Here is a 144,179-nt window from a genome sequence, read left to right as displayed (position 1 = left end):
TGGCGTTGGTGTTGGTGCTGTGTGCGGTGCTCGTGCTGTATTGCTGTCCTCGCTTCGGTCAGTCCAACATCCTCGTCTACATCGGCATCTGCTCGCTGCTCGGCACGTTCACTGTCTCCTCGGTGAAAGGCCTCGCCATCGCCATCAACACAGGTAAGTGAGAGAGAAGCGGGCGTGCCCGTGCTGCAGAGAAAAGCGTTTTTCCTGCTCTGTGAAAGACAATGCTGGTGTTCTGATATTCTGCTTCTTTTCTTTGCATTTTATTTGTTTCCTTTGAGTCACATGGCTCATTCTCAGGAAAATCAATTCAACTTTTTAAAAACCCTCCCTCATCACTGTCTTAAAGATGAATACACAGTATCACGCCTCATACACACATGAACAAGGATGTCTCCAAATTCAGACTTTTTGTTTTTTTCTGGATCTGTATTTGATAGAAAAATATCACTGTTTAAATAAAATGTCTCCTTTGTAAGGCTGCTGCTGTTATTAAATCACGTGTGCGTTCTCTCTTTATCTTCAGTGTTTTATGATCTTTCCGTCCTTGCTAATCCTCTCACCTGGATCCTGTTGGCAACGCTTATCGTCTCCATAGTAACACAGGTAAGTTTCACAGGTCTGTTTGTCCGGCCCTTATCTCTGTTTCTCAGCTGTATTATTGTTTAATGGTAAAGCACGCAGTGATGAATGGCTGGGCCGGAGATGTTTGGGCTTCAGCTGCGTCCTCCCTTTAGATGGATCCCTGTTGATCTGTGTTTCCACAAAACAAACTGTTCATCTGAAAGGACTCTTCAGCATTTGGGCAGAAATCTGTAACTTTTTGGATGAATACACATGAAGTAACTTTCCATCAGATATCAGCTCACATCCAAGGCACAATGCAGGATTTCTAGTGTTTGCATAATGAAAGTGAGTAACAGCTAACAGCGTCATCTCCATAGAAATGTATACATAAAGAAACACCAGCAGAGAAAATGACCCTGAAGTGATCAAACACCCACTGAAGGACACCAAATAACTACACACACAACATAAACACAAGTGAAAAGAACCTAAACATCCACACACACACCCTGTCCATGATATATTGAAAAACAGAAATTTCCCACCCTTCAGTGTGTTCTCAGAGGCATCGCTGACATGTATGGATCCCAGGACAAACATGCTTTATGTTTCTGCCACAGGACTTGTGTGACTTCCCTGTCCTTGTGCCTGTCTCCAGGTAAACTACCTGAACAAGTCTCTGGATATCTTCAACACCCTGCTGGTTTATCCCATCTACTACGTCCTCTTCACCTCCGTGGTTCTATCCACCTCCATCATCCTCTTCCAGGAGTGGAGAAGCATGTCGACCATCGACATCATTACAACTCTGGGATCCTTTGTGGTCATCGTGGTGGGCGTGGCCATGCTGCACCTTTTCAGAGAGCTGCAGGTCGGTGGTCCGTCTGCATTATTGTTAAAATTCCAATCATCTCAGTGAGATTTTGAACAGCTCCTTCTTCAGAGGACCTGTCACACATTGAATACATCCTGCATCTCTGCTCTGCTTTGACGGCGATGTTCTCACTTTGGAACTGTAATAAAATGTGCATAAAAAGGACTGCAGTGTTGAGTTTGTCAGTGTCAGAAACCTGGCAAACATGGATGGCATACATATATGTGTGCCATATGTTGCATCAACTGAAAAAACATGAAATGGGACCAACTGATTGTTCAGTACATGAGAAACTAACACAGACCCCTCAGTCTGAGTCTTACATCATTAGCGTTCTGTAGCAAATGTTTCGATGCTAAGACTACAAGACATATGACAAGTGTACAAGACGTACAGCTGCAGATCAAGTCCACCCCTGACCTTTGACCTAAGCTGATACCTGCTTCCCTTACAGCCACCTTATTGTCGAGCAGCTAATCTGTGATGACACAAAGCCAATAAACACAACCAGTTCTGGTTTAGTTTGAGCAGGGCACTCCTCCAGTTCTATCCATCGTCACCCACATCAGTGTTAAAGTCTCCTCAGAGATGGAGACCCCAGCATCACACCCAGTGGCTCCAAGAAGACTATCAACATCCCAGAAACAGTTCTAGCCAGTTTGCCACTAATTAGTGAGGTTCTCCAGATCTTTTTCAGACCCTTCTTTTAGCCAGCAGCTCAGCAAGGCTCATTCTGGGCAGCTACATGAGCACGCCTATGAAACAGGAAGTTGGGGTTCCTGAGTATTCAGATATTTTCTGTTGGTAAACACGTTAGCGAGGCTGATGTTAGCATTTAGATGCAGTAACACTTTTACATGTTTCAGCCTCAAAGGGTTGTTGAGGTCACTCAAATACTTTGTCTTTTGATGCAGATGACGATGAAGGAGCTGACCATTCAGCTCTCACAGCCAGTGGAGAGGGAGGAGCTTAACCAGCAGGTTGTAACCAATGGAGGAGGAGGAAGGAGTAAAAAAGAAGACAAGTACGGGCTGATGGACAACATGGTGATCGAGAGCCTTCCCCCAATGAGAGAGGAGGGACCGAGAGTCTTCATCATCAGCTAAGGAAGAGGAGGAGGAGACTCAGGTTCAGACTTCGCTCTGACTGTTACTGTAATGATCTGCACTTTAAAGAACGTTCTAAAACGGCCTCCAGTCTGACGGCGATCCAGCTCACACTAAACTCACTGTTACTCTTCAGATTATCACAAACTTAACGTTTAGATAAATATGAAAGATCATTACTGAAAACAGAAGCTGACTTTTAGTCCATTCCATTCTCTTTGCATTAGCAGAGTCACTTTAAATACAAAGAGCCACAAAATGCAAAAAGATGCAAAACAGCGGCTGAGATACAAAAAGCAGTATAAATACTGCAGACTGCCCACAGACATGTGAAAAGTACTCTGAGCAGCTGTTCTCTGCTGCTTAGTGTTGAGTAAATGAAGGTCAATCAATGAAGTTACTGCATATCAGAAACAATATTTTTCTGAATTTACGGTCAAATTCAGCGTCTGAAAACTTGAATGGTGCCTTTGTGCAGGCGTTACGGTGGGTGGTGTTGTGGTTTTTTGCAGACAAATCCATGAAAAGAGGAAAACCGGCCATCTGTGAGACGCTCCTCGTTTTAAAGCTCAGCGCCCGAGCTGGTCATCGCTTCTCAGGTGTTTATGTTGTGGACGTGTGATCTGACACCGAGCTCTGAATAAGTGATGACACACACAGAGCAGGCTGAAGTGTGGCGTGTGAGAGAATCTGTTTTTATTAAATATGAAACGTTGGGCGTGTCTTCATCAGAAATTATTTACTTGGAGATCAACACACTCAAGGAGATTCTCAGAATCAGAGCTGCTGTTCTGGGAGTTCTGGCCTCTGAGTCTAATCATTTACATTCTGTATTCACAGGAAATTTCTAAATTTGATCCTGATGTCAGATGTTTGTGTGTTTCTGAGTTTCTGTTGCTCCCAAACAAAAAACCTCTTATTGCATCAAGTAAATCATGAGAAACATTTCATCAGAAGCACATAATCCATGTTGTTCACCCGTCTGTGGCTGTGATGCTGCACAAACCACCGTCTCCCCCTCCTGGCTCTGACAGTAATTGCACAAACACTGTTTCTACTTTTTTTTTTTTTTCCCCTTCTGAGTACCTGGAACTCCGCCCACACACTGTTCAGAGAAATATTTTAAAGGGTGAGTAACCGTGGCAATAATACGTCCACATCATTTTATTCACTCTTTTAAAAACTCCATTTTAGACAGTTAAAAATTACACATTTAAAATGTAATGATGATTAAACATCTGCTCACATGTTAAAGCTGTCTGAATGTTTCCACCACTTTTATTTTTTTCTTTTTATCTCCCGTTGTCATCCGGTTGTTCAGTCTGACGTCACTAGCCGTGTCTGGGTCTAAACTCCGCTGCAGGTCCATATATCAAACGATCACTGTGGCATTACTGAGAGTTGAAAAACTGTCTAAAGTCTTTCATCTTTAATAAAATGATCAGCGTTCTGCTCTACCAGGTGTAACAATTGAGTTTAACATCCAGGCATCCATGAAAACGGAATTTATGACATTTAACGGAGTTAGAAGTTAGCAGGAAGTTAGCTCGCTAGCTTCTATCTAAATACAATATAGCATGTCCTGACTGCGGGGTTTTGGAAACAAATTAAAATGTACAGCTCTGCTATCACTTCCAGCATAAATGAAGACAGAAAACTAAACAGCAGTGACGTTTGTAGGGTTACTGAAGTTGGGCTAGCTGGTATATAATGATGTGCTACGTGACCGCTAGCGACACAGCTATGTTAGCATAATATAAACAAGCTAACTTTTTTTCCACTCGATAAAAGTTACCGTGAGTGTTCTCGGTGGTCAGGAACAAATGTAATCGCATGGCAGGATGCTGTGAACGGACCAAACTTCAGCCAGGAGAACAACTGAGATAATCCATCCACAATACGAGGTTAGTCATTCATATACTGCTGCATGGGCTGGGCTGTAGTTACATCCTAAGGTTTTAAAAACTGAGCTTAAATAAATGATTAGCGATAATAAAAGCCGAGGGAGGTCAGCAGTGATCACTGACTGTTTTAGGAGCTTTTTGAGATCAAATAGAAGAAAATACAAAACATTAAACATGTTAACAACACAAAAGCCATATTAAACGCAGACTACTTTAGACCCGGAAGTAGGATTCGTCACGTCATCACTTAACGACCGGATTGTTAGTGAGCGGAAGGGTTTCGCTCTTTTGTTTGATGGAAAATTTTCTGAGTGCTGGATCCTGTCAGACTAAAGGCCTCTGAAACCAGAGAGACTTTTGTTGTTTTGTATAAATGTCTTTTTTTAAATATTGAAGTAGAAACAACTAATGTTGGCCGGGTCGCTCCTCTGCAGGGCGACATGTGCTCTCTGGTTTTGAACTCCTCTCTGCTGACGGCTGATGTCAATGAAGCAAACAAACAAGGTGTTTGCGACTGTCACTCAGTGTGTGCTTTAACTTTAACGTAGCGCGCTGTCATTCAGTACCCCAGCGTTTAGTTCTCCTCCTGTAGGTTAAACTTCTGAGGTGTCCTTGAATGCCTCGTCACAGGCGTTATGCACACACTGCCTGATGATCCGTGAAGCCCTTGCTGCTGAAGACGTTTCAGCTCGTGATGCTCAGAAGAACAAATATCCAAACGCTCTGAGTGTTCAGGTATATGAACTCTGATAAAGGGACACACCACTGCTTTTATAATCAGGTTTTATTGTTTGTATTTATTGATTGTTTTACTATGAATACACTGTTTTTGTGTTCTCTGAACATTTCAATAAAGAACTGTGACCAAAGGATCGCTTTTTTTTTTTTTTTTTTTTTTTTTTTCCTTCACCATGATGTTAATTTATCATCCAGACTCAGGGTGGGTGAGTTGGTCCTCATGTTGGATCAGAGCTTCAGATTGTGTAAATATAAAAGGAAACGATGCCATTCATGCTCGATGGGCGTGTTTGAGTCCAGCGACCTGCCGTGACATTGTCTCACCAACCACTGGTCATGTTTTGGAGAGTAGATGTGAAGACTGAGACTACTCTCATGTCTGCAATCTCCCGTTAATAAATGAGCGTCATGTTGGATTAAAGTGAAACTATAGATCGAGGCCGTGAACTCATCATCAAAGGGTTTAACGAGTAAAACATGGCTCAGCTGTACAAAAGTAGATTTAGCATTTGATTAAGTTAGTTTCTGTAACTGTGTCACTTTGGAGAAGCACATGTGGATCCTCTGAAGCTGCAGTCCAATGTTTTTGGACCTGTTATTCAGGAATACAGAGTTTGGAGTGCTGCGTCACTCCTGAGACCACCGTGGACCACCGAAGCTTCAGTGCCATCGCTGAACATCACATGAGCAGGGAACGGATTTCATTTTGTTTTCCTGTGATGTGTCATTAATAACTGTTAAAATTTAAAAATTGCATTTCAGGTCATTTTTTTTAACTAAACTGCAAAAGTTGTTTAACTCAAACCTTTTCCCTACGAAGGCCTGGTTCTCTGAGCAGCAGCACAGTCACCAACACTCACGAGAGATATTCGTGAGTGTTGGATCCCTTTCCATGCCTGTAAATGAAACAGGCCCAGCTTTACTTTAGAATGATTTCTAAAGGACTTTTTTACATTTTCAGTTTGGTTTTACGGGTTAAAACATGTCACATCATTTAATTGTAAAGATCTGCGACACAAAGTTTGTCTTTCAGAAGATAGTTTCCAGATAAGGGGGGCAGCCGTGTTTCAGTGCATGAAGCTAAATCCAGGAGTCGCTGCTAAATGTTACACTGTGTAACTATAACCAGAGAAAACAGCTGAGAGGCTGTTTTTACTTCTTTGAGTGTGATGTGGGGAAAATGTCTTAGACAGTTCGTGGTTAGTGTTGTGCTTTTAAGGTGAAACCATCTACAGCTGCTCTGTAAACTGTTGCAATGGATTTGAAATGAGACGTTGAGTCATTATGAGCACAGAGGGAAGGTAAAGCCTGCTGAGGAAATCTGGGAGGAACCGAGGACAGCAGTACATACACTGGTAAAACATTGCCCCCTAGTGGTGACAGTTATGCAGTGGGTTATAAAAGCATCTTAAGTTCAGCCTCTAAACTCATTTATTTAAATTCATAATATCAGTTCACATGAAGACAAAGTGCCCCTGTGTGTTTTATACTCATCCTTTAATCGCATGATCGATGCTGAATCCATCACCTGGTGTGTAAACAGGCCTCCTCCACATGATGCTGCTCCTGTGGGAAACCCTCAGCGAGGGCGCGGCAGCCAATTATCCCACACCAGGAGGACCACACAGGAAGCCAGCCACCTGCAGTCAGAGGGCTCCTCGCTCGTCCTCGCTGAAGCTGCACAGGAATTTAAATTGCAAAGCATAAGCTCAGATGGTTTATGATGCTGATAGATCAACGTGTGCATGTTTATACTGACAAGAATTTATTATTTAGCAGGATTTCCAAAAATGGATTTTTATTTATAATTTTTTTTTTTGATTTGAGCAATTTTCTTTTTCCAAATAATCACTTTCAGCTGTTTCAAAGGGAAAGTGTCATAGAATTTCTGAGAGTCTATATAATATTATAAATGATAAAACAAATAAATTATAGCAAAAAAAAAAAAAGATTAAGAGTTATTACGGGAAAAAAATGCAAAGAGACAAAATTTTTAAAGCAATAAAATTTAGTTGAACCAGAGAATATTTTTTTAAAAAAAGGAAAATTTAAACAATACATCAAAAAGATTAAATGATCAAAGTTTGTGTAAAAAAAAAAACCCTCAAAGTTCTTTTTTTTAACCTGTAAAATAACTTTTAGAGTGAAGCTGTTTTAATTGTGCAGGCCTGTGTTAACCTGCTTAACCAGTGTTTTGACTCTTCGTTAAAGTGGGGCTTAATTCTCTCAAGCGTGAAATACATTTATGTGCATCAGCAATGCATACAGCTCTGTTAAAAAAGGTAACGGCACTGAGGCAGGGAAAAGCATGAAATCCCATTAAATAATAATAATGATGAAATATCTCTGCTGGTTCCTGCTGGGAGATCCACGTGCAACAGGACCAGGACAGCAGAGCGTCCAGAACTCTGGAATGTTTACAAGTCATAAAGTCCTGGCTTCTTTCTGTATTTATTTATTTATTAAATATCATCATGTTAATGTGTCTCAGGGTAGGATTGTGAGGATTTTTTTTTTTTTGCCTTTTTTCCATCCATTCCAACCACGTCCACTTGGTGTCGCTGTGGTACAAACTATGAGCCTTAGGCAGGCGGCTGGGAAGAACACAGCAGTGTTTGAGCATTCAAATGAGTTTTAATCACTAAGCCTTTCTGAAATTTCTCTCTCATTCTTACACACACGCACACACACACACACACACACACCTGAGCTGCAGCACTGTTAGAAACACACACTTTAGATTAGTGAGAGCTTGTTTTATCTCCTGCTGCTGCTCGCGGCTAATTAGTATTCAGAAATTGAATAAAGGGAAAATGTGTTTTACCTGGATTCACCTCATCACTGAACGCTGACCTGAATATTCAGGAGCCTCCCCGAGAAGCCTTTTGTCTGCTCCACAGTAAATGTTGGAAATGTTTTGTGGCTCTGAATTCATCACATCTGCATGAAGAGTTGGCGGGAACTGTACATCACTGATGATCACGACACAAACTATTACAGTTTTTTCTGAATGCTTAAACCCTAACTGTGATTCCTGTAGCACAATCTCTAAAACTATTCAGACTTATAGCAAAACCACTCACTGAGTTTGCAAAACTAAAAGCACAAAAACTGCTTTGCACTCAGTTTGCAATTTTGTAACACACACTTTGCAAAACTGTAGGCACAATTCACTGCACAACACTCAATTACCAAATTTCCAACACACTCCTAGCAAAAGTATACACATGTATGGCTATCATTAACACTAATTTGCCAACTGTCTGGCACACTTTCACATGTGAAAACTTTTTTAGATAATTAGTTCACTTTGCAATCAGCCTAAGCACTATAATACAGGTAAGCTGTGTGTGCGGAGTACAATGGAGCGAGCAGAAAGAGTGAGAAGTAGAGGAGGCCGAGGAAGAGGACGTGGAGGTGAAGAAGTAGGATGAAGAGGACGACAAGGAGGAGCAAGAGGAAGATGAGGAGGGGGGAGAGGAAGGGTAGGAAGAGTAAGAAATAGAATTGCTGATGACATCAGAGCTACAATAGTGGACCATGTAATCAACCGTGGAATGACCCTGAGGGTAGCTGGCCAACGGGTCCAGCCTAACTCGAGCCGCTACACTGTAGCAAGTATCATAAGGACATCTTGAAATGAGAATCGGTTAGTACAGTCACTTCGCACAAAGATTTGTAGCACTGCCATATGCCAATGAGAAACACACCAATACCATTGATGTAAAAATACTGAAATTGTTACTTTACAGAATTGCTAGATGACCAGATGCTGGGGGCAGAGGAAGCATGTTCACTGCAGACCAAGTAACCCATATAGTCATTATGGTGACTGCAAATAATCCTATACTTGGAAATAAACACTTGTGTTTGTTTTGATGTGTTTGAATAAACACCAGTACTTGAAGTTTGGATCCCTCTATGCTTATGGATCTATGACAGAAGTATGAGCTCAAACTGACATAGCCTACCTTGTGCACAGAGAAAGCAAAAGCCAGATGTGTTTTATATTCATACCATCAGTGTGCAGTTGGCACATTGTGTGCTTAGTAGATGATGGCTTGTGTGTACTGTTTGATACGGAAACACCATTTTTACGAAGGTGTGAGGAGTTAGTCTAGCTGTGTTTGCTTTTGCAAGAGAACTACAATGTTTTGATGATTGGGTGACAGGTTTTCTTATTTGTGTGAAGAGTTTTGCAAAATTAGCCAATAGTTACAAAAAATGTGCTTAAGCAATCAGAAAAAACTGTAAAGCACATCAGAGAGCTGCTGCGGGCCTGACGTGCTCCTTCATCGCCACAACCACACACACTGACAAAGACTCACCGCAGCACCTAATGTGGATAAATCCACCTCTGAAAATAGTTCCAAAGAAAAACGGTGGCCAGTACTCATCAGCCTGTGGACGTTTCTGAGTCCTGATTTTTACTGTAGAATGTAAACATCTTTGCGTTGTGTCGTGGTTTGATGTTATAAGACGATAAGAAGATTCATAAAGGACTCAGAATCAGAAGCTCTCCGGAAGATTTTTAAAAGAGTGAATCATAGCAGGAAACCCATCACATTAGAAAGCTTGCACAACCATCAGTAAAACCCTGTTTAAAGTGGTGACGGTGTTTAGTGCTGTGGTTTAGAACTGCACTGAGAGATGCTGGGCGCCAGGACAGCTAGCCATCACTGGTGGAGCATTGAATTCAGAACATTTGTCACTGGACGAAAATGTGAGTCATGCAACAAGAAAATGATGCAAAGCACAAAAGGAGTTCTGCCAAAAACTCTGATTAAAGAAGAATAAAGTCCATGTTTGGAGTCTGGACCTGAATCCAACAGAAATGCTGTAAAACGGCCCGAAGCGAGCGGTCTGTGGGAGAAAAACCACCCACATCCTGGAGTGGAAGCTTTTCAGGGTTTGGAGGTGTGGAGCGAGGAGTGGATCTGACTGAGAAACGCCGCCTGTTCATACTTGACAGAGGATAAACATTGTGCTGTTTGACATAAATGAGCACAATGTTGTTTTATCTAAGACTGAGACCAGAGACAGCAAAGTGTTTACTGAGCACATAAAAAGAACTTTAAACTTTGTCACTGGCGTGTAAACAGTCAGACTTTTGGGGACCAGATGAGTCAATCCCTACTGGCCACTAGACAGAGTTTGTCTTTACTTTTTGGACCCCGACTGCCTCCATCAGGTTTTCTTCATTGCTTATTGTATGTGTACGTTCTATATACTCATATAGGTAAAAACAACGTACGTTTTATCATTTTAACAATATTAGACTGATAATTTCAGCAATTCAGGCAGTTATGAAGTGAAAAAAATCTCCTGCATCCCTCCGCGAATCGCTACCTTATCATGGTGGAGGGGTTTGTGTGTCCCAGGGATCCCATGTTGTCTGGGGGTTTTTTCCCCTTGGTAGGGTCTCCCTTGGCAAATTGGTCCTGGGTGAGGGACCAGACAAAGAGCGATTCAGAAGACCTCTATGAAAAGACCAAGGGAGCAGTTCACCCTGCCGGGGATACGGTTACCGGGGTCCCTCAGGGAGGGTGCCCAAGGGCGAGCGTATGGTGGCCGGGCCTTAGTCCATGGAGCCCGGCCGGGCACAGCTTGAAAAAGGGACATGGGCCCATGTTACAAAACACATATAGTACATATAATCTAGAAACAGGCCTGAGCAAAGGCCTGAAACTAGTCAGCAACCTGTGGCGTTTGAGTTTGTTTAGTAACAGGTGACAGATGATGTGCCAAAAAGAAGACAAGTCCCTGGGGACCTTCAGGGCCTGAATTCATCACCATATTTGGAAGAAGATGCTAGAGAGGGGAACTTCGGTGTCTGCATTTATCTCTAAGAATTGATCATTGTCTGTAAAAGATGCAAATAATGTTCTTGTAAAACGCGAGAACGGGCATCAAACCCTGACATTATAAAAGCGATTGCTTGTGTATTTTTGGGTGGAGATCTATGCTGATTGTGTGCAGTATCCATCTCCCCGTGCGTGTGTTCAATAAAATCATTGTTTGACCAGACTCTTCGGGACCAGTGTTATTTTGTTTTCCTCCTCAATATTTTCGAGTTCGGGACAAGAGGTACCGGCTAGATATAGTCGGGTTCACCTCAACGCATGGCCTGGGCTCTGGAACCAGTCTCCTGGAGAGGGGCTGGAGTTGCCCCTGGTGGGTATCTTGGTATTCCCTCGGCTTGCTGCTGGTATGTTGGGGTTTCTGCCAGTGGACTAGAGGGTTTGATCCCTTTGCCTTTGGGTCAGGGAACAAGTCCTGACTGTCGTCTGTGCTTATGCCCCGAGCGGCAGTTCAGAGTACCCAGCCTTATTGGAGTCCCTGAGTGGGGCACTGGAGGGTGCTCCTCCTGGGGACTCTGTTGTCCTACTGGGAGACTTCAATGCTCACGTGGGCAACGACAGTGAGACCTGGAAGGGCATGATTGGGAGGAACGGCCTCCCGGATCTGAACCCAAACGGTGTTTTGTTATTGGACTTCTGTGCAAACCACAGTTTGGCCATAATGAGCACCATTTTCGAACATAAGAGTGTCCATAAGTGCACATGGCACCAGAACACTCTAGGCCACAGGTCGATGATCGATTTTGTTATCATATCACCAGACCTGAGGCCATATGTTTTGGACACTCAGGTAAAGACAGGGGCTGAGCTGTCAACTGATCACCACCTGGTGGTGAGTTAGATCAGGTGGCGAGGGAGGACACTGGACAGACCTGGCGCACCCAAACGTACAGTGAGGGTGTGCTGGGAATGTCTAGCAGAGGCCCCGGTTCGCGAGATCTTCAATGCACACCTCCAGCAGAGCTTCAATAGCATTCTGAGGGAGACTGGGGACACTGAGTCTGAATGGACCATGTTCAGCACCTCCATTGCCAAAGCCGCTGCACGGAGCTCTGGCCACAAGGTAGTTGGTGCCTGTTGTGGTAGTAACCCCTGAACCAAATGGTGGACACCAGAGGTGAAGGGAGCCACCGGGCTGAAGAAGGAGTCCTACCGGGCTTGGTTAACCTGTGGGACTCCGGAGGCAGCTGATAGGTACCGACAGGCCAAGCGGAATGCGGCGTGGGCGGTGGCAGAAGGAAAAACTTGGGTGTGGGAGGAGTTCGGAGAGGCCATGGAATAAGACTTTCGAACTGCCTCAAAGAGATTCTGGCAAAACATCAGGTGACTTAGGAGGGGAAAGCAGTGTTCTACCTGCACTGTGTATAGTGTGGGTGGAGTGCTGCTGACTTCGACTGAGAAAATCATCAGGCGGTGGAAGGTATATTTTGAGGACCTCCTCAATCCCACTGGCACGTCTTCCGTGGCGGAAGCAGAGTCTGGGGACGAAGTGGATGACCCGTTAATCTCTGGGGGCAAGGTCACTGAAGCAGTTAAACAACTCCTTGGTGGCAGAGCCCCTGGGGTGGACGAGGTCCGCCTCGAGTTCCTGATGGCTCTGGATGTTGTAGGGTTGTCCCGGTTGATACGTCTCTGGAATGTTGTGTGGAGATCAGGGGCAGACTGGGGTGGTGGTCCCCATCTTTAAGAAAGGGGACCGGAGGGTGTGTTCCAACTACAGGGGAATCACACTCCTCAGCCTCGCTGGGAAAGTCTATGCCAGGGTGCTGGAGAGGAGAGTTCGTCCGTTAGTCGAACCTCGGATACAGGAGGAACAATGCAGATTTTGTCCTGGTCGTGGAACACTGGATCAGCTCTTCATCCTCTCAAGGATACTCAAGGGCGCATGGGAGTTTGCCCAACCAGTCTACATGTGTTTTGTGGACTTGGAGAAGGCATTCGACCGTGTCCCTCGGGGGTCCTGTGGGGGGTGCTCCGGGAGTATGGGGTGTCTGGCCCATTGCTACGGGCCATTCAGTCCTTATGTGACCGTTGCAAGAGCTTGGTCCGCATAGCCGGCAATTACTCGGACTTGTTCCTGGTGGGTGATGGGCTCCACCAGGGCTGCCCTTTGTCATCGATTCTGTTCATAATTTTTATGGACAGAATTTCTAGGTGTAGCCAAGTGGCAGAAGGCTTTCACCTCTTTGGTCTCAGGATCTCATCTCTGCTTTTCGCAGATGATGGGGTCCTGTTGGCTTTATCAGGTGATGGCCTCCAGCTCTCCTTGGAACGGTTCGCAGCCGAGTGTGAAGCGGTAGGAATGAGAATCAGCTCCAAATCTGAGGCTATGGTCCTCAGCCGGAAAAAGGTGGAGTACCCACTCCAGGTCAGGGATGAGACCCTGCCCCAAGTGGAGGAGTTTAAGTATCTCGGGGTTTTGTTCACAAGTGATGGGAGAAGAGAGCGGGAGATCGACAGACGGATTGGTGCAGCGACTGCAGTGATGCGGACGCTGTACCGGTCTATTGTGGTGAAGAGAGAGCTGAGTGTAAAAGCGAAGCTCTCAATTTACCAGTCGATCTACGCCCCTACCCTCACCTATGGTCACGAGCTGTGGGTAGTGACAGAAAGAATGAGATTGCGAATACAAGCAGCGGAAATGGGTTTCCTCTGAAGGGGTGCTGGCCTCTCCCTTAGAGATAGGGTGAGAAGTTTGGCCATTCGGAAGAGGCTCAGAGTAGAGCAGCTGCTCCTCCACATCAAAAGGAGCCAGTTGAAGTGGTTCGGGCATCTGACAAGGATGCCTCCTGGGTGAGGTTTTCCGGGCATGTCCCACTGGGAGGAGGCCTTGGCTTTCCCCCGGATAAGCTGGAGGAGGTGGCTGGGGAGAGGGAGGTCTGGGCTTCTCTGCTTGGGCTGCTGCCCCCGCAACCTGGCCCCGGATAAGCGGAAGAAAATGAATGGATGGATGGAAAAAATCTCCTGCATGGATAAATAATGGGGGCATTTACTGAGAATGTGGGGTAAAAATATGCTTCAGACTACACAAGAAGAGAAGCTCAGATGCCTGATTTCTAGCGTCCTCCGATCACACTGCTCTTCCATCATCTCTGCAGCGCAGTAATTACTTATTCAGCACACGGCGATAAGAGTAATAATCACAGCTCTATCTGCTGCAGCTGATAAAATTTCCCACTGTAACAAACTCTGTAAACCCAGAGCCATAACTACATCGTCCACACTTTGACTGTCTTTTTGTTAATTCCCTGACAACCAATCAGCTCGCCTCCTCTGTCTGAGTTGTTAAACTTCCGTCCATGTTTTATGTTTGATGGTCATTTTAAAGCCACATAATCCTCTCTGAGAATGTGAACCAGCTGCCTTGCAGACGCAGCCGTCAGCCGTGCGACAGCTTCATCGTTGCTTCTGCACTTTTCTTCTTATCTGACAGACTTCAGCAGCTGTTCGTCGGTAATTCCTCCATAAATCGTCCATCTGCTTCCATCACTTTTCCTTACGTTGAGTCGTGTGTGATTTTCTGGATCCGTCAACACGAAGCAGAGCGTCATCACTGAGCTGTTGTGTCCATCCGCCGGATACGGATGAGTGCTTTTGTGCTCCATACTGAAGAACATGGACTCAGTTGGAGAACCTCGTCTTATTATTTTAACCCTGTCCTAAAATCCTCACATGCTCATATTAAATTTCCGTAACCAGTTATTCTTCCTCAAAAGGGCTTTAACTGTAGAAAGCCAACGCTATCCTCTTTAGGGCCTGCTGTTAATAATTGCACAAACTAGTGGGTTACACATAGAAAAATCCCAGATTAATCCTGGTTGTGTGATGAAGGGCCGCTGATATAAAACAGTATAATCTGATACTACAGATCACAATGTTGTGTGCAAACATCAGGTCCACAGAGACTCCAGCCTGAGCCCATCTGTCAGCCGCGCACCTCACCACTGCCTCGCTGTTCTCGTGCAATGAAAAAACACTCTACAGCAAATAATCAGAGCAAAATATACTTAAAGTGGAAGCAAAAGTATTTATAAATAAGTGATTAATAAACACGGAGCTCAGATAATTAAAATCTGACAGGTAAAAGCACAATGCTTCATACTGAATAATATAATTACTGCCTTTAGACTCCTGTTTCTTTGGTCTTATTTCTGATATCTCTATTGTCTCCCATTGTGTCAGGCTGTGTTTCCTCATTGTGTGCAGACCAATGAGAGTAAAAGTGAACCTCCCGTCACGCCACCGAAACGCTGCCCTCTTAGTGTCTCCTGTGATTTCACACTGTCTGTGCAAAATGAAAGGTAGGAGGATCCTGGTTTGGCTCCACTTATAACAGCATATCCACCCATTTAAACCCCATAGGGGGGCCGGGTTGTTTTGATTCGAGCGCAGCCACTATTTCCCCAGAAGGCAGACCGTGACAGAAGTTACTAGAAACTGACAGAGATCCTGGATTGAGGGGGTGTAATGTGTGTAAGCTTCCTAAAAATGCCCGGCTTCGTGCAGACAGAGACGCCCAAGGAGGCAGACGATGGGAATCAGTTTCTGCAGGGCGTGCTTTTTTAATTTGAATTTAAACCCACCAAACGTTAATCATATTCCTTCAGATCTTCCTCCTACAGTCCTGGGCTGTAAACCTAGAGAGAGTTTGAGAAAGGAGACATGAATATAATTTATTATTATCATCATTCATTGTTATTTAGTCTATTTGTCAATGAGCGCTATGAGAGCATTGACATTCTCTGCAAGAAGTTAACAGATGTGGTCTCACAGAGAGTTACACCCACTCTTATTCTGTAAATTCAAACTCATCATCAACAATTTAGTGCGTTACTTTCTAATTTCTCTGATTCTCTGAGCCTGTCAGCTCCAACCACAGTGGAGAAGAATTATGACAAAGCTCTCAAATAACAGGGACTATTTTCAGTGGTGGATTAATACAGCTTTGATGCTGTAGTGTGGATGGTGTATGTGGGACTAACTGAGAGTTTACTACAGTTGGACATCACAGTGGTTGAGCGGTTAGCACTTTTATTTAAAATACATCAAAAGTCACCAACAAAAAGGTAGAAAATTCCAATTCTGGGACTTGAATCCACAGTTAACTGACAGCTGTTAACAGTTACTGGTCGTTTTCTGGTTTACATCCACAAACATTTCTCAGAGCTATAATATCTCAGCACGTGCACTAAGTTTTAAGTGCTGCTGTGTGAACCTTGTAACCTGCTGAACTGGGTAAGTTGAGGCTCACACATCCTGATAATGATTGCCAAATTTGGATAAATATTTCTGGTGACTGGATTTACATCAGTGAGGACTGAAAATTGAGGAATCTCACCAACTACAAGTGAGATTCCTACAAAAAACATTCCTAAAAAAAAAAAAGAGAGAGAGAAGCTGTCCTGGTTCAGTTTAAGCCAGTAACTCAGGCTAATTCTGGACTTAGCTCATAAAAAGTGCTCCACAGACACCAAAAGCACGAACACAGACCATTTCAGTGACACCAATTGGTGGAGAGAGCAGACTAGTAGGAGCCACCTGTTAATTAAACTAGATGCTAATTTTAAGCATTTACAAAATCCAAACTGTAACAAATATATAAACTTGTCATGGTGAAATTAAGCTATTGCTTTCTTTGTAACCTTATTTCTTCCTACATTTCTGTAGCAGGTGTCAGGGTGTTGGGTCAGACCCAACGCCATGAGTTTATTGTTTTTTTGTGACTTTGTTATTTTAAAGATGGTTTAACCCTCATAATGTTCTCCCGATTTCCATACACCTGTGGTCCTCAGGGGTCAAAAATGTCCCCATCAGGTTTGATACTTAATTAATATGAAGTGGATTTTTCCCCCACTTTTAATTAAAACTTAATTCAAACATTTTGACACTATTTCTTTATTCCATTTCAAATTTAAGTCTGATAAAACCTCATTTACACGAAATGTTTCTTTGTTTTCGGGTAAAAAATAAATTGAATCATCAGTTATTGTGATTATCGTTTCACAACCAGAGTCGGTTGCTTTAATAGATGATCACAGACGGGTATATGTCAAAGTTAATTTAGGAAACTGTTTTTAAGATTTTTACTGGCAGCAAATAATCACATCTGTGGTCCTCTGTGCTCAAAAATGACCCGGTCTGCTTTGACTGTTTATAAAGCAACAAGTATAAAATATCATCCATCTCTGTGTTTCAAGGTTTTATTCAACTTTATTCCAACTCATTACCTGACAGTTTTCTATATTTTGGCATGGTAGGAACACCAGGGCATGAGTCTGAGTGAAGGCAAACTTTCATGAGGACAAAGGCGTGTCCATATTTGACACAAGGGCAGGAGGAAGCTCAGGTTTATTCCTCTGCACTGGTCCCATCATGGACAGCTTTCTTTCTGCAGTTGCAGGCCAAGGGGCATATACAGTAAACAAGCTGTTACAGGTGATTGTTTTCTTTTGGAAACCTGCAATGTTAGGGACAACTCGCGTGTCCTGACTGCAGGACAGACGGTTTGCCATTGTACACGATGATCATCTATTGTGTCTTTATCAAGAAATTATAACCTTTTTGGGATTCTGTGGTTAATCTTGTGTCAGCATGAAAACTTCTCCACCAGACTCAGGATGTCATAAACTGGCCGTAGTGACTCTACTGGATGCGCGGCAGTAAGAATCAACACACCCACATATGCCTACAGCTGCATTCGGTCCATTTTTCTTCCTCTCTCGTTGTCCCTCCTTGTTCGTCATTGAGTTGGCTGTAGAGCAGGTCATCTGCTAATTGGATGGTTGTTGGTTCAATCTCTGTGTGCTCTAGTCTGGAGTTCTTACCAAGGTGTCCTTGGGCAAGTTACTGAACCCCAACTTGGTCTCTGATGCATCCATTGGCATGTGAACGTTAAAAAGCAGAATACACTGTGTGTAATGCTTTCAGTACTCGAGTAGAAAAGCCACTGAAGGAGTATGGGACCTGGCACATGTGCTTGGACTGTGGTAGATCATCTTTCTCTGAGGCACATGAGAGAGTCATGCATCTGTCACTGGGAAGGATAGAAGACCAGATCAGTGTTTCCTCATGTTACTGCAAATATTCCTCTGTCTCAGCTGATTCCTCTTTCCTGCTTGATTCTTTGTCTTCATCATAATTGAAATGGATGATGTGTAGTCCTCTGACACATCTTCTATTTCAGTTTCACATTCTGAAAATTCAAGAAACTTCAAGAAGCCCAGTCACTTTCTCTCCAAGCTCCTCAGACTACCATGTCCTGGATGCCTGAGAACCTACTTGAACATAGTTCAGATTCTTCATCACTTTTCTTCACTTCATAGCCTTCTTCCACTTCTGCAGGTGGCTGATGTGCTTTTTCAGAGAAAGGGTAGCATGTGCTCTAAATATTGACAATATTTTCTATATCTTCTAACCCTGGATCTTCCTGAACATTGATTCTCCCTCCTCATTATACTAGAGGACAATATCTGCTTTGTCCTACTGGTCATGGTAAAAAAAAAAGTAGCTCACAAGCCTCCAGTGCAGTGGAGGCCTGTGAGCTACTTTCTGTGTATGTATTATTGTAGGGTCGACCTTACAATATGAAGCACCTTGATGCGACTGTTGTTGTGATTTGGAGCCGAGTAAATAAAATTTCATTGAATATAGAGCACCTGCCTCCTCATTGTGCTGCCTGTTGTTGTTGTTGTTGTTGTTATAACCAGTGCTTGACCCCACACATCAGTGATCCAAGATCAAAGATGTTTGAAAGCAGTATGGTGTGAAAATACGGCTCTTTGCAACACTTTGTACTTTGGGGTCATTTTTGTCCACGAGGACCACCAACGTTATAAAATTCAATAAAAACCACATAAATAAATCAAATTACTTAAAACTTATTCCAATCATGTGTAGCATAGTAATGAATAACTTCTGTTATTTTCAGACCATTTGAGGAATAAAAAACACATTTTTGATTTTTCTTTACAGGACAAAAATTGCCCAAGGACAACACAAGGGTTAAGTTCTACAGTTAGACTCCAGTTTATGTCCATGTTTCTGAGTTTTCTGTGTCCCCAGTTTATGGTTTCTTGTCTGTTCGGCTCCTGTTGTGTCTCTGTCTCACCCCTGTGCGTCTCTCACCCCTCCATGTGTCTTGACTCCATGTTTGTATCTCTCAAGCACTCTTCTTAGTTGTGTCACTGTGTTTTTTCTTCCTTACCTGTTTCTGTCCTTGCATCTCATCTTTTGCCTCCCTGCTCGTTTATCCCATTGCTATGTCAAGCCCGTGTGTCTTAGGTCTGCATCTCAGTGTTTCCTGTTTTATTTTGAGGGCCTTGTGTCCAATGTCGAGTGTGTTCAGTTTTGCTTCCTCCTGTCCCATTAGGTCTAATTCATTCCAGCTGTTTTCCAAAGTGTTTCCACTTCCATGATTCCCTACTTGTGTGTGTATATATTGTGTAAGTTTCCACTTGTCCTTCATCGGTGCGTCTGTAAATCTCCTGATAGTCCTTCCTTGTGTTTTTACAAGGAAGTCCAAGTCATTCTAAGTTTCCTAGTTTTCCAGGTTTTTTGTTAATTCTAGTTTTCCCAAGTTAAGTGTTTCATGTTTTTGTTTTTGTTGTTGTTGTTGTTTTGGATTTCTTGTTTCAGCTCATGTTTTCTGTAATCTGCCTTAAAGATTGGCACGCCCTTATTTAAATACAGTTGTGTAGAGTTGTGTTCTCCAGCCAGCACAGCATGCTCTGGGCTGCTATTATGTTGTTGTTTATTTTTCCCTTTTCGCTCAGGCACAGCAACACTGCTTGTGCCTATCGTCAAAAGCACTACATACAGCACTCTCAAAGCACTCACACACACAACACAAGTGGAGATCAAACGATCACCGGTGTCACGGCTGCACAGCTGTTTTATACGTGAGCTGTAGGGCGTGGCCAGGCGAGCTGGAGTGTCTTAAAGAAGTATCCACACGCCACGACCAAGGGGGGCGTACCCCGTACATATTCCATATGTACGGGGTACTTATAATGTAATTGCAAGGAGGTATTTCTGTAGTCTATTGATACTAGATAGTGGAAAAGGGGTGGGATTAAATAAGCTTATGCTTCTTCCTGCTCCTTTTTGAACATGGACGTTATTTGGAGTTGTGGTTGCTCGTTTTCCTTTTGTTTGCTTTGTTCATTTGTCTCTTTTAATTCTATTTTTTTTTTTATACTTTTTCAACATGTTCAAAATAAAGATTCAATCAATCAATATGTAACGGTGTGGAGAGATAGTCTCGATATGCTAGAGAACTATAGTTTTTAACAGCTTCAGTTTCCACCTCAGAGGTTGTTAACTTGGTTTTCAACCTGTGCCCAACAATCAAAACAAAGATTGTCTGTCGGGTTCTCAGCCCTGCGAGCTGTTTAAACTGTGCCTCTGTTTCTGAGGAAAATCTGGTGCTTATGAGAAAACTTCTAAATGAGGCTGAAAGCACTTTCATCACATTTCTATTAAGACACTCGAGTCCCCATGATACAGACCCATAAAAGCCTCTCCTTGCTCCTGTACTTGTTCAATATCTTTCGTGGTCTCTTTTTGGTCGTTTTGCGTCCCATGGTTATTGAGCAGCCGTTCTTTTTGTGGTTTAGCATCTGTTTATAGTCGTCTTGGGTCTCTTTGCCGACGTGTTTCTTTTCTTGCTCATATATTGTCTGTTTGTAGACTTTTTGAAAATCTTTGTATTTTGCATCTTTGCATACTCATTTTGATTATGATCATCACGAAGAGCCATATGCGCTGGTGGGTTTTGCCACTTCAGTGTAAATTCGATGACTTAAGCTGTAGTTGTTTCAACTAAATGTCAGAACGGTTAAAGCGTGCAGAACATTAAAGACAGTATGTCCTTATCAGCGCGCTGCAGGCTGTCTCATATTGGGAACAATTGACGACGACTGCATTACTGCCAGGCTTTAAGATGATGATGATGGACTATTGTCTGTTTTTAATATTCATGCTGGACTGTTAGCTTCTGAATGGAGCTGAATCTCACACTAATAAAGAAAATATATTTGTAGCTGCAGTGTCTGTATTTCTAAATGACGACAGCCTGTGTTCACAAACGCAGAGTCCTTCCTCATGAATCAATAATTTGATCAATAACAGCAGCAGGATTTATTGAAGCACAGATTTTTGCCCACATAAATGCAACAGAACACAAATATAAATCAAGCATAATTGTTTTGTTTTCACAGCCAGCGAAGATGTATAATAGGACCCATTAGTTTATTGAATTAAGTATAACAATAAAAGCAAAGCAAACTGTTCTCCATAAGGAACGCAGTGTCTTTTTTTTCTACCCACATAGAGTTTAAAGAGCATCGCCACAAAAAGCATTTAAATCCTCAGTATTTATTTATTATTTAGTTTTGCCGTTACAGTTACAAACCACCCCAAACAACAAGCACAAAATATGATGAATGATATTACATTTAAAGATAAATATAACTGTGGTAAAGGGATGGAGATGGATAAGAACACCACACCAGGCAGTGGCACTTAAATTCTGGGCCAAGAATATATTTCTCACATCATTCATTCCCCCAGCAGTCTGAACCATGGTTACAGTGAGATGGAGCCTTTCTTCCATGTTTACTTGAGACTCTGTCCCGACCATCCAAATGTTTGAATAGAAATCACATATTTTACTCTCTTCTATTTTCCAGTTTTCATGCGCCTGTGTGAATTGTGGCCTCAGTTTCCTGCTCTTAGCTGACAGGAGTTTTTGCCTCTCTGTGTTTATGCACCAGTTTGGATTTGATCATTATGATTAATATCTTTCGCTCTTCCACAGTGTGTCTTTTGTCCCGTCGTTTTCCTCCTCTCATCCCCAACCAGTCACAGCAGATGGCCACTCCTCCCTGAGCCTGGCTCTAAAGGTTTCTTCCTGTTGCAAAGTGCTTGCTCAAAGTTTGATTGTGCATGATTTATGGTTTCCTTCCTATTAGCTCAAAGGAGTCTCCTTTGACCTTTGGTATTATAACCCAGAGAACTGCCATTCACCGGATATTTTCTCTGTAAGTCCTAGAGATGGTTGTGTGAAGAAATCCCAAGAAATCAGCAGTTTCTGAAACGTGGGAGGTGGCTGTAGCTCAGGAGGGCGAGCAGGTCACCTACTGATCGGAAGGTTAGTGGTTCAATCCCTGGCTCCTCCAGTCTGCATGTCAAGTATCTGTGGCAAGATACTAACCCCGAGTTACTCTCTGATGCATCCATCAGAGTGTGAAGGTGTATGAATGTAGTTAGAAAGTGCTCAGTTGAACGAAAGTTCTTGTGTGACTGGGTGAATGTGGCATATTGTATAGAGTGATTTGAATACTCTGGGGGAGTAGAAAAGCACCTCCACAGCTGCTCTTTGCGCAGTGCTTTGTGACTGACAGTTAGTTGCTGGTAGATGTTTCAGGTTTTGGTTGCTTATGTAACCCTATAATGTATTTACCACCACCTCATGTGTCAATCAGCTGTATACTTTTTACTTTTAGCAAGCTAAAATGCTAAGAACAATGTCAACTTCTGAATTTCAAATGTCTCACTACTGGAGCGTGTTAGCATTCTACCATTAACACTGACTTCTAAGCACCTCTATGCAAACACTTGTAGATAGCAAAGTCAACCTCCCAGCTGTGCTCCAGCCTGGACAAGGTTACTAGATCTGGCTAGCTTTCTGTTGTGTTCATCTAGTTTGGTTTGAGAACTGGGAATTCACCTAAGGGTGGCTGTAGCTCAGGTGGCAGAGCAGGTCAGCCACTAATCAGAAGGTCGGTGGTTTGATCCCATGCCGAATATTTTTGGGCAAGATACTAAGCCCATGTTTTGCCTACTGGTGGTGGTCAGAGGGCCCGGTGGCACCAGTGTCCGGCAGCCTCGCCTCTGTCAGTGCGCCCCAGGGTGGCTGTGGCTACAATAGCTTGCCATTGCCTATGGGTAAATGACTGAATGTAGTGTAAAGCGCTTTGGGGTCCTTAGGGACTGAATCAAGCACTATACAAATGCAGGCCATTTATCTGTGGACCATGTATAGGTTAAGTAAATTTTGGTTTATTTTGAGCCAGTGCACTTGGGCCAGCTCCGGGCTGTCATTAATGCTATCCTTAATCAGAATGGGATTCGGCTCTAAAAGAATCCTGAATCTAAATCTTTGGAGAATTTTAGCAAAGGTGACAGTAATCAGCAAAAATTTTCACCATTTTTTAAAAATCAGATTTGATGGTTTAAAATTATATATAGTTACAGTGTTTTGCTCCAGTGACCACCACAACTAATGTAGATGGTGGTTCAAAATAACTCTGTATGTAATGAGATTTACTTCTAAAGGGATTTTGGTATCACAAGAGTTTGCTAGCCATTGGAAAAGTTATTTTTGTTTCAGACTGTACCCTACATACACTTGATAGTATTGCTAGAGTATTGTAGTTCCGTCATTCTGTGTAAAAAGGGGTTAAAACACAGCAAATATAAACAGCTTTTGTTGCATTTTCATTCAGAGGACTCCTTTTCTTCTTCTTCAGCTCATTTGCACTTGTGTTGTTTTATTTCAAACTCGTTTATTTGTCTCCAGTGAAGGATGTGCAGTTTTGCCAGCAGCCCCTCAGGGAACCAGTCCTCCTCCGCCTCGCAGGTCTTCCAGAAGTTTCCACAAGGGTGCACAGTGAAAGGTAATGGGCCACAAACTCCTAATCATGGGTCTTTCTGGGGCTAATTGTCGGCTCCTTCTGTCTCATCCTCCCTTGCAGGGAGAGTAATGAGGTGTTACGTGATATGATGTACCCCTCAGGACAACAAACCATTCATTGAGAAGTCCTCAGAGATCAGAAAAGAGCTAATGGAGAGAAAACAAGGACAAGAGATAAAATCATAGGAAGAACAATGGGATAGAAAAACAGAGGTTAGAGATAGTAGTGGGTGTTTGTACAGGAAAGGCAAAGAAAAGTTACACTTACAGAGAGAAGAGGAAATTAAGACACTGCACCAAGAGACGATCGATAGAGCAAAGAAATAAAAAAATAATCCAGAGAGAAGAAAAGGTGAAAGAACCAAAGGGGACTGACTCTGCAGGACACCAAGAGAACCAGAGGAAAAGATAAACGCACTCCATTTACTGAAGTTTCTTGTATGAACCACTTAATTTTAAGCAGCCTGAGGTTTGCCTCCAACTTTAAAAACTCCACAAAGAAATTCTCCTGCAGCCTCGTTTTCTCCTATAAACTCAAGAAACATTTCAGCAATTAAACACCTTCTGTTTTCCACATCTTCTGTCATCTTTTATAGTGTGCAAATGTGAGATTCATTCCGAGTGAGTGTCTGAAGGCGAACGTCTGCCATCGGACCTTTTCTTTGTGCAGATGGGAATATTATTGTCAAAGCAGCATTTAGAAAGGTGACTTCTTGGAATAAAATCAGTTCATTTTATGGCTTTGAAGTTTGATCTGCCAAATGTTGTGTTGATCGATCTTAGCTTAAATCAAAGATAAATTAGTTGTCCTGTTTGTTTCAAGACGATGTTCTTTGATTAGTTTCTGTCAGGTATTTACAGGCTGCAATAATTATGTTTAGATTTGAGTTTCTGATAACATAATGCTTTGAAGAACCTACACACAATCATATCCCTTCATTGATAAGGTTTAAGGTTTGTGAGAAAAACACAGTGTAAAACTCTACTGTATGAAATGATTTCTTATCACTTCTGCCACCATAATAGTTTTTGGGATATTTGTCTTGTATTGATTTACTTTATCATAGTTTTAGGTTTTACTTTGAGTTCATTTTCAAGTTTATGCCTATGTGGATATGTAGTATTCCGATATTCCTGGTGTGGAAGCTATGGTAGCACGAACATCCTGGTTCCTGCATATTGTCTGAGCCAGTGATATCTGTTATTTCAGTAACTGATCATCTTAAGATTTGAATGGCAGGTGGGTGGGGCTTCTATGCATGAGAATACCATATTGGAAATCCCTTTTTTCTACATCACAAAAGAGTGAGAGAAAAAAAATTCTGTTGTCTGATGTCTTTAGCTTACAAGGGTTACTTGTACATATACTGACCTCATTATTAGAAACTTTGGCCATGTCTAATATGAAAATCCACCACTGCAAGACTTTTTATGAGACAGGAAATAAAAGCATACAATGTTCCCTTTGATAGACATCGGCTTCAGGTAGCTTATAATGAGTCTGGTATGTTTGTAAAATGGATTGTTCAGATTCAGTTGCTGTCAAATCTTTGAAAACAAGCTTTCCGTGTCTCACATTTAGTATTGATTGTGCTGGTGAGTCGTGCTTCCTGCAGGGTGATTTTCCTCAGAAATGTCTGCTGAAGTGACGCCTTATTGAGCCTCTCTGGTCACATTATCAGAGTGACATTCCTCTGATCTGCCTCTGCTGTCAGCCAGCTCTACAGTGGATTTTGGAGTGTTGGTCATCAGAGTATCTCCTGCTGTCTAATTTCATCACAAAATGTTTTTTAGCCTGATGTCTTTACAGCGGCTCAGTTACCACATTACAACATTACAGCTGCTTGTGGATATTTCTGCAGAACGCATACAACTGTCATTTCTACCAATTGGTCATGCCAGATAATGGGAGATAATTAAAGTGAAGAGAGGCTTGATATCACATTCCTTCATCTAACAGACACATACCCGCCTATAGAAAGAATACATACTATAAAAAGACACAAGATTAAGAGTTTCAAAGAGCCTCATGTCGAGCGGGAAATAGGACTCTCGATCTGATTTAACCTCCCTTCTGGCATTGCCCTGTGGCTTCAGAGTATCAACAAATCATTTCATAATGTTCTATAACATGATAGATGAGGAAAATAGTCCCCACTCAAGCCGCAAAAAATCGTTTTTTTCTTTAGCGGCAAAACTCTGCTGGGTGTAAGTCAGGTCTTAATTTTAGCACCATCACCAAACAACACAGTTTCAGCAGAAAACCAAACACAGACACGCTCAATAAAATACATTAACCATATATATATATACATACATGAGAATATTACAGTTTATGTTGGCTGAATGATGCTAATGATAATAAGAGCTAGTTGAATTGTGTAAATAGAAAGAAAGGATGCTTCAGCCCTTCCTTTATTACCTCCTTCAACAAAGGATACAACCAAAGATCCTTTTTAAAAAGAAAGGAGATGATGTGTTCACATATTACACAGGACATGTCAACAGGGTGGGAAAAACCAAAGGTCTGAGAGAAAACCTGCCCAAGCACCTAAAGAACATACAAACTCGTCACACTCAATGCAAGCCACTGTGAACCCACAGTATTAACCACTCAGCTTCTCCCACAATTGACTCAGTCAACCATCTAAACAAAGATGCTCTGATCTGCCTCTCTCACTTTTAAAAACCAACATTCAGTGCTAATTGACCAAGTTCTTGAACTTGTCTGTAAGGCTGAGCTCAAAAACTCTTTGGAGAAAGCTCATTTCTGCTGTTTGTCTCCTCAGTCTTAGTTTTTCAGTCACCACCCACAGCTCATAGCCACAGGTGAGGGCAGGAATATAGATTGACCAGTAAATCAATAGCTTCACCTTCAAGCCCTCTCTTCACCACATACAGGTATAACATCTACGTCACTGCAGATGATGCATCAATCCATCATGAAAACCAAACTGAGATACTCAAACTCCCCCACTACAGGGAACAACTCCTCAAATCAGAGTGGGCATTCCACACTTAATACCATGGAGGTGTCAAGGGTGGTTTTCAAATCAAAGTCATTAAAGAATCTTAGAAAATTGAAACGACTTGATGATGAACAAGCTGTTTAAAATCATGCAATGTAGTTTTAAGCAAGCACTTTGACATTCAGTAAAAATCTCTAATCAAGCGTGAACCCATGGATTTAATTGATTTGCCAAGCCCTAAATGAAAAAGTGTAAAGTGCCAGAACAAGCAGGCAAATTAGTCCTGCAGAGACTTGGATCTGTTATCATTTCAACTCAAAAGCGGGAAAAAAAAAGGAAAACTTCAACAGTCAAGCTTATAATGTAAGTTTTTATTAAATAGTATTAGTGACAAAAATCAAAAGATTATAAATTCCAAAATAAATGAAAAAGATTATGCAGACAAACAGGCGAAGCTCGGCACAGTATCATTCATATACAACTGTGAACACCTGATTTTTCAGTTTCAGAGTATAAAACATTTTGCTGCGGTGCTGCTTGATTGCTCGTGTAGTCCAGAAAACACTGGGGAGGAAATCCAGGAGTAATGTGAGGAAACAACCTCCAAATCAAACCGAGTTGTCCTCTTTCTCAGGATTCCTGATCAGAGAGAAATGTTGAGCAAACTGAAGGAAAACTCAGCTTCTTTATAACACAGAACACACTGAACACCTTTCACATGACCCTAACACCGATCAACATCAAGTCCTGAAATTATATGAGTATATGAGATTATTGACATTTATGGGAGAGTTTAGTGGATACTTAAAGTAACTGTAAGATCCAGTATTATAACTCACAGCATGCTGGTCACAGTCTTGTTTCTCTTGTATTTAATTTCGAGAGCTGAATTACTTTTGGTTTGTGTGTCCAATAGTCCAGTGGATACAGGTGATGTTGTTCATTTCCACTAGTTAGAAATTTTGTTCTGATTGGTCCCTTTGATGGTGCCTGTTTCCACATGATTGACTACACCAGACGTAGGAGTGTAGCTAAAGCCCAGCAGAAACTTCCATGTGTACAGGAGAAGCAGCTGGTTGTGTTGGCTGAAGGTGGTGCTGTCAGGAGGCTACTGCTACAAACTCTCTGCTGTGTGTGAGTGAAATCAAAATGGTGACTCTAATACTCACAGAAAAGTATTTTACTGCATTCCTAACCTGTAAAAAATGAGCTACATCTATTCTTTCGATGGCTTCTATCTATAACAGAACGTTTTATCCAGAAAATGGTAATTCTGGTTGACCTTAAAAAAAGATCTTCCATAGCTGATCAGATGGTTCATGGTGTCTGCTGGTTTGGGACACATGTTACAGTTTGCATACTGGAGTTACTGTCTGAGACAATTCTAGGTCATATCTTGACTTATGGCATCATATTTTTGGATCTTAGATGTTGTTTTTTCCTGTAGCACATATTACTGGCACCTGATTTAACCCCTTGACATCCTCCAGGTCACCAGTGAAGCCCTTGGAATTATGGCTGCACTTTAGCCACATTCTAAATGTGGATAGTTGTTACCTTTCAAATTAACTGTGTTAAAAGCATGTTGGCCTTTCAGTTCCTCTGTTATATTAGTTCCATTTGGATATGACACACAGGTGAAAATTCTGTATAAAGGGGTAGACTCGAACTCAAAATGGATTACTGGTGACTTGCTGGATGTTAAGAGGGTAAATTTATATTTGAGTATATTAAAAGACTCGAAAGGGGGGAAAATCTTTTAAACCAAAGGTAAAATATTGGAAAAAAAACACTCACTTAAAAATTTTATGTGTGTCACATCAAGAAAGGTTCAGTGTAAATTTACCACAAAACACATTTTCAGTGAGTGTGCTTACATGGCTATGTAGCGTCCTGCTATTAATGATATGGAAACTATGATAATACGAGCATCCTGGCTTCTGCATATTGTTCAAGCTGGTGATATCTGACATTTCAATAACTGATCGTCATCAATTCCACCGTTGACCAATTTGCTGCAGGTGGGGTTTTTGACAGTAAGGGAGTTTGGAAATTGCTTTGGAAGTTCAGGGCAATGATTGTTTGTGGACATTTTTAGGCAGCAAACAGAACGGATTAGAAACTTGTCATCCTTGCATCCTAGTCAGGTGCTTGAAAAAACTCAACTGCCTCCTTTCGATGTGGAGCTCCTCACCTTGTCGCTAAGGTTGAGGCCAGCTACCCTTCATAAAAATGGTAAATGGCCTGTATTTGTATAGCGCTTTTCTAGTCCCTAAGGACCCCAAAGCGCTTTACACAACCTGTCATCCACCCATTCACACACACATTCACACACTGGTGATGGCAAGCTACAATGTAGCCACAGCCACCCTGGGGCGCACTGACAGAGGCGAGGCTGCCGGACACTGGCGCCACCGGGCCCTCTGACCACCACCAGTAGGCAACGGGTGAAGTGTCTTGCCCAAGGACACAACGACCAAGACTGTCCAAGCCGGGGCTCGAACCGGCAACCTTCCGATTACAAGGCGAACTCCCAACTCTTGAGCCACGATCGCCCCACGATCGAAAAAGCTTATTTCTACTGCCTACTGTCCACTAGCCAGAGTTTGTGACGTCTTTATACATTTTCTGGAACCCTAAACGAATGCAAGTAAATTCCTGTGACATTGCGGCGCACCATTAGTGCTGCTGCAACTAGAAATCAGGACTTCTTTCACTGGTAGCAGTTATGTATGATGAGGTTTGTTTGTGTCACCTTCATAGCAGAAAAAAACACTCTTTAATAAGCTTGAAATAATTTGCTGACTGATTAAGCCTGCTTCATATTGAAGACGCTCTGAATTTTTGAAATGTAGGTGTCAATAGCAGGACACTTAAACATAACCAGTAAACATATCTCCACATAAACACGCTCACAATTTCAAAGCATATGACACATCAGTCTGTATTCCTAAACTGCATTAATATGAATATAACTCTTGGGGCAGATCACAGATCAGAGCGCTGTCAGCTGTTCTTCCGCACATCCATCCGCTTCCGCTTGTCCTTTTCAGGGTCGCGGGGGGCACTGGGGCCTATCCCAGCTGTCATATGGCGAGAGGCGGGGTTCACCCTGGAGAGGTCACCAGTCTGTCGCAGGGCTAACACACAGGGACAGACAACCATTCACACTCACATTCACACCTATGGGCAATTTGGATTATCCAATTAACCTATCCCCACTAACTGCATGTCTTTGGAGGGCGGGAGGAAGCCGGAGTACCCGGAGGGAACCCACGCAAACACGGGGAGAACATGCAAACTCCACACAGAAAGACCCCGGCCTGATGGTGGAATTGAACTCAGGACCTGCTTGCTGTGCGGCAACAGTGCTAACCACCGTGCTCCTGCTCTTCAGCACGTTCCTGAAAAAGGTCTTCATGCTCAAACTTCTGAGCCCTCTCTGATCTGGACATGGTGTTCTGTGTGAATGTGACGAAGCACAAAGGAAGAGGAGGGGACTGGAGTGAAGGTCAAGAAGAGGTTTAAAAAAGTTATCCCCCCCAACCAAAACGCTGGTCAACCCCCTCTGCTGCTTCAGTTTAAGACAGTGCTCATAGAAAAAGTAATTCCAGTTCATTTAGTTAGAGTTTGTTAAGCCCCGCTGCTTGTCTTGATTTCTCTCAGGTGTTTTGTTCAGGTGCTCTCTGTTCAGAGTTCTACAGTATTCAGTCATTCACGGTGAACATGAACACTTCTCCTTCTGCCTGCCAAATCCCTCTTAATCTTTTTCTTTTCTCTTCTGAATTCAACACTTTTCCCATTCATCCATTTTTATAGTTCTTCCTCCCCTTTTTTCACTTCCCTTGCCACCCGACATTTCATCCTTATTCTTCTTTTATGCTTCCCTTTTTCTCTTTACTTTGTACCTTCTATTTCTCTCCTCACCAACAGACTGACAAACAGGTAGATGGATAGAAGCGTCTTGTCCAATAACGAGTCTTGGCTAGGATCACATGCCTGTGGAGGAGAGTCCCAGGCCGGCTGCTTTGCTCATGCAGGGTAAACCCTGAGCTCCGGCTTTTGGGAAATCGTGGGCCACCACGCGGCCATTCTCCCCTCCAAGTCCTGACGGTCCAACTCCTAACCCACCAGCAACCGCTCCTCCTCCTGCCACCGCTATCCCGCCAAGGCTGGTGCTCATCATGGCGGCATCAATAAGCTCCTGCAAGACAGGGAGAGATGAGACAAAAGTTATTTAAGCACACAGACTCACACAAAGACAAGTCTTTATTAAATTCAGTTTAAATAGTTAAATTGTTTGGCAAAGAGGAAAAATATCTCAAAACTCTTTCATTTAGCAGATGAAAATCCTTCTAATAGTTTCAACAGTGAGTTTTTCTCTTGACCTCAGTTTCCAGTTAACAGAATTAATATTACCTTTTTAAGGCCAGAATTAATCAGCCACATTTCACGTGAATTTACCTTGGATATCCATAATGTAGATATTTTTATTTCCATCCATAACCAGATAGCAAAAAGTCTATTTGGATCTTATCGACAAATTCTTCGAGTCCATGTTGTTTCTTTTATTTATTCAGTTTTTATATTTCATATGTTGAAAATTTTACTTTTTGCCAGTGTACTTTCCAGACTCTTCGCTCTATGTGAAAGATGTTCTTTCTGCACAAATCAAAAAGATGTGATGTTCATGCTCCCAGCATGAACAATAACAATCACCAAATATCAGCATAGAAATGTATTCTACTAATCACTTACCTTGATTCATTTGATTAATGGAGGGATATTCTTGTTGTTTTTGGCTTTCACATCCACCAACACAGAGTGGAAACCTGGTGGATGCTGAGGAAGTTCATGAGGTATCAATAATAAATGTGTGTGTGTGTGTGGGGGGGGTTAAAATGATGTTTTAACAAATTAACAACAGTAAACATTGCCTAGCGGAAGAGGATGGATGGAGGAAGTATTACCTCCTATTACACTAGATGGTTTTTCCACTGAGGTTCTTTAGTTTCTTTATTCCTCAGATTTCTAGTTTGATTCATAGACATTCAGTCGGCTGAAGTCAGAAATAATGACGCACTTTATATATGTTAATATTGTTCACAGAGTTATGACTCTGAGAAGTAAGACTTTTGGCATAAACTACAGTGATCTGGTTGAAGGCTCCTAATTGCCTCCATGAGTTGTTTCACAGCTGCACATCCAGTTTTTGGATAAATGATGCTTGAATGAGTGTGTACCGCAGTAGACCGTGTGTGTGTGTGTGTGTGTGTGTGTGTGTGTGTGTGTGTGTGTGTGTGTGTGTGTGTGTGTGTGTGTGTGTGTGTGTGTGTGTGTGTAAAAGAGTCATCACCAAAAGTGATCAGAGTAGAAGTTGTTTTTCAGTAGCAGAATGAAGCTCTTTCCCTCAGCCTCACCTCTCAGTAAAACTAATGATGTGGATCCAAAGTTAATATCCTGCATCGGGCCTCTGAGGCTCCCACGCTCCCTCTCTGTTTGCTGCAGAGTGCCGACAGTCGTCAGGCAGATTGGTACAAATAAATCCTGGATTTATTCACTTACTGAAGCAGCTTCAGCGCCTACAACGCCTTGGAGCGAGCGTACTTACGTCTGAACGCCCGACACTGAGCACCATGGGCATCTCCCCTCATGTCTCTGCATCTCCTGCCCATCTTTTTCGTTTTGATAGAAGGTTTTATTATGATAGCAGCTCTACATATGATGTCAACAACAAAACAGCATCTGTCCCTGCAGAGTCAGACCATCACTGCTGTTGCCTGCAGATAATAATAGCCACCTGTTAAACCATCGTGAAGCAGACAAGAGATTTTTGTGTCCTGAATATGAAAATGTCTCCTTCCAACACTGTGGCCCCAATGACGGCCCTGTTGAAGCTAAAACTGAATTTTAAGCATCACTTGTCGATTTGGCCAGTTTTTAAGTAAAAAAAGTAAGAATCTGATGATAAGTAAAAGACATTATAGAACTTACAGGGGCATTTTCATGTAGAGACTTGATTCAAAATAAGTCTCAATGTGAAGAGAAGTAATAAAGCCACTGAGTAATAGGTGGAAAAACTTAAAGCTGGTGTTAAACAGGTGGAAAGTTTCAAACAGATGAATGCAAACAGGTTGGAATATAGGTGGGAAGGATTCCTTTTTTGGAGACCATGAACTTTTCTAACCTAATACACAGTTGTTGTTATGATATCTTAACTGTCATAAAGTGAATGTACAAACTTGACTGGACATGCATGTCTTTGGACTGTAGCAGGAAGCTTGAAAATCTTGAGAAAACTCTTGCAGCAACACAGAGAGCATGCAAACTCCAGGAAGAATCATCTGTCCCAGGAAGATTAATCCTGATGTCCACTTCTATGTGACAAATTAGTATCAAGGTTTGCACAGATGTTACTAATGAAGAACAAAGAACTTTAATGATCTGCAGCCTCATTAGGACAGGAAGTTGTGTCAGAATGTGAGCATGGAGCATAAGGTTTATACTGATCATATGCAATTAAGCCACAAAGCATCTCACGCCACTTAATGCAAAAGTAATGCAACAACTTACTTTGTCCAGGACACAAATGACAAGTAACGTGTAATGCATTTCTTTTCTTGAATGAACATCCCAACACATGGCAGATATTTGTCATGTATGGGTTTAACACGATCAGTATCTCTGCTTCTAGCGCGTTCTCATCCCTCGGGTATTACTTAATGCAGTTTTGTCGCTGTCGTGTCTCTGTTGAGCACAGGGTGTCCTTTAGTTTCTGTGCCTTGACACAGTAGGTTATGAGATCAGCGCGAGGGGTCTGTCCTCAAATCCCATCATTAGTTAGTGTATGGGTTATTGTTGTGAGCTGTGTAGCCCAAGCCACAATCTTCTCGTAAACCTAACTGCAGTTTTCAGAAACCTGAAAACTAGGACTACTTCACAGCACCTAAATTTAACCATTATTATATGAAATATAAATAAATAAACCATTTGGGTCCTTTGACTAGACCTAACTAGTCCTGATCTTTGTCACGTATACCCCCAAGTGCAGGATGCTTCTTAAACCCAAACCACAAGCTCTTCCTCAAGTCCATCAAGTACTTGTTAGTGCTTCAGTCTAACAAAGTTCTTTTCAGCTTCTAAACCTAATCCCGAATGTTTTAGTGTTTAAACTTAACCAGTTACTTTTGAGCACATAAACCTGACCAAGAAGTTTGAGTTCTTAGAAATAACCAACAAGTGAAAACTAAAGGAAAATAGGACACAGACTATCTAGACCTCTAATATGGGACCATTATCTCTCAGTATCAGCTAATGCCACAATGACAAAGAACGTCTCGCATCTAAGAAAAAGCCATTATATTATGGGCTGGGGTAAGAAAGTGCTGGTGCCTTAGACGATGGTCAATCTAATCGCAACTTGGCACCGAAGTTATGTTGGAGCACAAAGACACATGCAACCAACCTTAAATAAAAAGAAAAGCTACAGCTGCAAAGACCAGAACAGCTTCACAATCCAAACGTTTAGTGAAGTTAAAAACCCTTGCTTCTCTGTTACGGGAGACTATGATGCAATATTAACAGCCTAGTTTCAACAATGTATCAGAAGAGAATGCATCATGGATATTCCTTTATTGATTATCAGTCCCGTGTGTGCTGTCGTGCTCCTTCACATTCCTCTGCAGCAGGTAACCGTTGTGTAGCCCTGCTCCGTATGTGCCCCCATCTGCTCTTACTGATGAAATCTTGGCCACATGTTGTGTCACCACTGCAGAGTTTTTTAAGTCCTCCCTTTGTGCTCAGACAGAAATGTGAAGTGAATGCAAAGTCCAGCAGAGAGGAGACCTGACACACTGGTGCCTCTGCTGTGGAAAAACGACTCTAATGACTTGTTTGTTCCTTCTGAGCAGCCCATCAAAGTCTCAGTATTAACCAGCACAGTCAGTAATGAGGCGACCGCGGTTTCATCACATACGGACGCCGGCGATAAAGAGGAGCTCGAGACCCGAGTGGCAGATGAGCAGAGTTCAGTTGATGTACTTTGAAATGGCAGAAGTGTTTTTGCTCCTGCCCTGTGGCTCCATGCAGAAAAGGGCAGCAGCTCATGCACATGATTAAAAATAAAACTGCACCCATGAATGAACGAACTTTGAGTTCTCTGGTGTAAAAGAAACATGCACTAAAATTATGTTTATCTATTTGACCAGGCTTAAAACACCCACTTAGCTGGAACGAAGGTTATATATCACCTACAGAGATGCTGTACTACTACTACAAAAAAAAAACTAGTACAAAATAAACGGGAAATGTCTGTAAATTTGAGACTGGGATGTTTTCATGACTGAAAGTTCTAAAATCTTTTAAATCTATTCAGAAATTCTGAAGCCATCATAATTAAGCCTATAGACAGAAAACTGAACTACCACAGAAACCAGTAAGTACTACACCAAACTGAAACAGTGGAAACTAAACTTGACTAAAGCAAACCTGAATCTGTTGCACTCCCCTAAATATATGGCTAAAATACTCTTTTCTTCCTGTTAAGTACCACCTTTGATTTGTGGTGGCCTGACTGGAGTTCTATTCTTTTTTCTGTCCCTCGGATCCATATAGACACATGAGCCGTGCACTGATAATATTCAGATATACCTACTCAGTTCGCCCTTACGTATGTTCTTCAGCATATATTACCCATCTGTCTCCATCACCTTCATTCACTAATATTCCTCTCTATCTCTGGTTGTTGGTGTTGCTTCTGTGAGAACTTTTATGTTATTTTTTTATTCTTCCTAACTTAAATTTGCAAATCAAATCTGTTGCCAGAGCCAGCTTTGTTTCAAAAAACAACCTTGAGAAGGTTATCCGTGCTTTCATCATGCTCAGAATGAATTACTGCATTTTTATGTGGACTCGGGCTCTTCCAAAATGCTCCTGCGAGAGTCCTGACTGATGCACACAAACAAGTAAATGAGTACACATCACCATCCTGGCTGCAAAATTCCAACATGTGTTTGCTCCCAAGTGCTAATCACACTTGTTTCATGTACCATGCTACTCATTTAGATCACATCACCAGCAGCTGTTTAAACCACCAGATTGTATTCAACAGAGAAATTTCAAGCTGAAGCTCAGAAATGATCTGGAGGAGAACAACCTCTCCTCCAGATCATCTACCTCTGTAACTGTTAACAAATCAGTGCACAAGTGCAAGAAACGAGGTCTGTAAAGACATGGACGAGTGAGTTTGGTGTGGTTAATCTTGACTGGCCTGCACAGAGTCCTGACCTCAACCTGACAGAACACCTTTGGACTGAATTAGAGCAGAGACTGTGAGCCAGACCTTCTCATCCAACATCCGTGCCTGACCTGGCAAATGTGCTACTAGAGAATGATCAGAAATTTCCATAAAGACACTCCTAAACTTTCTGGAAAGCCTTCTATAGCTGCAAAGTTTTAAGCATATGAATAAAAGTGGGATGTCACTAAAGTTCATATGTGAGTGAAGGCAGACGAGCACTGCAGATTGATACTTTTGGCAATATATTGTATGTTCACGCTGGCCAGGACAGCCCAACTTCTGACAGCTATGTAATAGACATTTGTGCTTCATTTGGATCAAAAGAAGCTAAAAAAATTACTGCAACATCAGATATGTGAAATATCCAGCTAAAACATTTCAGGCTCAGCGTTTAAAAGCAAAAATCGCAGACTTGTTTTTACAATTTTACCATTTCTCTGATCTCACCTTCATCCTTCTTGACTCAATCCGAGACTTGTAGCAGAACTCGACCAGAGCCACCAGCATGGCCAGGCCCAGCCCACCAATCAGGATGTAGAAAACTCCAGCTACATTGCTCAGACTGAGCGCGCTAGTTTTGTCCTATCAGCACAGAGAAGTGAGGTTAGAGACACCGAATCATGGTGCACAGAGGCATGACATCACTATGGTTTGAATCCAACTGTAAGCAAAAGGACAAAATTATTTTTAGAAAGTTTAAAATGGTCTAAAATCCCAAAGCTAAATACAAGTTTCTAACTAGGAAGACCATTATGCAGCGTTCAAAGGCTGTGATATTCTGACAAATGGAAATATAAATCCCCTCAGAGAATGTCTGAGATCCCCTGAATTATGGAATTTAATATGAAATTACTTTTGGGCGACATCCACTCAAATTTGAAATTTGAAATTTACTGCCTAACTGATAAGTTTGTAGTTTCCATTCAAAACATAAAACCTAATCGGTGACACCTGCCAGGAAAGTAAGTTTTAATTGTGCTTTGATGTTTTTGTACATCAGAGTCTATTTTGAGATATGAACAAACTCCTCTTTGTAAAAAATCATCACTTTTTCCCAGCTAATCACAATAAGGAAACAGTTAAAATAGTTAATAAATGCTAACAAATGTTAACAAATAACAAACATTAAAACTAATTAAAATGAGAGTTTGTCACTCCAAGAGTCCAATTCAACCATCTAGTCTTTAGCCCAATATTATCTGATATATAAATGTATTTAAAAGTCCAAATGTATCTGACCCTACTGAACAGGGCAAAGACCCTGCTAATGTTCATCTCCTCATGAAAAGAATGACCCTCTGTTGCCTCAATCATAGCCTTTGAACCTCCACATCTATTGATCGGTCACATGCAGCTTCATGCACGAAAATGCAAACAAAATGAGGAAAAAAAATTATCTTGAAATTCTTAACAAAAAGGTCTTATACTTCAATTCAGAGGTTCATTATATCTGTGCTGGTCTTCACGGTCATAGAAATGTGTCATTTATGAAAAATAGCTTTATATCACAATCTTTTAAAAAACAGACTCAGTTGGCGAGCTCTTGAATTTTGCACGTTCTTTCCTCACATGCATCGCTTGGTTTTTGGTGGGTGTGACTTAGCTTTTTCATCCAATAGCATGCAGCCTGTTAGAAAAAAAGAAAGGAGGAAATAGTGGGCGGGGCCTCCCTTCAACAGTAGGAAGTGGTGTGAGCCTATCAGTGGGATTTCCTCTCCACACTGTCATGTTAACCTCAACCAATCAGCTTCTGGGAAATCCCACCAAAAGACACTAAAAAAGTCAGACTTCTTAAAAACAAAGTCATCTGAATTTGTGTGTAACATCTGATGCAATAGTATAGTTCATTGATGCTTTATAGTTGTTAACCAGTTAGCTAAGAGATCATGTGAATGATAGTAGAAATCAGCTTGTTAACAGAGATCTTTTAACCAAATACACTGATTAGATACCAGGTAGGTTAAATTTTCTTTTAAGAATTGTTTCTGGGAATAAACAGTCACGGGTCATTTTTAAAGTTGTCCCTGCCATCACCCTTGTATTTACAAGTGTTTTACAGACTGCATCAATAAGATCAACAGCCTTTATAGGGACTTTTCTTTGTCCGTGAGACTTGTACATAATCAGTTGTCCTATGTAGTGGTGTTAAAGTATAGTAGTATAATATGTTACTGAAAAAACTCAGCAGCTGAGCTCAGTGAGCTGTGAAGCATGATCACTGCCATTACTGACAACGTGTAAACAAAATGTAGATAAACTCCAGAATTAATCATGTCACATTAAACATTTTGAAAACTTGAGGGCATTTTGGTTTTTTTTACATAATGCGAAAGCCTTCTGAATACAGCCTCTGATATGAATGGCTTCAATAAAGAGATGACAAAGATCAATTTTAGTAAATGAATCTCTATTAGTGGACACATCTTATCATCTCTGTATATTTTTGTTATGGAAAGTTCTCTCTACACTAAACTAATCCAAAGGGAAGGTGGAAATACACCAATCATCGGCATGACTCTCAGTGCTGCACTTTCAGTCTGACATTAAAAGTGTCTTTTCTCAACAGATTGATGAACGTTTTTCCACCATTTGTTAGTCACGGTCTGTTACTCAGCGAGTTCAGAAGAAGCAGGAGGTACATGACAGATTGGAGACAAAAACATCAGCATTTGTGTGTGGGAAGGAAAGGGGAGGAGGGAGGATGGGTGGGGGCAAAGCTGTGGTCATTTGCTTCAATTTAATCAAAGTTGGTCAGCAGCCATAAACAGAGAGAGAGAGAGAGAGAGAGAGAGAGAGAGAGAGAGAGACTCAAAGAGCGAGAGAGGAAGAAACAGGCAAATATATCTGCATTTATAAAAATCTGACATTTTACATCTGACCTGTGTGAAGGGAACGCAAACCTGCTTTAATCTGGAGCTTATCTTCCGGGCCTGATTATGTCTGTTTGACGGCTTCTTCTTTCTTTTTTAGCAGACAAAGTGTCTTTTTCAAAACTCTGTGACACTGTACAGCCACGAGCAGAGACTAAAAATACACATGTAAAAGTGGCACCCAAAGGCAGTTGGATGTGCGATTAAAAGTGATGTAAAAGGTCACATTTTTCAGCAGAGTCACTCGTCTGTCTGTCTGCGGCTGCTTCCATTGAACTGTGCTGACCACCAAATATTCTGGAGAACAGAAGGAAGGCTGAGCAGAGAAAAGCCTCTGAAGAAATCTGATGGATTTCCACTGATCTGGACTCATGAAAACCCCTTATCTCCAAAAAATGTCTGCTTTGTCAGAAATGGCTGAAGCCCCGCTCGTTTGCCTCCCAATTTGCATAAATTTGTCTTCGAGCTTGAATCACGTTTGGTAGGAAAGAAGTTCATAAAAAATACTCAGCACATTTCAGCGGCCTCTCAGTTTAAGTCAGGAGTACAAATTGGAGTTGTGGGGTTTACACATGCCATCAGGATATTAAAATGTTTTCATGTTTTAATATGTTTATCTTTCAGTTCTTCAGAATGGTCAACTGAGTAGCAGTGATACACTGTAAAAGCAAAAACAAAAATCCTCAATAAACCAAAAAAAATAATCAATTAAAAAATGACTTTATGACCTTGAATGAAAAGTTTGTCACTTTGCGACCTGCTTTCATACTTATAGGTGAGAAGAGACCGTTCATGTTTAACCTTCTGAGGCTTCAGTCACAGGACATACCATTATTCCTCAACCAGTTGGTGAGTAGTTGCTGGCAGTCACTGGTTTGGTTTCAAATAGGTCTACAGTGATGCGCCAAAAACTTTGTTGCAAATGCTTTAGCCACTTGCAGGTTGCTGTAATCACACATAGATTGTATGAATTTGTTGGGAAACAAACAGAAGCTGTTTCTGTTCAGTGTGAAATATGTGCCTTTTGAAATGTGTTGGCACAACTTTTGTTGGCAGCACCATCTTTGTGAATGATTTCACCCAGGAACAGTTAGCAAACTACAGCACTACTTGCCAAATCATTGGAAAATACATATTTTTCGCTGTCAAACAAGGTTTTCCAGGGCAGGTCCCTTGGCCTGTATTACTGAGGCCTTACTTTAAGGACTTGAGACAAACAGTCTTTGTGAAGGGGTAACAAAATATACCCAATGAGCACCTTAAATCTCACTAAAACATTTACTCTACTGAAAACACGTTTCCTGTTGTGTCCACTGGTCATTGTTTACAAGTGTAGTTTTATTGGAAGATCTAATACAGTAACCTTTCCATTAGGACCTACTCGGATCGAGTCATCACAGTTCGCCATGGTTTTCAGGGTTTTCCATTAGGTCATAGTGAGAGTACCTGGTACCAGGATCCCTTGGAACCCTGCTTGGCCAGGGTTCCAAGGGATCCAAGGAGGTACTAAAATGTGACTTTGTTAGACTGTATTCCACCAATTGGCTGGTCAGTAGTGTCACTCAGTGACTTATGAGAGTGTCTTGTTCAGGAAAATCAAAGCCCCCATTTATAAGAGCTGGCAACGAATGAAATGGCTACAAGAAACAACCCTGTGGTCCCCGAGTCTGACGAAGAGGCACAGCACAGCAGGTATATTTTTGCCTTAACATACACCTTTGTTGTAGTGCTCATGTCGCACATTAATTACATAATGGGACACGTGGATGCATTGCTATGGTGACAACCACACACATCAAGTAGTACTGGATCGTAATGGAAAACCAGTCGATCTGAGTCGAGTCGTGGCGAGTTGATCCAAGTCGGTACCAATGTAAACGAGACTTAAAAGGTTAAATTATTGTCAAATGCTAGCAAAGGTTTTAAGAGTTCGTTTTGACAGGTGCTTTTCTTTTTTGCTCTTCACAAAGATGTTTTAGCTGCATTATTCTAACCACAAACAAGTACAATCAGGCACGAGAAAGCTTGCTGCTGATTGTTCACATTCATCTGCTGGTATCTATTTGAGTTTTGAAGAAGTTATCTACAGGTTAAGAGATGTTTAAGAACTTTCATTTTAAAAATGTATTTTCTTCCTCATGCAGGATCCTCACCCCAGGTTACCTAAACGAATTCAGTCACTGTGATGTAGTATGTATAAAGTGTAAAGGTCATGCTATATTACTGCTCAAGGCCAAGGGACAGTGTTGGTCCCCAGAAAGTAGTAACATGCTCTGTTATTGGTTTTGTCTTACTGATATCTGTTTATCTCCCTAAATGTAAACAGAATTTTTACAGGATTCATATTTTGAATTTAAACTGACTTTAAAACTAAAAAATACATTTTAATGCAGGACAATAAACAAACATTTGCTTTCTATTTAGCTGCAGACTATTAGCGGTGCCTTCACTTATAAAAACACTTTCTTCCAGGTAACTTTTAGCTCAAAGCATACCAGTCAATAAAAATGTGGAATAAAGGATCAAAAATATGAATTAGCTCAACTTTTTTGTTTTTACAGTGTAGCTGCTGGAGTTTCAGAAACTAATAAGGGAAGGGGGAGGGGATTGGGTGGGGTGGTGTAGGGGGTTAACCAACACATGACCTTGGGACCAGGCCTCAAGAACTGACCTTTCTGCCGGAGTCCTTGTGTCCACACTCCCCCTTGTCATACCACCACCTGTTTTTCAACTTGTCTAAGACGGCTTGTTCATTGAGCTTCAGTACTGCTAGGTTTACTGGGATTCTTCAAAGAACCATAAGAGGAAGGGAGGGGAATTGGAAATAACATAAATAACATTATGCACCTCCATGTTATCTTATGTTATTGTTCAGCTGCACAGCAACAGGGCTGCGATAGCTACAGCAGTAGCAGTGGTGGTGGCAGCAACGTTTTTAGCAAAAGTGACTTTAGCAGTACAGTAGCTGTGGAACACTACAGAAAACACCTCAAAAACAGCAGAAAGAAAAACAAACAAACAAACAAAAACAGGCACAATCACACGGAAAACTCTGGAAAATGTCAGCATCAAAGTGATATGCATTAATACTCCATCTAGCTTGGTTTAGCCTGACTCCCTACGTGCGAGATGTGTATTACTATATCACTTTGGGTAACCGGCAAGGGCTGAAAACACTCCGGGAACTTTGGGTTTTCTGAGAAAGAATGCGTCATAAGCTGTCTAAAAAAACAGACTGCATACTATAAACTGTAGTCTCTAGGCAAGGAAGGCTGAACAGCTAACTTTTTCTGGAATAAAATTGAACTGACAAAACTGACTGAAGGGGTATTTTATTAAGTAGGTTTAGTACTTATCAATTCATTGCTAGTTAGCCAGGATTTATTTTCTTCAACTCCATGAACAGACTAGATTTGTATGCTGAACCAATCAGCCACAACCTTTGAACCTTTGGTCACTAAAAGGCATTTATTGTCTTACAATTCAGTGTTGTTCCAGGAAACCCCGGGTCCTAGAATGGCTTTCCTCTGCTTTCATCAGCCCGACAACCTGTACTGCCACACTACAAAAACAACTCTAGAAAGCCTTAAGAAACCCAGACAGACATTGTCTAGGCAAGTCTAGATCCCAACTCAATCCAGCATCTAAACCAGGCATATAAACATGTTGAATCTGGGGAAGTCGCACCTTGCAACTTTTGAGTACTCTAATTATATACTGCCTGACGCCACAGACAACCTTCTGCCCATATGACATGTCACAGCAACCAGAGGTAGAACCACAAAAGTTGGTTTTAGTGTCAGGCTGTATATTTATATAGGTAAAACAGTCCACCTACCTATCTCTGAAATATTGTTCTTATCCATATTAGACTTGAAACACCTAAGACAGACGGTTGGGACGTATTTCACCAATCTTTTACTTTTGTAAATAAATTTACAGATAAATGTCCTATAGTACTATGAAAGACTACAGTATTTAAGCAATCAACTCCTAGACTTTAAATATGTAAATCAAGTTTTGCTGGTTCCTCTGGTATAAATGCAGGTAGACAACCTGAGTTTCCCAAAGGGTTCTAAAGCCCCATTCACCTATAAAGTGGCTGGGTTCATTGTTTCTCAAGGCTGGTCACTGGTCCAGTCTCTGGTTGCCCAAGTCACTTCTTTTGTTCAAGTCCAGGGTCGAAAACCTTTCTGTCACTGTGTAAACCTGGAGAAAATCACCATCTTCCTTCTACACGACTAAAAGTACTAAAAAGTACTGAAAGTAAGGTGGATGTTAGTCTTTTAGTACTGAAAGATTTTCTTTTGTAAAATACCCCATCGATCAGAAAGTAAGAATTCAAAAATGTCTTTGACAAAGAAGGTCACAGTTTTGATGGCTCTATCACCTCCTACTTATCTGTAATAATTTTCTGAGAAAGACACCAAATAGAAGGTTCCTGTAGCATTTCATTGGTGCCATCCGGAGTGTTTTAGTTAGGTAGCGAATTCTGGGTTATTGCCGGTTACCCTGGTGTGCCATTGCCTGTCGTTACCCGTTGGGGTTACGGTGATCTGACCTTGGAGTCCCCTCCCCCGGTGCCGCACTCTCCCTTGTCATACCACCATCTGTTTTTCAATTTGTCCAACAGGCCCTGCTCGTTCAGTTTTAACACTGCCAAGTTAACAGGGTTTCTACGGGGATGATAGTAACAATAAGGGATAAAAGGGAACCTGGTGTTAATGAACAGACGACTGCCACAGTGAAGATAGCAACATTAATACACATGTGTACCTATGACAGGCATGATATTATTAATGAATGGTACATAAAAACAACAGATTCACTGCTATTCAGCCCAGACCTTGTAACATGCTGTTTTCCTGCATCTTCCTCCTGCATTGTGAACATTACAATGCAAGTAGACCAAATACTTACAGTTAGAGAAAAATGCCATCATTTTTTTTAAATCAAATTTTCTGAACTGGGAAAATCTTCAGGTAATGCACACTAGTGACTGTCTGTCTGTCTACTTTACAGGACTCATGCAGTCTCTTTTGAATCTCCGAACACTGTGGTCTTTAAATGGAGAAACACCGTTGTCAAACTCAATTAAAGGTGTGATGCCCATTTAAATGTAATTAGTTAATAACCTCTGTCTCTCTTCCACAGCATGTTTTTATCCTGTTTTCCTTCTCTCACCACAACCGGTCACAGTAGATGGCCCCGCCCCTCCCTGAGCCTGGTTCTGCTGGAGGTTTCTTCCTGTTAAAAGGGAGTTTTTCCTTCCCACTGTCGCCAAAGTGCTCGCTCATAGGGGGTCATATGATTGTTAGGTTTTTCTCTGTATGTATTATTGTAGGGTCCATCTTACAATATAAAGGGCAGCTGTGGCTACAACTGTAGCTGCCTCCACCAGTGTGTGAATGTGAGAGTGAATGAATAGTGGAATTGTAAAAGTGCTTTGGGTTCCTTGAAAAGCGCTATATAAATGCAATCCATTATTATTATTATTATTATTATTACAAAGCGCCTTGAGGGCACTGTAGTTGTGATTTGGTGCTGTATAAATAAAACTGAATTGAATTAAATGTCATAAATAAGTATGCAATACTGAATGGAATATCAGTGCGGTGGTCTATAATACAAGAATCATTTAGACTTTTAAAGTAAATAACAATCAATAGTAAATGTTTGACAAACACTTTAATTTCTGTCTCTAATTATAAGTAAAACTGGTAAAAATTCCTGTTTGTGAGCATCTTTTCAGTGGTAGCATATGTTGACAATGGTCTCACTGGTTGGATCCCAATCCTCCAAAACAAGGCTAATCACTGCATTCATTATTTTATGAAACAATGGCACCACGCCGATGCCAATATGGCATCAGCTTCTCGGTTTAATTTGCATTGTCTATAGCTCATTCTTGGCTCTGACTTGTAAATGGCTGGCTTGATTCACTCATTCAACAATTGCTTCAGTGGATTGTGTTAAACTCAGCCATTAGTTGTAGCAGAATGACAAGTTTCTCAAAACCAAAGGAAAGGTAAACTGCACTTTAATATTGTCTGGGTCGAAAAAACAGAAAATGATTCCATTTTACTACTGTGCAGCAAAGCGCCACTTGCATTTACTTCTAGTCAGTACCTGATAAATAAAGGCGGAACACCAGTCAAGTATTCAGGTGTAAATCAGTTCAAATTAAAGGGTAAATGTCTTTTAAATATAAATTTTGTGACATTGTACATGTCCTTGTTGTTCCCCTTTACATACCATAAATGATCAAAACTATAGTGTGGCAGAAGGCAGCAGATGATGTTGAACGGTACATGGTAAATCAATAAAATGATCAATGAGCAGCAGTAATTCAGTTTGAAATGTCAATAACAGATGATGTGATGAGTGTGAAAGCAGCAGAAGAGTTTTGTTCTAAAGTGCATAATTTAATTTAAAAAAAGATCTGTATAAATTCAGTGTGAAAAAACTCAGATTAAATTCAGATTAAAAATGTTTGTGAATCAGATGCTGAAAATAGTAATTTTACAAATTTGACATATCAGGAGAATCACTTACGCTGGGTTCAGACTAGAGAATATTCGTTTTTTATTTTGAAAAATCGTTGCTTTTCATGACTGAAACAGACTAAACATTGTTTCCGGATCATGAATGCTACCTTACTTTCAAGGCGTGCATAATGGAAGGAAGTGCTGATAGCTGTATGTCTTGAGTAATGGTGTGTGTCCACAGGAGCTACCCATTCTGCTAATTAATGACTTGTGGAGCTAGCTGTGCAAAGCTGAAAACTAGCTGTGGACTATCTAAATGAATACATATTTACTCCTCCCCTCAAATGTTTTCAGGAAAATGTATGTATTTTTTCGAGGTTTTAACCTCTCTATTTGGTATGGTCTCATCATTCCCAGTGGCCAGAACAAAGTTTATCTTTTATTCTGATGTGGTCAGAACAAAATCAAAAAGTCTGAACCCAGCGTAACTGTTCACAGAAGTGATGCTTGAGTTCACACTGAGAAGATTCCTGCTAAATTACATTTCATGTCTACACACAGCTATGTTTGGTCAGATTGGTGGTATTCCTAATTGTTCAGGATTATCTCAGTTGGGATATCAAAGAAGCCAGTCCTACAATCCAGAAATGAGTTAGTATTTGTGCACTTCCAATTCCCTTGTCGCAGTCAGCAGGATTTTTAAATGGGACTGTGGTTGATATGAACTTCAGAGATTTTTATGTTTTGTTCTATAACATCAAGTACATAAGTAAATATTCATTTCATAAATTTTGAAGGTTTTACTTTAAGTCTTTGAAGCCTATGGACCTCATTATGCCCACCAAAATGTGTAAGTATCCAAAACTTTTATTTCCCACAGAGCTTATTTAATAGTCTAACTCAAAAATCAAAATCTGTTTTGCTTTTTAGCAAAGGAATCAGGGTGACGCTCACTTCCAAGTCAGCCTACAAAAACCCATCATCCCCGTGGCACTTTATTGTAGAAAATCACCATTTTGGCACAAAAAACTACCATTTGTTTGAATCCTATCAACCAGATTCTGTGAAAACTGTGAGAATGTCATTTGGAACAAATCTTGCAGAAACACAGTCATGGTTAAGGCTCAGAAACAGTGGCTGGGAAACAGCAGAAGGATGATGAGCAGAAAGCAGATTGAATGAAGTCGACTGATGATTTTTTTATTGTCATCTGTTCGTACTAAGAGCCGGTCAACCCAGAGAGAGAGAGAGAGACTGCTCACAGAGAACTCAAGAGCTCATCTTTTTGATGTGTAAAGTTGATTATACAATATGCTCAGCATTCAATGGGTTTAACACAACTGTGTTGCTAAGCAACTGATGACAAAAACTCAACCCTTTATATTTTTTTAAAAAAAATGTTGATTTGGTGCTTCCTGCATCTACAGCAGGGAGCAGAGGTAAATACATACCACCTTCTCTATGAAAGCTGCATTTCAAAGTGACTTATTGATCCATCGATTGATTGAGTCGGATCATACACACAGATTATTTTCAGGGATTAAATAGATTCAAAACTCAAAGGGAAAAAAATATCACATTCCACATGGTGCAGTCTTTGTTCTTCTAGTTCGTCTGCCTTTCTCTGACTCTGGGTTGGCCGTAAATTGCTGACATGAAGCAGAGAGAATGAGAACAAGAGGTTCTTTCACTGAACATCTGATAAAAACATGGACTGAGTTCATTCATGTATGAAACAAAGAAAAAGGAAGAACGTGACTTTATGCTGCTGTCAGGTATAATTAAAACTCACCAACTCCACCTCAGGTTATATTTTTCAGCTCAATTTCTGTTTTGTTTTCCTCTTCTGTGGACAAAAGCCATGTTTTTCAATTCACCTTAAATGGCTCTAAACCAGCAACTCATCTGTTATCAAATGTAACATTTATATGGGAAAAAATTCATTAAAATTTTACATGTCAGGTTGGGCTCATTTGTTCAAGAGTATTGCTTGTTTTCCTATTTATGTATTTATGTATTCTTTACTCCAATCAGCCTCACAGCTGTAGCCCTGCTGTCCTACAGTAGTGACACCATCTTGCAGTTCAAACAGCACACGTCACTTGGGTCTCTTTCAGTGATACTCCTTGTGCCTGGGGACCCAGCTCTCCTATGGGAATTACACAAAACACATCTGGGACTCTGCTCTCTAGCAACAGTAATCTCACTGTAATACAGGAGTGATAAAACCTCACATCTGGGACCCAGATCACTGGGGGAGGGAATATTTTGATTTCTATCACAAAATTAGGCAGTGATGCTCCTTATGGATGGGAATCCCATTGCCCAGAACAGAAGAATCACCACAGCCCTAATTTCTAATAGATGTGATGCTCTTCATCTACAGGAATTATGCTTATCTGCAGGACTGACAAACCTCAAGCCTACAAAGACCACTCTCTGACAGGAGTGATGATGTCCTCCCTGATTGCTACACCTTACATCATGCTTTGCAGTGGAAGTGACACTCCTGACAGTCTGTAATGAAAGTGAGGAAGGCCAGCTCTAGGAGCAGCCATGTCTGATGTGAGTATGGCTCTTCATGCTCAGAAATACTGGTCTGCAACAGGAGTGATACGCCTCACACACTGTAATGGGAGCAATGCCCTTGATACACAGGAATTCCACCCTTTAGCAGGACGGATGCTAGTGGGGGTGACAAACGTCAGAGACTAGAATGTATGTGACTCCCTGCATGATGCTAAAGAGTAAATGGAGTAATTCTTTAATAGCACTTTTCTACTCTTATACACAGGCCTATTTTTCAAGCATGGGAACTCTACAGTCTTACAGGAATAATACGACTTACATCATGCAAGGATCTTGCTTTCTAGTGGACGTCATGGAAAACTTTTAAGTGTAAGAATACTGGTTTGTAAGGGAGAGACAATCCAAACCAAATGCAAAACTTTAAACTGTTCATAGTTCAATATGAGACTTCAGTTCCAGAATAATCCTTATTTACTTCAGTGATCGTCAGCAAACTGCCATATCTGATAAATAAACATGAATGAGGTTCATCGAAGTGTTTATCTTAAAGCAGCGTTTTACCTGACAGCAGCAAAGCTCAAAGACTGATCGACAGACACAGAATGAGATTCATTAGGATGTTACTTTAGATGTCAGGATTCTGGTGAATGTAGAAGCAAAGACGGGCAGGTAGGCAGTCGGACGGGCATAACAAATGACAACAGACAGCAAAAAGGCCGACAGGGCAGCATCAGGCAGACAAACACAGATACTGACAAAGACAAACAAAAAGAGAGAGACAAGACAGACAAAAAGACAGATTAAGAGACAGACAGACACACAGACACACACAGACAGACAGTAAACAAGTCTAAAAGTCTAAAAAGCTGTTCTCTGGGGTTAGACTAGTTTTCATGTTCCAATCATGAATACCAATTTTGACATTTAATTTTCATGTCTAAACACCTGGATCTGCTCTGTGAATGCCAGCCAGTCATCAGGTTTCTGCAAAAACAGCATCCAGGTTGATGAGTTTGAAACAGCACTCTGTGCTGTGCAGAGGTCATTTTGTCCCCAAGTCTCCTCAGTCTCAGTTCCTAAGAGTAAATTATAAAGTAATTCCACTGATTATATAACACCAATATAGCCATTTATTTTTATTTCCCTCTTCTGTAAAACTTCTACTTAGCCATACTTCAGAGTCAAACATTGACATTTCAGTCCCACTATGTGTATCACAAGCTTGTAAAATTAATACATTACGAAGATTGAAGCAGAAGCTCCCAAGCTTTTAAGCTTGTGACCCAAAGACAATAACATAAGATATATGAAAGTTGTTCCATGAAGAAGCTATTCTTCTGCTTGCATTGTTTCATTTAAATAGCCATGCGACGTTCAAAGAGGATAAATTATCCAGTGATTCACAACACAAGCAGAAGGTAAAAGTTCTTTACTCTCCAATTAATCATTTCACAATCCCTCAGATTAATCTTGTGACCCTCTAAGCAGGGCTGAACTCTTGATAAGTAGCTCACTTTATACAAACTAATTAAAAGTAGCTCCAAACTGAGAAACTGTCACAGAAAAATCTATTGTGCTTATAGCCAGTCAGCAAACTATAAATAGATCCTTTAGTGGACATCTTCCAAGTTCTTCCACCTCTGATACACTTAGTGGGTTTTGCTTATAATTCTATAAGACTTTGACAAAATTGTCTATTATTGTGACAATCAGACAAAAGCAGCCCTGCTAACTAAATTATTTTAGCAATAAAACAAAACTTTAATGCAAACTTCAGCTTTCCTGCCCTTTTTATTTTTCCCAGAGGAACTAGACATGCCGGCATCCACACACCAGAGAGCGCTGGAAAGACTGGCTGAAAGTTTTTAATAGTTGTAATTTGTATTTACTACATTCCAATATTATGAGACCATGATATATAATGTTTTTAAAAATACACCCCAGTGTGATACGTTTGCATGCAGTGACCTAATTTCCCCACAAAAAAAGCAGACAGAACAAGACACCGACATTAGTCCCACACAGACTATCCTCTATCTGGAGATTCAGAGTCTACCTGAGGGGGGATCCTTTAGGCGTGGCCACTCCATAGCCTTTAGAGTCCAGGTTGCCTCCTACTTTCATGGTGTCACAGGGCTTCCTCTGCTCGATGTACTCATTCATGGAGGACTCCAGCAGGTAAGCATATTTCCCTTTTGACTTTCTGACCCGTATCACGCCTTCACTAGTGCTCTTGACGAAGACCGATGGGTCTGCACTCCGCATGTACGACCACATCTTCTCGAACACTGCAATCTTTGACCGCTGGTGGAGGAGCAGAGAATATCTATGTGTTATTGTGCTTGTAGAAAAACATTCCTTCTCAGACTGCTGCCTTGACTACAACGTCTGCACTTCTAGAAATGTGCCCCCACCCTGAAGAATTCTTTAGTGGAGCCTCCATCCAAGGTACCATAGGCAATCTCTGTTTGCTTGGCCAGGTCCTCTGCACTCTCTATGGGGGACACCATCCTCTCTACGGTGAGGAAGGCTGCCAGGTTGGCTGTGTAGGAAGAGATGATGATGAGGGTGAAAAACCACCAAACTCCTCCGACAATTCGACCTGAGAGAGACCTGGAGAAGACAAGAAGGGGAAGAAGAGCAAGGAAGATAAATTTTCCATTTCAGGCACAGCAGGCAGGGTTAAAGGGGTGTACTGGGGATATTTCAGCGTCCTTCCCATTTTCTTCAATTATATTCACTGTGACTGAACCAGGAACAAAGCCGACTATTCATTGAATTTTCAGAAAATGCAATAATAAGTGATTCTGCTTCCACCTCACTCTGTTTTCCAAATCTGTTATAACAAATTATTTCAGTTATGTAGATGATACACAAATGGTGTCTCCTAATAACATTATCAATAGCAATTGCTGGCACGTCTCTGCGCAGAAAAAAATCTGCGTTGCGCACAAAAAAAAAAAAAAAATCTAACCTGAAATGAAATTAAAATAAAAACTTTAACAATTCTGTTTTGCAGTGTTAGTCAGTGACTGGCTGCTCCCGTGTAGGATTAGAATGATGCCACCTTATCCCATAGTCCAGCCAATGATGCGATTCACATTCGTATATACGCAGCTGATCAACGTCATTGACAGGCTATGACAGCGTCCTTATGTGCCGACGCCGGTGTTTTAGCGAGCAAAGCGGCTGATGTGGAGTGAAGCCACGTTAATGACAACGTGTACAACCATTGGAGACGTGAGCAGGACAGACGGAACAACTGATGGAAAAAGTGTGGACTTTATAGCAGTTTTTAAATTGTGTTGATCGGCCACGTAAAACCAGAGTTATGATAAAATATCTGCAATGTTTGTTTTTCTTCCTGAATACTGTCGTTGTTTATATTTACTGCTGGAAGAAACGGTATAAAATGTGTTTTATAAGGAAAACGCTCGAAAGCATGTGAACAAAGACAACACCAAAAAAAACCCAGCCTTTCCTATTGGTCAAAAAATGTACCATGTGGACCAATCAAAAAATGATATGGCAACATGGCATTTAGTTGTTTAGGAAGGGGGAAGTTTTAGGAGTGACGGCGGAGTTTTGAGATGTGAGAGATTTGCGATGTTTAGCGCAAATCTTGTGTAGTTAGTGTGTAGTTAGTGTGTAGTTAGTGTGTAGTGTAGTCAATAGTGTTGTTGTGTGTGTCAGAACAATGAGGCGCCTGCTGAGTGTTACAGGTGTTACAGCAGTGATACATCTGCTGCTGTCAGGCCTGCAGGTATCAGGCTGTTGTTCTCCTTCATCTCATAGTGGACAGAAATTATTTTTTGGATTTTTTTGGAGTGGCACAAATAGTTTGTGTGGCATCAGATTTGATGCAGAACAGCTGATTGTTCTGCAAATAGTTTGAAATGTTTGTTTAAAAAAACGTCTTGGCTGTATTTTTAGGTAAACAGCTGCAAAAAACTTTGTTTGCAAAACTCAGTTACTTTTTTGAAGAAGTAACTATATAATTAATTGCCCAACATTGGTCATTATTTACTGTATTTTCCAGACATAGTTACAGACACTACAGTTGTGTTTTCAAAATTGGAGTTCAAGTTATTTTTACTTCCAATAGTGTTAACATGCTACACAGGTCATGAACAAGATTTTTTAAAATTGTCATTGTAAGTGGGCTAAAGCAGTTAATTAAAAGTAGTCTAACATAAATGCTGTAATTTGATTATTTTAATGAACCATGTAACTTGGATGGATTAGATGCTGGCGTGACCACAGTGCACACGTCTGCTGTCGCTCACAGTGGTCCAAGGGACGCTCAGGGAGTTTGTGTGTTCGCTCAGACACATGAAACATTAGAGAGAACAACATTGGTTGTAGCTAAACAAAAAAAAGACCATATGGCATAAAAGCTCTTGTCCCAATCCTTTACCGAACCAGACCAGGTTAAAAACACAAAATAAATTGCACTTTAATATATTCTGAACCTTTCAAATCCCAAAGGTAAAGATCAGTTCAATCATTAGCGGATGATAGTTGATGCTTGTCTGATGCATTTAGCAGAAAAATTAAGCCAGACTCTTTCTCATCAGCCTGTGTACACAAAAGCCTGTTTACATGTGATTGTTCCTGCAAACCATACATGCTTCTGGTGAGAATGGCCATCATTTTTTAAAGTTATTAAAGTATAGAAAACAGAGTTTATGTAGCTATTTCTTGTCAGAAACATATATTTTCTCTAGTTTTTACCAGGGCCTGGTGGCTACATTACATTACTACATTACAAGCCATCTGCAGAATGCAATTCATCAAAACTGAAGAACATGCTCCTAGATGTTTTGATAAAACATGTATAAAACAAATATGAGAAAGCTCCCAGTAAATATTTAATAGCATAATAATTAATAATAATTAATAGCAATTATAATCATATACAGAATGTACTATAGAGTCTGGGATTAGGAAACTTGTAGTTACTACAAAGACCCAGTCACTTTTAAGTAATCCACCTACTGAATATTGACATTTTTCCAATATTTGGGAGTGCATTTTAGTCTTTTTTGTTGTTGTTTATTTTATTTATCTCTCTAGTGTTATGTAACACCCATACTAGTACCCGGTTGATCTGCTTTTGGCTTTTTGGCCACAGTGATTTGGGTCCATATTGACATGATACCATCACACAGCTGCAGTAGATTTGTAGGCTGGACATCCATGATACAATTCTCATGTTCTCATGAATTGAGCTCTACTGCCTCTGGGGTCCTTCTGAAATGAATTTGCTGTTTTCAAGAACCTAGTTTGAGTTTGAGACCCTGCCATCCTCAAAGTTACTTAGAAAACCTTCCATCCTCATTCTGTACAGTTTGAACTTCAGCAGGCTGTTTTGACCATGTCTACATATCTAAATGCACCCAGTTGCTCTCATGTGACTGGCTGATTAGACATTTGTGTTAACGAGCTGGTGAGTGTGTTTATGCATGTTTATGCATTCTCAATCACGACAGTTAAAACGGTCTCTGCACAAACTTTTTCTTCTTTAACCAATAGTATGTACCTCTAGAAAATTGGAAACAAACCCCTGGAGCATAAGTGCCACCAGATGGAATGCCTGTTCTAATTTATCTGTCCATGTGTTTTATATTTATAAAGCTTCTTTCAAATAGTATCTGTCTCTGCATATTCATGACTCATAGCTGGGATCAAAAGTCAGCATTTAAGAGCTGTGTGTAAAACATAACTTGACTGTCAGAGTTAAACAGATGCTGACATGCAAACAAATACTCTAGCTTCAACACTTGCATCACAGATGACAGTCTGGCATAAAAATGCAGGTCAGATGTTTTCTCTCTCTGTGTAACTCTGGCATGCATCACCTTAATGAAACAGACATGAAAAAGAGGAGGGAAGAGGTTCACACATTTCAGTTCATAAGCTGAGTCATCAATAGTGAATCAGTGGCAATCTGAGACCTGGAGATATTTGCATGGGTCAGATGACAAAAACTAACTCATGCTGACAACACAAGCAGAAGGTTCAAAGGCATGTGGACCAGGACCGCAGGCCTGCTTACTCCTTGAGAAGTAAGCAGTACCTGGCCCATTGTTGCAACCGTACTAAGAGCTACATCATCATTAGGTTTGTGCCAGGGTTTTCCTTTAATATTAATTCTGTCCATTATTTTTTGGGACAGTCATAGCCAGGAGGACGGGTCCTTAGAGTCACCTATCTATTTTTTGCAGATGATGTGGTTCTGTTGGTGTCATCTGGTGGTGATCTGCAGCTCACGCTGGCACAGGTGAGCAGAGTGTAGAGCAGCAGGAATGAGAATTAGCTTCTCCAGTGTCTACTCGAGATCAAGGATCAGTTTCAGAACAAATCAGTTTAAGCACCTCAGAAAATTGTTCATGAATGAGGGGAGAGAGGAACGGGAGACTGAGAGATGCCTTTCTGTTGTGGTAAAGAGCAAGCTGATTGTAAAAGCAAAGTTGTTGATTTACCGGTCAGTCTACATTCCCACCCTCACCAATAGTCACAGACTGAGACTTAATATTCAAAATAATACTGCATATACAGGGAGTGCAGAATTATTAGGCAAATGAGTATTTTGTCCACATCATCCTCTTCATGCATGTTGTCTTACTCCAAGCTGTATAGGCTCGAAAGCCTACTACCAATTAAGCATATTAGGTGATGTGCATCTCTGTAATGAGAAGGGGTGTAGTCTAATGACATCAACACCCTATATCAGGTGTGCATAATTATTAGGCAACGTCCTTTCCTTTGGCAAAATAGTCAACAGGGTCGCAAGAAGCGTGTGGAAAAACCAAGGCGCAAAATAACTGCCCATGAACTGAGAAAAGTCAAGCGTGCAGCTGCCAAGATGCCACTTGCCACCAGTTTGGCCATATTTCAGAGCTGCAACATCACTGGAGTGCCCAAAAGCACAAGGTGTGCAATACTCAGAGACATGGCCAAGGTAAGAAAGGCTGAAAGACGACCACCACTGAACAAGACACACAAGCTGAAACGTCAAGACTGGGCCAAGAAATATCTCAAGACTGGTTTTTCTAAGGTTTTATGGACTGATGAAATGAGAGTGAGTCTTGATGGGCCAGATGGATGGGCCCGTGGCTGGATTGGTAAAGGGCAGAGAGCTCCAGCCCGACTCAGACGCCAGCAAGGTGGAGGTGGAGTACTGGTTTGGGCTGGTATCATCAAAGATGAGCTTGTGGGGCCTTTTTGGGTTGAGGATGGAGTCAAGCTCAACTCCCAGTCCTACTGCCAGTTTCTGGAAGACACCTTCTTCAAGCAGTGGTACAGGAAGAAGTCTGCATCCTTCAAGAAAAACATGATTTCCATGCAGGACAATGCTCCATCACACGCGTCCAAGTACTCCACAGCGTGGCTGGCAAGAAAGGGTATAAAAGAAGAAAAACTAATGACATGGCCACCTTGTTCACCTGATCTGAACCCCATTGAGAACCTGTGGTCCATCATCAAATGTGAGATTTACAAGGAGGGAAAACAGTACACCTCTCTGAACAGTGTCTGGGAGGCTGTGGTTGCTGCTGCACGCAATGTTGATGGTGAACAGATCAAAACACTGACAGAATCCATGGATGGCAGGCTTTTGAGTGTCCTTGCAAAGAAAGGTGGCTATATTGGTTGCTGATTTGTTTTTGAATGTCAGAAATGTATATTTGTGAATGTGGAGATGTTATATTGGTTTCACTGGTAAAAATAAATAATTGAAATGGGTATATATTTGTTTGTTGTTAAGTTGCCTAATAATTATGCACAGTAATAGTCACCTGCACACACAGATATCCCCCTAAAATAGCTAAAGCTAAAAACAAACTAAAAACTACTTCCAAAAACATTCAGCTTTGATATTAATGAGTTTTTTGGGTTCATTGAGAACATGGTTGTTGTTCAATAATAAAATTATTCCTCAAAAATACAACTTGCCTAATAATTCTGCACTCCCTGTACAAGCAGAAGTTAGCTTTCTCTCTCCCATGGAGATGAGGAGCTTGGCTATTTGGGAAGTCGTTAGAGAAGGGCTACCAGTCCTCTACATCAACAGGAGTCCGTTCAAGTGGTTTGAGCATCTGCTTGGAAATCTCCATTGGGAAGAGGCCCCTGTGCAAACCAAAATTATATCTCTCAACTTCTTAGGGAATTAAAGGTCTTGGCATGTTTGCTTAGACTGCTGCCTCCACAATCCATAGAATCCAATCCAAGAAGCAAAAGATGGGTGGATGAAACATGACCAAATGTAATATGAACAACAGAAGGAGAAAGCTATTCCTTAAATTTATTTTGAGAAATGTCAGCAACTATTTTAAAGCATCAGGTATGACTGGCGATTTAAGATTCCCATGACCACTAAAATGAATGTTATGACTCTCTAACCATTCATTTAGACAGAGGCTTGAATTAAGTAAGGCAAAATAACTCATTAGGGGCGCTGTTAAGATGATTGTCAACCACAGGATTTCATTGGCAGCCTGGATCCAGAACAGAACTGGTCCTAGAACAGCACAATTACCCACACATATACTGGTACGTAGCCCTGAATTGCCTACCCCCAACAGGGAACTAATCCCCACCCAGGATTACTCCAAAAATAAGAAAGGCAAAATAATAAAAGAGTGCCCAACGGAAAAACTTAAAAAGCTCAGCTGGACACTCACCTAACTTAACTGGGAAGTTGTGGTTCTCAAAAGGTGACAAAGCAAGATAATCAAAACCAAATCCAACTTGAAACTCCCTTTTCAAAGATCCCGGGCGAGCCCCCACTTGTTACGTTCCCCTAAAAGGGTCCAGGCAATGAGGGGGAAGTAACAAGAAGTGTCCAGGTCAGAAAAAGGAGTCAAGGAGGCAAAAGGGTTAAATTAAATAGTTTTATTAGAATTAGCTCAACTAAAGGAGACGGACAAGCCGCTATCACCATTTAAGGAAAACAAACAAAACTCAAGCGTTGGTCAATAAAGTAAAAAGTAAGTCAAAAAGAGAGAGCAGCTCACTAACTGCAAATACACCAAACGCACAACTCACTAGCTGCAAACACACTAATGGCACTCTGGCCCAGAGCTCACCTTTTCCTGGGCTTAAATCTCCTTGATTACTGACAAGAGTCAGCTGCACAAAAGGGAAAGGTGGCACCTCAGGCAGAAGAGGTGGTGGGACACGCCCACACAGGCACTTTCAGGAGGAGGCCCTGCTAGGGCCGTAACATTATGGTATTATTAACGGACATCCAGTGAGAAAGGTCCAGCCCTCTCATAGGTCCATGTACACAGCAAGACATGCTAAAGGTAATGCCAAGAAGAATCGTCACAACTGTAAAAGTCTGATTGAGGCAAAAGTGCGACTATAACTGCCTTCTTATACAACATGTATAAGATGTTATCTGTATGCAACATACAGATAACATCTCATGAAATCTGGCTTAGGGATCATGAGGAAGACAATCACTGTAATGGTTCAAAATACACACACAGTGACACACTTACATACATATGAGGACACGCACAAGCGCACAGACTGTAGCAGATCCAAAATAGAAAGAGCCTCAGGCCTTAATGCAGCGGTAACATACAACAAACCCGGCAGCATGTCACACAGAATCGGCCGCATTTCATGATACATGTGTGCATCAATAATGCAGCTGAGAGTGTATCATAAAGCTGCGTGTGTGTTCTCGTGTTTGCGAGGTCCTCTGTAACAGCACTCATACAGATTTCACAGAACGTCTTTGTTTGGTTCGTTTCAATTTTTAATTCTTAAAAACGTTGCACTCTCCACTGACACCAGAAAAATAGTAAAGTTGCTCCAGTAAAACAGACACAAACTGCTCCCGTGTGGGATACCTAATTAATAAGTGAAATTAAAATTACAGTGATCATTGAGACCTTTTGGCTGATCATAAAATAAAGTAAAACAAAAATAAAATAAATGTGTAATACAGAAGTTAAGAAAAATGAATTACAGGAACCGTTTCGAACATTTTGGTTTACAATAAAATTGCATCATTGCATCACAAAATGGCAAAACCCCAATATTTCACAAAAGCATGTAAGGCGCTAGAAGATAAGTAATTACCTGGGAGAGATGTCACAGCCCTGCTGCATAAACGCTCCGAGTGAGAACCACAGAGAATTAAAGATGCCAAAGTCATTGGTGCATTCTGGGGTCTCCTTTTCCTTCTGCTGGTTCTGGTTCTGCCCCTGAGCCTGGGAGAACCCTAACAGAGGAAACAATCAAAAATATAAAAGATGAAGGTTCGGTTTCTGTTGTTACAAGAATAAACGTAAAAAAAAAAGACATATATGCTGAGATACCTGGAGAGTGGGTATGTTCTGCGGATGAAGAGGCCTGAGCTCTTCGAGAAGAAGAGGGAGCAGTTTCATCTTCATCATCAGACTCCTCACCGTTCCATTCGTAAGGACTGAACCGACTCACCTGTTTAAGATAAAAAACAAAACAAAAAAAAAACAAGGATCCTCAGTTTAACAGTAAACTTAAAGAATTAGATGTCACTTACTCTTCTAGTCCTAACAGCCTTTGGAGTCATTTCTACAGTATGTGAAGCAATCAAAAATCATTTTAATGTCACTGACTAGGCTTGCACCAGCTCCGTCCACCCATCCATCCATCCGTCTTTCACAAAGTATCATGTTAGCTAACATTAGTTAAAAGAAAGCTTTCTTTATCCAGTCTGCCCAGTCTCACCAGGAAGAGCACCACGCTGACCCCGATGTAGGCAAAGACGATGCACATCCAGATCTCGTAGGCCAGCGGGTCGAGGAAAGAGAAGACGCCCGGTTTGGACTTGGTAGGTTTCTTGATCATGATGGAGATTCCCAGAGACATGAAGGGTTTTGTGAAGTCGATCACCTGCTCTCGCACCAGAGTGATGGTCAGCGGGGCCACTGCCATGTCCGCCTTCTGCAGGAGGAGAGACACAAAACCCTTTGCTAAAAGAAAAGCATCTGTATGTATGGAAGCACATTATCATATGTCCACAACAGATATCCAAATTTGCAGTTTTTCTCGATTGCTTAAACACATTTCTTGAAACTATGCCTCGTATTCCCAAAACAGTAAAAACAAATCCATAACGTCTCACCCAATTTCCCAAACGTATTTTCAGGTCAAAATGAAGCTCTACACTTAAAACCAAAAACCATAATGTTTAATGTGATATTATGGTTTTTGGCGCAAGAGCCACAATGTCACATTAAACTTAACTCCGAGGCGCTCATAACATAATTTGGTTTTCTGTGTGAATTAATTTGCCAATTGTGGATTGTGGGTTCAAGGTGTTATGGTGAGAAAGTATATTCTATTTTCGCTTAAGGTTTCTGTGACATAATTATAACAGACTTTTTGTAATTATTAGGTGCATGCATACTCACACAGGCCACCTTATTAATACAACTGTGAAATCCAAAATCTGCCATAGGTTTAACTTATATACCTGTATATATTGTCAGAAAGGTGATTACTGGACTCGCATTAATGCACACTTGAAGAAAAATGAGGTTGTAACCTGTGTGTTGTGGGGTTGCAAATTCAAAACAAACATCTTAGGATCTTTTTAATCCCATAAGATCTGGAAACACAGGTTTTATTTAACAAAAAAATGACTGATTAACCATTAACAGTGCCTGCTGTTATTTTAAAATAATTTTATGTGATTTCAGATAAAATGCAGCATTCAAGTCCATCCCAGCCATGCCTTTATAGTCAAGGTTTCTGCTTGAGTTTCTCTCTGAAAGTCTGCTGAGAGTGTTTGCAAAGTGATCGGGGGAGCAGGGCACAAAGCTAAAGGATGTAGCTGCCATGATGACATTAAGAACTTCAAAATTCTTTAACTACAAAGTGTATATGTATTGCATTAGGTCAGTAAAAGATTTTTATGCTGCATCCATTAAAACAGTCAACTATTACCTGTGAGTACAGATTCCACTGAAGGGATGCCATAATTTTCATCATGCATTTACTGGCCTACTGTGAGAAATTGATCATATATATATATATATATATATATATATATATATATATATATATATATATATATATATACCCACACCCAGCACGCCCCTGCGGGCGGTTTATCCTTCAAGCTCGGGTCCTCTGGGAGCTTGAGGGTCCTGCGCAGTATCTTAGCTGTTCCCAGGACTGCGCTCTTCTGGACAGAGATCTCCGATGTTATTCCCGGGATCTGCTGGAGCCACTCGCCTAGCTTGGGAGTCACCGCACCTAGTGCTCCGATTACCACGGGGACCACCGTTACCTTCACCCTCCACATCCTCTCGAGCTCTTCTCTGAGCCCTTGGTATTTCTCCAGCTTCTCGTGTTCCTTCTTCCTGATGTTGCTGTCATTCGGAACCACTACATCGATCACTACGGCCGTCTTCTTCTGTTTGTCTACCACCACTATGTCCGGTTGGTTAGCCACCATCATTTTGTCCGTCTGTATCTGGAAGTCCCACAGGATCTTAGCTCGGTCATTCTCCACCACCCTTGGGGGCATCTCCCATTTTGACCTCGGGACTTCCAGGTTATACTCGGCACAGATGTTCCTGTACACTATGCCGGCCACTTGGTTATGGCGTTCCATGTATGCCTTGCCTGCTAGCATCTTACACCCTGCTGTTATGTGCTGGATTGTCTCTGGGGCATCTTTACACAGCCTGCACCTGGGGTCTTGCCTGGTGTGATAGACCCCAGCCTCTATGGATCTTGTACTCAGAGCTTGTTCTTGTGCTGCCATGATTAGTGCCTCTGTGCTGTCTTTCAGTCCAGCTTTGTCCAGCCACTGGTAGGATTTCTGGATATATATATATATATATATATATATATATATATATATATATATATATATATATATATATATATATACAAGCTCTGAGCACAAGATCCATAGAGGCTGGGGTCTATCACACCAGACAAGACTCCAGGTGCAGGCTGTGTAAAGATGCCCCAGAGACAATCCAGCACATAACAGCAGGTTGCAAGATGCTAGCAGGCAAGGCATACATGGAACGCCATAACCAAGTGGCCGGCATAGTGTACAGGAACATCTGTGCCGAGTATAACCTGGAAGTCCCGAGGTCAAAATGGGAGATGCCCCCAAGGGTGGTGGAGAATGACCGAGCTAAGATCCTGTGGGACTTCCAGATACAGACGGACAAAATGGTGGTGGCTAACCAACCGGACATAGTGGTGGTAGACAAACAGAAGAAGACGGCCGTAGTGATCGATGTAGCGGTTCCGAATGACAGCAATATCAGGAAGAAGGAACACGAGAAGCTGGAGAAATACCAAGGGCTCAGAGAAGAGCTCGAGAGGATGTGGAGGGTGAAGGTAACGGTGGTCCCCGTGGTAATCGGAGCACTAGGTGCGGTGACTCCCAAGCTAGGCGAGTGGCTCCAGCAGATCCCGGGAACAACATCGGAGATCTCTGTCCAGAAGAGCGCAGTCCTGGGAACAGCTAAGATACTGCGCAGGACCCTCAAGCTCCCAGGCCTCTGGTAGAGGACCCGAGCTTGAAGGATAAACCGCCCGCAGGGGCGTGCTGGGTGTTTTATATATATATACATTTTTTTTTTTGAAAGGTTACTGGTGGATGCCAGCAACTATCTTGGAAGAGAACAATACAATCTGTTATAAGGCCTCCATTTGAAAATAGCGGATTTGATACTAGAATATAATAGCAACATGTAATCTGAAGATAACATGTAGTATTTAAGTGACCAAGTAATATTGGGGTAAAAGTTACTGAATGGTGTTGGGATAAAGTGAGAAAATTGTGCAGGATTAAAATATTCTAAGAGCTCAAATTACTTCATCAAAACATGTTTAAGTCACATTTTATCAACGCAAATTGCACAGGTTTATTGAACATGAATAAAGTGTGTTAATTTAACTCAATTGTTTAAGTTGCTGCCAAAGCAAAACATCTGCGTGCAATCAATGTCCACTACTGAATCAAATTAATCCAACATATTTTTTTCAGTGTGCTGAGTCTCCACCAATAACCAGCAAAAGACACTGTCTGAAGCTGCATAGTACTGGGGGGCATCTGGGCTTATGGCATTGGCAGCTTGCACATTTGGAAAGGCACCATCAGTGCTGAAAGGTATAGAACAACATATGCTCAACATGATGATGTAATAAAAGCTGAGAGTTTTTAGCCAAATACAGAAACTGTTAAGATATTCAAAAATGTGCTGTTGGTTTGTTAAAAATAAGATAAAAATAAGGAAAAGAAACATTTTAACTGTGGAAATGAGCACTGCTCACACTCACCCCATACACCAGCTCTCCCACCATGCCATTCCACATCTTTGTTTCAGCGTCTCTGGCACCGTACTTGCCATCACCTACTAGCTCAAGGCGGTACGTGAACCCGACGTGTTTGGCGATCTCTGCGGCGAGCTCAGCACAGTAACCTTCATATTTATCGTTTCCCCAAAACTGCTCGTGGTTCTTCTTTAGCATCATGTAGGGAGCTTCCTGTGAGGAGGCAGAAGTGTGAATGTCACTGCCACTCTACTCGAGTATGTTTAACTTAGATTATTTTACATTGTGCTTCTCTAGTAAAAAGTGCCTCTTCTTTTCTGAGGAAAATGAAAAAAACCCACAGCTGATAAGATGATATAAAGTCTGTGCAAACATCTTTACAGAGTGATGTTAAAGTTGAGTGTATGCTGACTGCAGTCAAGCAGCCAGAGCCTGAAGTTCAACAGGTAACAGGAGCAGTCAGAGATTTGTGACTGTGTGTGAGAACGTTGCCTAATTTGCACAAAATACTTTACTTTTTCCAAACATAACAAGTAATATATTACTGCACTGTGTGAAATATTTGAACTAATCATCTTGCCTTCCCAAACTTACCAGGATGGTAGTGACGATGTAGGTTTTGTTCTGCACATTGTAAAACTCCTCCTGCATCGGCCTGTAGATGGCAGTGTTCACATAGCCTCTCTTCTCATTCCAGAAGCCGATCTGGACACAAAACAGCACCGTTGGACCACAACTCTGTACTTATGTCATCATTACTGAGCCTCCTGCTTACCTTCCTGCTTATTTAACGTATTTGCTATGCTGATTTTGTGATTAATAAAATGTTTTTCATTTACATGTTTATTATGACACTTCAATACACTGTGGCCCATTTCACCTGAGAAAGTTTAGTAAAGTGTGACAGCAGATGGTAGCATTAGTGTGATATCACCTTCATGTGTAAAACAGCAGCACGGATCGTTTCTTCTTTATTAAATAATATTCTTTTAATTAATTATGAATGCTATTTATTTATTTTATTTAATTAAATAAGCTTTTAATTAATTTAAATAAAAAATCTCTTTCATTGTCACTGCTGTGTTAACTGTACTTTGCAGCAGTCACGATAAATATGAAACATGAGCTAAAAGAACAGAGGGTTGAAATCTAAAAGAAATCCCAGGGAGAATTTTGTGTGTATGAGTTGGGAAAACAGACATTTGCATTTTTGCGTTTCCTTCCTCAACAAAAAATATGAGTCACATCTCTGAACTCACTTTTACATTTCATGTCTGCATTTTGCTCAAGTTTTACGGGCCTTTTGAGTCATTTTGTTTAATTATAATTTTGTTATATTATGACTATATTTATTTCTTTGCATCGCTTGTGTTGGTTTGTATCAGGTTTGAGTACTGTTTTTTGTAATTTTGCATCCATTTGCTGTTGTTTTGTGCAATTTGGTGTCTTTTGGGTGTTGTACACTATAAAGTTCCAGGAGCCTCCGGCAATTATTGGAAACATTTATGCATTGGTTTCTTCCATAGCGCCCATCAAACTTTAAGATATCCCACTCTGATGTCTTGTAAACCACAAAGTAAGCAGGACTAAGCAGCTCATCACAATGATAAGTCGTTGTGTGATGCACTGTTTGACGGAATTTAATAGAAAACTGAGAGTCGGCAGATTTCCGCAGCAAACAAACGCAGCAGAGGCTGATTTCACTGATTATCGCAGCTTTAATCTGAGGAGAGGGAGCTAATTACTGGAAGGAGCTGATGCAGTGAAAACCTGCTGAGTGCAATTCCACACAAAACCCGCCTGAACTGAACAAAACAACAAGCGGCGGGAGCAGCACCTTCCTGGGTCCAATGTGGCTGAGCTCCATCACAGTCAAAGTGTAGTTGGTTCGATGTCCGCGCTCATCGAACTGGACGTGACCCGTCAGCCCCTCCAGACGAACCTGTCAACACAAAGAAAAGCAAAGCAAAAATGAAAAACTGCAGGATTTCATAACCAGAAGAGCTCGGCAGCACTGATGGAGAGAGCCCGTTATTTCTGCTTTTAACACTTACATTGATTTTAAATTCCTCTGTGTTTAAAGTGCTTCACGCTCCGTTTGTCTGACATGTTTTTCGATCTACAGACTAGGACATTTCTGGGACATTTCAGGACAAAACTTTCATTTTTCATTTCCTCTGAGCTGCTGGAGCAGCCTGAGGATCTGAGAACAGCTCGGAGTTAATATTTACTTTCTCAGAGGACCTAAAAATATTGGTGTTTTTAAAGAGGGAGTATTCTCCTCATTCCAACCTCCATATTTCTATACGTGATTTACAGTTCAAAATAATCCTTATTTATCTCCCTTTAAACTAACTTTTCTGATTGGCTGTTTTTCACAAACACAAGCTTTGAAGAGCAGGTGGGTGGGGCTTCTGTGGCAGCTGCTCCCTCTGGACCCACTCTCAGTTCTGCCTGTGTGCTGTTTATGCATACCTGCTGCAGGGCTCTCTGGATATCGATGCCCTGTCCCCACGGAGCGGGCGGGTTGGCCAGGCACTCCCCTGCGTTGCCCCGGCGAGAGATGTCGATCCGTTGCCTCCGCAGATTCTGGAATGCCGTTGCCATGACGCTGACACCATCATAGGTCAGAGCTCCTGTGTACTGAGTGGTCAGGCAGGAGGAAAGTGGTTAAAATCCTGATCCTGTTCACAGTTTTATTGGTGACACAATGAGACAAGATTTTGCTTTACATACACAGAAATGTGGTTTTTTTTGTACTTTCCTTAAATAGATTCAAAATAGAAGTAGAATAGAAGAAACAAGTGGGAATAAAAGCAATGGGGCAGATGGAAAAGTATCTGTGAATGATAGTTTGTATTTGTGTCACTGCTGCTTTAGCCTGAACAACGCCTGTTAATTCCTTTTGCTTCAGGAGAGTGACGATCTTGAAGTGCAGCTACAAATGACCATTTATCTGTCCTCTGGGAAGCAGGGAAAGCTGTGATGAGAGCTAAAATAATTTCTTTCTCATCACTTAAGAAGAAAGAAGAAAACAAAAATGTTCAGGAATTAGAAAAAAACATCAAATCCTTAGAAAAAGCCTATGTGTCCCACCAAGATCAAGAAATTTTGAACAAAATACGCAAAACAAAACCAGAATGAAATGAAATTATTAATAAAAAGACTCAATTGTTAGTACAAAGACTTTGGTTCCAAAATTTTGAACACGGTAACAAATCCGGACAATTTCTAGCTAACCAGTTAAAAATCAATAAAGAAAAAACAACTATATGAGCTGTTAAAGATTTATCTGGGAATACAATATATGACCTTAAAAAAATTAAACAAAAATTTTAGGGATTTCTATGAAACTTTAAATACACCACAAATAACCCCATCTACAAACGAAATTGATCAATTTCTCGACAACGTAACTCTTCCAAAATTATTAGATACCCAAGCAATGGCACTGGATTCGCCACTGACGCCAGGTGAACTCCAGGAAGCTCTGATAAGTATGCCCAATATAAGGCTCCAAGTCCAGACGGCTTTCCTGCAGAATTTTACAAAGAATTCTGGACGATTCTGGCACCAGTTTTTCACAGAATGTTGGAGGAAATCAAAGAAATTGGCAGACTACCACCAAATATGAACTCTGCAAATATTAGTCTCTTAGTAAAACCAGGCAAAGACCCTGTATTTCCTTCAAGCTATCGTCCAATATCCCTTATAAATGTAGACCTTAAAATAATCTGCAAAGCTCTCTCAAAGAAATTAGAGAAAATAACCCCCCTCGTAATTCATCCTGACCAAACTGGTTTCATAAAAGGTAGGCACTCATCAACAAACACATGTAGATTACTTAATTTAATAAACTACTCATGCAGTAAAAACATTGAAACCATAATATTGTCTCTTGATGCAGAAAAAGCATTTGACAGAGTTAACTGGAAATTTCTATTTGTAACTTTACACAAATTTGGTTTTGGAAACTCTTTCATAAGCTGGTTAAAAATATGATATAATTCCCCAACAGCTTGTGTCAGAACAAATGACCAAACATCCTCCAGCTTCTGTCTCCTGAGGGGCACCAGGCAGGGATGCCCACTCTCCCCTTCACTGTTTGCAATTTTTATTGAGCCACTAGCAGCAGCAATTAGAAAGGCTACAACAAGTACGGGCATAAAATGTAAGAATGTAGAACATAAAATCAGTCTCTATGCTGATGATGTGTTACTTTTTCTCCAAAACTCACAAACCAATCTCTCTGGGGTAACTGCATTGATAAACTCTTTCTCAAGAGTCTCAGATTACTCAATTAACTGGTCAAAATCTACAGTTCTTCTGAGTATTTGCTCCTTCTATAATTCTTCATCTACCCGACTGCAATCTGGAAATATTAAATATTTAGGTATCAATATGTCTCCTAAGCTTGCAGAATTAACTAAATTAAACCACATCCCACTTTTAAAGACAGTAGAAGGCGATCTAGCTAGATGGAAATCTCTACCCATGTCACTCATGGGAAGGGTCGCCGCTATAAAAATGATGGTCTTGCCAAAAATAAACGATTTTACAGCCCTATGCATTGCCAAGAAAACAGTCCTCATTAACTGGAAAAATAAAAATAATCTTAATTCTAGCAAATATAAAAACCCTCTGATAGATCACATTAGTCTTGAGACAGCCTCTGCCATCACATTTGATCAATCCCTCTGGGCTCCTTTGATCGGCTTCATCACCTAGTGGGGGTGGGGGTGGGGGGGTCATAGTTTGGTCCTGCCTTCTCTAGTGTGGTTGATATGGGGGTAGGGAAGGCCTTAGGGCGTCTGGGGATTCTCTAGGGACGTTTTCCCAGGAGGGCCTAACGCGGGGGTTGTGGCCATGACCTGGTTAGGGGCTCTGGTGGCGAGAGGGTCTGTGCTGGCGGACGTTGGTTACTGGCCTGGTAGCCTGGCTGCCCCAGGGTGAGTCCGGGATGGGCGTGGAGGCTTGAGGGTTTGGGGGTGCTCTGCCCCCGGGCTGGGGCTCTGGCTGGGCCTTGGGTCCTGGTTGTTGTGTCGCCAGGGTGGTGGGCGGGTGGGTGCATGGGGGCTCAGCCCCAGTGCGGGGGACCTCTGGTGCATCTGCCCAACTGGAGGGCTCTCTAACTGGTGGGGAGGCTGTTACATCTTTGCAGGAGGTCTCCTCTCTACAGGAGCTCACTCTGCAGGTGGGGGAGAGATATTGGAGAGGTGGAGAATGACTCAAGCTGAGTGTCTATTGTCTTGTGTAGTCTGGGAGAAGATTGGATGATGGGGTGGGTGCAGTTTTCTCTCTGGTGGGGTCGGGTGGGCTGCCCCGGACTCTGTGGGGCCGGGTGGTGCTGCTGCTGTGGGCCCCGGTCCGGATGGGCCTGGGCCCCCTTGCTCTGGTGGATTCCAGAGTGTGGGGGTGCCTACTGGGGTCAGTGGGAGAGCTGGCCCCAGAGAGGGGCCGCTTGCCCCTCCTTTTCTTCCCTCCCCATCCTCAGCTGCCTCACTCTGCCTCACTCTTCCTGCTCCACCACACCCACACACAGGCAGGGCTTGGGGTGCAGGTGTCTCACCAGGGTGCAGGGGAGGTACTCCCCTTCTGTCCCCTTCTGGCTGCCTGTGCCTCAATTTAATTCCGCAACCTAGACACCTAGACATTACTCATATTCTCATAACACATACATATAGGGCTTTGAGGGTGGGCACGTTATACAGTGTCCAGAGGATGGTCTTTGTATTCAAACCCACCTTTGGTGCTGGTGCCCTACCCTCAATTTTAAATGCATATAGACATTAAGGGTTTTCGGGAGGAGCCGTGCTGCTCTCTGGCTGGAAGCACCATGCCCTCCTGTGTTTTAAATGCACGTTAGAACAGCACGCAGCAACACTACATATGAGCGGGCGGAGGGAGGTATGGGGTCTTCACTCACCCCCGTTTTGTTAGCCGTCGGGGCTGGGGGGCTGGGTGGAGGTGCTCTGGGAGCAGGGGTACCTGGACCTGGGATTTAGAGTATGTTTGGGGAGTGTGAATGTGTGTACAGTGTCTATTTGTGTCTGTCTCCACATCGGGTGAGTGCAAAGTATTTGTTTGTGTATATGGGGGTGGGAATACACGTTTATGTCCGCGTGCACCTGTTGGTCTGTGTCTATATGTCAGCTTGGGTCTTAGACTCCACCTCGCTGGGAACATCTCAGGCTCTCCAAAGTACGGAGGTCTATCTCCCCTCACCACACTCCCCCTGCCAGTGGCTGATGCCCTCAGACGTTGGTGTGTTGGTGGTTCTTGGTGTCTGGGGCTGGGCACTCATGTATGTACTGTCTCACTCCTGGTGGCCGATTGGCGGGACCTGGCGCCTGTGGCCCGGCAAGGCCCCTTCCGGGGGGTGGGGTGCCCTCAGGCCTCTGGGCCTGCTGGCTGCCAGCACAGCCCGCGGGCACATCACTGCAACCCCCTCTGGCCTCTGCTCTGTGGCTGCTGGTTGACCTTTCGTTTGAGGCTCTCCTCAGCTCTTCCCAGGAGGGTGGCACAGTTGCCCCCCTGGTGGTCCTCCTTGGGTCCTCGTACTCTGGGGCCTCTGGATGTCTGGGGCCTGGATCTCCTCCATACCTGCTTCATGCCCTGGGGGACGGGGCTATGACTCCCCAGACCCCCTAGCAGATCGTTACATGGAGAAACCTTTGGAATACAAGCGTGCTGATCCACACAGGTGTACACAGACACAAACTACACCTTTCTTGGCTGCTACCTCAAAGCACATTGTGCGCTGTCGATCTTGTGTGCTGCACAATAACATGTAATATTCAGTATCTACTGTTAGCTAGTTTATTGTGATGGTGTTGTATTTATTATGTTGCTCTTTTTTGTTTGTTTTCTCTTCTGTTTTTTCTTATCTCCATACAGGTGATCCAGGTGTTTTTTCTTTCTTCCCCCTTTATCACCGTCTCCTCTCTCCTCCTCTATTTTTCTTTCTCTCCCTCTCTTTCTTTCATTCTTCCTCCCTGTCCAATCCCCCAGTCATGTCTGTCCCGTCTATAACAACCGAGAATCAAATAAAAGAAATACTTAAAATAAAGTATTTAATAAAAATAATGGACCAATATGGCCATGATGATCCAATCGGTAAAGTAAATCCACTTGGCATCTTTCTTGACCTTCAGACAACAATTCTGATGGCTAAAGATCCAAACAGGACAGGCAAAAAAACAAAACAAAAAAAACCAAACCCAAATGACCATTTATATCACACCTGTAAAAAAATGTCAGAACAACAATGTCAGGATCATTTATACTGGGAGGATACAATTCAGATTTCCTCACAAAGAAAAAGTATGAAAACACTGTGTGTGTGTGTGTGTGTGTGTGTGTGTGTGTGTGTGTGTGTGTGTGTGTGTGTGTGTGTGTGTGTACCTTGAGCCTCCTGCGAGCCACTTTGAGGTCTTTGTTGTCGAAGTCCAGCCAGTTCTGATTGATCTTCTGCACAGCGGGATCCGACCGATTCACCAGTTGGAAGCCGGTCACGTTCGGTCCGAGCTTCTGAAATTCTGTGACGTTCAGGTCCAAGAAGCCCTAACACACACACACACACACACACACACACACACACACACACACACACACACACACACACACACACACACACACACACACACACAAAGGAAAGCAACAGGTTTCACTGCCTGAACTTTCACTGCATCCCATAAAACCCTGTCTTCGGTATAGATAAACAATGACATGCACACTTTGGTGATGAAAAATGACATCATTGTCTGGAAGTTATTTGCACTACTCTGTGTTTCGAGTTTAGTTTAGTGTTAAAAGAAAGCCTGCATATTTCCAAATGTATTTGGAAATTTCTAGCTCTTTAAACTTATGAACTGAAATGCTGCAGTTTATTTGGAAACAGCTCCACATGCAGACAACAGCGAGCACTTTCACGTCTCTGGAAAGTTTGTGCAAACTGTTAAAGTCATCTGCATACGTCCTTAACCTCAGCCCTGTGTGTGGGGAAGCTGAGCCTGAACTCACCAGATTGGCAAGGATGTAGTGGTAGTTCTTCAAGTTCCTCTTCTGAGCAGCAATCTGAGCAGGAGCGAGAGGCACAGTAAATGATATGCTAATTACATTTTCCTGATGTTTCTAATGATGATAAAAAGCACCAATCACACATTCATCACAATCATCGCCATGTGTGTGTGTGTCCTCTCAAACAGCTGCTAATTGGAAGACTCGGCTGCTCTTTGAGGAATTAATTGCCCATCTTTGCCATCAGGAGGAGCTGGAAAGAAAGCAAGAAGCTCTCCTCAGATTCATGACTCCACTGACAGACGACAGGAAGGAAGGAAGATGGAGAGAAAGGAGAAAGTTTATGAAGAGGAGGAGCAGGTGTTGTTTGACGCCTTCCTCTCAGGTCCGGCTTTTAATGAGCGGCAGTCGAAGAGCGTTCGCGAACAGCTGCTCTGCATCACTGGGCACTTCTGGAGGAGGAAGGGAGGAGAACGCTGCTGAAGCGTCCCTCCTCTTAAACCTCCTCCTCTCCTTTTGCTTCCAGCCAACACTTCATTCCTCTGGTTTCTTTTGGTGTTCATTCACAGCAAACACATTCAGCTGATAATAATTTTCATATTGTGATCAAACACTTAACAGTTGTTATAATAAATGTGTACAAAACAGTGAAAGATGCACGTTGCAGTTTTACTCAGTCAAAGAATTGAATATCGAACAGCAACAGCAACACTGTCACCAAAACCTGCAGTTCATCTGATGGCCACAGTCCCCATAGTCTCACCTGTTTAAACTCTTGTACTAGAGTCCCTGACCTGGACCCGTGGACCATATCTGGAGCTTTTGTAATGCAGTTATCTAACACACCAGGTTTATCCTTGCTTTGCTTGGAACTTTGCTCTGATTAGCAGAAACATGCATCTCTTAACTGAGCAGGAGCTAACTTAGCCTTCTGTGTGAGCTGCTTTAGTTTAAATGATACGAGTGTTCAGAAAAATCCATCACTAGATGAGGAAAAAGGAGAAGAAAATATGACATTTTCCTGAGTTAGTAGGAGTGAAAAGTGCTTTTCTGCCTGTTTAGATTTATGGCCTCAGCTCAGAGTTTTTCTCGGTTGTAAAGAAGGTTAGCGTTGACTGCTCAGCTTTGTACTGGGAACACAACACATTACCACACCTGACCTGGACGCACATTAGTGAACACCTTCATAACTTCTTAGTATGAAGTTGAGATGATTTTTAACTGGTTTTTACTCAGGTATAACGATATAACATACAGGCTGTCTGGACTTAAAAAATTATTTTTCAGGAGTAACTTGTTTGTTCTCTCATGTCCAAAATGGTTTTTGAATTATGTTATTGTAAAGTTCACATAATATGACCCTGTCTGTGTGCAGACAGCAGTACACTCTGCATGTTTTGTGCGACTGTGATACCAAAGATCTCCCTAAAGCTCGAGCACGAGTTACGGTCATTTACAGGGTGCTGGTGCAGTGGGCCCACAGCTGGACCACAAGCTTGTGAAAGCTGTCAGTGTTTTGTTGTTGTTGTTATTTTTATCACCTTGTCATTTATTGATTTATCAGTCCCAGTCGGACCGTTATGATCTCCTGACTTTTGCCACGTCGTGGAGCTGAAAGAAAATGGATTTTGTTTATCTGGATGTTGAGTTTTCAGTCGTTGTTATGTGACACATCAGTATCAGCTGCAGTCACTGGTTTCTCCCACTGAAAACTCTGCGTCCACATGATTAGAATCAACTTTCTGTAAAAATCAGTCTTCCATCTGAAGTCACCGACGTCATCCACTGGAAACTTTCACCCCATCCAGCTGGACTAAATGAACCAATTTGAGCCAAAGCAAGCGCCACCTGATCATTTCAGCCAAACTAAACGGTGATGCTGAAGCCAATGGCTTCATTTCACAGATCCAACAAGCCACCTGATACTTGAGTCTCGTTCAGCCAGCTGGAGCTCAGCAGAAAGAGGAATTTCCCAAATGACAGCTGGTTTCTGGCCAGAGTTCCCACTGAGCACCTTTGGCTTCTCGTCTCTCTCCTGCTGCCCTCTTTCATTCCTCTCTTACAAACTGATCTCAGCTGATACCAAACGTTCCTTCTTCCTGAATTTTGAAGTGTCTCTCTGAAATCAAAGTGTTCCACCAAAATCTGGACAGTAAAGCAGCTGCAGCTGAAGACACTGAGCACGAAATCCAGCTGCTCTGAACACCGAGAGGCTCAAACAGAACAACTCTGTGTTTGTGGGGTCTGTGATAAACATGTATGCATGAAAAGATTATAAAACAACATAAGGACACGAGCCACTGACTTCCTGCTTCATAGTTTTGTTCTTTTACTCTGCCGGAGTAGCTCTGCGTGAATCACAGCCCAAAGCAATCTTTATATATCTCACACTGATTGGCTGCCTCTCGTAAACACAAAGCTCAAAGAGGAGCTGGTTGGGATCAGAGATGACCATATAAGGATTTCCATCCACATGACATCACAGACATTCACGACTGATGAGTTTATAAAACACTCGTTCCATAAAACCAATGAGAAATAATTAACAGGAAAACACAAAGAAATACAACCACAATTAACAGCATCATCATCATCATCATCATCCCTGTGGATAATAAAGCATCATGTCAATACCCTCAGAGTTATTTATTATCTTTGAGGGAACAATTAGTAAAAAATAAACAGACTGATTCTGAAGGTTCTCAGTCATCCAGGTCATGGTAGTCTACAGAGCTTGCAAAGAAAAGTGTCTGGACTTCTTTAAGTTGCTTGAAGACGTTTCACCTCTCATCCGAGAAGCTTCTTCAGTTCTAAGGTCAAATGGTGGAGAGTCCCAGATATTACTCCCACTAGGTTATATCTGGGACTCTCCACCATTTGACCTTAGAACTGAAGAAGCTTCTCGGATGAGAGGTGAAACGTCTTCAAGCAACTTAAAGAAGTCCAGACGCTTTTCTTTGCAAGCTCCTTTGAAAACAGACTGATTAATATAAAACGTGCTTGGTGTTATAACCAGCTCTGAGCTTCAGTATTATGGGATGTATCATAACTGCACTAGTGTAACGTCGCTGAAGTAGAGGAACACACGTCTTTTCTGATAAATCACTGCAGGAAACTTCAAAAAGTCCATTTTAGGTAAAACCTCGATCACCATGTCAGAGAGAGAGCTGCTTGAAGCAAGTCAGAACATAAAAAGCTCACGTTCTAGCTGTGAGTCATTTTCTAAAATACCAGCCTTCGGTGCTTGTTTGAGAACTTTTCCAGTCTGATAGAGTGAAGTTTTTATCCTGCCAGCTGGGACCTGGGCCTGCTTCTGTCACCAGACTGTGAATGATGATGATCTTCGTATATAACGCCCGCCTTTCTATAGTACCAGGAAAATGACTGTGCAGAATCCGTCTGCTACATTACATTTAGAGGGATATCTTTGTCCTTATAATGTAATATTGATTTGTTTGCAGGTTTTAACAGATCTTAAACGTGTTTTTCAGTTTCATATTTCTATCTTCTGTGATTAACAAGTTATGAGGCTTTAAAGATGCCAAAAAATCATTTGAAAGCACCAAATTGAATCCACCTCAGGTACGCTGAGGCCTGAAGCTCTGAAAGTTTTTACAGTATGAAGATGAAATGCCTCAAGTTAATGTTTTATATATTATTGTGTTTATTTATTAAAGTTATATAAAGAATAATCCACAGATTCTGAAAGAGTCACCTGGGAAATATTTTCACATTTGGTTATTTTATATAAAAGAACCAAAAAGCATAATTATTTCTAAAAGCTGGAATATCTCTGTGGGCAGGAGCTCCGAGCACCGCAGCCAAATCCGGCCTCCTGGAGTCTCCCTGGATAAGCTTTCCCGCCCCCCCGCTCTTTGTGCTCTTATGTGCTGCTATTGGTTGGTACGATCCGTGACACAGGAGTACTGGTTATCACTGAAAACACTTGTACTGTGAAATTTATGACTATAAAATACTTTGTAAATGTTGCTAGAAAATTAGAAGATATAATATGGAATCCTGTGGAAAAAGAAAGTTTTGTTTTTTTCGATTTTAGGAACACTAAACCTAAAATATAAATTATTCAAATTTCTCTTTCCCAGGACTTTTTTCTCACAAATGAACCAAACAGTCGTCAGTGCTGTAACGATGTTAAAGAGGCTCATTAGGAGATCATTTGGGGACGATTCTGCTCTTTTCCAGTCCCATAATTGAATTCTTCAACACCAGCAGCTGTGTGTGAGTCACAGCGTTAGCAAAAACAAAGACAGCTGAGAAGTCACTGAAGAAATCCTAACCGTGAACCCTTCCACCTTCAGGTTCACACCTATCTGTGGTGCTCTGACGACGCCTCTTCAGACTCTACTGTCGCACTAACACTGGCTCTAATAGGCTCTTAACAGCTGGCAGACAACAGCAGCTTCCCAGAGGGAGCCAAGGGGATGAAAAGAAGCACAGTAACAGTGCCAAGCTGAGCCGAGCCGAGCCAAAACTGTGCCGAGTCTCGGGGAAAAAAGCTGTGCTATGTGGTGAGTTTTAGTCATGCAGAGTGGCACCTAATCCTGCGGCTCCCTCTCCTAACAGCAGACAGGTTGTTGAGCTTTTTAAAGCCTGATATCTGTTGAATCTTCCAAACAGAAACTGTCATTAAATTTAATACATGAGGTCTAATTAATCTTTGACTGCCATCTGGTTATTACTTTCTGCGCCACGCTGAATCTGAAATCTGTTTCTTTTTCACACACAGTCAGTATCAGCTCATCAGGGCCGCATTGTTCTGTTCACTTTAGCTCCGCTGCTCGTCGCGTCGAGGGTTTGCTTACACACGAGCTTCTCATTAACCGACACCGAGAACGGGATCATCCCAGACGAGTCTGAGTTAAAGTGCCGCTGTTATTCTCAATAAAGGGGAAAATACTCTGATTCAATACAATGCAGTTGGTGTCTGTAATCCCTGCAGGCCAAAGCACTCCGGTTTCATAGTATTGGATCTGTATGATGTCATGAGGGGCCAATCAGAAAAATACTGTAACTGTCTTGTTATAGCAGTGGTATGGTTTCTAATCACTAATATGGTAGCAGTGGTTAGAGGGTTGGTGTGTACTGATACAGCAGCTTGGCCTTCAAGCCTGCTCACATCAAATGTTATATACAAAAACATGACATTGGTCCTTGTTGAGTTTTTAATGTCTCTTAGAATCATTAAGTTTCCTTTTTAGACTCCTCCAGGGCCGAAATTTTCCAAAATGAAAAATATGCACATATTGAACAAAATGATTTCCTGTTAGAGCTGGAGTACCATCTGGAAAACTCCAGAGCTGTGTTTGAATTGGATTAGACTATCTACTGGTGTTTTGTTTCTGTGGCACAACTTCTGATATTTCACATCCATTCATCCTCTTCCACTTATTCTTGTCAAGTTCATGGTGCTGGAGAATATTTGATATATGAATCTACGGTTTCAACGCAACCATTCTTTAGCTTTAGACAGTCGAGCTGGAGGCTCATGTTGATTTCAGATGGAATGCCTCAACATAAAACTGTTATCATTTTCCACAGGTGATTAGAGGAAGAAGCTAAAATCATCCAAAATTCAGTTTGTTTCTGCCCTTAAATAACACTTACATGAAACTATTAATTCAATTTAGACTGACCAGTGGATAAAAACAAACTGAAACCACCGGCTTTTAGTTGGGTTCAGCTTCACTGTAAAGGCAGGCTTACAGAAAAAAAACAAATCGGGGATTTTCCCCAAATAATTGAAGATGGTGAAGAGCGAGGGTGAAACCAAAAGAGCTTGGAGACTTGGGGAAAGCTCCAAGGCAATATTGAGTTGGCTGTATTTCCACAAGATCAGGAAGAAACATTACCTGCCCAGTTATTAGTGCTGCCACTCAGCAGCTATTTGAGAAGTTATTTACAAGAACTTTTTTATTATATGAATGGAGAGGGAACCATCCATCCATGCACTTTCCGAACTGTTCATCCAGTTTAGGGTTGCTGGAGGGCTAGAGCCTCTCCCAGGTACCACAGGGCGGGAGGAGTTTTTGTACTTAACAAAACAAATTATCTACTAAAAATAAAAATACAGAAATTATAATAATAGTTACAATCAGCATTTCTGACTTCTCACACCAGAGCGCTGATAAAATTTCATGCTAATTCACAATATCATTACTGTAGGCCCTCAGAAGTATCAGGCAGTAATTCTTATGCAGACAGAGTGGAGGCCACTGGTTTGGTTTCAGAGTGTTTTACCAGGTTGAGGATGTAGTTGAGGCGTTTCAGCTCGCAGTCGATGATGATCTGGAAGTCCTTCTTGTAGTCGAGGTCAGCCAGCAGCTTGATGAAGGCCGGCTCTGTGAGACTGTCCAGGTTAACCGAGGTGACCTGCCAACTTCGTTCTGCCGCCGTGTCCAGGATCCTCTGCAACACTGCCAAACCTGAGGGACAGCAAAGTAAGACGGGAGCCGCCTCAGCTGCATTTAGTCATAGACAAGATGACATGATTTAAATTTGGATAATCTAATTTTTTTAATAAAATCTGTATTCATTATAAGCTTTATTAAGCTTAACTTAACATCAGCATCCAATAGCTATTTCACCTGACACAGTCCCAGTGACTGATCAGGTGGACTCAAGTAACCCCCATCATCATCTAGTATTCATTTAAACTTCTTTAAACTGGATCTTGGTTACTTTCAGTTTACCATTTACTTTGATCAGTTTATCAGCTTACCAACAATCAGCTATGGTCAGCAATCGTATCTAATCATTCATCTATAACAGCTGGCTTATTAATCCAACCATGAAGCCACTGTTTTTAGCTTCTACTTCCTTTAACAGCTATTCACTGTTACACGACCAACATTAAAACTAGAACGGACACAGGAAGTCATTTTGAGTTGATCCTGTTTAACTGACAGCTTTTCATCATTTAATATTGTTTGTACCTAACAGATTTATTTTGGGATTTTTTTCATGCCCATCTGTGCTTCATCACTTTCACTTGCTAAGCTATATTTTAAGTTTCAGAATAACCATTTTGCGCTGCTAAATATTCCAGTAAGAATAAGTCATTTTTATTTCAGCTCTATATTATACTTTATCAAATAGATTTGGTTATCTGCAACGTTAACTAAAATTATTACTTACTGCAATATTTTTAGCCAATGGTTTCCAATATTTTATTCCTAATTATAGAAGCTCCTTGAACTGTTCCTGTATTATAACATTTTTAGCTGTTTTAACTATTTTGTTTCTCAGCTATCTAAGCTACGTAGCAATCCAACCATTGTTCAGCACAGCGGGGGGGGGGGGGGGGGGGGGGGGGGGGTATAATTTCTCCTACTCCATGACTTTTAACTAACTTAACTTTTCTGCTAAACCTGTTCAGGTTCATTAACTTAGTGAAAGTTTCAGTGTTTCTCAGATTGGTTAGGCTAACCTTTTGCATGCTCCGTGACTACTGTACAAGTGACTCTTGGGCTATTTACTGCCGATTGGGAATCACCAAATCCGGGGTTTTCACAAGGCAGAAATTGTTTTGACCATCAAACTGATTTTCAGCTTCACAACTTGCAGACCTGCAACCTGAAAAGTAGACGAGTAACAGACGTTTGAGGTAGTGATTAAGATCAGCGGACTCATTGAAAACTGTCTCTGACTTTTACAACTTTAAGTCAGAGCAAGACAATAAAACTTATTTTTCATTAGCACATTGTATGTCGTAATTATGACTAAGAAGTTTTTTACTTTTTTTTGAGAGCCAGGTCTCAAAAAAAAAAACTTATAATGAGAAATATTATGAGAAAAGTTTGAGTGAGTGGGAGATATAATCGCTGAGTCACTTGTTTGAAATGTTATCAGCTCATTGAATGAGCCTCATTATTTGTTATCTATCCCATATGTTTAGCTGCTGGTAGGCAGTTATCACTGAATTACAACGGTGACCCAGCTAAAAGGAAGTACAGAGTGTTTCCAGATTCAGACTGCATCAAAAGTCCACATTAACTCGAATCTCAATCAAGTATGATTATTCTGAAGAGGATTTGTTGAGTATGTTTTCATGTTGATATGAGATACAGTGTTTATGACCTTCAGAATAATTGTCCTACGTTGAATACAATATATTTGTGTAAACCTGCGGCAGTCCAACAGTTTACCCGGAGAGTCTGACTCTGAAACTCATCCCAGCTGTATTATAGAGTGACCTTTCTCTTTACTTAGAAATGATCTCTGCTTCCTTTGATCTTTGTTGGCAGATATCTTTTCTCCAGCTCTTGTTGCCATTCGTCAGCCTGACGGATTACTTTTCAAAGACGCTTTGCTCCAAACTGCTGAATGAATGCAGAGATATGTTTTCATGTCAGCTGCTGAGGACTGGATTTGAAGAGGCAGTGGCTCCTCTGACTGAATGTCAAACTGTTTTGTAGTTTTGTTTTGTTTTTTTTGTTTTGTTTTGTTTTTTTTTTGGGGGGGGGGGGGGGTTAGCGGAATCAGCCTCATATGATGTCTGCTGTAGGGCTGCCACAAACGATTATTTTGATAGTCGACTAGTCACCGATTATTTTTGCGATTAGTCGACTAATCAGATCATCATCCATTGGACATAAAACGTACAGCTTATTGCACCAGCAGCATCTGCTCTTATATAACTATCATTAGCTTACAGCTTTAAGTGTTTCAGGTCTGTGCTAACTAAAAATAAAGACAAGATGATAGTTTATTAAATGTTAATGAAATCTGCAGATTGTTTCGGTGAAGTTTAATAAACTCCTTGCTATCTAAAATATAACAGGACACCGGAGTAAATTCTGGAGCATCTCACACTTCTGATAATCAGCTGTCTGCTTGATGTTTATTCAGCTGTGTAAAAACTATAACTTTAATCTCAGCCAAACCGATTTACTCAGGAACAAATAAAATACTAAAAAAAAGCCAAACAATAACATTTTTAAGTTCTCTAAGTGACTCATATGTCATGTTTAACCTGAGTACTGAAAGACAGCGGTGGGTTTGAAAACGATTTGCCGGGAGTCCGGTGTTCTCACGGCTCTAGTTAGCCTAGCCCCTGGCTAGCTATCGAGCTAGTGGGTAACAGACGTCTCCGAAAACGTCGGAGCGCTTTTGAAAATATGCGGTGTCCTGATAAACTGAGCAGATATTTGTCGACGCGTCGACTATTAAATCAGTCGTCGACGATTTTGATAGTCGACGTAATCGTGACTAGTCGACTAATCGTGGCAGCCCTAATCTGCTGTCTGCCTCAGGCTGGACTTGACCCGTGTGCCACTTCAAAAAGCTGCTTCACATGGAGATGCCACAGATGCGAATTTATTTTTGTTTAAGAGATCGCATTTGACTGAGAAAATAAATCAATGTCTGTGATGGTGTTGAAGTATCCAGGATAATACCTGAGAAGCTTATTCAGAGCAGCACAGACTCTCTTATCTCTCACACTGCTTCATCTTCTGTGCTGTGATATATTATTTAAGCAGAGAAGCCTGACCTTAAACAGTCAATGGTCAAAGAAACATGATACACCAGCTGGCCTCGGGATCAAACCTGGAAGATACATACTGGATGTGATTTTCAATTCAATGACATTTTAGAAATATAGTGGTAAATCACAAAAGCAGTCGCCTCAGTGCATGTAGTAAAGACTACAATGATACAGAGAAAGCTCCAACAATCAGACAACTTTCCCCCTTAAATCCAGGCTCAGGGACAGGTGGGTTGATGGGAGAGAGGCAGGACAAACACTTGCTAGTACTCATTCTATTGTAATTCAACTAAGTGCTGGAAATATTCCTTCTAGATTTTGCTCCATATTGATATAAAAACCTCATATATTTGCTACAGATCTGATCTTCATAACACTGAAGATCAACCACAGAAGGTTGGTCCACTGTGGTCACAAAGGGCTGGACAGAAACGGTACTCAGGCTGTGGTTTTTAATGATGCTCAGTTGCTACTATTGATCCCAGAGTGTGCAAATAAATTATCCCCATAATTACAATTGCTTAGCTGACAGGAATGGCACCCAGTGTGGTCTTTTGCTGCTGCCCACCAGCTTCAAGGTTTGATGTGTTGTGCTCTCAGAGATGCTCTTCTGCATACTTTGGCTATATTTAGTTATTTGAGTCTCCATTGGCCTGTTCTCTAACACCATTATGGCATTTTGTCACAGACAACTGCAGCTCACTGCATAGTTTCTTATTTCTGACATTCTCTGTAAACCATAGAAATGGTCATGATATCCAGACCAGTCCACTGGGTGCTGCAATCCACCAGGGCTGCCCTTTGTAAATAGTTTTGGTCATACATTTACACAGGAACTGAAGACTGGGACATCATTTGTGAGAGTAGCAAAGCTATCCCATGATTCTGTTTTTAATCCCAGACTCAGGAATATCTGAATCCCAGTGTTTTCTCATATTTGCTGCACAGTTTTACAAAGTCTCTGAGAAACTGCTTTATAACACCGTTATTAAAGATGATGGTTTGGAAGAAAGTCTTGAAGCTAATGCTAAGCTGTTTGGACTTTATAATCACATCAGACTCAGTTCGATATTGATTGATTTCTTCTTTCTCGTCTGTGCTTCATCAGTGTCTGCTGGGAATCAGCTGGTCAAATCAACTGATGTGAAAACAGGAATGTGTGAAAATGTCCTGGGCATGGAGCGACCGGGGCGAGAGAATCGATGAGTAAAATAGGTTTTCTGCAGTTGCTTAGATTCTTGTATATATATATGAACGTATTGTGTACATTTGTAATATTTACACATCACCACATTTAAACTGTATGTTAACAGGAAACAGGATCACCTTCAGCTTTGTTACCTGTTTGTATTCTGGTTCTTTGCGTCCCTTTCTTACCTGTGTGAGCGTCAGCGTCCATGCAGGTGATGCTCACAGCCATAAGTATAGTGGATTGAATGCTTGCCACAGCTTGCTACTAAATGTTTTTGCACCTATTTCTGCCCCGTGACCTACTTTTTCAACATCTCCTTTAAACCTTTCAGGATCTTGAAAGGATAGAACAATTTCAGGAGAACAAGCCTGTGATTTTGCCCACAGCACAAAGCAGAAAATGATCCAGTTCTATTCAACTGTGGTTAAGGTGAGGGAGCTGCCTGGATGGCGAGTGCAGGAGGCAGCGCTCAGGACTACTGCAGTAGCAGGCTGGCAGCTGAAAAAGCAGCTACTGTACAGTCTCACAGTAGCAGTAAACCCAGCACAGGGCTGCAGTCCATGTGTGAAGAATGCTCTGGGGTGTATTCGATGTGAAGCTAGCATCCCCTTTTCAAATGGAGGGAAAGGTATTAGATCACTGTGCTGGTTTTCCTGCTCAAAAGAATCAAAACCTTTTTTATATCACTGCACTTTTCCTACCAGTGACCCTGTTACTGCTTACTCACCCCCCGCTCCTCTGCCTCTCAGCCGGCAAAAATAAAATCATTCAAATTCTCAATTAGTGCATCTTCACATGTCTTGTAGTGTGTTTCTACAACCTAACAGGGAGTTTTCTGCTCTGTGTTTAAAAACGCAATGAGTCAACACGCAGAGTAATCACATCAGCATTTTACAGTACACACACACACACACACACACACACTGTTCAAAAGACAAGTCAGCAGAATTCAGATAGACTTCAAAGAGCAGAGAGAGACACACTGAAAAAGAGACTTCAAAGATACTGTGACACGTGCGCAGCAACACCTCCTCCAGCGTTATTACCTCAGTGTCTCACACTCAGAGCAGAAGATTAGACGTCGTTACAATCAGCAGACTCGCTCCGTGTGTGTGTGTGTGTGTGTGTGTGTGTGTGTGTGTGTGTGTGTGTGTGTGTGTGTGTGTGTGTGTGTGTGTGTGTGTGTGTGTGTGTGTGTGATACATGGGAACATTAGTTTCAACAGGGGGACAAAAGGCAATTCAGTGCTAACATCTGATGGATGAAGATCAAGTGCTGAGCTCCAAAACTTCTCTAGTCCTCTTTGACTCAGCAGGTTAGATAATGTCAGTTTTAATTGCTTTCAAACTGGGTTCTGCAAAGTAAACACCAACACTTTCCCAAGAATATTTTTACACACCTACATACTTTAAGAATAAAACTCTTATAAATCAAATAACTGATTTAAACTGGCTCAAACTGCAAGACACCTAAAGTTTCAGGCATGGGGGGGAAAAAAGGAAAGAGAAATACAAAATATCTTCCAGAGGAAGATTATTGATCTGACACATGTCATGACAAACATGAATAAATCCATCCATCAATCCCACTTAATGCTTGGTTTGCATGGGACTAAATCCCTGCTGTTGGAGAAATGATTTCATCATAGCTTCAGCTACACCATTAGATAATCATCCATGATGGAATCACTGGACCAGTGGAATAACACCAGGGTAACCGGTAACCTAAGATACCAATAAACAATACCAGGCCAACTGAGGAATACAAAGGCACCACCAAGGGAAAATATTAGGCAAACCAAGGCCGAACAATAATATATATATTTATATACAGTATATATATATATATATATATATATATATATATATATATATATATATATATATATATATATATATATTTATTTATTTATTTATTTATTTATTTATTTATTTATTTTTTTTTTTTTTTAAACTAACATGAGTTAATATAGGGCCAACAAATGAATAACAAGCAAGGGGTGAGTACCGGCTGAACAGAGGGCCAAAACCAGGCTATGAAATCAACACAAGGCCAACCAGGGGCTGGAGTCAGGCTTACTACTGATAGCCAACAACATACCAACAACTGGAGACATCCAAGAGTCACAAACAAGGCTAAAAGAATCAATACCAGCCTGTTCTACTTCAGGAAACAGTAAATTCCTGCCAACACATCCATGTATCAGTATTAATACTGAAATAATTCATAGCTTCCTGCAGAATAACTACTGTCAGAGAGCCTTCCTATTGTGTTCTTGCCTGTTTTACTTAAATAAAGGATCCAAATGTTTCTTTCACTTCACCTCTTCCTCATAGGGATGTGTTAAAAATGGACATCAGCAGATATGTTGGCCATAATTGCTACTATCTGAAAGAAATTATGCATCTCCTCTGAAAGGTAGCTGTTCATTAAAGCCCATACGCTGTCAGTGTTTACAGCTGCTGCACAGGCTCAGCTCCGCAAGTCAAGTGTGTTAATGATAATGCACAACCTTCAATTAGACATACAGCAAGACACCCACGCTGACAGGCCAAGTGTCAGTCACTGCTGAGGACGGAGAGAGAACAATAGTGAGAGACAGAAGACTCAAATAAAAGAGCGAACAAAAGCAGGGATAAAAACAGGTGTAATGATTTTTAAAATCATAGACTCTAATCTGCCCTTTTATAATATGATGCCTGCATATCATTTACCTCTAAACAAGTGATAAACAGGAAGTAAAGATGAGGACAGAAAGAATAAAACCAGGTGATGGAGAAAGATGAGGTGAGAAAATATGAGGAAAGCAAAACCAGATATTTCAGAAGAAAAACTCAGGAATAGAAAAAAACAAAGAAGAGAGAGGGGAGGAGCAAAAACGGAACCAATCCAGGGATAAAACACCCGCCCTACCATCATCACACAGCCCCTAACCCAAAATTAAGGTGCAGTATTCTCCTGAACTATAGCTGGCGTCACTCAGACAATCCTGGCAGATAATAAGAGCTGATACAGCAAGAGAAGAACTCAAAATGTTTCCTGTTTTTTCCACAAAGTCTTTAGTTTTCAAACGACTGCAACATCTGTTTGTAAACCAACACGATTGTACGCTCCTGTCTCCGACCCAGGTCCGGTGGCTGTGGTGGAAAATCGAGCCGACGAAAGAGCCACAAATACTGGCTGTGCTCTGGAGCACAAATACACAGTCACATGAATGATGAAGTTCTGCAGTCTGGTTATGTCAAACAAGTCTTAGCTAACACTAACCAACAAAACTGGAAGGCTAGCTTGAGGTCAACACTGTGCTAACAGCTGCTCCACTCTGAGGAAACAACAGGAAGTAAGACAGAAATATTTTAGTTTAAGAATAAATGCGACTGCATGACTCAGCATTACTGTCTGCGTGGTGCTCACTACCAAGTGTTAACATTTGTTGGCTGTCACAGTCTGAACTCTGCGCTCGTCTCTCCCTCAGTTTGCAAAAGTAGATGAAAAAAAAAAAGCTGTCATAAAAACACTTCTTTTTACTCCAGCAGAGAAGAAGAAGCAGTGCTCTCTTTCTCTGCTGCCTCAGCCTGTAATGTGTGTGCTGGTGCATGAACGTGCACATATTTGTGTGTGTGTTGGATATTAAACTGGCGATGCGGCAACAGTTATGTCAACGACACACAGACACACACAGTTTCATGTTCAATTACACAGAGACTGCTCATTTCTTCTCCGTGGTTTATTTCCTTTACAGCTGCTGCCCGTCCATATGTCCAGCTTTTTTTCTCTTTTAATAAGTGGACGGAGCTCCCCGCCGTCCGCTTTAACCACGTCGTTGGTGAGCAAAAAGATGAGAAAATAGAAAAAAATAAAGAAGCAGCACAAGATGAAAGGAACATGTAAAAGCTTTCTTGATCCTCTGGACAGTTCAGAGAACACAGGAGAGGAAGCGTTTATTGTCTCAGGTCAAGGATTTTTACCTTGAATGAGCCCACAGGAAAAAAATGGTCTCAGTGAGAGGACCCGAATATTAACCGACCATCTCCACTGGAGTGCAACAATCACATCCATCCACTTTCTGCTCCTCGCCAAGGAGATGTTCGGTTCCGTGCCCGAAACATGTCGACTGACTCCTTTCAATGTGGAGGAGCAGCCGCTCTACTGCGAGTCCCTCAAATGGCCGAGGTCCTCACCCTATCTCTGAGGGAGAGCCCAGCCCTCCTTCAAAAGAAACCCGTTTCTACTGTCAGTATCTGCGACTTCATTCCTCAAGTTTTTATATCTGACACATCAACTTCTTCCAGTTTAGCTGGCGCTGTTTTTGACTTATCAGAAAAAGTACTTATCATCTGTATAATCTAACAGTGAAACAATATTTAACAGAACTAAGTATGTGTGTTTAGAAACTATCAACAGGGATCAAATGAAAAGAAAATTGAATCAAATGTTCTGCTGGAGGAGAAATGAAGGAACAAAGAAGGACGGACAGCTGTGCAGTCGTAGCTCTTTCTTCTCCACAGTCTCAGCAGCGTTTTCCACATGGAAAAGATTTATATAAATCCTATAAAGTTTGTTTCTGTCTTGTGTGAAACTTGCATGAAAAGCATACAAGAGTGAAAACAGATATAAGATCCCTTGAAAAATTATATAAATGAAACTTATATGTTTTTGGCTACTTGGGGCAACCGTGGCGCTGGGGGTTGGGAAGCGCATCTGTAACCGGAAGGTTGCCGGTTCGATCCCCGGGCTCTCTGTCGTTGTGTCCTTGGGCAAGACACTTTACCCCTGTCATATCACGCCATCGGGCCGATGGCATATGGCAGCCTCGCTTCTGTCAGTCTGCCCCAGGGCAGCTGTGGCTACAACTGTAGCTGCCTCCACCAGTGTGTGAATGAATAGTGACATTGTAAAGCGCTTTGGGTGCCTTGAAAAGCGCTATATAAATCCAATCCATTATTATTATTATTATTACTTACTAAAACAATATATGAAAGTAATGAGAAAGTGGCCACTTTCATGAGTAAATCATATAAGCCTTCTATGATTCACTATATGAAGTAGGCCACATCTGATGCAAGTCTTTTATAAGTTTTTTCTATTTCTTTTCCATGTGGGTTACTCTGATCAGCTTATTGAAGTTCTCTCAGACATTTAGAACATGTTCACTCGTGCTGTATCAAACTGAGTAAATAACATTCTGCTGTGTATGGTTACATGTGGCCATCAAATCAAATCAGCCCTGTATGAGATCAGCGGCTGTGATTGGCCCTTCGCCAGCGAGGGCGGGTGGAAATCTGTCTAAATGGAAGGAGTGCAGGTCGGACTCTGCAGAGCTACAGCTCATAGATCTTTGTGGTTTTCCTCACTAGAAAAAAGTGAAAACATCTTCAGATCCTGGACAGAGACAAAGAAAACATTCCTAAAAATCCTTCAAATGAGAGTGAAAAAAACCCTTTACAACATGGAAGGACAGGACATGTCAGACTGAAGGAGGAAAAGGTGAAAGGAGACGAGGAGGGCAGGGCTCAGAGGAGGATGAAATGATGGAGGGCTGAAAACACTTCACTGTAACTACTCTGCTTTCAGCAGGCTCTCACATCTGTAAGTCTGTATCCATGGCAACAACACAGAGAGACAATTATGGGATGAGTCAGATTTGATAACTTTTTATCTGTCCATGTGTTGAATAAGGTTCGAACACGCCGGCAAGTTCATTTATGTAATAAATGGCGAGGTTAGTGAAGTCGTACACATGTGTTTGTGGTGTACACACACACACACACACACACACACACACACACACACACACACACACACACACACACACACACACACACACACTAAATAGGCAGAGCTGAGCCTGTGGCTGTGAGTCGTCCACCAGCAGCCAAGCAGAAAATAGGCTCTCAACACTGCGTTTACTGAGAGGTACAAGCTGAGAGTACAGAGAGCAGGAACAGAAGAAGAGACGGAGTAATGAGAAGTAACCCGACGACGAAGAGGGGAAAGGAAGAGGAAAGAACGAGGCAGGAAAAATAGGGAGAAGGAGAGCACGCTTGCACAGAAGCTTTTTCTCTCATGTGAAAGGTCATTCCAGTTTCCTCACATAACTTTACTCCAGGCCAACTTTTTAAATTCAGTCTTTACCTTAGTCCAGATTTCTTATAACATAAAGTCCAACTTTTCCTCTCTAACCTTTCTTTTCAGTTTTTCTGTCACATGAATTTGAATTAGTCAGAACCATTTCAGTCCACTGCTGCTTAGTCATCCATTTTCTTCTGCTTTTTCAATTCAGGGTTGTCATGGTTGGGGAGGGGTGGAGCTTATCCCAGCTGGCATGGAGTGAGAGGTGGGGTAGACCCTGGACAGGCCCCGGCCTGTCGCAGGGCTTTGTAGCATTTAAATCTGTATTTTATGGAAAAGGCTGGTTAAGTCATTCGTTTCAGACACTTTGAGAATTCTTCCAGTTGCAGTATCCAGTCCTTCAGTCTGATTCTCCTCTTTTTCACACATTTCTAAAGAGTAAATAATTGAGCCTGAAGTCAAAAAGAAACGAACAAGTGAATTCGGATTTCTGAAAACCATTTTTCTTTCTAACTACTTAAACTATTACTGCAGTCTGACTGAAGCCTGACTGTTGATTGACTGTTCCATTTCATCCCCAGCAGGGACCCTCCTGTTTGTGCAGACGCTGAGAGTGGACGTAAATCAGAGCTGAGCTGGAGGCGCTCGGCCTCAGGAAATCCACTCTGCCTCCAACAGACAGCCAGTGTCCTCAGCAGATGTCGAGGAGCAATAACATCAGACAGACTGCACTGCCGAGGCAGACAGCCATGCACTATTACACCACATAGACTTCCAATAACACTTCCCGGGTAGATGTAAAAGAGGCAATAAGATTAGACAGTCTGCTGCCGATTGCCAAATGGACTATAACAGATCACGGGCTGCGGGGGGACACTCGGCCTGGCGCAGGAGGGAGGGAGGCCGACCAAGCTAACAGACCTTTTTTGGTCAATTCTCCAAAGGTTGTTGTTTGCTTGAACCAAAGAGCTGGAGGTGAAGTTTTCAGGACACAATCCAAAGTTTGTGTCTGCACAAGTGAATCTTTCAGTAGTCAGACAAACACTGAGTTCATGTTCAGCAGCCTGAAGTCAACCACAGAGACGACTCCTTTTTTTGCAGCTCGTTATGATCAGCTGAAATTGCACACGTGGCAGATGTTGTTCACTATTGTCTTTCAGATGGTCTAAAGTCTTTGTCTGTATGAATGCAGAGCCTGAGGACGAGGCTGCAAGCATCTGCAGTGATCTTCTCCTAAAAGCGCAGGCAGCTGCAGCTAGAAGGCGGAGTGTGAAACTGTGTCACACATCAGAAGAAGCCATCGGAGCGACACGCTGATTTACTGGAATACACATCTGTAATTACAGCCATGGCGCCGCGTGCCTGGATGATAGCGCCGTGAAAGCGATTAGCCTATTAGCTTTCATTGAGCACACTGAGCTCTTTCCTTCCTGACTGTTAAAAATAAAACGCCGTACAACACTTCCCTCGTCACGCACACTCACACACTGCTGCTTTGACTGTTGATTGATGTCTCACATATTTTGCTAATATCACAGATTGATCTTCTTTTATGAAATCTGCTGCCAGTGGACCCGTCCGTGTTTGCGTTTGGTCAGAACGATAAGGTCAGCGTTAATTCATCGAGTTGACAACCAGCTTCTTCTTGTTTCTCTATCCTGGATATGCTGACCCTGAATGCTTCAGTGTCAGACCAACCAGACATATTTTCCCCTTTTTCTGTTTGCTGACATGAGAAAACTTCAGACTTACCGCAATGTTACCGTAACTCATTGTTTGTTATTTCTAAAGCTTTGGTTTTGTAATGAAATAAAATAATCTTCCAGATATCTATTTTTGTTTTTATACCCACCGAGAGCATCACGTTAACATTAGAACAAATTGATTTCTAAATCCAGGTTTCTCTTACTTTCAGTTCTCCACTCAGACTAAAGAGTCTGAGAACATCGAGAACGAACAAACACGTGCTCTTTAACCCCGCCCCCTCCTCAGACCCGCACACTTTGCTCAGGAGTAATGTTGCACTGCTTGCTGAACAGGCACTCCAACACGAAGCTTGATACAGAGAAACCATTTGTGCTGCATGCTGGCGTCCTCACCTGATTCAGAGCTGTACATGTAGACGAACCTGGTCCAGTAGAAGTGCTCGAGCAGGGCCATGAGGGGCTCCTGCAGCTGGGGCCGCAGCTGCAGGATGAACTGGTTGTTGGTCTGTACGGGGAAGGACGGCGTGACGAAGCAGACGTGCAGAGACCCGCAGAAGGACATCAGCATGTTGACCGTCCGCCGGTCGTACAGACCCATGATGGCGTACACTCCCTTAGAGAACTGTGAGCAGACTGGTACAGAAACACAGAACAAGAGGGTTTCATTAATGTTTATTTAGATCATTTTTGAATGCTTTAGTCCGTCTGCCATTTGGAGCCAAACTAACAAATCCCAACATCTACTGGAACAAAGTTTCCACAAGTGTGTTTATTACATGTCTGACAAAAAAAATCTTTACAGTTCATATAACTGAAGTAACATTAAACACATAGACGTGGTTAGATATGACTCCAACATACTGACGATGTTTAATATACCAAGATCTGAAAAGGGGAACAAATTTGACTCAGACCATGGGCCTTGAAAGGATGGGGGGCAGTGGGTTATTGCCCCAACACCCCACTCCCACATCTTTTCTTTTCTTTTGTTTAATGAAACTAAACGTTGCTCAAAACATGTGACCTGATTTAGACTTCTGTGGGAAATCTACCCTTAACCTTCCACAGAACCTGACGTGCACCTCCTGAGAAATATGACCACACATCAGGTCGACGTGGTCGCCATGGAAGGTAACGGCGTTACATGTAGTTACATGATAACTAAGAATGTAGAGTTTCTGCAGAATAATCAGTCACAAGTGATCATGTCACTGTCGTTAGCATTTCTCTTCCTTTTTGTTGCTGAATATTAATCAGTGGACTCTTATTGTTATCCTCAGTGCCCCAGCATTTGTGTCTTTTCTGACACATTTACTCAAAAATAAAACAGGCCATTATTCCATTATTTACATCACCAACTACAACAAAAAAACTGTGTTGCTAGCTAACATCAGAGGAAAGTAATGTTTACATCCTGTCACATGGTCACAGCCACAAGTCTTTCGTTAGACGTAGTAACAGAAACGTTTCTCAGCAGAAGGAAAAGCCTTCTAACACGACGCTGCTCCTGGAGGTTTATGGAGTTTGTTTTTTTTACTTACTGGGTCACGATTTCTGGAAAGAGACAGCAACGCTGCCATTTTTAATTTTCGTCCCACAAGGCAATACCATTTAGTTCAATTACATTCAAGAGAAGACAGACATCTCTGACAAACTGGGCATCTCACATCAAAACAATCCAGAATAAACAGAAGTGAATGAAAAACACTACAGACCAGAGTGTTTGGGGAGAACTGTCCCTTTAAAGGCCAGCTGTCTCTCTCGTCCCACATCTGCTTCATTTTGCTTCTGTGCCTTCGGCCGGAGGTTACAGAGTGCCGGTGCTCATAGTAATGCCTACCTTCCTGTGACCTGTGAGTTCACTGGCTGTTTGCAAACCAGCGTGACATCAACAGTAAAAACCTCGTCATCTGCCTCCATCCTCTGTCACTAGGAGTCCCTCCATCCTCTGGCCTCTCGCTCACCTCCCGTTCTCTTCCCTCGCACTTACTCTCTCTCTCTCTAATAATGCCATTTGTCTCATTGTCTGTCTTGTTTTTAAGCTCCAGTTGTCCATAAATCCAGGTCAACAAACAATCCACGAGTAAAATCTAGCTCGTACACTTTATTATGACTCCTCAGTCACACTGTGCTTCATTTTAACTTAATGGTGCAAAACCGTGACAGCTTTTTTCCTTCTTCTTAGCGTTATCTTGTCACATTCGGGTCGCCTTTCTTTGGCATTTTTAACAGTCTTCTTCAAACAAACATGAACACTTCTGAATATGCTGAACTCTGCCATTTTTCATGCATGTTTATTGTTTTATCAGCGCTTCCAGTGGGTTTTCTTCCTCCCATCAACACAGAACAGCCCAATCTCCATGTGGTAATAAGCTAACAGATGATAAAGTGTCCTTATCTTCATGGTAAACAGACATCATCTCTGCAGCTGACTTATCTGCCGCTGTGTAGCTGATGAAGAGCAGCTTCCTGTTTCACACAAAGCGCTCCCACATGCTAAATCCCCGTACACACAATAGCTCTAATCAAATTACTCTGAGATCCTTCACAGTCAGGGATTAAGTCTTAAGACAAAATAATACTCACTGCTGAGGCTCCAAAAGTCATTCTGTAAATCACTGGCTCATTTTATGGTCCTCCCGGATTTAGACTGAATCAAAACATGTCCATATTTGTGTGTCATCACCCAGAAAAATCCCCATTTAGGCTAAAACAAGTGAAACCTGAGAGGAAAGAAGGAAAGAAGGAGGCATCTACACCAGTGAGCAGCAATATTAAAACCACCTGTGCCAATGTTTTGTTACACCCCCTCTCTATGCTGCCAGATCAGTCCTGATCTGCAAAGGTACAGACTGCACAAAACTGTGACTGCATCATGACCTCTTTTGTACCAGCTTGGTGGTGGACCTTTGGTTGCCTCCATAGTTCAGGCTTGTTCATATACATCCCTTTGAGGCCTGATTTGATTGGAATCTGGGGAGTTGGAAGGCTTTTGACACTAATCGGGAGAGAGACGACTGCCATCGGGGAGTGCTGCTGCTAACAGGGCATGTAACTCAGCAGATTTACAATCTAAGTTAGGTCTGCAAGAAGCTCAGTGCTATGCACTTCTCACTTCTTTTAATGTTTTGGCTCATTCACAAAGCATAACTGCCAGTACACTCAACTTCAAGCTAAGCACTTGGACCCAGTACTTGGTCTTCCTACATTGGTAGCTATAGAGGTGCTTTAGGTGTGATGGTTATTAACTTCAAGCTTTCTTCCTGACATAATGATAATGATAATAATAATGGATTGGATTTATATAGCGCTTTTCAAGGCACCCAAAGCGCTTTACAATGCCACTATTCATTCACTCTCACATTCACACACTGGCGGAGGCTACAGTTGTAGCCACAGCTGCCCTGGGGCAGACTGACAGAAGCGAGGCTGCCATATCGCGCCATCGGCCCCTCTGGCCAACACCAGTAGGCGGTAGGGTAAAGTGTCTTGCCCAAGGACACAACGACCAGGACATGACTGTTTGTCAGAGCTGGAGAGTATTTAATCATTACAGGCTTTTGTCTATGGCGCTGACACTGATCAAGTGAAAACCTGAGACCCAAATGCATAAATATTGAACCCTGTATGACATTCAGCTTCTCCAAGTGTAAAAGGAAACTATCTGACCTATCAGTTGATTGGGGCTACAGCATTTGGCCAATCTACTGTTTGAGTTTGAGCTGAACTTTGTTGCCATGCTGGTTCCTCTGGTAGTGGTTCATTGATGTTATGTGTCAAAGTTAAAAACAGTGAGAGTTCAAAAGTTCATACACGGCAACAGACATCTGTTTGTAATTCAGTAACCTATTTTTTAGTGTTGGCCTTTTTCTAAACAGTTTACGATGATGACCTTCCAGATGGTTCTGCATAACAAACATCTGGTGCGTCAGGTTAGTGAAACATCAACCCCTCTTTTGGCAGTAATTGACCTATAAGCTTGTGTAATCGCTATACATTTACAGATATAAAGCAAATATGGTTAAATCTCCAGGTTGTCTCACCCACCCACACTGGAAGTAAAGCTATTCGGATGCATTCAAATTCAGAGAACACCTGTTAATTAATAGGTTCTTCAGTCTTTCTTCCAGCCGTGGAGCTGTTGATTCAATATGCTTTTGTTTCTCCTGAGTAAACTTCTTAATAAATGGTCCACAGACTGACCAAAACTCAAAAAAGAATCCACTTTTTGCAGTTTTAAAATCAAACTGCTGAAATGTACTTATTCATCTGTTTTTTTGTTTCTAAATTTGCTAAATCGCTGCCAAACTGCTAATCAATGAATCAGTATTGGATCAGACACATAGGTGCTGACAGATGTCCTCGTCTACTTTCTTTGTGAATGTGTGTGTGTCCTTGGTGCAGATCCCTGAGGCCAGCGCTAACATGCTAACAGCAAGACCATCTACCCTTAGCAGACTCACACTGGAAATAACCATCCCCTGTGGGGCCATGCTATCATGCTAACAATAGATGTTTACCCTCAGGCAAATGCTATCAGTGCTAACGAGGTATCTGTCTCTTAGCATTAGCGCTGCTGTCCAACTGGGACGACAGGCGGGTCCTTCATCAGAGGGGGTCGGGCAGCACAGAGTTGACAGATGCTGCGAGCCTTGGGAAGCTTTGTAGTTAGTTGTGTTTAAATTAAAGCCAACATGATGGGAGTCCAGATGTTTAACCTATGGGATTAGCCAATGAAGTGGTTTCTAATTTATGTAGCATTACATAAATAGCTGTCTTTGTTGATTTAATGAGCTCAGTTTGTGCTGTTTTTTTCCATAATGATTTAAAATTCATGTCATATTTTGTCTCTTTAAATGTATGAATATTCTTTTTTTTAATGCCTTTTATAAACTGTTGCATAAAATACCAAATGTGGTTGTCGTCAGTGTAACTATTTTTCCTTTTGTAAGTAAGTAACCAGGAGAAATGTCAAACGTGAGACTCTTTCTTGACCCGGTCATTGATTTCAAAGAGTTTGAGATTGAATGCACAGCAACACAACAATCTTTTTTCAGCTTTGTAGGGGTTAAAAATCAGCCTGCAGAGTGTTGAATAGCGGTGTGAAGACATGCTTGCAGTCAGATTCTTTAAACTTGGCAGAGCCAGGCACATTCCCTTTTTTTGGCCTTAATGTTGATGCTGCCTTTATGTCAAATGGGACATTTTTTTAATGTGAGTTTTGCCGTTTCAGTCTATTTTTTTTAATATAGACAATGATCCAGTTTGAGAATATACAATGCAAACAAGCTGTCGTCGTTCTTTCCAAAACGATTCAGTTCCTCTGATGATCGAGAGGAGGTCAGTGATGTGTGACAGGATTTTGGTGAGACTACGGCGCATAACGTGCAGGTTTTAGTTAAACATGAGTTGCAACGATTTTCATGAAATCGTCCAGCTCGGGTGATTTTAATCGCACTTGAAAATCATTTGGAAAAATGTGTTATTTTGTGCAATTTATGACTTTTCTATGTTTATTTTAACTGCAAGCTTGAATCAGCTAATAGTTTCCAGCTATATCAAAGTCAACAACTCAAGGTTGCGTACACACCCAAATACTCAAACACACGGCTCAACTCACCACCACTGAATTCTGTGCGTTTCTGAAGTCTCATCCAGTTGTGATGTCTTTGCGGTTTGGCAGCAGAACGTGTCCAAGAACAGCTGAGACAGCAGATAATTGGTTGAGTGTGTGCAGAGATCAACACAGCCTGGACCTGGCTGTGTGTTGCCTGGTTGTGCTGACAGATAGGTGGAAACTGTATTTGTGTGTGGACTGGTTCATAGGCACTCTAGTAACTTGGGTGCATTAAACACACATAAAAACAGAGGAAATTGTTTTCACATTAGTCAGAAGAAAGTTCGAGGGCCTGGCAAATAGAAACCACTATTGGAGATCACTGGAGATGTTCTTAAAATACAGGAGAGTGCAGGTACGTGTGATGCTATTAGTTATACTTTTATTAGACCCTGTTCCCATCTTTGTGTTTGGCACTTCAGTTTATTTCCCTCTTGATGACTTGTTTCATTTCCACTCATATTACTTTCACTTGCTGTTTAAGTTTAGATGCTAAAAACTACTAAAAACAAGGCCGGACACATTTTAACCACAGTGCGAGTGCAACCTTAAAGCTGCTAAATAAGATTCATATTAGATGTACCTCATTTGCTGTAACACCAATCAAAAGTCCAGTATGGGTTCACTACGTGCTGGACTTCCTGTCTCCACCACAGATGTTTAAACCACAGCTGTCCTGATTCAAGCCACCTTTAACGTTCGGGAGCCAAACAGTGAATGAGGACATCGATCACGGCGTCTCAGCGAATGAGCTGACCTCGCCTCGTACCCACAGAGGCTCCTCCAGTCAGACAGCTCGCTCCTCGCCACCTAAGGCTTTTAGACAGAGCTTTATTTAAACACAGCCCACAGTCGACGACGCCAAGTGCCACGGGGCCCACAGCTGAGACCGCGTCTACCCACAGAGCCATTCATCCTCCTGACACGCCGGTCCATCTCTGCAGATCTGCCTGTCTGTGATGAATAATCATCATCACCCTCATGTTTGCAGGGAGAGAGAAGAGGAAGAAAGGACTCTTCCGCCCAGGGGAACAGGCGGGTAATTGTGAGGACATCTATTAACCTTAGGCTTTCACCGTCATCCTCCTTCTCGACTGTTTACTCTCCTCCACCGAGCAAACAGGCCGGCCCGGAGACACACAGCCGATGATCAGGTCACTGTCTCGGTGCGCCGTTCGGCATTCTGTCACTCGGCCAGCACGAGTCACTGTCGCTTCTAACAGAGTGACATCGAGTCAGGTCGGAAACAGAAAGAGGAGTAACTCCAGCACCAAAGCTTTCATAGTGACATTTATATTCACCGTTTATTTGATCTGAGGTGACGTTCAGGGAGAGATTCAGCTGGAAGTGTGTGACATTATAAAAGCCCAAAATGGGAACTTCAAAGTTCACAGACAGTGGAGTGGTGAAGACATGAGCCCTCTGTCTAAATACCCTTTAAATGTCCATCTGAGTTTATATTCTTAGACTTTTTAAACTTGGGTGGTTTCAACGTATAAATCTCAACAGTAAAGTCCAGCTGTGTCTAATGTTAAATTGTCTGACTTCACAGCAGAAATAAACATGCTTACAGCCCACTGCAAACAAACAAACACACAAAAAGTATAATAGCTCACTTCCATTCTGCAAAGGGGGGGATGCTTTTATAACTAAGCTTTAAAAATGTACAAATGTAAAAATCAACAGGTGTGGATACGAACGTGAGGTGCTACTTTAGCTTCAGAGTGCTGTCACAGTGGCTACGTGTACAGTGTACGGCAACTACACGTCATTTATTCGGTGTTAAAGGCTCTGGAAGCAGGTGTCCAGGACCGAGAGGCCAACAGTGAGATCTTCAGTTCAAATAAAATTAGAAGAGATGAAATTTTAATTCTGACTCGCAGTGATCTGAGCGGCACTGTGAACCCAGCCCAACCTCAGGCTCTAATTAATGTGTTTTGTAGCAATGCTGAATAATGAATTAAATGACTGCCTTCCTCGGGGTGATGCAGCGCACACACACACACACACACACACACACTAAAGTCATTTAGGCAACTGCTGCCTCTGAGGCATCAATGCAATAATCTCCTGCTGAGAATGCAGCTCTGACACACACAAAGTTACACAGACACGCTGATCTAGAGCCTCTCTACATGTGTTACCCCCCTACAGTTGTAGGTTCAAACCCCATCTGTCAGCTCAGAGCTCAGAACCTCTACATTTACATTTCAATCATCCACAGAGATTTACCCATAATTCACTGCAGAGATAACAAAAGCTGCGTGAACCACTCAGCCTTTATTTAGCAGAAGAAGACAAACCTTGACCTTGCTCTTGTCATGGTCCCTGTGCCTCACCAGCTGATCCTGTATTAGGCAACATGTGTTTTGTTGTTTTTTGCTCTCTCCTTCTCTCTCACCTGTAGGGGCGGTGCTCATTATGGGCCCCCGCCCCTGGCCCACGCACCTGCCATCTCCACACCTGCTGGGTGATCGCAAGGTCTATTTAAGACGGCAGCACTGTGTTACTCGTCGCTGGATCATTGGGCTATCAGCGTCAGACACTCTGCCGTTAGTGAGTTAAATTTCCGTCAGTTCGTCGTTAACTCTAGTTTCTGTGTACAGATCTACCCCGGACCTTCCCCTGCCTGCCTGTTACTGTGTGGACGAGTGAGTGGATTTGTGTTACCCCACTGTGGAGAAAGGAGAGAGATTCTTTGGAGTGTGTCTGATTTCCGTTCTTCCCCTCACATGCCCTGGACCCCCATCCCCTCCCTCCAGCACGTTGCAAACAGTGTCACCTGGTGTCGTTGTGTTAATAAACTGACTGTCTACTCTGCAAGGATTCCCGGCCTGCGCCTGAGTCCATTAACTACAACCTGACAGTTGTTGGCATATGTGCAACTAAAATGACTGATGAAATGTGTCTGATGTCAAAATGTTCAAAAATGAAAAGCTCAAAGTTTTCATGGTGATTTAATTTCTTTGTTATTCTGGAACAGTGACAATAAATTCAAACAAACTAAAAAAAAGGTTGATATCAGTTAAATTATTGAAAAAAAAAAAAAAAAGGTCCTTATTTAGGTGAATTCACTGAATCTCTTATAATAAAAAGCTGAACCAAAACTTACCACGAAGTTAAATCAACAGAACTCTGCTTTCACTTTAAATAAACCTTTATTAATTGATTTTCCCAGGCAACCTGCTGATTCACATGGCCTAAGTGCATTTCCTGGAAGCAAAATCTCAAGTTTTTTCCTCATACCTGCAGGATGGATGCAAAGCACCCAGTAGCTATGACACCCAAATTTCTGAGGCTTGACTGAAGAGGAGAAGATTTAGAAGAAGATATAACCCCTAATTTCTAAAATCTCACGATCAGGAGCAATAATCATAGTTTCTCTTTTATCTGTGTTTACATGAAGGAAGGTTTTATGTAATAGTTTGAATTCTTTTAGCAAATACTTAAAGTAGACAATGTAAAAAACTATATATAAAGTCTCTGACTGAATGTCATTAGCATGATATTAATGTAACGTCTAATAATTTGGTCTTCAGGGAGTTTGTAAAGCCAAAATGTAAAGCCCCGAGAGGCAGAACTCACTTAATTCATTTCAACAGTAAAATATCTCCAGGACATATTTATATTTTTGATCACAAACAAGTCATTAAGCCTGTTTATCATGATGCTGTGAGCAACAGAGACGGGCTCCAATAAAACTAAAACTCTGAATTCTCTGGAGTCTGCTGCTATCAACACGTCACCAGAAACAGTAAAATGTGCAAAACAGACTGAAAAATGTCTGCGATATTATTTTTCTCCATCAAATAATTAAGTTGCTCAGCTACTGGTATGTTACAGCCCGATGTCCTCGTCCCTAATAGCAACGGAGGTCAACTGAACCAAATCCAAACACAAAATTATAGTTTTAATGCAGTACAGCTGTTTCAAACACAAGGAAAACCACACGCCCGACTGCGACCTTTGAACTCTCTGAGGTCAGGAACCAGTTCTTCACACATCAGCGTTTTGATTCTGTTGTTTAATCCAACATTTAGCGTTTGTCAGTGGACAGTGAGATGTTTCCGGCTCCTTCTCTAAAACTCTGCGCTTTAGTTCTCCTCTCTCCTCCTTTGTTATTTCCTCTCTGAACACAATCTGAATCTTCCTCTTTTATCCTGCCACTCTGCCATCTGATATCACTTCTGTTTGTCCGACATGAAATTAGAGATTAAGATTATTAATTAAAGATAATCCCCTCCCTCCCTGCAGCTAGCCCTCGTGTCTGACAGACGGCTTTTCGTTTCTGCCATTATTTGCCAAATTGTGTTGTTGAGATAAAACGTCTTTCCAGGCGATACACGCAGCGCTCTTTTTTTCAGGGCTGCACTTTATCCTCATTTCACATTTGAGGCATTCAACTGAGCGTGTAACTACAAGTGAGTCCTCAAGGGCGAAATGTCACCAGCAACCCAAATCAGCCCTCTCTCTCTCTTCCTGTTTCTCTCGCTCCTCTCTTTCCACCGGCTTCCTGTCTCAGTGTGTCCGACACGATGCGCTCTTTATTTTTTTTATTTTCTACACCAATAAACAACAAATAACACTAACTACGGGGAGCGGGGCAGTCGTGTTTCTTCCTTCTGTCGTCTCAATCTGTACGCTCCTGATAAGGCGAGTCCTGGCAGCAAGAATCACCATTTAATTTCTCCTCCGTCTCCCTCCCTGCCTCCTTCCTCCTCCTCCCATCTTCATCTGGCCCTCGGGGAGGGCGGTGAGTTAAAATGTGAGTGAGCGGGCTCCCATGCTGCTGCTGCTCAGTGATTACAGCTGATATTTAATGTGCAAAGTTAAACTGCTGAGGATTCAGAGGAGGAGCTGTGATATTACAGCTGCTCCGTCTGATGAAGTGTGAAAACTCAAACTTTAAAAGACCTCTGCGTCACCTCAGAACACCTTTGGGATTAATGGACTGCAGTCACACTCCACGTGTGCGCTAACACTGGCTGAAACAGCAGTGAGATATAAACTGTAATGTTGTTCTGTTGTATGCATAAGAGCTGAGAGAGCAGTGTGCTGTATATACTGTAGACCTGTGTGGAATGACAAAGGGGACTTTGTTACAGCTAGCTAGCTAGCTGCCTCCACGCTGGCTTTTACGGTAGAAAGCAGAGAGGTCAAAACAGCAGAAATGTAGTAACCAGTACAAACACCAGCAGAATGCACCAGTGCCTGAAACTAAGTTTGATACCACGGTAATAAATAAATAAGACATAAATGAAAGTACATCATTTACCTAAACATAAAGTACTTTATTAAAAATAGTCATAGACATGGTGGAGGCAGACAGCTTATTTAAATGCACTGTTACTATGAGCGATAACATTACCCATGCTTATCCATACCATACAAACACTTAGCTTAAGGAACATAGTTGATTTCACAGCAATCTTTCTTATAAAAACCTTGCATAGCCAGCTCTTATGATAAGCTGATATGATAACATACAGACAGACAGCTTGGGGTTTTTGCTGAAGTTGATCAAATGCCTGTTTGGCCAAACAGTCTCCATAATATAAATCTGAGTTTCCGAGTAATATTAGCGAACATTAGTTCACCTAATTCTGGTGAGGAGTCCGTTTGGTGGTTAGAGATCTAACTTTGAGAAGCTTATGAATTAAAATGAGAGAAGGATGTATGGGTGGAGAACGGTTCAATCAGGGGTGAGAGCACTTAATGAAGAGGGTGAGGAGTGGAATGCTGCTGGTCCACATGACATACCTGTGAAGGTATGCGGGCATCTATGAGAGAGGGCAGTGGGCTTTTTTTACCTGATCGGTTAATGTGTTGGCGGAGAGGTATAAAGAAGGTCAAGAATGTCTCATTGTGAATGAGGACACAGAGTTAAAGGGGAGGTAGTTTAGGTAGATGAGGTTAAATATCGGCGGTCAGCCATCCAAAGCTACAGACACTGTGTGACAAAGGTGAGGAGAGAGGACAGGTAGGGTGGAATCAAAAATCAGGAGTCATTTCTGATGGAAGGATAAAAATATCAGATATATAACAAAGTCTGGTTTCTAGACGAAATCTTCTGTGATTGTTCATGTATAGACATTTGTCCTCGTCATTCTATGTATTTATTTTTAACACATTATTCATTTTTATTCATTTATTTATTTTTACCTTGACTTCATTGTTTGCTTATCTCTGCCTTGACATGCAGCTGTAAACTATTTGGGATCTGAGCCGATCATAAAGTAAAATAAGACCCATGGAATAGTCACTCTTCCTTAAATTTAACAGACTAGCTCAGCAATAGAGACACTTCATATTTTCCCTTGAAATCAAACAGTGTTTTATACGTTTGCTGCAGTAAAATTCAGTGTGACACTTGTTTAATTTCACAATCCTGCAGGTGAGCGGTGTCGCAAAGCAATTTAACGGCCCGAAAAATTACCTTAGCCAAAATAAAAGAAACTTCATTTTCTGTGCTCGGAGTACTTTCCTCCACTTCATTTCTTCTCTGCTGACGGATGGATTTTCTGCCGCTCAGCCCCGAACCATTACTTCAGCCTAAGAAAAAATAAAATAAGCTCCATATTTCTTCATAAAACGGTGCCGTCGCAGATTTTCAAGGTGCGGTGGGGTGCGAGTTCATGGAGCCATCAGCAGAGTCTGAGCCTGCGTTAACACGGGGTCACGCTCAGGTTAAAGCTCCATTCACAACCCTGTTACATGCTCTGCTACACTGGGATGCTCGCTCCAACCCCCATCCCTCTCTCTGCCTGTCCTGACTCAATTCATTTCACTTCTATTCAGTCCATCTCCATTCAATTCAGCCCAATTTGCTGGCGTGAATGAGACATGGTGACGTATTGGCAAAGACTGCATTTGGGTTCCTTTGAAACACGATGTTTTTATTATTGCCGCAACATCTTTATTAAGATCCAGGCTTCTCTCCATCACCCGCTCTCCTCTGCTGCTCTGCAGTGACTGTAAAAGGTCACGACCTCAGTCCCACATATTTTGCTCTGTTCTCGACCTCAAGAGTCAACTCATTAAAGCTTATCTGCCGTCTTGTTGAGAGTGAGATGAGTCAGTGTGTCAGTTAAAGGCCAAAGCCAGAAGGCAGTTAGTGTAGCTTAGCAAAAAACAGGAAACAGTGGGGACAACTTATCCGGCTTTGGAGAAAGATAACAAAATCCTCTGAATCGTTCCAGCAAGCATGTCTTGAAGCAAGCAAGCAATTTATTTATATCGCACTTTCAAAACAACTCTCAGCTGAAAATAAAGTGCTGTACACATGACATAACAAATAACAATAGTGAAATAGTATATGTAAAAAAATAAATAAATAAAAATAAATGCAAATTTAATTAGACTAAAAACATATAAAAAGTCCGGGTCAGGGAGCAAAAGTGAGTTTTAATGATGGACAGTGATGGAGCCTCTCTTATGAGCTGAGGCAAATTGTTCCTGAGATTTGGAGCAACAATAGAGAAAGCCCTGTTCCCTCTGAGCTTCCTCTTAAACCTGGGTACCTCCAGGAGCAGCTCGTCAGCTGACCTGAGAGACCTAGGAGGTGAAGAAGCATGAAGAAGCTCAGAGAGATAAGGTGGAGCAAGACCATTTAAACATTTAAAAACAAACATTAAAATTTTAAAATGAACTCTAAAATGAACAAGCAGCCAGCTGAGTGAAGCCAGGATAGGAGTTATATGCTCTCTCTTACGTGATAAAAACTGGACTTGACAGTAATTTGAGTGTTCAATTTAAAATAACTATCCATCTAAAAACCCAAGTTAGTGACAACATGCGTAAAATACTCTGCCAGGGTCCCAAATCAATAGTGGAGGGGTCACAAGGTCCACTAGGACCAAACACAATCACCTCAGCTTTGCTTGAATTGAATCTTAGAAAATTTGGGGCCATCCAAGTTTTAATATCATCTAGACATGTCAAAAGTGGTTGAATGGAAGAGGCGCCTTTCTGCTCCAGAGGCAAATAAATCTGACAGTCGTCAGCAGTGTTGTAAGTTAAGGTAAGTTACTTTTAAAAAAGTAATTAATTACTAATTACTTAATCAATATTGTATTTAAAATACTTATGTAATTACTGTGTCTGAAAAGTAACTTAATTACTAAATAAGTAATTTAACTAAATACTTAAAATCCCAATAAAACATTGAGTGGACAAACAATAGAAATTAAACTCTTTAAATAATAAATCTTTTTTTTAAAGACGGAGACTCCACAGCAGTGGTAGCATCTCTTCCACAGTGTCGCCTGCAGTTATTTTTAAGCTCACCTTTTTAAGCACCTTCTGTGCTGCTGAAGTAAAATCAGGTTTTGCTGCTCAGCAGGAGTTGCCGCTGTGTTATCCATGGATGATGAACAAGGATCACTCAGAAGTGTTCGTCTGTGCTCTGTGTCAGGCGCTTCGGCAGATTACTCCTGCTATTAACAGCCGCCGATAGTTTTTACATATTACTGTAATGTTCTTGTCTGCTTGTTTCAGAAAAGTGAAGAGACGGGAATATGTCCATTTCATAAAACTCGCTTCAGCCGAGTCCGGCAGCTCCTGCTTTAGAATACGACTGTGCAGCAAACTGGCGCGAAATGACGAGCAGCTGCACTACAGCGATGTTAAAGCAGCAGAGTTTACCTCTACGTTTAGAAGACAAATGATTGAAATTAAATAATGATATTCAGCGAGTTTAATTATTTTACAATGTAACGCAAGCACATTGTAAGTCAATGTAATTAAAATACCTAAAAATGAACAGTAATCAGTTACTCTACTTTTCAGTGGAAAAGTAATTTAATTACAGTAACGTGTTACACCCAACACTGGTCGTCAGCATAGCAGTGGAAGGCTATTCCATGCCTATAAGGATGGTACCCAAGGGCTGTAAGTACAATGCAAAAAGCAAAGGCCCTAAACCTGAGCCATGTGGGACCCCAAACTGAAACGTGGCAGAAAAGGACTCATACCCTAAAAAATTAACATTAAAAGTTCTGTCAGTAAGATCGGACCTAAACCAATTCAAAGCCGTACCACAGATGCCTGCAGGATGGTGTAAGCGAGACAATAAGATGTTGTGGTCTACGGTATCAAAAGCAGCTGTTAGGTCAAGAAGGACAAGAACAACATAATTACCTGGATCACAGGTAAGAAGGATGTCATTCAAAACCTTTAACTGAGCTGACTCAGTGCTGTGAAGGTTTTTAAAACCTCTAGAATACCATTCTCATTGAAAAAGTCCACCAACTGGGAGTACAGTATTTTCTCTAAGATTTTAGACATAAAAGGCAGCTTAGAGATAGGCCTATAGTTAGCCAATACAGTGTGGTCCAGGGCAGGTTTCTTAAGCAAGAGCTGTACTATTGCATGCTTAAAATTAGCAGGGACTACACCAGATCTTAAACTGCTATTTATAACAGTAAGAACAGCCTGCCCTATGCAAGAAAATATCTCCTTAAAAAAATGTGGCAGTAGAGGATCATTTGGAGAACCAGAGGGCCTCAGGTGCCCAACCACATCCTCTAAATAAGAAAGAGTTATGGGCTTGAACTGGTCGAAAACAGCAGAGCAAGGGATTAAAACAGAGGTCAGACTCAGGGGCAGAGATGAGGTCCTGTGTGGTTGCAACCTTATCAATAAAAAAAAAACACATAAAATCATTAGATAATTTGATAGAGGCGTCTAAACAGCCACTTTGTGGAGCATTTAAAACTAAACCAATAGAGTTAAATAACACACGGGGATTATGACTGTTGGAGGAAATGATCTTGGGAAAGTATTCCCTCTTAGCCTCTTTAACCGTATCACGATAGAGATGCCAGGAGTTCTTTAGGAGTTGTAGAGACACCTGTAAATTGTCCCTCTTCCATCTGCATTCAGCTCTATGACATTCCCTCCTCACAGCCCGAGTGGTTCATTAAACCAAGGCTCGGTTTTAGCATTGGGCTGCCTGGTTTTAAGTGGAGCCACAGAGTCCAAAATAGTTAGGCACGAGGATTCAAACCAAGAGCTAAGGACCTCTGTGTCCAGATCGGAAGGGACAGACAGCTGGCTAAAGGCAGAGGAGAACCGGGCAGTAGTGGAAGGGGTTGATGATCCGACAGAGGCAAGCTGGAGCACTGTTTTGACCTGTAGTGCGCGAAAACACAGTATCAGTAGCAGACACGAATGTTAAAATCTCCCACAATGAGAACGTAATCGTAGTTGGGCATAACCCAGCTAGAAATTCTGAAAAGTCATTTATGAAGTCCTTAGTATATTTAGGGCAGGGGTCCCCAATCCCAGTACACAAGGGCCGGTGTCCCTGCAGGGTTTAGATCTCACCCTGGGTCAGCAGACCTGAATCACATGATTAGTTCATTACCAGGCTTCTGGAGAACTTCAAGATGGTTATTTATCCATTTAAATCAGCTGTGATGGATCAAGGACACATCTAGAACCTGCAGGGACACCGGCCCTCATGGACTGGGATTGGGGACCCCTGATTTAGGGGGATGATAAATAACAGCAAAGAGCACTGAGTTAGAGCAAATAACTTCAAAACACATCAGCTCAAAGCTGGAAGAAGGCTGTAAAAAGCGTGGTTTACATTTAAAATCCTTTTTAAAAACAACCGACGTACCTCCTCTTCCTGATGTCCTCGATGTGTTAAAATAAGAACAGTCTGCTGGTAAAAGTTCGGAAAACATACTGGACTCACCAGTGTTCAGCCAAGTCCAGACTCCAGAAGGTGAATAACTCCTTCAGAACAAAAGATTTGTTTATCAGCGATCTGGCGTTTACCAATCCAACCCTGACAGAAGCTGGGGCCTCAGCAGCATAGGGAACTCAGCACAACGGCCACAGATTGCGGAGGTTCGTCTGGCGCACCTTCAGCCGAGGAGGACAGGGGTTGCGAAAAAGCGGAGTATCATCCCAGTTGCTCACGGGGATGAGGCAGGCTTCCACAGGGTTCAAGAATTGTCGATGCACAAAAACGCCAGGAAATAATCGATGTACTCCTTGGGCAGTAGTGGGATGATGCGCCAAGGAGAGCTTGAGGTTAACCAGCCAACCACTGCGCCTACCCTGGCGCCTTCGCCGGGCAGGTAGCAAAACAGCACGGCATAAGCAAGTTGGTATTTGTGACAGCAGCGGACAACAGGAATTCTGTTTTCCATTAGCAAACGGTATTTTGACCAGAGCTTCGGAGATTGAGAAGCGATTGGCGATCGTACACCAGTAAAGACCCGACTTCCAGAGTGACACATAGCAGAAACAATATAAAAACAAAACCGACAGCGACAGACGAGTAGTAGTGGATGTGACGAGCAGCCACATCCACTACGGTCATCCTCCAATTCTTCAAGTAGCCATTTGAGGCCGGTCCTGAAAATGAATGAATCCACATGATCATCCCAGATTAAAACGTCTTTACTGCAGAAACTAAAATGTTAAGAAAAAGTTTTGTTCTCATGAATGAATGAATGAATGAATGCTTTATTGGCCATATGCAGGTTGCCCCACAGAGGAATAGGACCCCCCCCCCGACTTACACACACAACAACAAGACATCACATGGGAATACAGTCGGAGACCGGCAGCGTTGGGAGAATAACACTGAAAAAATTACACAACATTGGGAAAAGTACAAGAGGAAAAAAAGAGACCTCTTCACACGCTGGGCAACCTATGGGAGGACAGCATGAGAACAGGAAACAAAAAAACTCCTCTGCACAGAGAGCACATTAATGTCCACATCACAACATCAGAGCACATGACAAGCCACAGGGGATGGATAGGGGGGTGGGGGGTGATTCGAAGGAACACAGCAGTCGTCCTGCACCATGCTATCATTTCAGCGCGGCACGCAGACCCGCTGCCTTCCCCCGCAGGAACAAGCATCGAAGGCGTTTGGAAGGGAGGGGGATGAGTGCGTGCTTATCAGTGTAAGTGTATGTGTGTGCGTGTCCATAGTTCAGCTGAGACAGTGTCCTTCGCTGTATCAGGCTAAGTAAACCGTCCTCCAGCCGATCCAGGTGTCCTTCATGGGATGGGAAGAATAGTCATCACACAGTCGTTATCAGGGAGTTGTTTTGGTGGGCTCCAGCCTTGGGCCTAGCAGCTGGCGCCGTGGTGTCCAAATGTAGAATATTGTTGATTTCTCCTTTATGCGAGTAGCGAATTTAGCACTCTGACACTGGGGCCTCGATTTCCCGTTGGAGCGCTGCGAGCCTCCCCATGATGGTATCAAGCTTCTGTTCCGTGGTGTTGTCATTCTTTTGATTCTGAGACCCCACAGCTGCAGTGAGCCGTTCTGCGATGTTATCCAACTTTCGCTCAAGGGTGTTATTGTGAGCAGGCCCCTCTCTGATGTATCCCATCATACGCTCAATGGTGTTAGTTTGAGTCTTCACGGCAGCTGTAAGCGTCTCCAAGGTGTTAACCATGCTGCGTTCGGTGTGGGAGGCCGCGCCTCGTCCCATCGCTTCAATTCCAGCGGTCAGCTTAGGGGGGGTGTGAACAGCTGGTTCCGCTCTCTTATTTCTCCGATAAGTCAGGGCCAAGCCAGCTCCGATCAGCAAGAACCCTGTTATCATGGTTCCGAATCTGTTTATCCCAGAAAATACTCACAGGCATAAAGCAGGGCGCTTTAAGTAACTGACACGTGGCATCTATCTCGGTAACTGCTTCACCTCTGCTAACTGGTGTCCTTGAACTGGACCTCTGGATAGTATCTGTGGTGATGGTGCTTTTTTTGGATATTACACAGTGAAACTCTCCAACTAAGAGTTGGTGACACACATGCAATTTATGGATTCAGTTAAGTTAGGTGCATCTAACACTAACACCAGGAGCAAGTACGAAGTTCAAAACCTCCTTTTTGCCATTTCCGTCTGTGTTTATACAAAATATACAAATATATACCAACATTATTCCTTATGCCTCAAAATCATTTATTAATTATTCTCAAACATTACATTCAGTGTTAGTGTGTCACAACATGCTGGGAAATGAGGATCAGCTGAGTCTACACTAGCTCCTCTAATCCTGTGTCACATGTTGTGGAACAGTTGGTGGCTGTAGCTTCATTGAGAAAATGCAGTTGAATGTAAGCTGAATAAAGTAGTATTTAACCAGTTTTGTTTACATGAATACAAACATCAGCAGGTGAATAAGAAGGCAACAAGGCTGATGAGGCACAAACATCACAACACAGGGCAGACAGTGAGCTGTCACCCATCATGTTTCAACATGCACTGGTCTCAAAAGCAGGTGTTTGACGACGTATACGTGAACATACTCAATGTTAGATACGCTAGAAACACAGTGATTAAAAAAAACAAAAACACACAACACTAGCATGCATTAGAATAACCGAGAGGAAAATAAATGCATTAGAGTGTAGGTGTATGGTCTGCAGGAGAGTCAAATAAAAACTGACGGATAATATCCAAAGCATGAAAAACATGCAAATGAAAATAATATGATGAAAAAATGTGAGGATGTAAAGAAATTGAGTTTCAAACTGGGGAGACAGAATCCTCTGAGGGTTCAGGCCTACAATAAACGCAGTCTGACAGATGTAAGCCACGTCGAGAGTGAGACACATCACAGGTTTTGTCACCGGCTGTCTGATGACCGAGACAGGAAGCTGGCTCTGCATTATTTGTATGCGTCAATCTCCATAAAGGACATGACTGACACGAAGAGCAGCACATATCAACTACTTTTGTTTATTGCTGATGTAAAGTGTGGCATTATATTCTTATTATTTGATCATTTGGTGGGTAAATCAGGTGTTCGTAAGTGGTTGGCAAACCAAACAGTCAAAATTTCTCTTTCTCTGTGGTGACATTTTCTGGTCTGTGTTGATAAGAAGATTATATTTTTAGTTTATCTGTTTTTCTAAGAAACAGGTACTGCGTATTGTGAAGATGATATCTTTTGTTAGGAAGACTTGTTTTCTGTAAAATTAATAACTCAATTAGCCGGCATGTTTTCTCTTGGGGTCTTTGCTTGGAATGATTCAGATGGTTTAGAAGAGCTGGTTGTTTGTTAAGGTTGTGTTGGTTCGATAGAGTGACTGACGAGACGTGGGGTAGGTGGATTTGGTTGCATGGGGTGACAAAAGTGGATGTTGGTTGGTTGTGTCAGCTTGTTGATTGTGTTAATTAGTATCTGCAAGTTGGTGGAGATAAGTGCTGGAGGTAGAGTGGATAGGTGGGTTTGGTTTGATGGGTTAGTGTGGTGGGATGGTTGGTCGCATTGGGGGAAAAAGTTTGGTAGGCTGATCGGCTGGTTATTTAGGTTTATTGTCAGTTGCGTGGGTTAGCTGGGATCAGTGAGTGAGCTGGGATTAGGTTTAGCATTAGGTGGATTTGGTAACATTAGGGTGCTTGGCCCTACAGGTTAGGATTGTGGGCTTGGCTGGTTGGTGGGGTTTGTCATACTTGTATTCCACTAAAAATTACAGATTACATGCCCCAAAATGTATTCTGTAACGTATTCCGTTACGTTACTCAATGAGAGTAACATATTCTGAATACTTTGGATTACTTAATATATTATCGTGCTTTTTACAACTACGTGAATGTACTATTGCTGTGTGATTTATTACTATTACTGGAGGTAAAGGGACCTCTGGCTAATACGTCGGGTTCGTGTCGGCTTGTAGCCGAAAACTAGCTTTACTTTGTTGTCTGGGTCGACTTTGCTAGTGAGAGACAGAGAGAGGCGTTGAAAGACTGCTCCAACGGAACTTATTGTTTCAGAGGAAAACACGAACACTGTGTACAGTCGAGTCTTAATAGCTTACTTACAGCTGGGCTCATCAGGCTCTCTTCTTGGCCGCAGTGGTTATTATTATATTTACATGCTTCCAGCTCCCGTTTCTGCTCAATGACAGTACTTTGCCTTTTTCTCCCTCCTCGCTCACAGACACATAACGAGTATAACAGTCCATTCTCCCTGCAGCACGGACTACACTGCCCATCAGGCTACATTCTTTAGAGCTATGCCTGTAGCATTCAACAACAACAAAAAGGCACTCTCTCACCCAGGAAACACACAGTCGCAGAGAGCGTGTCATCCTGTAACCATGGCAACCGCAACGCTGCCGCCTGGAACAACAGAACATCACAGCTGTCAAACAAACCCAAACAGTCCTGACCCGCCACAATATGAAACAGGAAAACACCACCGTGTAATCCATTTATTTCAACAAAGTAACTGTATTCTAAATACCACCTTTTTAAATGGTAACTGTAACGGAATACAGTTACTCATATTTTGTATTTTAAATACGTAACCGCGGTACATGTATTCCGTTGCTCCCCAGCACTGTCAGTTGGTTAGTTCAACTAAAAAGAGTTAGCCACATTAGTATCGCCTGGTGTTTAATAACACTGAGATTACAAAGCATAATAATCTAAATAAAGATACAGAAACAAATACTGAAATTATTTAATTTAACTTTTCAAGTTCGATGTTACACCACAGAGATCTCTTCTTAGAGATCTCATCTTTCTTCTTTTGTCTTTGAAGTTAAGGATGACAGAGCTTAGTAACTTTGTTGCCAACTGTAGGGAATTTATTGTGAGATTACATGGAAATACATCGCTGATATCACTGATCAATATCCGTTGGCACCTATTTTCCATTTACAGTAACTGCAGAGTTGCATTGATGAAGCTCCAGCAGCAGAGGCGCAGCTGCAGGTTTTTCCGTGAAGCTTTTTTCATTCATACAGTCCCTGTGTTCACAAATCCCTTGTGGTGCTCAGCTGTTCTCCCACCATCCCCCTGCACAGATGCACCCTACTTTCTGTACTGTACACTGTTGATGTACAGGCAGCTGACATTGAGACTGTTCTGAAGGGGAAATGTCATCAGTGGAAAAGTAATGGGCACAAAAAACCAAAAAAAAAAAAAAAAAAAGAGACAAATGTCTGACACACAGTTTGTACTGTAAGCTTTTAAAGAGGCAATTTAATTACAGTTTCACATTCACAACAGAACGGACGATTTAGTGCAGAATGAGTTTTCATTCGCATCATATTTTTGTTAGCACTTATCAGCTGTAAATAACAACTACAACTTCAAATATGCCATTGAGTTAATTAATGCAGTGTGGTGTGAAAGCGGACAGATGGATAAGCTAATTAAAAATTCACCATCGACTGCTACAACAATCCCACGTACAGTTTACTGGTGTGTGACTTCTCCCAACAGTCAGCAATCAGATGCAGAAACAAATGAAAAGTATTTAGGACTTTCTGCAGATTTCCTGGGTTGTTAACACAAGCATAACCATTGAAAATGTAACCTGCTCAGAAATTTAAAGCTTCAGAGTTAGCATCTTAGCTACTGCCATGTTGATGTGTAAGTTACTTTAAATGGTTAGTTGGCAACCTGCATCTGTGAACTGCATCTATTACAGAGACATAAACATATAAGTAAGAGAGTAACAAACAGGCTTAAACACTCAGCCACAAACATGGTCCAAACGTCCAGGGCCCTATTTCAGGAAGCCGGTTTAGTGGAAAAACTGAGTAAGTATACCCTGAGTTAACGAAAACTCTGGGTTTTCGGTTTCACAAAGCGAGTTCAGATGAAGCCTCAGTGAGTCACTATGACGACACACTCCGTGAAGCTAACCTGCCCCCTAGCAGGTTTACTACAACTAACCCTGACTGTCTCCGCCCCTTTGTCGGAAACCTGACAGTAGGAAGTGTCGGACATGGCGTGTCCCTTCCTTGAAGAGCCAGTAGATCGTGAAGCCCAAATTCTCCGCAGAGCTCTCCGCCGGGAGAGAGTGATTAGAGCGCGTTTGGACATTTTATCATTTCCTGATGATTTTCTGTGCGAACGTTACCGTTTCTCAGCACAATCTATAAGTTATTTGGATAACATCCTCAGGCCATATATTACGCATGTGACACATCGCGGACATGCTCTCAGTTCATTACATATTATTTGTATTGCACTTTGGTTTTTTGCAAACGGGAGCTTTCTGTATAATATTGGTGACGCTGAGCACGTTTCCAAGGCTACCGTCTGTCGGGCAGTCAGGAATGTTACAGTTGCACTGAAACGTCTCCTGTACTCGTCTGTGGTGTTCCCCGGTCACAGACCCACAAGATTTATCAAAGAGGGATGCCACAAAATTGCAGGTGGCAGGATGAACAAAACTTAATTCATGATGTGGTGATATTTGAACTACTACTTAAATTTTACATTTATTTTTAGGGTTCCCAGGCGTGATTGGCTGTATAGATGGCACTCACATTCCAATCATTGCTCCTTCAGTAAATGAAGGAGACTATGTGAACAGGAAGTCTTTCCACAGCATTAATGTACAGGTACATAGTTCCCTGTAGCATTTCAAACTAACAAATTATTTCATCATAGTAATGGATGCTAATTTGTGTTCTCTGCACTGTGAAGATCATATGTGATGCTGCCAACATTATCACAAATGTGGAAGCCAAGTGGCCAGGCTCTGTCCATGACTCACAAATATTCCGTGAATGTACACTGAGCACAAAATTTGGACATGGTGAGTTGAGAATACTGTAAAATATATAAAGACCAATTGCTTCAGGGACATTTGAACTGAAGTGTATCCTTCTGTCTTAGGAGAGTTCATTGGCTACTTGCTTGGTGATAGGGGGTATCCATGTTTACCCTATTTGCTTACCCCTTACCCTGACCCTGAACCGGGCCCACAGCAGCGATATAATCTGGCTAATTGCAGGACAAGAGCCAGAATTGAAATGACTATCGGAATGCTTAAGGCCCGGTTCCAGTGCCTGCAAAGACTCAGGGTCACCCCAGAAAGGGCATGTGACATTATTGTGGCATGTGTGATTCTTCACAACATTGCCACAATTAGAGGAGAACACTGTCCTTCTGAACCAAACATCAGCAGTGATCCAAACCATGAACATCCTGACCCTCCCACGGACATACAAGATGGAAGAGCAGTCAGAGACACCATATGTCACAATCATTTCTTTTGACCCATCACCTCAACATGTTGAAAGAAGAATAAACAGATTTTTTGTTCAACTGGCTTTATTGGTCGCCTGTGTTTCCTGTACACAAAGTATTAAAAGATGTAAACCTCATAAAGTGTCTCTGTTGCTTCCTCCTCTGTAACAGCTGTCAATGTTTCTTCATTATTTTCCTGTAGTAAAGAAATAAACAACATTGCTGTTCTACTGTAAACTCATATAATCTGTGGAGTATTACTCACAACTGCATGTTGGTCTGGCTCAACAGGAGGCTGCACCAGATGCAGTACACCACCACCATCAACTGATAGAATATGAGGTTCATACAGGTCACTTATAACTTACAAGGGACCAAATGGCAATTAACAAACATACCAATCACCTTACACTTCATTGTCATTATGCTCTCAAAGACAACCAAGACTGAGGCAAGGCAAAATCAGTAGGAAAATAACTTCACTACAAAATAATTCATTATGGTAAAGAGTTTATCAAATGAATGAGTAGCACTGCAAAGGTGACTGTGAAGAAAGGATGTATGCACATCATGTATTATTTTGAATTTACCCCCTATGTAGGCACTTGTGTCTTGCGGGGTTATTGACTCAGAGGATGTCCCCGCAGAGATGCCTTCGGCCACAGGGCGCCCACTGTTTTGGCTGAGGGCCAACTGCTCAGCCTCTGTGAGTGGTGGTGGTGGAGGACCCCCACCTGTTTTTCGGGCCTCCGCTTTTTTTCTGTTGGCTATAACGGGTCACATTTGAGCATACAGAGTAAGCAAATATGTACTTGTAATGTGCTCAGATAATTTCAATAAGTGCTTACAGAGGGGAAATTAATGTAGCCTCTAACTGCAATTGATTTACATAGGACAAACAGACCAAGCACTATGGCTCATAATACAATTACACCTCACCTGTTTGGACTATATTTTTATATTTCATTTTTACTTGCTGCCAGGCACGTTTGGGGCCTGTTGGGTTGCACCTGCGCTCACATCACGTCACAAAATAAAATGTATAACATAACAAATAAAATAACATATGATAAAATAACGTGTTAAATGGGTGGAAATCCCTAGATCAATGTTTATATTAACACTCACGCATTGACTCTGTCGGCTATGTTTTGCCATGCATGCTCCCTTTCTTTTGCAGCTGTGGCTGTGTTACTTTTTTCCGCGGAATTTGCATGTTATCGGCATATGCTGCCATCAGAATTTCGGCCTCAAGCGCTGTAAAATACATTGACCGCGCCTTCTTTCCCTCCGTCTCCATGGTGACTCGCTTAATCTGTGCTCCGCTTATCAGGGCTTTATGTATCCTCGTCCGCGCGCTTCACTTGGGGTTAAAGCAACTCCGCGTTGATTGAACTAATTGTTATCAGCCTTTCTGAAACGGAATATTCCGAGTTGGACAGTTCGGGGTTACTCAACCCCGTGTATCATTTTTAACTCTGAGTTTTCTAAACCGGCTTCCTGAAATAGGGCCCAGGTCACTCACTCCAGTTAGCTGTGGTGGAACCTACTCCATTTTATTTTATTTGCGCAGTGCCAAATCACTACAACAGTCACCTCAAGGTGCTTAATATTGTGAGATTAAGACCCTACAATAATGCCTAGTACAGTCAGTAGTACAGTCAGATACAGCCACCTGTGTCATCATCCACCTGTCAATCCAAATAGCCAAGTTTAAGCCTTAAAAAACTCAAGTTGATGACTCATAACAAATTCGTAACCTGTAGAGTTGATATAAAGGGAGGCAATAGCTGTGATCATCTTACATCTGGATATTTTCACTACTGAGTCTATGAGGACTGATTCACCTTCAAGTGGAGTTACAGGAAATACAGTTTATGGCAGTCACTCAGTGTTCTTCTGAGATACTTGGTATTCATGTGAATACCTTTGATATATGCCACCCGCTGAAACACTGCATGGCAGTGCACCACCTGATGGCAGCAGTCTCTGGCACCACATACACTACTAACCTGATCTGGAAGGGATCACTAACAAACAGCCCAAGGCAAGAATCAGATGAAGGTGAGCGTGAACTATAGAGGCTTTATCAAACAAGCAAAAAGCATCCACAAACAATGGCCCATACCAAGATCACATGATTCTCTCCAGATTAAATGTCTCAAATGTCCCCAACAGGATGAATGAGCAAAAGAAATCAATAGATCAAACTTCAAAATTAAGACCTTGGTTATAATAAACTGGAATTAACCTGAAAATGAAGGTGTGCCCTGATTCTGCTCGGTGCTGCAGGTTATTTTTCTAAACCAGACGTGAACAGAGTCTGAATAATGGAGCTGCAGCACCTGAGCTGATCCCCACTGCCCCCTGGATACTACCGAAAAACCCTTCCTCTATCTATCTGTCTCTCTCTCTTTCTCCTTCCATCCATCTCTTTGTCTCCCTCTTGTTTGCCCTTTTCATTATCTGTCCCCGTCTTATCCTGTGAAGCCACTTGTCTTCATTTCTCTCGCCCTCTCTTACTGCATTTCTGTCTTGTTTAGCTTCCCTTTCTGTCCTCTGCTTTATTCCACCCATCGCTCTACCCTTTTCTCTTCCACAAAGACTCAAAGCTTTGAGATCTGGTTGAGATTTTTCTCACCAAATGTTTCCACTCTTTGTGTCACGTATTGGCATGCTTGCTAGTGAACTATTGTGACTGGCTGTGGTGAGATTATCCCTTTATGTCTAAATTTGGCTGTAAGGTAAAAGTTAAAAGGCATCTTTTCACGCTGTTATAAAGACATAAATTCAACCTCATTACAACCATGAGTGCACATTTACCCACTGAGCAATTTTCTGTTGGTTAGAGGTCTAACAGATGACTTCATGATACATCTCAATGAAAGTTCAAATTAGGTTACATTTGATCCAGAACTGTTAGTTTTGCCCGTTTATTTCATTGTGTATTTGTAGAACTGGACTATTGTAACTCACTCTACTTGGGTCTTCAATCTTCTCTTCTGCAGCGTCTGCAGCTGGTCCAGAATGCCGCAGCACGTCTCTTGACCGGCACTAGAAAGTTTGACTCTATCACCCCTGTTCTGAAAAATTTACACTGGCTTCCTATCAAATATCGAATTGATTTTAAAATTCTATTGTTTACTTATAAAATTTTAAACAATATGGCACCTGACTACTTAGCTGATCTCCTCTGTCTGTACAGCCCTCAGAGAGCACTAAGATCATCGGGCCAACTGCTCTTGGTGCAACCTAGGTCTCGGCTGAAGACCAGAGGAGGCCGTGCCTTTGCCGTTGCTGCACCCAGGCTATGGAATACTCTCCCTCTTCATATTCGCGCGTCAGATTCCATTCAGTCTTTTAAATCACGTTTAAAAACGTATTTGTTTGATCTGGCATTTAAGGCGAATTAGGGTAATTTACATCTGGCTCTGTATTTAGATTATGTAATTATCTTATATTTTATATATTTGTAATTTATATTTTATTGTGATTTTATTTGTACTGCAATTTTACTGGAAAGCACTTTGGTGTACTTCGGTCTTAAAAATGTGCTATATAAATAAATTTTGATTGATTGATTGATTGAACTATAACCTGAAATTTGATTTTATGAGTTTGTTTCATGTGTTTCAAATGTAAAAACATATTTATGTCATATATAATTTCCCCCAGGGTTTAATGCCTTGAGCCACATAACCACCAATCAAAGGTTGGTGGTCCAATCCCTGGTTGCTCCAGTCTGCATACCAAAGTACCCTTGAATGTTACATAGAAAGTGTAGAAAAAAGTGCTTGTATAAATGGGTGAATAAAGCAGACCTTCCCAAAGTGTGGGGCCCGCCACCTCGGGGGGCGGGGGGGCGCAGAGCCATTGCAGGGGGGGCGCAGGGGGTATGAAAAGGAAAAAAAAAACAACAACAACACTTGGACACTGCCAGCACGGGGCTCCCACACAGACGCAAAGCAGGGGATGAAGCATCGCTGAATATGTTTCCAAACCAACTTCATTCTAAGACAAAGACTAGAAAATATGATGAAGCAAATCTGCCCTTTGGTTTCACCTACACAGGTGCTGAGGGAGGTCTCCCTGCAGGGTTGGTTTTCCCTGCGTCGGGAGCAGCGCTGGGCTCTTCAAATCACGGACAAACAGGATCCCACATCCTTGATTTTTAGTTCACAAACACTTGTTGTAATGACTAACTGCTCCTGACATGTTGGAGATGTTTGCTCTTTATACAGTAAAGTTGCAGCTGGATACAAATAACATCAGGCTGATCCTGCCACGATTTGTTCCCCCTGTCTAAATCACGGACAAACAGGATCCCACAGCTGTTTATGTTTTTACACCCATTTTGCACAGAGAGACATTTTTTGAAAAATGTATTGACAGCAATGTTGAACATTATTACACAGGAAAAAACAACTACACGTAAAATAATCACAGCGTGACGCCTCTGCCTTTGTAAATGGAGGGACAGTAACTGCGTGTAAACCTGCAGACAGTCAGATTAACAGTATTTTGTCTCTATCTCCATTCTGCAATTCCTCTCATGTAAGCAATAATGTGCACACAGCTGACATGAAATAAAGCACATACCTTTAATGTTTCATGACGAACTCTCGTCCACAGGTAAACACAAAAAAGGAATTTTAAAAAATCTGTTTCCGGTGATTCGAAACGCCGTTTATGTGCGGACGAAACAGCTGCGTTTTCAAAAATACCCGTGTAGGTGCGGACGCAGCGTAAAAGAGTTTATTTTAACTACCTGTAATTTATTGCAGTTTACTTGCATTTGCTTAATTGTTTTCTAAATGTTTGAGGTGTGAAATAAACCGCAACGGAGTTTGAAAACAAAATATGGGCGTGTGTGGTTGGAGGGTGTGTTTGTGCGTGCGCGCGGGGGGTTGGGTGGGGGCGCAAACATTTTTTTGTAAAACAGGAGGCCTAGCAAAAAAGTATAAGAACTTTAAAAACCTTTAAAAATTGGTCTATTTACCATTTGTGTAGTGATGGGAATCGAGAACCGGATCAGAACTGCTCAGTTCTAATCAAACCCTACATCTGTGCGTCACAGTTGTGCGGCTCCAACATGCTGGGATGACACGGTGGTGACTCTGTCGTCTCATACGCTCTGAAGTCTCTTCTCTTTGTAACCAAACCAAATCTCAACTTTGATTGGACGTCTTAGAAAATAGTCTTTTTAAAGTCTTTTCAATCAGTTGTTGATTATACAGGAACAGCCACAACGTTACCCAGCAATCATCATCACTGTTATTTTTACACAGCCAGAGAAATGTCAGCTTTTAACTGATTTAATTTAAGGCTGTAACAATTGGTCCATTAATCATGTGAGAGCAAAACCAGTAGGCCACAAATCAGTGGGTGATGTCACAGCATCCTTTTGTGTGAAATCTTTGGGCTGCACTCACACAGACCTGCAGGGAGTGATTTCACCGTCAACTGGGGCTGAGCAATTCATCCGATTTTTTTTATTTAATTACAAATTTGGTTTCCAGCTGTTACTAACACAATGCAACCTAGATAAAGAGTTTTGCATTAATAGTCAATCCAAAGCTCTCGTTTTGTCCTGTGATATAAATCAAGCGCATCACCTTTTTCCTTCCACTGATCTCGCTCACTGTTTAGTCCAGCTTGAGTCGAGACGATGGAGAGGGAACATTTGGTCAAAAACATCAACCAACAAAGATTTCCATCTGTGAACCTGTGGAAGAATCATTAATGGGTGGCTGCAGCTGCCCTCATCTCCGGATTGCCGCAAGTCTCTCACCTGATCCGCCTTCACTGACATGTGACAGAGGTGTGAGCTGATTGTGGCTTCATCCCTCCATCGCTCTCCCTGTGGCTTCTGTCCACTGCCACCTGGGCCTCCCACTCCCTCAAATGAACCCACAAAGATCCCACAGTGGAACCAGACGATGGTAGGGAGCCAGGGCTGGTGCTAACTCTGAGAACCCCGTGCAACCCACAAGCTCCAACTCTTTCAGGAAATCCTCACTTGTTAGCGCTCATGTTAAATAATGAAGCTCATATTCATGGTTATGATTTCTGCAGTCCTGCTGTCAGTGTCTGTTCACTTGCCGTTTGGCCAGCTCAGGACTGAAGCTGATAAAATGTCCTCTCCACAGCTGAACCTGAATTTGAAATCATAATTGCACATGAGAAACTGTCCTCTGTGCTTTTTGTACCAGCCTCGGTCTCCCCGTTTTCCTCTGTTCCTGCTCAGTCTCTCGCTTCTTTTCTCTCTTACTGTTAACCCCTCCCCTCCCGCTTTCTCCCCGGTCTGTTGTTGTGTGAAATGTAAAACAGACTGAGCTCGGCCTCCTGCGAGACAGACTCTAGAGTCGGCGCCGAGCAGCATGGCTGCGTCTTTCCAGCGCGCTCTGAGGCAGAAAAACAAACATCTCTCTGAGCGCTGAGACTCCGACACAAGCTGCTCACTCTCACTTTTATCAAGATTTAGTCTCGTGATGACGGCTCGAGTGACTGACAGCCGCTTCACTCAACAACGTGGCCTGAGCTCAGGAAAGAAAAATAAATCTCGCACGTAGAAAAAACTAAAATGAAAACTCGACTGCACGAAGGTGGAACGGACAGCTGGCTTACCTCAGGATAAAAACAGCCGCCTGGTTCTGTTGACAGCATCTCCTGAGCTCACTAAACACAAGTTACATCTAATTTTTAAAGCACAGATGATTATATCACTTTCAGAACAGAAATGTTAACTCACGTTTTCACTCAACTCAGGTTTTTCTCTGAATATGCAAATACCTGCAGCATCATCAGATTATCTGTGTGTGATACCTCTGGGTCTGACTTTTGTTAAATCAGCGTCCTCCTAATGAAGCTGATTAGCTCATTAGTTAGCATTAACAAACACATCTGCCGGTACACATTCTCTCACCTGCTTCATGACCTTCTCCAGGTTCACTCCTGCTCTTTTGTTCTCTCATGATTTTCATGGCCTTCAGACTTTATTATGAATAAATGATATGAATCTATTAGTTTTGGCTGTCTGATGTCACCCAGGCTGCCAGAACATCCAAAAAACACAACCAACCTGCAACTGCTTACAGTCTTAATACAACGTTCTACACAAATGATAACCTATAATCCACAATCTGCTATTGACGTGAGAAGTGTAGAAAGCCTATTTTTCAAATGTTGTTTTTTTAGCATTTCTTTCGAGAAGATGATGCCCAAACCACAGTCTGCTCATATTCCAAGAGTGCAGCTCTGCAGTCAGAGTCTGGGCTGAAAACAATCAGAGCGCTGATAAAACAACAAAGCGGCTGAACCTGAGCATCAGCTGGCAATGGAATAAATCTGGCTACAACAGGTAACTTCCTCAGTCCTCAGACACTTAATAAAGTGCAGTTATCAGCTATTCTGGGTGCAGTTATACAAAAAAAATTATATGTGAAAAGATATTTTAAGGCAATGAGTTAATATTACAGAAACAGAGTCAGAGCCTGAAGTGGTCGTATTCTGCTCAGATCCAGCTGCATATCTTTATTCTGGGACTCTATTAGAGAAGTTTTGCATGATTCAGAATCCAAAATAATCCTCATTTATACAACAGTTAGCTTTGGTGCAATCCCTCAGGCTATGCCACATCTGAAACAAGCCCCTCCCACTTTAAGCCAACTCTCTTCTAATTGGCTGCCCCTCAGAAAGTTTGAACAGCAGGTGGTTGAGGTTTCAGTGCCTGCGGTGACAACGTTACTGGTGTCATACACATCCAAGAGTAGGGAAGAGCTAAACAAATCAAAGTGTTTAAAGGAGTCTGAGATTACTTGTATTTATTCTGACCTCATTATCTGAAAGTAACTGAGGCCATCATTAATAAGAACCTCCGCCACTGGAGCACGAGAGCCAACAGGAAGTAAGGAAAAGCAGAAACCGGCCATTTTAAGAGCAACAGACAGGAGTAAGTGACTGCAGCCTGATTTTCCCACAGGACACAGAAACAGCAGCTCCGGAGCCAGTCTCTCAACAAGAAAACACCCATTGACCGGTGTTTCCATGGCAGCAATGGGCGACACCGACTGAGCGGAGTTTCCATGGTAACAATCGGTGACACCCACTAACCAGCATTTCCATAGAAACACTCAGAGGCACCTGCTGACCAGCAGAAAAGAGGAAACCAGGAGTTGCACTTTGTGGTTTCCTGTTTGCTCAGAGGAGCGAGCAGAGGACGCGTTTTTAGGAGAGCATCAGACACTGAGGCTGCTTTGTTTCACCCAAAGAAACTGGCCTGTCGGAACAGGTGGTAGCGCTGCGAGGATAAGACCCACAGAGGTCTGCTCTGCACTGAGCTGCCTTCACACAACTGTGAAACCTTCCTCTAACTGTTGGACTTTTTCTGGAAGCCACTTTGACCCTCAGTTTCAGACAGAGACGTCCTGAGATGGAGGACATGTGAATCCTTTGTGACGCCTTTTTTTCTATAAGAATTAAAATTGGAAATATGATGATAAACAAAACACTAGAGGTAATCAGAGGGCTAAAAGCACAGGACCCTCACTGTCCTTCCTCCAGGTCCAGAGGATGGCTTCCGCCCAGCTTTTGCCAACAAAGGCCTCCCTCAGGGCTGTCTCAGACGAGGCGATGTGATCTCTGGTTCCATCTTTCCTTGCAATCATAGCTTCTAACCATTCTCCTTGGCAGACTCTACGAGGGGGGGGACTTGCAAACAGTAGTATGCACCTACAAAATGGATGGACTGATGGATGCATGGACAGCTATCCTTTTGGCCACTTTTGGTTTCACTGATTTTCTCTCATTAATTTTCATTTTAAAGAGATCCAGAGACTCGATGGACTCACCTTCAGGTGGAATAAGCCAAACCTAAAACACCAGCACAGACAAACTCACTATAACTGACTGAAAACATTTCTCACTCAGCTACAAACAACCAATAGGCTAACACTGCTTAGAGGCCTATGATACACTGGTTGTTTTAATTAGGTAATTGATAGGAAAACTAAGCATCTTAGTGAGGTGCTGAGTCACCAGAGCAGCGTTAGTGCTCCTCAGCATTGTTTCTCCAAGTCTTTGGTACCAAACTGGAGATAAAGATATTTATTTTGTACGTAAATGATAGTAATAGAGAACACGTTGGTTCAAAATCCTCACCCCTCTCAAGTGTCTAGAAACGTTCCTATGGACGGACGCTTTGTCTTCCTGAAACACTCAGATCAACAAATGCATCCAAGCCAGCAGGCTGTGCGTTTAAGGGTTAATAAAGATGAAAAACTGGGTGAAAAGAGATTGTGAATATCAAACTTTGAGATCCTGACTGAGCCCCGTCCAAATCAAAGCTAACGATTCTGTCAGATGAGAGAGGACGACCGGCTCTGTGCGGCTCTACGCATGTATAAAGTATGACTCAGCAGAAACACAGGCACTTGTTGCTTATTAACTACATGGCGCTGGTTCTAAAGACTTCACAATTGAACTGGAAGCATGTTTTTGGGATTATCTGCTCTGCTAGGCTGTAAAACATGATCAGTGAGGACGTTAAGAAATATCTGCCCTCATAACAACACTAACCTGTGTAATGTGCAGTCCAATTGTCTTTCACTCCAGATTTAGTTTTAATGCTGCAGAGCACAGCTGCACCACTGAGAGCTGATTTTATATTCCACTTTTATTAGCATTAGCATTTTTTTGTTTAGTATTCTGAGACTGGAGCTGCTAAAACTGCCGGCTTCAAGATAGAATATGAATAAATAAACTGATGTTAATACTTGAGCTTCTCAGAGATGACGATGAAGCATTTCTTATTCGAGTGTTGGTACCAACGTCATGTTTACTTCCTTATGTTAAGGTTCATCTGAGCCTTTTTTGCAGTTTGTGTCACTTTTATTTCTTATTTTAAAGTTTTCTGTCACTGATTTGAAATATTGGCACCAACACTGCTTGTCAAAATGCAACAAGCTCCTCCAACATTTTCTTTGTTGCCACAGTAATAAATAACATTTATTACATTTTACTCTTCAACAACACCAGCAACACTCATTCCATCTATTTCAGAAGATCAGAGCCTCGTATTAAAGATGTTTAAGCTGCGGTGACACCAACGGGTCATGTGATAAGTTGGGAGTGAGGACAGGTTGGATCCACAAAGCATCTCAAGATAGCAACGTTAGAGACTTTCTGCATTATGGAGGAGAATCTCACTGTGACACATTGGTCCGCTCCGCCGGCCGTGGGAAATGTCAGGTCCAGGTAAAGCACCAATCATCAAAGTGAATGTGCACCGTGATCAGTCCCTGTAGACTGCCTGATAAAATCTCTTTACAGCAGAAATAAACATGTTTATGTCTTACTTCGAAAAATGTTCCAACTCTCAGCCGCTTCATTACATCTGTGTATAAAGGGATGGGTACTTTTACACTCCATTTGAGCACTTAAAGCACTTTCTTACGACAAGCCTCCTTCACTTATTCACAGACGATCATACAACCATGTTTTTGTCTAAGTTCACACATTCACACTGCGACATCAGGCTCTGTGGACAACTTTTCAGGATAAACTTCCACGCAGGCTAAAGGCGCCTGGGAACCTTCCAACGCTACCTCCTGAACCTTAGCCTCCTGGTGGGTGAATTCTTTAATAACTCAAATACTTGGATAATGATGAATTTTAAAGTTTGCATTACTAGGGGCGTGGCCTCTTAGACTGATGGATGGATTGCAACACATAAAGTCTTGAGGATACTTTTCATGTCTGTGACCCTGCTGAGGTTTGCTGGGGTCTAACTTATACCACCACATGGCGAACAAGGATCCGTGTAGACTGCCTATTTTCTTGACTGCGCAGACTCATCTGCAGATACTTTAATTAGAAAACATCAGCTACAAATAAACCTCAGACAGCGGACTTCAAAGAAGTATAACAAGAATAAGAATTCATCCCTTTGGTCGAGACTGAGGCTTAAAAGTTTGTTTATCCAATTGTAAATTAATCATACTGTTGTCATAAAAACAAGATTTTTAAAATGTTTAAATGACTCCCCAAATATACCTGAGCAACTCATCGGTTTAAAGCATACAATAAATACGTTTATGTCCATGTTAAATAAGAATCATAGCTACTAGTCACATTTTTCTAAATAAATGACCACAAATTGTTGTATTTGTGTTTTTCTATTATTTACTGCGTTGGCCCAAAAACTTACTGGACCAAGTGTTTTGAGTAGCATCACCTTTCTGACGAGTACCAACATTATCACTTTTTTCAGGACAACTAAACTCTGTTTTTAATGCTAAATACTGAAGGATAAAGTGTTGCTAGGTTGATTTCTTAATTTAAAGAGTTGAGTTCCAGAGTGATGTATGTGAAATACTCAGTTTAAATAAGTTGTAATGACCTCTGTTGTCTAATGATGTTAAGTGATGACATGTGCTGTGGTCTGTACTCAGTGTGATTAAGCACTCGTACTGTAGCTCTTTAAACAGCTCATGTCACACATGAAGCCTCGTGTCTGAGGTTGAACTGATTCATTGCAGCAGCAGCTGAACATTCAGGTGGTAAATTCAGTGTTTTGGGGCAGAATGAAACAGGTCAGCACATTATTGTCTAAACCTGCTGCACTGTACAGAACGCTCCCCGGAGCCAGAGTCCATTTAGTGGCGAGCTCCCCATGGTCTGCGTCCATTTACTGCCGCAACGTGCCCTTTTGAAGCCAGGCTCCATGTACTTGTGTTTACCCTGTAAATCCCAGGTCTGCTGAATGAAGTCTGGATGACGGGAGAATGATGCACTGACCCATGACGGTGAGTGCAGCGGACGGCAGGCTAACCCTTCAAAAAACCCAGTCAGACAAGCACCACAGAGAGCCAAATGATACACTAACAATGCACAAAAGCATCCGAGCAAAAGCGCACATTCAGTAGCTACAAAAACCATGTGTTATATCATCAAGACCCAAAAATAACCGGCAGGAAATTTGCTTTGCTGAATTTGACACTGAAGTCTTAAACATGTATTTGCTGCAAAATCCTGTCTTTAAAAATCATTTCAAACCTTCCAAAATAAAAAGTCTGGAAATAGAACTATGGCACAATTTGCTGCCTTGTAACTGCGGTCAAAGCAAAGCAGCGGGGCAGTTAAACTGACCCGAAATCTGTTTTCAGCCCTTAAAATTCAAATTCTATTTGTCCTTTGGTGAAGTTAAGAGGGCAAATCACCAAACACCAAATTTTAACATCGCTAAAATATACAGTGATGATGTAGAAGTCTCAGAAACTCATATAAACTCTTGACTTTAAAGTGTTAAATAGATTTAGCATGTGACCAAAAAATTTTGAACGTGTGGGACTAAAAAAGGTTATTTGATCTTATCTTAAAAATGCTAAAGTTACTGTAAAAACTCTTTTATACTCCTGGACTTTTTCCATTATTTTCTAACTCATCATTGGCTCTCTGATCAAGATCTCCAGTAATGTTCTTCATGTCTTTTTTGACACTTTCTCAGTTCAGTGAATGAAGCCGGAGCAGCATCAGCTGCAGAGACTGTTTGTTTGGTTCCTGAAAGCGAGCCCTCGAATGCAGCGCACTCCACTGTCACAACAATCGCTCTATTACTTCATACATGTAGAACGTCTCCTGTCAGCCTGCAACTCCACACACCAACATTAAGAAGTGCTGAAACCTCGGAGAAGTTGAGACATTCTTCTCTCGGGATCTAATAATGCCGCAGCAGAAGCATCGGTGCTGCAGGACACCAGCGGCATGTCTGACGTCGTGGGAGGAATGTGATTCAGATGTTTGGAGCACTTTGTGGTAAGAGACCGTGCGGAGTAAGCCGATGATGAAACAGCTGCAGTGTTATTCAAATATGAGCTCTGCCAGTTGTTTGGGCACGTGTAACCTGACAGATAAACTACATTTTTACATCCACATACAGCCGAAAATAAGTACATCAAAGTCAGGGGACTGGAGCACACAGGTCATAAGTTATGAAGGTACATTTTACATTTTCATATAAACAAGCTTTCTGATTGTTGCAAATGTCTCCGAGTTCTGCAGATGGTTCTTATTTTTCTTGTAATTGTTTCCTTGATGAGTTCACGCTGATCACCACAGGCTGAGCTGGATGATGCTTTAATGACGGCTTCACTCATAAATGTTGAGCAAACTCTGAGCGAAGCCACTCCTTTCTGTCTGCTGTTATGAAATAATAAAAGTACTCCACAGTGAGCGCTGATAATTTCATTACAGAGAAAGGAAACATCAGACTGTTTGTAGAGTTAATAAACCGTGTTGTTGCTACATTTCAGCAAAGCAGAGTGACCTCCAAATCCACCGGACCAGTGGCAGCCAGTTCCATCCCAAAACTGTTGAGCAAAACTCAACTTTGATCTGATCCAACTGCACCAGTGTGAGGTAAACATCCTCTATGCCCCGCTGCGTTTTGGAATCTGGGATATGAGTGCACAAAGAAAAGGAAAAAAAAAAGCACAGCCGGAGATGCTTTGTTTCAAAGATTTATGCACCAGGTCCTCCTGCTTGCATTCATTCATATCAATTCAGATATCTAAAAGATGAGCATGGCACCTGAACCGCTTTGTAAAATGAAATTAAATCAAGTAGAAACGCTCCATGGAAACTAACTGCTGAAGCACAGGTGCACAAAATGCTGTTTATACCAGAATTAAAAAGCTCAGTTAAAAATGTGGTAAAATACCCCAAACACCAACAAAGAGTCACCCTCTGGCCCGCCCCAGAGCGCCATCGGTCTATGAACTTACAGGCGTAGGTCATGGCGAAACTGCTGCTCGTGTCCACCATGTCCACCTGTGGCACCAGCTTGGGGATGTCCTGGTTTTGTGCCAGGGCGAAACGAAACACCTCGTACTCATGGGAGTCACCGGGGAAAAGGCCTCCTGTTGACAAACACACAGAGACACACAGAGGGTGTTCTTCAGTGTCCCAAAGCACAAAGGACAGGAAAGCCCCAGAGAGAGAAACGACCGCTCACCCACAAGCCCAAAAACACCTTTACAGTAAGAGCTGACGCCGTTTGATTTAACATGAAATCAGATACAAGAGTGAAATCTTTATTGAGCTGTTCATAGTGATTGTGCTTTATAGGACCGCCCTGAAGAGCGCCCCCACTTTATGCTGTTCTTAGAGTATAAATGCAAACAGAGTTTATAAAAGCAGCTCTGTGTCACACTCAGTAAAACTTTAAATTAAACCTCAAAAAGTCAAAAGAAAAGGAAATCAAGGGTCAACGCATCGCCCTGCTTCCCTCTGCAGAAAAGCTAATGGTGTGTTCTGGATTATTGCAGGAAAAACGTCTCTCCGCAAAGCAAAAATTTTATAATAATGTCCATGACGTAACATTGTGCTAATTAGCTCGTGCTAGTTATTCATGTGGAGCTGTTTAGCACAATTAAAGCATGTTAGTCTTTCCCGTAAACGACGTTGATTAGCTGCGTATATACGAATGTGAATCGCATCATTGGGTGGAGCAGCCAGTTTCCGGTCACTTACTAACTTAAACTGCAAAACAGAATTGTTAACGTATTTGTTTTAGTTTCAATTCAGGTTAGATTTTCTGTGCGCAGAGACGTGCCAGCAGTGCGCGATTGCGCACGCGCGTAGCTTAGAGGGAACATTGCCTGCAAGTCATCTGCACCTTTAGCAGGGAGCTAATGAAGCTCATGAGTCTACTGTTAAGCTAGCTTCTCTTACTCATATAGAAATGCCTTAAAAAAAACCCAATTGGAACTAAATGATGTAATTGTGGGGCTTCTCCTGTTTCGCCTTAAAGGACTGTTATTTAAAATATGTCTAACCACTTTTTTTCAGTGTGGAGCTTTAGTTACTCAACCATCTAAAGATTTTGTCTATAAAGTGGTCAATGTGGATGCCACTTCCTGCTGCTGATAGCCAGAAACAGCAGTCAGCAGCCGTGTCTCACTCCTGTCTGAACTTGGAACCTTTGTCCTGTTTAAGGCCAAAATTCCTCAGTTCCTATGAAGTGAAACATTTTCACGTGTTCAGCTCATATTAGTCTACTTAAGGCCGCTAATCAGGGTCAGGTTTCATTCTCTGTTGTCTGTAAATGAGGTTAAATGTGGCTCCTTGTCTTCATGCTGGGTGGAAATGAATAAACTCCCAGCTTCTCTCTCCTCCAGCTTGCTGTTCTTAATTTGATGTCCATATAGTCGTGATAGAGCAGCCATGCTAACAATAGCAAAGAAGATTTCTTCCAATTTATTTCGCTTTCATGTCCCCAATAAAAGAAAAGTGGAGCTGAACTGTGTGTTTTCATACTTGCATGTAAGTGTATTCACACTCACTGCTCCTGAGCACCTCAAACTCCAACTTTACCCTAAAATAAGAAATGGGAGTAAAGTTAAGAAACTTTGAGATGCTTGATTGTGCTGCCCGTGAGCTGGCTGCTCACACAGAGTTTACCATTGTCACTAATAATGACGAGTGCCCGCTTTGCTGTAATTGCTGTTAAAAGCCTCTTTTCTCTGCTCTTACTGGAGCCATTTTACGGCACTCATACCCTCTCAGCATAATGGTTTCTAGGGTCACGTGGAAATTATCCAAACACTTAAACTCCGACTGACTGACCCTCTTCTGTTTTCTGTGCTGAAGGAGGAAGAGATGCTTTCATATGACTGCACAGCAGGGCGCTCCAACTTCCTCGATTCAAATGTTAATTTATGTTTTTCTTTCTTTTTGTGGTGAAGCTTTCACGACTCTTCTTCTCAGCAGGAAAGTAAAAATTGCTCTGTCCTCTGTCTCCACACAAACAGATCTTTGAATAAAGCAGTTTAATAAAAGGTTTCAGTTTCCAGCTTTTTTCGCAGTTATGGTTGATTTTCTGCTGCTGTTTGGTGACATTTAGGCACAAATTTTCTGCAGTTAAAGAAAAAGGAAGGAAACCATCTTTCTTCTGCATCGAGCTTCTCCTTCATCTTTATTTAGCCAGTCAGTGCAGAAATTAGCATCGCCATGGTTTCCTCAACAGAAACATATTGAGATTTTTACAGAGCTTCTTAGATCATCACATAAAAATAAATGTGGGGAAATAAAAGTTTATGATACGCACAAATTCAGTTCAGCATCTCCACAATTTGATGCCATTTTTATTATTGAGTAAGTGGGATTTCAGTCACCAGAGGGGGGCGATATGGAGCACAAAAAATTCATACTTTTCACACTCCTACTGTATATTAGTTTTTCCAACAAAGCACGGTGCGGGTCATCACTTTGTATTCACATTTGAAATTGTTGATCAGTTTGTTTCAGCCAAGGCCCCCTAAAATAGACATGAGCAGCTTCACTGTGGCCATCATTATGATTTTTATTCCAAACGTCCTGATAACTCACATCTGAGGTTCACACTCAGAGAGAAGGTGTTTTTTTCCCGATCATTGCAGTATAACACAAAGTCAGCTGAACTTCGCAGATATCAATGTGTCCAGACAGGAAGCACCCATTACACTGCAGAGACACCAACAGGACATTAATCCAGCTGCACGGTGTCTGTCTCACTGCAGGACGCCGGCCCCTTGTGGATTCTGGATCTGACAGTTCGGTCAGAGACGAGCACAGAAGCTCACTTTGTTCTTCCTCACACAGGAGCAAATAAGGCTCCGTCCAGTTCTGTTTTTAATGACCCATCACACTCCTGAGAATGTGCTGGTCGATATGGATGTGCCATCCTGGAGGAGATGAACCCGTGCCCAGATCCAGCCTGAATGAGCTGCAGGTACCGTCTCATTCCACCAGCAGTGACAAAGACATGAACGGAAAGAAAAAAAAAAAAAAAAAAAAAGCAGCCAGGAGGGATGAGCAGAGCGCAGCAGTCTGTGGTCAGCACCTGCAAGACCATTCCCTTTATTTGGGGTTTGTCCAGCGCACCTGCTGCCACTTTCATCTGTAAAGCAGGTGAAACGGATTCACAGTTTATGCTTCCCAACTGGACACACTGTCTCTGAAGTTTGACTGTGTTATTCATTTAACCCAGTCGAGCATTTTGGAGACTTTTTCTTTGTGTCCTACCCAGTTACTGTTTTTTTAAACTGGTAGTTATACAAGTCAGTATCATATTTAGTCATTATTACCTTAGGAGAACACGAAGATATTCAAACTTTACAATAACTTTTTAATACAAGACAGCTGTTATGATTCATCACCTTCCAACCGCCTCCATGTCTGTGTAACCAGGTCATAAATTACATAATGTTATAATTACACAAAATGTGTTCTAGACCCCAAACCCCTCCTATCATACCTGACTTTTAGGACCTTCAAGCCTGTAGTTATGTTCATTATCAGTTAGAGCCCCTTCTCCTTCTTTGGTGCAACCCTATAAATACGGGGTACCCCTTTGGCCCCTCCCCTTTTCCACAGTTCCCCTGTGGGAGAGGTTGGGGTCATTTCTTTCCCAACACTGTACAACACACATAATGTATATTTAGCCACCCTGATGTTTCTGATTGTGTTTTAGTTCAGTTATTGTCATCACTGTGCCCGTCTTTGGTAGATACTGTAAATGTGTAGTATGCGTGTGCCACATGTGTTATAGGCACAGTTAATGCTATCATGAATAGATCATTTTTGTTAGCTTGGAAGTTGTGGTGGGTTGAGCTAACCCTCTTCCTTACGGTTTACATTTGGTTGTAGGAGCTGGAGCGGGCAAGTTGGAGGTCTTTCTTTCTTTTACCTTTCAGTGTCAGACAACGCAGGAACACACCGGTTACAGCTGCTTGTCATATATTTTACATGACCTTCAAAAAAGATGGTTTCTCATGTACGCAACAGGAAACATGAGGAGACATTTTCACTTGTAATGAATGCTCCAGTGCAGCTAACCCAGCTCAGCCAAAGCAAAGTTTCTGCCCAATGAACACACTGCACATTTAAATGCATAAAAACAGTGAAAAGATAATCATAAATAGGGATAAAAGTAACAATATCACATAACAGGAGTCATGACACCACAGGAAATATTTAAATCCCACATCAAGCACATCAGCCAGGAGGAACGCAAACACAAAATGGGACATTTTTGCTGTTTACAGTTTCAAAATAAAAATCTCAGTACACACACACACACACACACACACACAAATATCATTTCTAGCCACACTACTAAGGCATCAGTTAATACACAAACAGTGCTTGAACTCAATGGAAGATTTCGTGAAGGGAAGAAAAGCTGTGAAAGAGTATTTAATAGGTCGCAAGTAAAGAGAAGCTCAGAGAATGTGACGGCACTTACCCCAGGCTCCTCTGTCAAAACTATGATATCCAGATGGACTACAAAATGAGCTCAATGAGTTTTGAGCAGTTTGTTGCAAAATTTTACTTCATTGTGAAGGTTGGAGTACTTCTTAAAGCGGGGTGGGCACCTCCAGGCCTCGAGGGCCAGTGTCCCTGCAGGTTTTAGATGTGTCCTTGAACCATCACAGCTGATTTAAATGGCTAAATTAGCTCCTGCAGTTCTCCAGAGGCCTGGTAACGAACTAATCATGTGATTCAGGTGTGTTGACCCAAGGTGAGATCTAAAACCTGCAGGACACCGGCCCTCGAGGCCTGGAGTCCGACACCCCTGTCTTAAAGGAACATACAACCTTTGCAGTTTCTCATTTTCCTTCCTGATCCAGTGGAACTCCAGCTCTCGTCTTTGTTTGGATTTCTATGACAGTGTCAGGGCTCTGTGTGCGGGCAGGCGGAGGTGAGGATCCAAATGCAGGACTCAGAGACTGAGTGCAACTCAAAAACCACAGCTTTATTGCTGGCAGAAAACAAAACAGAAACCTAACTGGGAAAACCCACAAACTGGACACACAGGCAAAATCTGATGGTACAACACGACACTGGCACAAAGAAACATGGGGCTTAAACACACTAAGGAGGTCATCAAGGAATTAGAGACAGCAGGGGAACACAGCCGGGAGGAATGAGACCTAACGAGACAGGGGGAGCGAAGCTAGAAACACTGACATCAGACATAACCCTTCAAAATAAAACAGGAAACAATTCACAAAGACAGACTAAACATGGACTTTACACAGAGGGAACACACGGGCAGAGAAGACGAAGCACAGAACTAAACCTAAACTAAACACGAGGGCATAAGAACAAAACTTAAGAACTAAACCCTAAACCAGAATAAACTGAAACGTAGACTTATAATAATAATCAAAGCAGGATAACTAAAGAATCAGACATAAATCATAATACAGAAGAATACCAGAAACATAAGAAACTGAAAATGCTGGGTCAACATGACAGACAGAAGTCAAATTCCCTCCATTTGTCACTTATCACTGAAGCATGTTCAGTCACATGACTTAACTGGACTTTTTTCAGTCAACTGGGGTCACAATATGTTTGCCCATGAATACAATAATAATAGAATAAATTAATTTCTTCATTTCTGCATCTGTGTACTCCATGTCTCCATCTTTAAACTTTATATAACTTGAAGTCTCCTTTGCAAAACCTGAATGAGGCACTATGCTCGGATAAAGGTTTTGTTAATGATAGAGTTTGTTGTGTATATTTGACCTAGAATAAAATCTGCAATCCCTAGACAGTTTGTGAAATTTTATTAGAATCATTTATGATTTATTCATCAGAGAAATGAGGGCTGGAAGCAATCCATCTGCTGTGACTGAAGCTATAAAGACGTGCAGGAGTGCCGAGGCGCTCTGGTTGGGCGTGCAGGGTCACGCTGCAGGAGGGATTTTATTCCAGTAAAATGAAGGTTAGTTCAACTTGATGCCAAATGAGCATCCCACCTGAGTGGAAGCCACAGCGGGAATCTGGACCAGCGGCCTGATGAATCACATTTAAACTTCATTTTGGCAGCGTAACACGCGCTACAGCCCACAGCTGCCTCATCCACACATCGCTGAGTGTGAGCCGACCAGTCGAGGCTCGACATGGGAATAGACGAGGAGGCAGAGGAGTCCCCGCTTCATAAACTCCCGCTGAACGTCTGTTTACTGACATCAGGACTGAGGGCAGAAAACAATACTGAGCCCCTGCTTTACTTGAGCTCGCTGCATGAAAATGGTAGCATAGAAATGTAAGTTACATAACTAAAGTCCTGAGGACGCAGAATATTCACTCTTGTACGACTTTGTTATAACCGCATGTTGGTATTTTTTTCCTTTTTCTGGAGCTTTATGCATCACTAATATCAGATGTTAACAGTTTTAATCACTGGGCACTTTTGCAGGTTATATATTTTAATTTGATCAATAACTTGAATGAATCACTGATTAAAATAACTCTAGTAATTCCATTTGAAGCAGCTGCAGCCTTGCTAACAGGATAGCGCATTTAACCACCAAGCCTGAAGCTTCCTCCACACTCTGCATCACCTGAGTCCTTGGATCCAGTTGTGATATTATTTGAGAACATCAGGATGATCTCTCCCAGATTTTCTTGTTCAAGCTAAATATGTATCTGAGAAGCAGCAAGAGCCAGTGTCCAACTCTGTGCTCCCACAGCAAGAAATCCTGCAAAACCTCCTCAATCCAAATCTGAACCCAACGCATCTAATAAAAGTGGGGATTCTGATTAAAAGGCACTAACCCTAACCTCTACTTTTACTTAGTAAAGCTGGATTTTTACTCCCCCAGGGGATGAATAGGTATATACTAAAGTATGACCACTTTTACTTGCATTGCATTGCTTCCATCACTGGGCTTGCAGTTTAGCCCCTTATAAGAAATGAATCAGTGACCCCTGTTTAATCTTATTTGGTATGCATTATTTAAACATCTGAACGTCTGTAAGCTGCTTTGCATCCCATTTAATTAGTCTCAACTTTGCTGTCACTGACCTGGGGTCTGCTCTGTAGTGGTCCCGACTGAATTAGCGTTAGAGCTCTATATGTAGAGTCTCATAGTGCAAGATGTTGAGTAATGGCAGGGTTGACTCCATCTGTCCCTAAATGAAAGTGACTTTGAGCAAGAGAACCACACCATCTATGTGAGCCTACATGAGAGGCACAGAGTGTTTTACAACCAGCTAAATAATAACAGTTGAACCATTAGGACACAAATCATAAGCTCTTTTCTCAGTTTTTAATATTATATAATGATGGAAAAAAAGGTACATTTAAAAGGAGAATAAATCATCAATAACTCCATCTAGTGATATAACAGCAAAGCACAAGTATTTAGACTTGACAGTAAAACTGTAAAGTGACCCGAGCAGACTGCGGTTTAACACAGAGCTGAAGGAAATCACTAAAGCCTCAGGAAATACTTCAGATTAATGAAAAGATACAGTTAAATTTAGAAATATGATAAAAATATGATAAAGTCATTCCAAAGAAAGATTGCAGGCTCCTCTCTGACAGTCCCATCGGCCGGGATGTCTCAGAGGAAATTATAAGAACCATCAAACAGGCAAAGTCAGGATTATCATAACACACCATCGTACAATAAAAACACAGTTAATACGCTAATGTGTGGCATTAGAGCTGCAATCATTAAATGATCAGTCCTCTGAGAGAAAATGAATCCACCCACTCCGCAAACGGACATCTTCACGCATCTCAGCAACAAGCAGACTAAACAGCTGATCAGGTTCAGAGGTGACTGGCTCATAAATTAATAGCTCAATATGGAAAATCCTGTTGTGTACATGTAGCCTCGGGGCTAGCTGAGGGGATTAGAGTCTGGGACTTACTACTGGGATGTCCTGATCATGTTTATTGACATGAGAAATGGTAGCCCTATATGGCTCTGTTCATGGTGTTAATTCTTCTAATCCCTATGGATTAATATAATAACCATACTTCTCTTTAAAAAACACTTTGCGTTCTTAAGTGATGTTAGCCATGCTGTGGCCTGTCTCTCTCTCCGGCTCCTGAATTCCAGCCCATGTCTTTATCGCTCTCTCCCTCTAAAGTTCTGATTCTCTTATTTCAATTGTAAATTTAAATTTAGGAATTTGTCCATAAAAACAGACAATGTTCTTTCATGATTCTGTCCATGGTGCTGAATATTACCGTCTGACTTTCTTTTTTTTTTTTACTTTTTATTTTCATTTTTTAAATTGAAAACGAACAACAAACAAACAGAAACAAACAATAAAAGACATTTACAGTTATGGGACAGAGTAGGTATCATCAACTAGCCAAAGCTTGACTGGCCATTATGACCAAAAAAAATAAAAAATATTCTCAGGAACACACTCTAGTATCTTTATCTTTCAAACATAGCCTCCACCCTCTGAGGACCGAACACAGAAAATACGGGCGTATTAATAATAATAATAATAAAAAATAATAATTATAATAGTAACAGTATTGGTAATTACAGAAATTTAAAACAAAAAAAAAAAAACAAAAAAAACAAAAAAAAAAAACAAAGGAAACAAAAAAAGAAAAAAAAAAAAAGAAAAAAGAAAAACATATCGTGTGAACCCCTCCCACCATCCCCCCACCCCTTTACCCCTGTATGGCTCTCAACTTCATCACATTCGTGTATACAAACAGCCCATATTTACACCCGTCTATACACAAGAATCAGCACAACATTCAAGAATTCTGATCAGAAGGGCCTAACCCAGGATCAATTCAGGGTAAACCCAGAGGAATTTACATCATCTCTATATTCTGTCAAGTCCAAAGACGGTAATACTGAAAGAAATGGTCCCCAAATTTTTTTAAAGGTTCCGTATTTCCCTTTTACACTATGCGATATCTTCTCAGGTGTACAGTATGATGCTAACTCATTAATCCAATATCTCAGTGTTGGAGAATTTTCAGATTTCCAATGTGTCAGAATACATTTTTTAACTGCAGTACTCGCAAGTAAAATAAAATATTTCTTGTGGTAATCCACATTTATAGAATCTATATCACCTAAAATCCATAGTTTTGGGTCCATTTCGACTTGGATCCCAATTACCCTTGAAATTATTTCAGTAGTCCGTCTCCAGAACTCCTCTATTACTGGGCAATTCCACAGCATATGAAGAAGATCACCATCTATCACCTTACATCTCAAACATTTGGGAGAGTAATTAATATCAATTTTATGTAATCTGTAAGGTGTATAATATGTCCTGTGGAATATATTAAATTGCATTTGTCTATGATTTGTAGAAATTAACATGGTCTGTGCCTGTTCCATTAGATGGTACCATTCTACCTCTTCATAGACATAACCCAGATCTGCCTCCCATTTTCTTTTCAGTGACGTTTTGTTGTAGTCAGGTAATTTTTCATTAATAATAGTGTATATTGAAGATACTATTCCTTTTATTGACTTCCATGGTTTGGTGCAAAGATGCGTTTCAAAAGGACTTTCTTTAGGAATCTCAGGGAATGTTCCTTTGGTTTTTTCTTTGATCCAGTCTCTTATTTGTAGAAATTTAAAAAAATTTTGGTCTGGAAGTTTAAATTTTTCCTTTAGTTGTTGGAAGTCAATAAATGTATCATTATTATATAGATCGGCAACAGTTCGAATATTTCTATCCTTCCATCCCCGCAATATGGAGTCGGAAATATGATGGGAGAGATCAGGATTGCCCCATAGGGGTGTCCTTCTAAGAAAAGAAATATTTATTTTTAGAAGTGAGTGGGATTCCTGCCAGGCACGGAAGGTGTTTAATATTATCGAATTATTTGTGAGCTTAGATAAACATTTTTTCGTACCTAGAAATGGGACGTCTTTTAATGATATGGGATTCACCTCATATTGTTCTATTGGAACCCATCGAACCTCACTCCTCTCTGCATGTAACCAGATCAAAATTGATCAGTATTGGGAGGCCAGATAATAATTCCTAAAGTTTGGTAGGTTGAGTCCTCCCCTTGAATAAGGGGCCTGTAATGAGGAGAGTTTAACTCTTGGGTTTTTCTTTTGCCATATGAAGGAGGTTATAAGTTTATTTAATTCTTTGAAGAAACTTTTTGGAACATTTATAGGGAGACATTGAAATAAATAGGTAAACTTAGGCAAAATGTTCATTTTAACAACATTAATTCTCCCTATGAGGGATAATGGAAAATCCATCCATCTCTGTATATTAAGTTTAGTTTGCTCCAACAGTTTAATATAATTTAGTTTGAATATTTTATCCTCAGATTTACCAATTTGTATGCCCAAATATTTAAATCCATTGTTACACCACTGTAGTGGATCTGTAAGAGCTCTAACACGATTATCTTGTATATTTAATGACATAATCTCACTTTTAGTATAATTTAACTTGTATCCTGAAGCTGCACTATATTCTTTAAGACAATTCATTAATGAGGGAATTGACTTGAGAGGGTCCGTTATATACAGTAGGAGGTCATCTGCATATAGAGAAAGTTTATGTTCACTTGTACCGAATTTGATTCCAGATATAGCAACATTAGTACGAATGGCCACTGCTAGTGGCTCGATCGCAATCGCAAAGAGCAAGGGAGAACCGTCTGACTTTCTGACCCCATAAATGCTGATTCTGAAATGTGTATGGCAGAAACCATATGAATCATAAAGCACATTAAGCTACTGTGACTCTGTCCTTTGTCCTAAAATAAGCCTGTAATAAGCTCTGTCTGTGTCTTTGTGACCCCCCCCCAGTCATGGCAACGTTTTAACTATATTTAATTTAAGGCCATAAAAACAATCAGTCACACCCGCCGTGACTCTGGTGCTCATGCTGGTCTACTATTGTTCGTATGTAGTAGTTTTAAACCCTTATGTCCCTGCCAGGGTTTTAAGGTCATCCTCGCAGTTATTGTTAGTTCAGCCCAGATCTCGGTTGAAATCTAGAGGCGATCGATCGTTTGCCTTTGCTGCACCTGAGTTATGGAACAGCCTCCCGATTGGCATTCGGGAGTCTGATTCTATTTTTTCTTTTAAAGCACGCCTTAAAACTTATCTTTTTGAACTTGCCTTTTCTACCCGTTAAATGCTGACTGTTAACTGCGACCTATTGCATTTAACTTTTTACTATTCCTTCATTCTTGGTGTTCTCTATCATGCGGCACTGGGTCTGCTATAATCTATGTGCTGCAGTCCATTTTATTAGTGGCTTTCTACTGTGAACATTGTCTGCTGTTCTTATTATATTTGATATTAATGCTCTTAACTGTATTATTTTATTGTTTTTCTGTAAAGCACTTTGGTATGCCTAGGCTTTTAATGTGCTCTATAAATAAAGGTTGTTGTTGTTGTTGTTCTGTCCGTGGTGCTGAAGCCGGTATCCCCATTTTCCCTCAATGATTCTCATATTTAACGATTTTTGAGCCATGTTTGAATCAACTCAGTTGTTGGTTGTTGAGTCTGTGACTCTGTCCGCGGTGCTGATCTCCATAATCTTCCCGCCGCTGAGAATCACCGTGAACAACCTCCGCCTGGCGTCACAGTGGTAAAGGTGCCCTGCGTTTTGCAGCGATATTAAAGTGCTGCAGACACAAAAAGCGCCTGTCCTCGCGTGGAAATATAAACCCTAACTTAGTGTAAGTAAGGGAGTCCCGATCACAGAAGCACATCGACACAAAGTCACAGCAGGAACGTTCGAGACAGTCTGGAGGAGCGCAAGCACTCGGGTCCAGGCGTCCACGCGTGAATCATGATATGAATGATCTGAATATGTGGGGGTCGGGCTGGTCAGACCCGGGTTCTCGGGGCTCACTCACCTATGTTGATGTTAGTTGGGAAACTTGTGCCGCTGCAGAGCCCGAGCAGCAGCGGGAGCAGTGCTGAGGGCAGCGGGCAGCTCTGCGGCCGCATGGTTCCTCCTGCAGTCCCAGAGGAGCCGCCGTAATCCCATTCACAGCTGACCGGAGAGACGCTCCGCAGCCCGCGAGCACACTCACGTCCACCGGTAGCGCTCCTCTCTGTGTGTGTGTGTCTCGGAGTCCTTCCCTCTTTTCTAACATCCACACTCGGAGCGCAGAGCCGTGCTGCCGCTGAGACTGTACCTCTCTCACCCCCTCCACTCTCTCACCCTCTCTCTCTTTCTGCTGCGCACATCAGTCAAGTGTAGTTACACCAAAATCAGTGCGTGACATTACTGTGAAACACATTTGGCCACACGACAAAAAGAGTTCAGCAGGTCAGATTTCTGTTAGTGAAGGATCGCCCGCTTCTCCCGCTGGTCACTGAGATTCACACATGTGCTAACTGTTTACACCTTTCACCGTCACGGGATCTGGTCAGTTTACAGACTTCAGTCTTTTCCTTCTAAACCTTCCCATCCGGTGCGAGCAGGCTTCTGAGCTGCGCGGGGAAACCCGGTTGGATTTCAAGTCCCACGCCTTAACCACTCGGCCATCACTGAGGCAGCGCCTCTAACTGTCCTCCTAAATCAGTGGTTATGGGTTCGAGACCCATCCTAGGAGTATATCAGCGTGACCGGAGCAGTGGCTGTTTGGTGGAACAAAGAAAGGCAACTGCAGCCCTGAGAACTTTTTTTTTCTTGGACTGACCTTCACAGAAAAGCCTGGTGGTGACTTAGAACCACGAAAAGTTTAGAGCAAAGAGCAAAAACCTGCAGTTCCTCGAACGTCCACTTGAGGCTCCAACAGTGGAAATAACACATTTATATCTTTCTCCAAAACCAGTTTTGGTTTTTGCTGCTAATTTAACATGGCTGCTGCTAGTTCACAACACACCCGTATGTTCTCCTAACACACCTGCTGACATTGTTCACAATCTTGCAGCCCTGCTGTTCTCTCATGTGTGTGTTTGTGTGCGTGTGTGTGAGAGAGAGTTAACCTCACTCTTCAGCCTCACACAGCTGGAAGTAACGAGCTCACCTGAGGGCTCAGCTGATGCCTGAACTCACATCAGCATTGGAGAGGAACTGAAACAGAACCGTGGACCCAACTCACCAGAAATCTTCTTCCACCACGTTCTCTAATGTCATGAACTTTTGTTCAGAGTCCAACCAGAACGACTAGTTCTGACACAAAGCTGTATTATTAGCTGTATCGTTACATGAAATCATAATTTTATCTCATCTTATCTAATGTGACCACAAACCCAAACTCAAATGGGTTTGCAGATGTCAACCTGTTGCTAAAACAGAATGCAGACAGAAGACAAACCAATATCTTCTTTCAGCCAATCAGAGCTTTGCTCAGTCCCCAGGCTTTTAGCTTCAATCACAAGAACTGGGCTTATCCTGGGGCAGAGAAGGCAAAACGAAAACATTAAAAACTGTTCCTGTTCATTGTAACAAAGCACCAGCACAGTGTACATGTATGACCATGAGAACAGAGAATATGCGTGATTACAATCCTCATAAATCACTGAGCAAAATGAATAATGATGCTACAGGAACAACAGTAAGATGGGGATATCAGTCCATTCACTGGAGCTGCTGTGGCCTCCAACTGCAGCCACCAGCACATCGCCTTTCACCAACATACAGAGACAAAAGAAGAAACCACAAACTCTCTGTGTCTCCTACACAGGATTATTTATTTGCTTCCCTTCAGACAGGATTTAATTGTAAATATTTTAGACCAAAGAAAAAGGAAAGTGGGAGCGGACACCTGAAAGCTGAGTTTCTCTGCAGTGACACACTGAGGGTGAGGCTGCGTGTGCGTCTCACTGAAAGCGTGGAAATGCCCGCTTTAGATGCTGACGTTTACAACATCACACACGTAGCTGCTGGACAGCAGCAGATAGAGGAGAGCTGTGGGAGCGAGGCCGCTTCACTGTCAGAAGTCGATCGTTTGTCGTGTTTCCTCTGGATCCGCCCACGCTGCCGTTGGCCTGCTTGCTGAGCACAGATAAATTAATTAGGCAGGGACTTGCATGAAAGGGGGTGGTCACGTTCCCCCCTCTCTTTGTTTTGTCTCCATAAATTGGTCGACTGAGAGTGAATAGAAGAGGATTATCAGCGTCCCCGTTACTCCACGTGTGGGCACATGTTGTAGGACGTTAACGGTGCGCCTGTTGTCCTCTGGTCCTGAGAAAGAGATTCTGATGGACTTTGAAGCTTTCGGGTGGGAAAAGTGACTTTAAATAAACCATGAAATGTTCACTAATTAATGTAACAGCAGAGTAGAAGAATCACATCTAAAATGTTTGTGTCGTGATTGTAAAATGCGTCGATCCGATCGTTCAGACTGAAAAGTCTCAGCAGCTGTTGGATAAAACATAAAACATGTTCTGCTGGCAGAGTGAGGCACACCAGGAGCCTCTGAGGCTGATTACAGCAACTCTGCGCTCTGCACTTTAAAGCCTTCGTACACTCGAATCACTCTCAGACTGCCACCGGGTCCCAGTTTAGATACTTCTGTTAGTACACTTCCACATAGTACAGCATGTCCTTTTTACTTATTAAGCTCTTTACTGTGTTATCGGGACTGAGTGTGAAGGCCTTGTTGGATCTGCTCCGTTGTTATTTTCACAGGTTTGCTTTCTGAGGGCATCAACGTCCTCAAGAACTCATGAGATGCAATGTGTAGCTGCATGACATCCCCGACACAACTCCGACAAAGCACCTACACGTATGAGCTTCAGTACACGTATGTAACATGCAGAAGTGTACAAAAAGGCCTCTTGGACCTGCACCCGACACCCGACAGGAAGTTTTATTTAAGTTAAAAGAGTCTTTTTTTGTTCAGTTAGATTTTGCTTTCAGTCCAGTTTCCTGTGGCCATTTTTCATTTTGAAGTCTGTGCTGTGGTTATTTTTAAGGGTTAGTACTGATGTGATGCAGCATCATAACAGTGGAAACACTTCTCAGATTGATGGCGCGACTCAAAATTTGTCTAAGAATAAAGATTCTTGTTTCTGTTTGATGGTGGTCGCCAGAGAGGAGGGAAGCTGACCTGTTAGACACACCAGAGCTGCAACGTTAGCCACCCATTAGCAGTGTGGTGGCTGTCCTGACGCATTATTACAAGGTGGCACCAACCGACAGTTCAAAGCAGTTTCATCAGTAAATGTTGTGTAATATCATTAAGATCACAGCAGTAAAAGCAGCGATTGTCATTTTTCTCTTTTTTTGCCTCCTCCTTGATTCAACTCTAATTAGCGCCATGTGTAATTAGCTGAAGCAGCACATGCAGACAGGCATCTGCTTTATCTATATGAGCTACATCAAATGGTCTAATCTGAGTCCATGCGCTGCCTGCGCGCTGACAGGAGGACGTGATTGGTTGACAGGATGTTTAGCGATAATATCTGAAGGAGATCTGGCTGTGATAGGAGTCTTTTAGCTCAGAAAAATGGAGACGTCTGTCAGACGTGACTCTTTTCCTCATTGTGCTGATTTCCAGCTGCAAACCAATTTCATTACACACTGACAACAGCTGGAGGTCAGAAGAACTGAGGCATCCTGCGGCTCTAAAGCCTGTCTGTGATCGTGGATATAAACTCAATTAAAACTGTGCTTGTTTTGTTTTTGTTCTGTTTGACTGCTTCTTTAGGCAGAGCTACTTGTGGTCAGACACATTACTGTTGGATTGTGTTACATTTATAGTCTTGAGAAAGCAACACAAAGCAAAATAAAATTATTTTAAGAAATCATGTCAATTCAGTTTTATTTATGCAGCGTCAGTCATCTCAAGGTAATTTATATTGCAAAGTAAAGCAACAGTCAAACAGTCCCAGATGAGCAGCACTTCCTTTGAACAGGAAGAGATCTCTGCAGAACTAAGATGTCCTGACTGATTGGAGGTTGAGGGGAAGGACAAAACAGCTTTGTCTTCTAACATAAATCACCTTCTTTAAAGTCACCCTACAAAACTCTCATCAGTGTTTTAAACCTGCATTCTTTTTGATGGTCAGCAGGGGGCGACTCCTCTGGGTGCACAACGACTTCCAGTTGTAGACAGATATTTAAAACTAAGCGCTGAAAGTGTGTTTTTATAGAAGTCTGTAAGATAACAGCCCACGGCTCCTTTGTTGAGTAAACTGAGGTTATTGTTAGTGTCCAGGAGGACGATAAAGCAGGGAATGTTTGTTCCTCTGTTTCAGGGTCAAAACCACCCTCTGCTCACCGTGTCTGAGACTCAGCTTAAAACTTAACAAGAGGATTAACCAATATACAATGCCATGGTGGCACCATCAATATCATATATATCACTTTTTATTCACCCCAAAGCAATTAGACAATCCCAGACGAGCAGCACTTGGCAAAAGTGGGGAGACAGAACTCTCTTTTAACAGGAAGAGACTTCCAGCAGAACCAAGGACGCACTGAGTAGGACAGTGGCTCCCAAACGTTTTTTGTTAGGCCCCCCTTTGTTTTACAAGAAAACTCTTTGTGTGATTATTTAACGTGTACCGTAGTTTTCGGGTCATAAACCGCTACTTTTTTCCCACACTGTGAACACTGCGGCTTAAACTGACGTGCGGCTAAAGCCTTTTTTTTTCATGCGGCCAAAAACATTTTGCCTGGTAACAGTAGACCAATAAAATTGATAAGTAGTTGTTTGTTGTTTGTAAAAAAAAACATAAGCAACGTAATTTGTGTGTTACTGATACGTACGTGTACTTACAGGTAGCCGTGTTACAGGCGCTGTTTGAGGAAAAAGAGCATTTGCAGTATGTATTTTTGTATGTTACCATGTTTATGTTACCTTACGGATTAAATTAAACGTTAAAAATCCTCACGTGTAATATTTCTGTGTAAATATCTCATATTACGAGCGAAACGCATACGGCTTAAAATCCGGTGCGGCCTGTACAAGTACAAGATGATTTTCTTTCTAAAATTAGAGCATGCAGCTTTTAATCAGGTGCGCTCTGTAGTCCGGGAATTACGGTAGTTGTTTTTTTCCTGTGTAATAATATTCAACATTGCATCAATACATTTCTCAAAAAATGTCTCTCTGTGCAAAATGGGTTCAAAAACATAAACAGCTGTGGGATCCTGTTTGTCCGTGATTTGAACCGGGGAAAGAAATCGTGGCAGGATCAGCCTGATGTTATTTGTATCCTGCTGTAACTTTACTGTATAAAGAGCAAACATCTCCAACATGTCAGGAGCAGTTAGTCATTACAACAAGTGTTTGTGAACTAAAAATCAAGAATGTGGGATCCTGTTTGTCCGTGATTTGAAGAGCCCAGCGCTGCTCCTGAAGAAGGGGAAACTAATCCTGCAGGGAGACCTACCTCAGCACCTGTGCAGGTGAAGCCAAAGGGCAGATTTGCTTCACCATATTTTCTAGTCTTTGTCTTAGAATGAAGTTGGTTTGGAAACATATTCAGCGATGCTTCATCTCCTGCTCTGCGTTTGTGTGGGAGCCCCGTCAAAAACCTGTCCATGATGCTAGCAGTGTCCAAGCGCTCTTTTTTTCGTCTTTCTTTTTTTTTTTCCTTTTCATGCCCCCCCGCAATGGCTCTGCCCCCCCAGGGGGCGGGCCCCACACTTTGGGAGCCTCTGGAGTAGGACTCCCTGATTTGGGTGTAAAAATTAAGCAAGAAGAAACTTAAGCCTGATCTTGCCTCTAACATCCTACGGACCCCAAACCACCATTTACACATATTACAAACAAGCATAACTGTTAACTTTGTGGTGAGTGTCACAAAAACAGTGAAATATTTTCTGTTCATGCACACGACTAAATCTTTATCTGCTTATTGTAATTATTTCAGGTTTTTGTCAGTGTTCTGAGGTAAACTCTTCACTTGTTCTCTGTTTCATTCTGGCCTTTATTACATTTTGTGCTTCGAGCTGTTTGTCAGACATGAAGCTCAAACCTGCTGCAGTTTAGAATCCTGTTTTCACCCTCAGGTCAGAACTACTAGGTTTCTATATCGTACATTAAGAGATCTAAAGCAGCTGGAAGGCTCGTAAAAGAATCATGCTTTTCATGTGCAGTTTTCCATCGAGCGTGATGTGAAAATGAATAAATGATGACTGCATTGTGCCCACACAGCTTTATTGTTCCTGTGCA

The 144,179-nt window shown here is 41.9% G+C and overlaps 2 protein-coding genes across 3 annotated transcripts in view; one reads left to right on the top strand and one right to left on the bottom strand.

The window, feature by feature from the left end:
* Positions 1–5,311, top strand: part of LOC146661279 (magnesium transporter NIPA2-like) — a 16,203-nt gene extending 10,892 nt beyond the window's left edge. The window contains exons 7-11 of the mRNA XM_085421385.1: positions 1–153; positions 524–603; positions 1,223–1,435; positions 2,353–2,566; positions 3,057–5,311. The exon at positions 1–153 is cut by the window's left edge and continues 15 nt beyond it. Of these exons, the coding sequence (XP_085277511.1) occupies positions 1–153; positions 524–603; positions 1,223–1,435; positions 2,353–2,544 (638 nt within the window). The 3' untranslated portion in view covers positions 2,545–2,566; positions 3,057–5,311. The remainder of the gene's footprint in view (positions 154–523; positions 604–1,222; positions 1,436–2,352; positions 2,567–3,056) is intronic.
* Positions 5,312–27,078: 21,767 nt separating this feature from the next.
* On the bottom strand, positions 27,079–138,441 carry LOC146661278 (glutamate receptor 1-like). Of its 2 annotated transcripts, XM_085421382.1 has the most exons (18): positions 137,955–138,441; positions 126,067–126,201; positions 89,087–89,326; positions 76,477–76,661; positions 70,222–70,275; positions 69,604–69,762; positions 64,675–64,842; positions 64,037–64,141; positions 62,794–62,904; positions 62,206–62,412; positions 58,621–58,836; positions 58,230–58,350; positions 57,991–58,132; positions 50,310–50,508; positions 49,952–50,199; positions 41,550–41,664; positions 36,456–36,590; positions 27,079–30,914 (listed from the first exon to the last, which is right to left on the bottom strand). In XM_085421382.1, exons 1-18 carry the CDS (start codon positions 138,046–138,048, stop codon positions 30,702–30,704), a joined length of 2,847 nt encoding a protein of 948 aa, XP_085277508.1. In that variant the 5' UTR covers positions 138,049–138,441; the 3' UTR covers positions 27,079–30,701. The 2 variants fall into 2 exon arrangements, with proteins under 2 accessions (XP_085277508.1, XP_085277509.1); XM_085421383.1 differs by lacking the exons at positions 126,067–126,201; positions 137,955–138,441 and adding an exon at positions 90,409–90,570.
* Positions 138,442–144,179: the final 5,738 nt, after the last annotated feature.

The sequence above is a fragment of the Rhamphochromis longiceps genome, linkage group LG10 (assembly GCF_057381845.1).
Source record: "Rhamphochromis longiceps isolate RC_006_pf linkage group LG10, R_longiceps_female_GT1.1, whole genome shotgun sequence".
Lineage (NCBI taxonomy): Eukaryota > Metazoa > Chordata > Actinopteri > Cichliformes > Cichlidae > Rhamphochromis > Rhamphochromis longiceps.
This window is presented reverse-complemented; position numbering and strand designations above follow the sequence as displayed.

Excerpts from the sequence above, each read along its gene's own strand:
- LOC146661278 (XM_085421382.1), bottom strand. The coding sequence starts at position 138,048 with ATGCGGCCGCAGAGCTGCCCGCTGCCCTCAGCACTGCTCCCGCTGCTG. Across the intron at positions 64,142-64,674 it reads TCCAGAGAGCCCTGCAGCAG|GTTCGTCTGGAGGGGCTGAC; the intron begins GTATGCATAAAC and ends TTGTGTTGACAG. Across the intron at positions 62,413-62,793 it reads ACATCGTCACTACCATCCTG|GAAGCTCCCTACATGATGCT; the intron begins GTAAGTTTGGGA and ends GCCTCCTCACAG.